The sequence below is a fragment of the Dromiciops gliroides genome, chromosome 6 (assembly GCF_019393635.1).
Source record: "Dromiciops gliroides isolate mDroGli1 chromosome 6, mDroGli1.pri, whole genome shotgun sequence".
Classification (NCBI taxonomy): domain Eukaryota; kingdom Metazoa; phylum Chordata; class Mammalia; order Microbiotheria; family Microbiotheriidae; genus Dromiciops; species Dromiciops gliroides.
This window is the reverse complement of record NC_057866.1, coordinates 39856227-40000405: the sequence shown is the minus strand read 5'-3', so window position 1 is coordinate 40000405 and position 144179 is coordinate 39856227. Positions and strand designations below refer to the sequence as shown.

The following is a 144179-nucleotide window of genomic DNA, read 5'->3' as shown; positions in this document are numbered from 1 at the left end:
GCAGAAGAACCAGCAGCCGCTGCAGAAGAACCAGCAGCCGCTGCAGAAGAACCAGCAGCCGCAGCAGAAGAACCAGCAGCCGCTGCAGAAGAACCAGCAGCCGCTGCAGAAGAACCAGCAGCCGCAGCAGAAGAACCAGCAGCCGCAGCAGAAGAACCAGCAGCCGCTGCAGAAGAACCAGCAGCCGCTGCAGAAGAACCAGCAGCCGCTGCAGAAGAACCAGCAGCCGCTGCAGAAGAACCAGCAGCAGCAGCAACTATATCTTTGTGCAGTTTGAACTAATTCTGTGTTCTAAAGTGAAGAAAATGCTGGGGATAAAAAGATACAGCCCTTGTACTAGCTTGTACTAACTTTCATCTGCTCCACCTGGACCCTTCCAGTCATGCTCCACAACTGATTTGCATGGTAAACAGTGCATCATGGCTGATGCATTAGTTCAATTCCACCAACCTCCTTTTAATTTTGCTAAGTGGAGCTTCTTGAATGATTTGAAAGACAACCCAGACCACTGAACCAGGAAAAAGAAAAATTTGAGAAGAACTTGTGTGTATGTGACCATCCTAGAGGTAGTGAGATGCTGGGGAAGTGCTTTGAGTAGGGAGATGATGTGATCAGACTTGTGCCTATGCTCTGCACAGTTCTCCTATATACTATATGGTTTGGTTTTTTTCCCTAAATGTAAGCTCCTTGAGGGTAGGGATTGCTTTTGTCTTTCTTTGTATCTCCAGTTCTTAGTTCATTGTAAGTGCACAGAGTAAGCACCTAAAAAAGGCAGTTTCATCTTTTTATTATACTAGATTAAATAAATTAGATTAAATCCATAGATTAAAATAAAATTTAAAAAAATAATCACATGTTGACCTGTTCATTGACATATTCATAGTGCTATGAAGCAATTCCCTCTAAGGGACTGATTGTCCAGCTACTCCCCCTTCCCAGGCCAATGAATTGCCTGGGGCTAACCAATCTTTGTCAATTCCAGACTCTTCATTGATTTATAGATCTCCCCCAAACAAGCTATCCCCTTCCAAAGATTATACACCTTACTCCCTGGACTTTAGATAATTATGTAAATGGGTCCACCTACATGAAGTAGTTTCCATTTAGAGTTAAGTAGCTTGTATACTTAATTCAAAGGCAGTCTTATAGTTCCCTTTAAAGGTTCATTTACATTAAACTATTTCTATGTTTGACTCAAACAATCCTATAGTTTCCTTTGTTTCTGTTACCTCACATAAACCCATTCCTCAATAGCAGCAGCAGTAGGAAATGCATCAGAAGCAATTTTAGCTGAAGCTGCTGTAGCAGTAGATGCAGCAGCTGCAGCAGTAATGACTTCAGCAAAAGCAGCTGTAGTAGCAGCTTTGCAATACCATGAGCTATAGTTCTTCTGCCCCACTTAAAGATCTTATTTTCTCCTTTATCGTTACCTTAATTTATAGGTTAACATATTTGGGTCATCAGGGATTTGAAGCCTGGGTGTCCAGCCAGCCACCAAATGCTTGGCGCCAGCAGGAATCTTTTGTGTTCCAGTCTGGACTCAAATTTGGTGGCCTGGCCTGGAGAAGGGTCTCAAATTCAGAATTCATGTCCTTTTTTCTTGCATTCCTAGAAGCTCTTTGGATAGGGGATCTGGGTATATCTATAGATGACTTTGTAATGGGTCTGTTCTGACAGGTCTCTCCAAAAAGGGGATATCTGCAGTTTGGTGGGGTTTTTTTGGACCCATTTGTGGCCACTCTGACAGGTCTGGCTGCTCGGTTTTGTTTTCAAATCATGTACTTTGTGATTGCAAGTTACTTGGAAAATAACAATTCAAGCCTCACCCATGACACTGATGGACACAGTGAGGTTTCCTTTTTTTGTTTTTGTTTTTTTAGTCCTGATTCTGGCAGCCCAAAAGTTAAAGGCTCTGAGTGGTAATTTTGGGGTTTTTTTCCCCCTTTTTTGACGTCAATTTGACATCAACTGTGTTCCAACTTCTCTTCATCCCTCCCTTCCCACCCCTCACCCACAAGAACTCAAGTAATTCCAAAGTTATACATGAGTAGTCATGGAAAACATTCCCACATTAGCTAGGTTGTTAGAGAAAACAGTCAAAAACCAAAACTTCAGATTAAGGAATTGTTTAAAAACAAAAAAATTTTAATAGTTTCCATCTGTTTTCAGATACTATTTCTCTGTAGATGGATTGCAATTTTCATAAGTCTTTCAAAGTTATATTGGATCATTGCCTTGCTGAAAATAACCATATGCTTCCCAGTAGATCATCTTACACTATTGCTGTTATTTTGTATACAGTACATTTCACTCTGCTTCAGTTCATGTAGATCTTTCCAGGTTTTTCTGATAGTATCCTGTTCATCATAACCTGTATATAGTACCTTAAACTTGACAAAGAATTTTCTTCATATTAGCCCAAGAAAGTAGGTACCATATGTTTTGCCATTATAATCAATAACTATTTCCCTCCATCCTATTCCCTTCCAATGATATTAACTATTTTCTATCTCTTAACCTTAACCTATTCCTTCTCAAAAGTGTTTTACTTCTAAGCATCCTCTCCCCTGCTTTGCATTCCCTTTTTTCACCCTTCCCTCTTTATCCTCTTCCCCTCCTGCTTTCCTGTAGGGATAAATAGATTACTCCCAATTGAGTGTAAATGCTATTCCCCCCTTGAGCCCATTCTGATGAGATTAAGGTCTTTGAACTAATTCTGTGTTCTAAATTTTTCTTCCTCCCTCCCTATTCAACCCTCCCTATGTCTCAATTCAATATGTCATACTTGTGCGGTAATACAGAACATCTTCACCTTACTCGAAAGTGTTTTGCTTTTTACTGCTCTCTCCCCCAATCTGCCCTTCAATCCTTCCCCTCTTCCCCTCCCCCCCCTTATCTCCCTGCCCTCCCTCAGGATAAAAATATACTACTATACCTACTTGAGTATGAATATTATTCCCTCTTTGAGCCAATTCTGATGATATTAAGGTTTACTCACTCCCCCACTCCTTCCCCTTCTTCCCTTCCCTCTATAAACTTTTTTCTTGTTTCCTTCATGTGAACTACCTCTCCCCTTTCCCTCAGTCTATTCCTCCTACACCTTAATCTAGGTGGCACAGTGGACAATGCACAAGCCCTGGACCCAGGAGGCCCCAAGCCCAAATCTGGTCCCAGACACAAGACATCCCACCCTGTTTGCCTCCCAAAGAACAAAACATATGCTTTACAGATATCATCCTTCATATTCAGTTCAGACCTGTATCTTCTGTGAATTCCTTCCTGAGAAAGTTCTTATGAGTTCGAAGTATTATCTTCTCATGTAGGAATATAAACAGTTTGATCTAATATACCTCATAAAGTCTTTTTCCTGTTTACCTTTTTATGCTTCTCCAGGGTCTTGTATTTGAAAGTCAAATTTTCTATTCAGTTCAGGTCTTTTCATCACAAATGCCTGAAAATCTGCTTTTTCATTGAATTCCCACTTTTTTCCTCTGAAAGAGTAAACTCAGTTTTGCTGGGTACATGATTCATGGCCTGTAGTCCCAGTTCCTTTGCCTTATGGAATAACATATTCCATGTCCTCTGGTCCTTTAGTGTAGATGCTGCTAGATCCTGTTTTAGCCTTACTGGAGCTCCACAGTATTTGAATTCCTTTTTTCTAGCTGCTTGCAATATTTTCTCCTTGACCTGGGAGCTCTGAAATTTGGCTATGATACTCCTGGAAGTACAATCCACAAGTGTTCTTTTTTTATCAGTTCTTTCTATAAGGGTGAATAGTATGCTTCCTCATTAGTTCCTTGGGATTATCTTGGATTATTGCACTGCTGAGAGTAGTTAAGTCATTCACAATTGCTCATTGAATAATACTGCTGTCACTATGCACAATGTCCTCTCAGCTCTGCTCACTTCACTATACATCTATGTTCATTGGTCTTTTCAGGTTTTTCGGGGATCATCCTGTTTGTCATTTCCTGTAGCACAAGACCATTCCACTACAATCATATAGCACATCTTTTTCCATCATTCCTCAATTGATGGACATTCCCTTGATTCTCAATTCTTAGCCTCCACCAAGAGCTGCTATAAATATTTTTTGTACAATGTTTTCCCCTTTTCTCTTTTTCATGATTACTATTGTTAACTATTTCCCTTCCATCCTATTCCCTTCCCCATTATATATTTTTAGTGAGGCAATTGGGGTTAAGTGACTTGCCCAGGGTCACACAGCTAGTAAAGTGTTAAGTGTCTGAAATCAGATTTGAACTCAGGTACTCCTGACTCCAGGGCTGGTGCTCTATCCACTGTGCCACCTAGCTGCCCTCCCCATGATATTTATTTTATTATCCATCTTCTTTCATCCTATCACTCTTCAAAAGGGATTTGCTTCTGTCTGTCCCTCCCCCACTCTGCCCTTCCTTCTTTTGCCCCTCTCTCTTTATCCCCTTCCCCTCCTATTTTCCTACAGGGTTAGAGAGATTACCCAATTGAGTGTGTACATTATTCCCTCTTTGAGACAATTCTGATGAGTGTTAGGCTCATTTACTGCCCAGATTAAATAGATTACTCCACCCAGTTGGGTGTGTCTATTAGTCCCTCTGAGGAGTTTAAGGTCTTTGAGCCTTTTCTGATGAGTGTAAAATTCATTTACTGCCCTGCTCCTCTCCCATCTCTTGCCCCACTCCATAAGCCTTTTCCTGTTTCTTTCATGTAGGATTTAACCTCTGCCCTTTCCCCTCCCCCAGTGAATTCCCTTCACCCCTCAATTTAACCCTAAAGATATCATCACCTAGCTAAGTGACACAGTGGACAAAGCATCACCCCTGGATCTAGGGGAATCCCAGCCAAAACCCTTTTGAGAACTTCCATGGCCTGAGACCAATTCATATTTTTCCTGGAAGCTTTGAATGTTGGAGTTTTGACCATGTTATTATCTTCTTCTTTTGAGGGTGTATTGTGGTCTACCTTTCCCCCATAGAAGTCTTCTGCTTTCTCTGCTTACTCATCTTGGACAGCTATTTCTTGTCTTTTAACTCCTTAAAGTGTAGTGTTGCTTCCAGGACACACTGTTCGAGCTACAGTGTGGCCCAGGGGGTGATTGGGCTTCTTCTCAGCCTGCCTGGCCTGTGAGTAACCATAGCCACCTTCTCTTTGACCTGGAAACAGAAGTCTGATTGAACTCTGATACTCTATGGTCAGAAGCTTGGCGTGCCTGTGCCCCACCCCCACTGGGCCACCACCACTCAATTCAGCCCACTGGTTCAGAACCAGGGCGCTTCACCCCAATTCCAGTAGAGTCTGCCTCCACTTCACCCTGGCCTATCGCCAAACCCCCTCACCAGTCTGTGATCAGAGCCTCAGAAGCTGCTGACTCTGAAGACTCTGAGGGGCGCTGGAAGCTCTGTCTTTTCCTGGCTGGGTCCGGATGGTTCGCTGAGCTGTTCACCCTGATCAGTAGGTCATTGCAATTCCCCTCTTTTGCTGAAAAATAGTCTCACTCTGTTCTTATGTGCATTAGGCTGCTCTGGGTTTTTTGTGGGTTTTGGTGTTTTTTTTTTTTTAACCACATTATTTGGGAGTTAGTGAACAGGTTTATCTGGAGCTTATAGGAGTCACAGCCTCTCCTCCACCATCTTGGCTCAGCCCCCCCACCCTTTTTTCCAATAGCATTTTGAATCAACTATGCGAGAATCTGAACCCTCTTCCCTTGGAAGAAAAGAAAAGGGGGGGGGGAGGATTTTTGATAGGACTTGTCCCTCAGAAAAAGGTCTCATTTTTTAAGGAAAAAGCAACCAATTGATCTTGCTCAAATTAATGGGTCTTTGAGGATAGAGGACTTCATTTGTGCCTGCTAAGTTATCGTAAGAATCTTTACCATAATTGTTTAATGTTTTTGTGTCTGTCCTTGTAGAATGCTATTTGTGTTAAAATGTTCTATATGTGTATGTGTGTATGTGTCCCTTACTTACCAAGCTAAGTCCTTTAGCAATCCTCTCTGCCACTCAAAGCAGAATTGTCAGAAAAGTAATTTATTTACACAGAGAGGCAGTTAGAGAGTGATTATAGCTTGATTTTATTTATTTTTACTTGTTTTTTTTTAAAGAAATTTGCTAAAACTGAGAACTGCAAAATATTTACTGAGAACTGATTCCCCACCCAGTTCCCTCTTTCCCAGGCAAATGAATTGCCTGGGGCTGACAGTCTTTGTCATTTCCAGACTCTTGATGGACTTATGGACCTTCTCCCAAGCAACTTAACCCCTCCCAATGTTCCCCACCTTACTCTCTGGACTTTATGTTATTATGTAAAAAGGGTCCACCTACATTAAGTATTTTCTATTCAGAGTCACTAATGCCTATACTTAGGAACAGTTCTATTATTTCTTTTGTCAAAGGTTCATTTACATTAATTAGCTATATGTCACTCTGGAGCAATCCTTTGGTTCCCCTTTTGTTCTGTTACCCCATTAAAAACCCTGTCCTCTGTTCCCATCTTTGGGTATTCCTAGCTTCCGAGCTTTGCAATACCACAAGCTATAGTTCCTCTGCCCCGATTAAAGACCTTATTTTCTCCTATATCAATTGTTTCCTTAATTTCCAGGTTAACAAAACTTTAATTGAGAATTGATCTCCAATATTAGATATTTTAACCCCAGGTTTTATGAACTCCAAAATCAAGATTAAGGTTCTTTTTAAATTTGGGGAACTATCTGGCTTCTCAGTCACCAGTGTTTATCACTATGTAAAATGAATTTATTTATAAGAATGGTCTGATATTGAAATACTAATAGATTGGCTTCAGATCAATTGAGAATCTTACCATATGGGAATAGTTCCAGTTGTAATTGAATTTATTTGTCTTATTTTAAGTGAAATATGTCTTCTAATAAGATGTGTGGGTTTTTAAAGTCAGGTTGTGTGGGTTTTTTTGAGATTTACATTAAGACAGTATCTAAAACTTTGGATCTAGAAATTTATTAATTGCATGATCATAAAACAAGTTACTTTAGTTTACTAATCTGTCATTTGAATATTTTATAATTATAGAGTATTCTTTTGGGCTATAAATTGTTATAGATGCAACTGTTAAAATAATGTCAAATACTTGAAACTGTTTAGAAATGTGGCATTACTGTGAATTCACAAAGAAATTATCTCAAAGTCAGGAACATATGGGTTCAGGTTTCCCCTCTGGGATACTCCCTAATGTGAGAAAATAATGGTTAGGGGATGCCCAAAGTCATCAAAAACTGTGTAATTTAAAATTTGTTGCTATTTCTTTAATTCTGTCTGTACTCAGGGCATTCCTACCTGGACACTGCCTTTCAAAGTATTTCCGTATTTCTGGCAAGGATTGGTGAACAAAGTGATTAGAAATGAAATGTACATCTCTAGAATTTAATGGATCTAGTCTAGCATACTGTCTGGCATTTTTACACAATCTGTCATAGAATCTGTTAGGTCTTTCATTAGGTTCCTGAACAGTATGTACAAATTTTTGCCAGTTATCAATTTTTAAACTTTTAGTGCTTTCTTTCTTCAAGCTTCATAGGTATTTCAAGTTTTCAAACCTCTAGCAATTCAAATATTTTGATGGCTTTGTATGTTTAATCATTTTTAATTGATAGATGCTTGAGTAAGTACTATTTCAAAATAGGATATTCAACTGGAATTTGTTTTACTCTCTGGTGTTTTTGTTTTTTGGGGTGGAGGCAATTGGAGTTAAGTGACTTGCCCAGGGTCACACAGCTAGTAAGTATTAAGTGTCTGAGGCCAGATTTGAACTCAGGTCCTCCTGAATCCAGGGCCGGTGCTCTATCCACTGCACCACCAAGCTACCCCTCTCTGGTGTTTTTTAAAAAAACATTTATGCTGTTTTAACCTTTTTCCTTCCCTTAAAATTCTATTTCATTGCCAGGATTACAAACTTGCATAGCATTCATCTACTTCTTAAATGTTGTCCTAACTATTAATGGTATTTTTAGGCAAACTGAATTTTCATACCAAATGTGACTTATCAGAGCCAACCATAATAAGTTATTGTCTATTTTTTTTCCTGAAAGATATGATTACTGTTACAATTAATTTCTAATGAAAATATAAAAAGATGCACTTCCCCACCTTCTAGGCCGTGACTTTCACCTAATATACATAACTATGATTTAGTGCTATCCATAATGCTATCCAGCTCTCCCTCATTCTGAAAAACACCCTACTTTCCCTCATGCCCCGACAATCTTTGTCTTTATCTGATCTTCTCTACTCCTGGAAGAAGTCCAATCCCATTAACTCTTCTGATATTAAAAAGGTTCTTAGTGCCTCAGTTGGATCCCTCTAAACCTACCTCTTCCTGGAATCTTACAATATCTCCTCTCCAGAGGCAATTGAGGGCATTAGGCTTCTCATTAAGGACTACCTATCCTCTGGTCTTTTAGTTCCCTTTTAGTTCTTTTTTTTTTTTTAAGGCAATTGGGGTTAAGTGACTTGCCCAGGGTCACACAGCTAGTAAGTGTTAAGTGTCTGAGGCAAGATTTGAACTCAGGTACTCCTGACTCCAGGACTGGTGTTCTATCCACTGCGCCACCTAGCTGCCCCTCCCTGCACTAGTTCTAATTCTGATCCTTCCTGTTTGTGAGCTCATGTGACTGCTTGTCCAAGACCTGAGCAGTAAATCTTCCTATGATTCCTAAAACACCTGTGGTCCCTCATCCATATATTCTCCTGAATCTCATTCCCCCTGATTCCACTGTTTTCACTGTTTTGTGTAGTGCCTTTTTCAATGGGGCCTTTGGTGTGAATTGCTAATTTTTTTTTTTTACTTTACTTTTACCTGGAAGGGCTTGCAGTACACTTGGACTGTTCTCCCTCACCTCAGAGAACCCCTCCTAAATTTTCACAATTTTTGAAAGCAGACCTTGCTGACCTTAAGTTTCCTGTAGGCCCCACCCTCTCCAGTATGTAGATAACTTACTCCTTTGCTCCCTGGATCTCCAGTTTTCAAAAGCTGATTCCATTTTTCTCACCTAAATGCCATCAAGTATCTTGTTTTGGGGTGTTTTAGGACATCTGATATCAGCCAAGAGTATCTGTCTGAAAGGACTAGAGATCTCTCTACTATCTAAACCTAATGTAGCTCTCAACCCAACACCACTTTTCCTTCCTGACAAAAGAGGATGGGACCCTCACCACTTACAGGATCATGATTGTATTAAAATTAGTGACTTTATCTTAACCGCACCCCTGACCCCCCCCCCCCCCCCGAGATCTTCAAGAAACTGAGATAGAAAACCCGGATTATTCCTGGTACATTGATGGTTCCTGTCTTAAATGATGCTGGGTACGCTATCATCACCACAGAAGAGGTCATTGACCCCTTCCTTTGGCTTCCTCAGCATAAGAGGCTGAATTTGAAGCCCTGACTAGAGCTTGTGAATGAGCAAAAGGAAAACTAGTGAACATTGACACAGATAGCAGGTATGTGTTTGGAGTAGCACATGATTTCAGGATGTTATGGAAATATAAAGGGTTCCTGATATAGTCTGGCAGTCCCACATCTCTAGAGATTGCTCAACTCCCTTTTCTTGCTAGCAACAGTGACATGACATTCCCATGAAGATTCTCCCCATACCCAGGGCAAGGTGGGCAATGCCCTTGCTGACCTGCATGCCAAGTAGGCTGCTTCGAAAGCCCCAATCCCTATTAGTCTGTCTTTAACATCTGCTGGGCCTGGCCCCAAGTTAACATTGACCCCAGCAGTAAAGTTGGAGCAGAAGGGGATAAGGAGGGAGGGGTAAAAGAAGGGAGGGCAGATTGGGGGAGGGGAAGTCAGAAGCAAATTCCTTTTGAAAGATATAATGGGAAAGGGAATAGGATGGAAGGAAACCTTTAACAATAATAACTGAAAAAGAAAAAAGGAAAAAAATTGTACAAAAAATACTTATAGCAACTCTTTGTGGTGGCTAAGAATTGGAGGAATGTCCATCAATAGGGGAAAGACTGAACAAGCTGTGGTATATGAATCAGGAAGAACTTGATTTTACAATCTTTTTTTTTTTTTTTTTGCAGGGCAATGAGGGTTAAATAACTTGTCCTGGGTCACACAGCTAGTTAAGTGTCAAGTGTCTGAGGTCCTTTTGAAGCCAGGGCCAATGCTTTACCTACTGCTCTACCTAGCTGCTCCAGAAAGCCCAGTTCTTCAATGTTCTTTTTTTTTTTTTGGCAGGGCAATGAGGGTTAAGTGACTTGCCCAAGGTCACAAAGCTAGTAAGAGTCAAGTGTCTGAGGCCAGATTTGAACACAGGTCCTCCTGAAGCCAGGGCCAGTACTTTACCTACTGCTCCACCTAGCTGCTCCAGAAAGCCCAATTCATCAAGTTCTAATCTGTTTCAGGGACTAATCCTGTTCAGGGAAAGACTCTTTGTGTCTAGTTGAGTGAATTCAGGGAATTAAGACACCCCTATCTGAATGCCTTTTGCCCTTAAGGGAGTCTCCCCCATTAGGCCCTGATGTCATCAGTGCCAACCAATGGAATTGAATGCTACTAGCCAATTAGCTTTGATCAGTGTGTAGTGACCACCTCTATCAAAAGAGGATAAAAGCCAAGAACACCCTAGGCTCTTGGGTGTTGCCATCTTGGTAAGTAACTTGGGCCTGGACCTGCTGTCAGTTGGTGAGCCCTCCCCTCTTCAGACAAGGTAGGTCATTAGGCCATGTGTTCTCTTTTTTGTTTGTTTGTTTTTGTTTTTATTTATTTTTTTTTTTTGGTGAGGCAATTGGGGTTAAGTGACTTGCCCAGGGTCACACAGCTAGTAAGTGTGTAAAGTGTCTGAGGTCAGATTTGAACTCAGGTCCTCCTGAATCCAGGGCTGGTGCTCTATCCACTGCGCCACCTAGCTGCCCCCCCATGTGTTCTCTTAGAGATGATATGGCACTGGGGGGGGGGGTTCTGCTTGTGTTAAATACCATGTGGTCAATAATTCTAGTAATATTTAATACTTGGTGCAGTAGCCCTCAATATATCAGTAACAAATATTTTAGAAAATTCAGCCTAGTTTCCCAATAATTTAGAATAACACAATTTAGCTACCATGGAATTTAATGAAATATAGAAAGAATCTTAGAGACCCAACTGTGTGACCCCTTTAGTTTACAAATAGGGAAACTGTGGCTCAGTGAGGTCAAGGCTTGCCTGAGATTGCAAAGCCAGTATACAGTTGGAATCAGGGATAACATCAAATCTTGGCTCCACATCAACCAGCCCAGAGTGTACCTAAGTGCTACATTGAAGGAAACCAGTCTATGTCTCCATGCCTACATGGAAAGAATACTAGGTTTCTAGTCAAAGGGTCTGAGCTTCCATCCTGGCTTTGCCCTTTACTACCTCTAACTTTATAACCTCTGAGCCTTAGTTTTTCTCCATCTGTAAATTGAAGAGTTTGAACTTGTCTCTATCTGGGGTCTCTCCCAACTTTAAATAGATGATCTTGGGGGCAGCTAGGTGGTGCAGTGGATGAAGCACTGGCCCTGGATTCAGGATGACCTGAGTTCAAATCCAGCTTCAGACACTTGACACTTACTAGCTGTGTGAGTTTGGGCAAGTCACTTAACCCTCATTGCCCTGCAAATAAACAAAAAAAAAAAAAGAAAAGAATGATCTTTTGATCTATGATAAACTAGCAGTGAATGCAGGCAGATGAGCTGTATTGAGTGTGGGTCTATGCCAACAGTATACATATATTTTAACTCCTGAATATGGGCAACTCAACTTCATTTTATCTCTGCAAAAACATTGCAAGGTTTGCAATGAAGGAATAGCAAAGGAATTGTGTGTGTGTGTGTGTGTGTGTGTGTGTGTGTGTGTGTGTGTGTGTGTGCGTGCACATGAGTCCATTCACATATATGCTGCATGTTTTAGCAGATAGGGCTCTGTCTTCAATATTACTACACCCCATCTGGGCTCCCAGCAGTGGATGTTTTGAAACTATATCCCCAGGACTTGAGATGACAATATTGGAGAGAGCAGGTGACATGAATGCCATCCATGTTAAGAGCTTTAATTTATAAAGTCTTAATCAGGGACACCTGGCAACTTACTTTGTCTTTGCTTATGGCAACTCTGAGAGCACAGAGAAAAGTAGTTTAGCTTTATTTTGAGTTTCTATAGCATTCTTTCTGGGGCAAAGTTGTAGGGGAATTTCTTAGTGTCCCATAGACTGGAATTGTCTACAAAAGCAGGACTGGGAACAAGTTTACTATTATTACTAGCAGTAGTAGTTGCAGCAGTAGCAGCAGTAGTAGGAATAGCAGCATAGATTATTAGTAGCAATTCACAATTTATTAGTACATGAGAGTGTATATCACAACTCCGAATTATGAAGCACAAGTATTCTCATCCCCATTTTACAGATGATAAAAGTGAGGTAGGTCACAGCTATTAGATATTTGGAGCCTGTAATTCAGTTCTGGTCTTCTGACTCCATCCCTGGAGGTGTATGAGGCAGCATGGTATAGTGGAAAGGGTATTGAACTTTTGGAGTCAGACAGGACAATTGTTCAGATCAACAGGTCAGTAAGCATTTATGAATAATAGTTGACAACTAGCATTTATATGGTGCTTTACAAATATCTCACTTCACCCTTTGAAAAACTGTGGCAGGTAGGTATTATTTTTATCACTATATTATAGATGAAGAAACTAAATCTGAGAGCAGTCAAATGACTTGTTCAAGGTGACTCAGCCTGTGGCAGGATCTTGATGATTTTGAGTCTAACACTATATGTGCTATACCCTGGCTTCTTAAACTGTGGGTCTGGTAAGTGAATGGGTTGTCGTGAAAAATTTGGCAACAGTAAAAGGTTATATATACCTATTTTATAAACTTATATTCCCCAGGGCCACATAAAAATTTCTGGGGCAGCTAGGTGGCGCAGTGGATAGAGCACCGGCCCTGGATTCAGGAGTACCTGAGTTCAAATCCGACCTCAGACACTTAACACTTACTAGCTGTGTGACCCTGGGCAAGTCACTTAACCCCAATTGCCTCACTTAAAAAAAAAATTTCTGGAGTGAAAAGGGATTGCAAGTGGCAAAAGTTTAAGAAGATCTGCACTATACTACCTAGCTATAATGCATTACCAGTACCAATTTCCATATTATCCTTATAAGATCACTTATCCCTTGCATGATCCTCCAAGTTATTAGCATGATTACTTTGATGTGCTTTGTAATTAATGACTTGTGCACATATTGTGTTCTTCCCCTGAGTGTCCACCTCTACTAGGTAAATGGAAAATCCTGGAAGGCAAGAGCTATTTCCTGTTTTGTCTTCCTCCCCCCAGTGCCCAGCATGGAGCCTAGCAGGTACTAGTAGTACCTAGTAGGTAGGTACTACCTACTAGTAGGTAGTACTAGTAGGTAGGGCCATGTTACTGGGAAAGATGCTATGGTGATCCCATGGTAGAAAATTTCCTTGGTGCTCATCAAACTTATTTATTAAGTGACTACTACATGCTAGGCACCGTGCTTGAGCACTGGGGTTACAGAGGAAGGAAAACACAGGCCTTGCCCTCAAGGAGCTTACAATCTAATAAAAGACCTTATATGCAGACTTTGGCCATGCGTATGGCCAGCCCATGTGGAACCTGATCTCACTTGGAATATCCAATTTAGAAAAGAGAAGTCATTGAGCCTAAATAGTGAAGGGAAAAAACTCCAACCTGGAAGATTTCCAGAATATTCATTCTCTAGAGTTCCAAACCAACCCAAGACCATAAGCCACCACAATGAAAGACTGCCCCCCACCCCCAACACCTCACTCTCCCTTTCATGAAATCCTTTCTGTCCAGCCCAAGCCTGACAAAATGAACACAGCTGAAAAGGTCTTCGTAAATCATAGATGTCAGAGGTCATCTAGTCCACCTCCCTCACTTTGAATCGGATGGAACTGAGGCAGAGAAGATAAACACTTTTACCCAGCAGCAGCACTAAGATTCAATTGTCTGTCCTTCAAAGCCAGAGTTCTTTTTGACCTCCCCCCCCCCCAATTCAGCTCTTCCATAAATATTACAAAGGTCTAGGTTTCAAAGAATTGAAGCAGCAGAAGAAGCAATAGCAGCAGCGGCAGAAGCAGCAGCAGCAGTAGCACCTCCTTGACTTTTCTGGTCAAGAATTCAATTTAACAAAGTGCTTAAAGTGAAGAAAATGCTGGGGATACAGCCATTCTACTAGAAGAAAGCTTTCCATTTCTTTCTTTCCTTTCTTTCCTGTGACTTGCCCAGGGTCACACAGCTAGTAAGTGTCAAGTGTCTGAGGCTGGATTTGAACTTGGGTCCTCCTGAATCCAGGGCCAGCACTTTATCCACTGCGCCACCAAGCTGCCCTTAAGAGGGAAGCTTTCATCTGCTCCACCTGGACCCTTCCAGTCATACTCCACAAGTGATTTGCAACCTCCTTTTAATTTTGCTCAGTGGAGCTTCTTGAACGATTTGAAGAATAATCCAGACAACTGATGAACCAGGAAAAAGAAAAGTTTGAGAGGAACTTGTGTGTATGTGGTCATCCTAGAAGTAATGAGATGCTGTGGAAGTGCTTTGAGTAGGGAGATGATGTGATTAGACTTATGCCTTCGGAAGTTGATTTTGGCAGCTGTGGGGAGCACAGATTTTTAACTCCACTCTTCCCCTGGGCTTGTGGGTGCCTTCCCTTTTAAAGGATGACTTTCTACTACTCTGTACAGTTCTTCTATGCACAATATGGTGGGTTTTTTCCTGAACTGTAAGCTCCTTGAGGGCAGGGATTGCTTTTGCCTTTCTTTGTATCTCCAGTTCTTAGTTCATTGTAAGTGCACAGAGTAAGCACTTAAAAAAGGCAGTTTCATCTTTTTATTATACTGTGTGATGTCCATAGATTAAAATGAAATTTTAAAAAATAAACACATGTTTACCTGTTCATTGTTTTTTTTCTGATCTGATGATCATGATTTGAAAAGCCACAATAGCCAGACATATTCATAGTGCTATGAAGCAACTCCCTCTAAGAGACACTGTAAGGGATTGTTCTTTTTTTATGGATGAGAAATGAGATTCAGAGTTCTATGAATTCCCTCATTGTTTTTTTTTTTTTTTATGGGGCAACGGGGTCAAGTGACTTGCCCAGGGTCACACAGCTAGTAAGTGTCAAGTGTCTGAGGCCTGATTTGAACTCAGGAGCTCCTGAATCCAGGGCCGGTGCTTTATCCACTGCGCCACCTAGCTGCCCCGTTCCCTCATTGTTTAAGTGAATAGGTTGAACTAGATGACCTCTAAGGTTGTTCCTCGTTCTAAATTCTACAGTCCCAACCTAGGACTCACACAAGGTCAGCTGAAGCTGAGACTCAAACCCAGATCTTCCAAGTCCTGTTGACTGCAACATACCTCCTTGGCACTGATAACTCATGTATGCCCTTGGACAAGTCACCTCCATGACCTCCCATACCAAATTTCCTTCCAATTCCAAATTACAAATGCAGGCTGGGTAGGATCAAAGCTTTTCATGCCTACCCTTTCCCAGAACAATTGTGCCTCACTCTCACCTCCACAGATATCATATCAGGTCCACTCTTCATCATCAATTGGATCTTCTCATTATGTTGAGTGGAGTTGAGATAGAAATGGTTAAAGGACTAGGTCACTCAGCTCCAATTGTTCTTTGATATTTCATGTTTGAACTATCGCGCATTTGGAGAAAATAATTGGGTTTTAATTGAATGAAAATGTTGGGATGTAAGTTGGTCTTTGGTAGGCTCACTGAAAAGCCTCAATGAGACAATTCCAGTGGCAGACAGGACAATAGGCACGATGTATACCGGGTTAGATTTCTTCCATCAGGTTTCTATATTTTGAGAACCCTTTGTTCCAAACTGTAGGGATGTTATTCATGTTTGGTCTGAGGACATCTATTAAACATTGTTCTTAAGTTTTTGTAGGTCAATTTTATGTCTGGGCATTTGGGGGCAACAGTTTTGTCCATAACAGTGCCTCAGGTTCCAGGCCAGCATGTTTGTTGAATTTTCAAGCGGAGTTGAGAGTTTGCATTTGGACTACGAGCATTTGTTTTCGGTTAATTTGTAAATAATAGCAAACATGTGGTGTATATTTGTGGCCACTGGATCTTTTTCTAGACATTCAGCAAGTGCAAAGTTTTTGCAAATGGTGGTGATTGCTTGAACCCCTATATTTTTTTCCAAAATAATCTTGTCCTTGAAGATGAACTTTCTATAATTTCAGGTAAGAATGACGGAGTCTTACTCTTTTATCATGAACTCCCCCACTTGTGGAAACAAATTCACTTGACTCAGCAGCATGTTTCATCCTAATTTGTATACTTTGTTCTGGAAAAATTCAGCAGAGAAACTCAAAGGACACTCTGGAACAAGGAAAGGTGGTTTTATTAATTCGAGGGCCCAGAGGAGAGCGTCTCTCAAAGGGTCTGGGCCACGAATCAAGGATGTGTTAGAAATTTATACCCCTTGATGGGCTTTTATAGCATATCTTGCATTAGTGGGTTTGCACTTGGCTAAGCAGTTTCTGGTGTTTGGGACAGGGTCTGCGGCAAGCCTACTAGACTTGCCCAAGCAGTTTCAGGAACCTTGCTTAAGCAGTCAGGGGACGAGGTGTCAGGATCTTGGGGTAAGCCTCGACTAAGCAGTTTTGGAAAGCAGTTGCAAGAGTCGATTTTTCCACGTCAACCCGAGTTTGTGTGTGTGTCACCTATTAGATGACATTTAGTTCCATCTTTAGATCTTTCATAGGTTCCATCAGGGAGTAGAGAAATGTCAGTTATATATGTTAAGTTCAGTGGTGAATACCAACTAGTATTAGCCTTTATTGTCCCTCAGTAGAATGAGGTCTGTTTGCTCAGGAACTATTTCTGTATACTTTTAACCTGTTTATCATGGATTCTAGCAATCCTCTTTGGTCCTTTTGGAAGGGGTTATGGTTAGGGGTTAGGGGTGTGTGTGTGTGTGTGTGTGTGTGTGTGTGTGTGTGTGTTTGTGCTGTTAATTTCTTTCTACTCCTGCCTTGGGGAACTATGGGGATACTTTGTTTTTTATCTTATGTTTCCATTATAGTAATACTGGATACTTATTAATTAATTGATTAGCCTTGTTATCTCATTCTTCTTCTTCTTTTTTTTTTTGGTGAGGCAATTGGGGTTAAGTGACTTGCCCAGGGTCACACAGCTAGTAAGTGTTAAGTGTCTGAGGTTGGATTTGAACTCAGGTCCTCCTGACTCCAGGGCTGGTGCTCTTATCCACTGTGCCACCTAGCTGTCCCTTATTATCTCATTCTTAATCTTTTCTTATGGAATTCAGATAGAAATAGTCCTGGCATATGTTGTTATCCTGTTATTATTCTTTTACACTTAATATTCTGTGGACTCCTATCCAGTTGGATAATGTGACTGCTTTGTGTAAATGAATAAAAATATTCATATGTTGTAGTGGTGGTGGTGGTGGTGTGTATTAAGCCCACATTTCATCATTTTACCAGTTTAACTTTTATTTTTAGTAGAAGCTGGAACCAAACTAGGTTAAGGAGTCATAGCAAAGAATCCAGAATCAAGACCAGGGTCAATTGAATGTTCAGATTGTTGGGTCCAAATCTGGGTTACTTCAGGCAGAACATTTCTTTCCCACCAAGCAGAGGGAAGGGATGGGCAAGCCACCAGCCCCAGGTAGAGGCTCTCAGGCTAGTGGTTTCCTAGAGCTCTGGGCCCAGAGTTTTCTCCTGGAGCCAACAATTCAAAGCTACCCTCCATGCCCTTTCCAAGTTAATCTGCTTCAAATCTCCTCAAGGCAGGGGAATTATTTCAGGATAGAAATGAAGTGGAAACAGGTGGGACTACTCCTCCATTCCCTTTTACAAAGTTCTCTGATTCTTCTCCCAATTAAGAGAGCTGGTAAATGGGAGTGAGGCCCCCTCTAGTTAGGGGTTTCAACATTTTCTGAGACAGAGGCACCAGGACACCATCTCAGGTTTCTGGGAGCTCACCACCCAGGCCTAGCCTGTCAAGAGCCCCATGAAAGGACAGCTGTGTGACTCCGTCCTAGAACGGCAGAGCAAAGTATCTGGGGGGGGGGGCGCAGCTAGGTGTCACAGTGGATAAAGCACAGGCTCTGGATTCAGGAGGATCTGAGTTCAAATCCAGCCTCAAATACTTGACAATTACTAGCTGTGTGACCTTGGGAAGTCACTTAACCCTCATTGCCCGGCCCCCCCAAGGTATCTGGGAATCCATAGTGGAGGTAAACAACTTTGTACCCCAACAATCTCCATCCTTCTCTTGAACACAGAACTGTCTTGGATGAGCACTCCTTCTGATGCCTTTTTACCCAATCATTCCATCCCAAAGGTCAACACCTGCCACTCATACCTGATTTGTCAATATCCCCTCTCTGAAAACATGAGGTTTAAAATGAAAAAAGAAAAGTCTCAAACAACATGGGAAGAGAGGAAAATGGCTGTGTAAGATAAAGGTCAAATCGACATGAATCAGCTTTTCAGTGTCTGTGGCACTTTTAAGGGAGTACAGCCAGAGCCACCTCATCAAGTACAGTGGGAGGAGTGTACCTAGTATCTGAGGACTGGGGGTGGGGGTGGGTTCAAAGCCCAACTCTCCCATTTATTGAGAGTGAGGACTTCTATGATCCTTGGTTTCCTCATCTTTTCTGTGAAGGAGTTGGATTAGATGGAACTCTCAGGCCCCTTCCAGCTCTGAATGTATGACAGGTTGGGTATGCAGCTGAGGCAGAAGAAACCACTTGGCAATTCAATAAGCATTCAATTGAATGAACGAACAATAAAATATTTACAAAGCATTTTCTACATCCAAAGCGTTCTGTTAAGTCCTTGCCCTCAAGCAATGGAAAGATTTGGAAGGCTTTATATAGCAGGTTTCACCTTAGTTTAAATGAAGGTCATAGGAGGGGGAAGAGACCTCAGGAACCCTCTGTAGTTTTAACCTCTTCATTTTCTAAATGAGGAAAATGAGGTTCAGATTGGTTCACAGGCTCACAAGAGCACAGGTATGGGGCTAGAAGGGAACTTGGAAGTCATTTAGTCCAAGCTCTGTCTTACAGATGAGGCCCAGAGAGGTTTGATAAGTCATGCTGATAGCGTGTGTTGGAGTTGGGATTTGAACCCAAGTCCTTTGACTCTAGAGGTAAAGTGGAAGGTAGAGCAATCTTTGAACAGGGGTTCATGACATGACCAAATCTGTCTCCTGGGGGGAGACTATGTTTGTGGCTATGCAGAGGAAGGAAGAGAGCTATTCAGTGGTCCAGGTATGAAGTGATAAGAGGCTGGAATAAGGGAGTATGAGCCTATGAGTTAAAAGAAGGGGATGGATGCAAGAGATGTTGTGAAATGAAGACAGCTACCCATTCACCTTTCTAAACTTATGTGATACTGGGCTCCTGGTCTACTCCACTGATCCCCTTTGTAAGATGGGGCCCAGATCTCTAGTCTTGATCTATCAGTTGAGCTTAAAACTCACATCTCCAACGACTTAAAGGTCGTAATTACCTGGATGTCACACCAGACCCTCAAACTTGGTGTCTTATCATCTCCCTCAGTAAATTTTCTCCTTTTTCCGTGTATGTCACTGACATCTACTGTTTCCCGTGCTTTTAACCTTGGCTCTTCCTCTCCCTCATTACTTGTATCCAATCAGCTACAAATCTCTGCTGATTCCTCCATGATCTCTCCCAGTATATCTTCCCCTACCCATCCTCTCCTCTCTATTCCCACTAATACTGACCTGTTAGTCACTCATTAGCACTACATGGACTATTGCAAGAATTTCCTAATAGGTTTTCCTATTATCCTATAGTCCCCTCTTTCAATTCTTTATGTGCCTATCAGAATAATTTTTTTTTAAAATCTAGTCATGAGGGCAGCTAGGTGGTGCAGTGGATAAAGCCCTGGATTCAGGAGGACATGAATTCAAATCCAGCCTCAGACACTTGACACTTACTAGCTGTGTGACACGGGGCAAGTCACTTAACCCCCATTGCCCCGTGCAAAAAAAAAAAAAAATCTAGTCATGATATTTCTCTGCTCAAAAAAAAAGGAAAAGAACCTATATGTTCTAAAATATTTAGAGTAGCTCTCTTCGTGGTGGCAAAGAACTCGAAATTGCAGGGATGCCCATCAACCTGGGGTATATGATTGTGATGGAATACTATTGTGCTATAAGAAAGGATAAACTTGATGAACTTAGCTGAACATGGACAGACTTGCATGAAATAATGAAGAGTGAAAATGAGCAGAACCAAAAGAACATTGGATACTGTAACAGCAATATTGTTGTAAGAACAACTTTGAGCGACTAAGTAATTTTGACTATTATAAATACCTCACTATAATGGTATTCATCTCTAGGATTGGGGGTGGAAGGAAGAAAAAAAAGGAAAACAAATTATACGATAATTTATTATATTTAAAAGGAATAGCAAGTTGTATAGAATAAATTTGCAGTTTCATATACAATTATCTTTTTTCTATTCTACTATGTTATGGAAATGCTTGTTTTATCTCTTAAGTTCAGAATAAAATAAAGAAAATTTTAAAAATAAAGAAAAAATCTTCAGTTGCTCTCTGTGGGGTGTGAGGACAGAGGATAGGAAGTGGAGGTCGGGTATGAGGAACTTTAGGGTGAAGAAACTCCCTCCACCAATGTAGGCCAGCATTATCTCTGCAATTTATAGTTTTAGAGGATAATCTAGAGACTTTCTAACTACTGGGTGTCAGAGGTGGGATCTCAAACCAGGTCCTCCAAGCTTACTTAAGTAAGTGCAAGTCTCTCCCTACCCACCACCCCGGCTTCCTCGACATAAAACTCTTGCTTGACATTTAAGGCCTATACAATCTGATGCCTTCCCTGCCTTCTCTCACTAAACTGTACTAGTGTCTGAACTCTGAATGTACCACTTACTTTCTTTTTTTTGGGGGGGTGGTGGAGGGGTTTGCAGGGCAATGAGAGTTAAGTGACTTGACCAGGGTCACACAGCTAGTAAGTGTTAAGTGTCTGAGGCCGGATTTGAACTCAGGTCCTCCTGAATCCAGGGCCGGTGCTCTATCCACTGAGCCACCTAGCTGCCCCGTACCACTTATTTTCTAACCTTTGTGCTGTTCACACTCTATATTAGATCTAGAATGTCTTCATAGCAAAACAGAATCTCAGAAAGTACTTCAGAGAGCACTGAGTTCAATCTGTCACTAAAAGGGAATTATTCCCTTGGCCACATCCTTGGCAAGCTGTCCAATAATCCTTGTTTGAAGACCTTCAGTGAAGGGCAAGCCCTTATCTGCTGTGTTTACCTTTTCCATTTAAGGACACTTTTAATTATTAGGAATTTCTGCCTCACATTAAGTCTAAACTTTATTCAGCTTCCACCTATTCTTGCTCTGCCTTCTCGAGGGAAAAAAAAAAATCTAAGTCAAATGTACCTTTTACATGACAGCTTTTAAAATATTTAAAATATAGCTATTGTTATTATCTCTACATCTTCTATTTGTCAGTCAGATTAATCATACTTGCTTCAACTCATTCTAATAGACTATTATCTCAAGTTTCATCATTATGATTGTTCTATACCCAACTGTACCAGTTATCAATATCTTCCCTAAACTGGGGAGCCCAGAAGTGAAAACAATACTTTAGAGATGATGAGACCAAGGCTTAGTACAGAACTGTATCTCCTTAGTCCTAGACTCCATACTATTCTTAGTGCAGCTTAAGATTTAATTAACTTCTTTGGCTGCCCTATCACACTATTGACTCCTATTGGGCTTGGGGTCTACTAAACCGCACAGATCTTATTCAAACAAACTACTATCTACCTATGTGCCCCATATTTGACATGTAAAGTTGACTTTTTGAACCTGTGTGGGACTTTACATTTGTCTCTTTTCAATTTCATCTGATTAAATTCAACCCAACATTCTAGATGGTTGAGATATTTCTGGGTCCTATCACCCAACATACTGGCTATTCCTACTAGCTTTGTTTAGTCTGCAAACTTATAAATAGTCTATCTATGCCTTTATCTTCATCACTGATGAAAATGTTAAAAATATAGGGTCAAGCACCAAATACCCAGCAGACACCATTGGAGACCTCCATCAAAGCTTATTTTAAACCATTAATGCCTCTGTTTTTTTTGTTTTTGTTTTTGTTTTGTTTTGGTGGGGCAATGAGGGTTAAGTGACTTGCCCAGGGTCACACAGCTAGTAAATGTCAAGTGTCTGAGGCCAGATTTGAACTCAGGTCCTCCTGAATCCAGGGCTAGTGCTTTATCCACTGCACCACCTAGCTGCCCCCAATGCCTCTGTTTTTAATACAGCCCTTCAGCCAGTATGGTACCATCTTCTAATCTGCATCTCCCCATCAGGTCCAAAAGAATAGCTTGAGCAAATTGGTCAAATATTTGCTAAAATCTAAGTAAACTTTATCTATAGCCTGTTACTAATCTACCAGTCCACTAACTCTATCAAAAAAGAAAATGAGGTTAATTTGGCATAACCTGTTCTTGATGAAGTCATGCTAAGTCTTTGGAATAACCACTTCCTTTTCTTGATGTTCCCATGCCACTTTTTAATAATGTGGAATTGAAATCAAACTCACTGCCCTCTAATTAAGACTCCGTTCTTTTCCTTTTTTTGAAAATCAGAATCCTATCTCTTCTTTGGTCTTTCAGTAGTCTCCAATTCTCCCCACAGCCTCTCAAAGAAAGCTAAGAGAAGCTTGGCAACCACACGTGCCGGTTTTTCCAGTAACCAAGGATGTAGTTCACATGGTTGTCCTGAACTTCTCAAAGTAGTGAGCTGCTCACTTACTATTTATCTTGGATATCACCTTCCTGTTAGGCATCTTCTGCTCTTTCCAGCACCAAAATAATTCTTGGAAAAATAAACAGAAACCACACTAGTAGTTCAAGTAGTTCAGGCTTAGTCTCCATCATCTGGTATCATTGTCTCATTTGTCCTTAACAATGGTCATATCCTTTCACTGATCCTCTTCCTTAAAAGAGCGGGGGAAAAAAAACCCACCACAAAACATTCTGTGGGCCTTGGTTTTTGCAACCTCAGCTAATTGAGTTTAAGCACTTGTATTATTTAAACAAAACAAAACAAAACAAAAAGGCCAGATTTTTATTGATGCCCTTTTTCTCTTAACATCAGTCACTTCCTGAGATATACCATTCCTCATTCCTTAGTTACATTGCCATGTAACTAAGAAAAAACCAAATGACACAGTGACTACCTCTGGCAGCTTACATCATATTCCATACTTGTTGTATACCTTTCCACAAAGAGGAGAAAAATATGTTTCATCATCATCCTCCAGGAACAAGACTGATCCTGACACTTTTTTTTTTTGGTGAGGCAAGTGGGGTTAAGTGACTTGTCAAGGATCACATGGCTAGTCTGAAGTCAGATTTGAACTCAGGTACTCCTGACTCCAGGGCCAGTGCTCTATCCACTGCACCACCTAGCTGCCCCTATCCTGACACTTCTTATAAGACTATGCTCATGATGTAGTATTCATCTCCTATTACCTTACTTTACTCCCATCTTTTTAATATTGTTAGGAATTCCACACCTGGGTCTTTGGAATCAAGAGCTTCCCATTTCTCTTGGGTTTAATTCCCCTCTAGAGTTTTAGGTCATGGTTACTTGCCTATCTTTTTCTGAACCCTCTCAAAATTTATTCTCCTAAAACCTGTGGTACATGTTGGAGTGTGCTCAATTTTCCTCTCTCAGTCATAAATTCTAAAATTGAATGTCTCTTCTTCTCTACCTTCCCCCTCATACCCAAGATTTCATTAATTTTCATCCAAGAAGTGAGTTCTATTCTGTTGATGAAAATTGGAACCCTCATTGTTTCCTCCATTTTTCAAAGGATGAAATTATCATCAAAGCCAATCATGGAATCATTAATTGCTTTGCTTGTGAGTAGATGTCTAGATGACTGGAATGCCACCTGGTGACACTGTTCCTATTCATCCTTTAAAGCCTATGTCAAATGCTCTATCTTCTATGAAACCTTCCCATAATCCTTGTTGGTCATGGTCTTCCTCTTTGAACCTTGCTTGGCACTTTGGCTATCACTAATGCATTCTCTTATCATGTGATGAGAGGTAGTACTAGTTTTCACTTGTATAATCTATTTTCTTGACTAGATTGTAAGTCCCTTGAGGGCAGCGATCAGGCCTAACATTCAATCACCAGGTTCCATGTCTTTCATCATGCTGTCCTATATAACTGAAAAACCTTCTCTTCTGAGTTTAGTACCAGAATTCTCCAAGGCTCAGCTTGGGAGCCACCTGATTCTACCAGTTGTTAAAACAACTCCCTGCTCACTACCACCACCACCAAATTACTTTGCATTTAATTATCCATGAACGTTGTTTTTCTCACAATAGAGAGGGACTGACAGTTGTTTTTTTTCAATTTTGTATTTCAAAAGCTTAGTACAACTCTTGGCACATAGTAGGCACTTAATAAATGCTTATTGAATTAAATGCTACTTATCAAAGCTTTGTATCTTGCTAATGCCTAATTGTTCTGTCTACAATAAGCACTTAATAAGTCGCAAATGAAATGAAGTAGAGAATATGTTCCACAACTCAAATAAGCAAATCCTGTGTTCTTCAATCTTCCCTTTTTTGCTCAGTTTCCTGTTTCTAGAATTATAGTCTACTGATATTCTACTTATCCCTTTCCCCTATCTCCTCCAGCTTGATATGATATGATCTGAGCCCTCAGATGATTTCAAAGCACTTTTTATTGCTTTTAGGCACACACTCACATGAAATTAAATTTTTTTCTGTATGTACTTTTTTAATTACTCATAATAAATTGTAAATTCCTCATGGACCATCAATTGCCTCAAGAAGATGCTAAATAAATACTTGTTTAATTAATTAATCAGTTAATATCCTCTCCCATGTGGGAGGCCAGAATATCAGAGGCAGTCTATTAACCCCTGGCCTAGACAGGAATGGCAGTGTTCTGAATGGGGTGGGGATTGGGTTCAGTAGCTGTGCTGGGATTTACCTGTCAGTTTCAAAGGCAACAACAATGGCTGAACTCCAGAGGAGGAGAAGGGATAGGCATTCTTTTAGAAAGCTTTGATGATCTCTAATCATGGACAAAAAAAAAGAGAGTGAGAGAGAGAGATAGAGAAGAAGAAACTGTCACACTGTTTTGAACTCCGTTAATTTGTAAAACATGTGTTTCTTATACTTTTTTTGAGAAAAAGAATCCGTGGGATAGCAGGCCACACTTTCCTTCCCATTGATTTCCTAAGCAGGGGTATTACACTCACTTTTAAGAAACGATTTAACTTATAACAATGGGAAAATCCTTGAATGAAAAAGCCATCCATCAAAGGAGAAAAAAAAAAAAAAGACAGGGCTTGTCACAAGGGAAGAAGAGACAGGCATGATCACAATAGAATTCACTTAACCCTTCCTGATCAGGAAACCCTCAGCTTAGAGACTATAGCCTCAAACCTTTTTGCAAAGGAGGGCATCATATTCCGGGAGGAAAAGCCCTGATGTGGGAGTTAGGGCACTTGGCTTCCAGCCTTGCTTTCTAGGAATTTACTTTTAGACCTGGTCAAAGCACTTCTTGTTTCTGGGTTTGACTTTGTTCTTCTGTAAAGTCAATCCATCCACAGGTATTTATTAAGGAACTGTCTTGGGCCAGGTACTGTGCTAGGTGCTGTGGCTGCCAAGTTGAAAGAATGAAACTGAATGGGAGGGATGGGAACTGGTAGTGTCTAAGATGCCTCCCAGCATAGCTGTCTGTATGTCTATACAAATCATGGACCACCCTAGCAGGGAAGGCTTCTCATTTTGCTAACTTTGCCACCATAGTTGTAAGAGAACTTAGCTGGGCATGCCCAGATTGCCTAACATGAAGGGTCTCTATGTCCCCTCCCTCACAGTGGATGGGGGTAGCCTCCTTTGATTGGCTGTATTAATCAGAAAAGCTGCAGTCTTTAGAACTGGCCAGGCTAGGAGAGTCTTTTCTGTATGTCCCTTCCTGATGCACCCAGAAAGTGAAGATCTCAGTTCACCTGCAGCATGGGCACCATCAACTGAACTGCTGAGTGGGGAAGGGCTTTACCTGCTTCTCTTTTGCCCTGTTTCTGAGAAATAGGCTTGGAGAATGGGGCCCAGGGGTGTTTGTTTCTATGCTGTGTCACTTGTCCTTCTCTGTTTCAGATGCTAGTGGTGATCCTCACTGGACTTTGGGGAGTCGAAGCCTTGGTGACCTTGGAGCCAAAATAGACCTGGGCTGGGTGGGGAGGTCCTGAGAAAAGAAAGGACCCTGAGACTTGAGCTCAAGATGGGCTTTGAACTTGGAGCTGAGACTGCTATATAGGAACCAATCTTAGCTATGGACCTAATCCCTTTTCCCTCTCCAGTGGTAAAAGAGGCAGGAGTGATTATGCCTCCCACATGTTGGGAGAATATATCTGTAGATTTGGGATTCTACCTTTTTTTTTTTTTTTTTAGTGAGGCAATTGGGGTTAAGTGACTTGCCCATGGTCACACAGCTAGTAAGTGTTAAGTGTCAGGCCGGATTTGAACTCAGGTACTCCTGACTCCAGGGCCAGTGCTCTATCCACTGTGCCACCTAGCTGCCCCTGGGATTCTACCTTTTGAAGTAAATATTCCTTTAGAAAAACTAATTCAGCATTAGCTAGTGGCTAAATGGAACTTGGGGGAACACTGTCATTGGGGCTGGGGCCATTTGCAGAGAGCCTAGACCCTCCCCCAACACCCTTTAAGGATACCTTGGGGGAGGGGTGGCCTTCCAGAGACAGGGGTATCAGTGTTATGTAGAGATCCCTTCTCTCTCCCCATTTTCTGCTACCACTCTTCACACAGCTGCCCAGAAATGGGTATGGAAATGTGAGGCAAGAAATGATTTACCTGTGAGCTTTTCCAACATGACTGCCTGGAGCCCCAATCAACCATCAGTATTCTCCAGCTCCCTCTCTCCCTTCTCAATCAATCAATGAAACCAAAGAGCCTTTAAGGATCAGGACAGGTACAGACAGGGCTAGGTGCTGGGAATACAATACAAAGAAGCAAAGCATCTCTACTCTCAAGAAGGCCATATTATAATGACGGAGACAATCTATTAGCATGTCCAGAATAAACACAAAGAGAATCAGTACAGATGTAAAATGCAGCATTGTTTGGGAAGAGGGCAGTAGCTGAAGGGGGCCTCAGAATGGCTTCATGGAGAAAATGGTGTCTCAGAGAAAAAAAGAAATTTCCTATGAGGTAGAGGTGAGGAAGGGATACATTTTAGGCTTGGGAGGCAGCCAGTGCAAAGACTGTGAAGCCAAGAGATGGGATGTTATGTAGGAGAAATGGAGAAAGCCAGTTCAGCTCTAGCACAGAGGGAGGAATAGGGGGAGGAATAATATACGAGGAGGCTAAAGATAGGTTGGAGCAGAATAGAGAAGGGTTCTTTTTGGAAACCTGTCTTCTCAGCATTATTGTACATCCACTTCTGATGTTCTATGATCCAACAGGGAACCACTGGATTTTTTTTTTTAAGAGTGACATGATCATCTATCTGGGTGCTTAAAGAAAATTTCTTTTGCGGCCATTTGGGGGAATGGACTAGAGTGGGGAGAAACTTGCGGGAGGAAGACCCATGAGGACTCTGAGATGATGAGAGAGATGATGAGACCCTGGTGTGGCTATGTGAGTGGAGAGAAGAAACTGGATGTGAGAGATGATGGAGAGGTCAAAACAGCAAGATGTGGAGAGTGGTAGAATATGTGGGGTGATGGGGAGTGATGAGTCAAGGATGACACCAAGGTCATGAACCTGGGAGACCTGAAGGACATTTCTGCCTTTGACAGAAATCAGGAAGTCTGAGAGAGGACTGGGTTTTGGGGGGAAAGATCATAAACTATGCATTAGGAAGCTCTCTCTGGAGCTCAGAGATCAGGGCACTTATCACACGTGGTACAGCTGTTCTTTCTGTCCTGGATATTATACACGCAGAGACACTACAAATGCCTATTGAGCTGGAAAGATGTTCACCCCACAGCATCCTCCCAATGGAGGGATTTCTCGACGTTGCCACTGTCTGCTTCGATAATAAGAGCATGTGCCCTTGGAAGAGATAAGCTTCTCTCGGAGCTTAATTTTGCTGAACTGACTGATGGGCTGCAACAGGGCTTGGAGGGAGGAGCAGCCTCAGACGGAGAAGGTGGCACATGCCAAAGCTGGCACCCAGTGATGCTTTTAATGCACAAGAAACAAAAACAACAGGCTGAGCCACCGCCAATGAGTGCCCAGTGCTCCCAGATTTTCTCCTGATTTCAAGGTTGTAGGAGCTTTAATTAAAGAGGCCACACTCAGAAAGATTCAAAATCTGGAAACTTTTTTTTTCCCCAAAGCAGAAGAGAAGTGGGTTTATTGGAGAGCTGTAATGAAAATTTCCCTACCCCACCCCAATCCCACCCTGGGGATAAGTCACAAAATTTGCCTATGGTGAGCACCACACAATACATTCTCAATTTAGTTCAAGGGAGAGCCTGAGACCAACTACCATGGTGGTTGAGGGGAATGGGAAGAGGTTGGTTACACTAATCTTTCTTTCTTTCTTTCTTTCTTTCTTTCTTTCTTTCTTTCTTTCTTTCTTTCTTTCTTTCTTTCTTTCTTTCTTTCTTTCTTTCTTTCTTTCTTTCTTTCTTTCTTTCTTTCTTCCTTCCTTCCTTCCTTCCTTCCTTCCTTCCTTCCTTCCTTCCTTCCTTCCTTCCTTCCTTCCTTCCTTCCTTCCTTTCTTTCTTTCTTTCTTTCTTTCTTTTTTTTGCAGGGCAACAAGGTTTAAGTGACTTGCCCAGGGTCATACAGGTAGTAAGTGTTAAGTGTTTAAGGCTGGATTTGAACTCAGGTCCTCCTGAATCCAGGGCCAGTGCTTTATCAGCTGTGCCACCTAGCTGCCCCCTTAACTAATTATTCTTGCTAACTAGATGCTAAAAGTGATTGTTTCCACTCTCTTAAAGAACAGGCCTGCTGTACCAAAGCTCCAGTCACTCCACCATATTTATCACTCTTGCTGGGTACATTTATAGGGTAGGGGGCCCAGTCTGAAGAAACCCTAAACCCTACTAATGCATATAACCAAGAATCATCCCACCATGCTCCAGGGGTGAAGGGATGATTTCATTTAAGAAGGATTCCTGGCCAAATGGTCTTGATGGGAAATAAAATGTTCAGGATCTTAGGAACTTCTCTGATAGAAGCTTTTGTTTGTCTCTTACTATATGTCTTAGGGGGAAGTGAGATATTGAACTTGGAGTTTACATATTGGCTCTGTTACTTATTGGTTCATGTGACATTGGTAAGTCACTCTCTAGCCCCAGTTTCTTTATCTATTTACTTTGCACCCCTGTGGTTAGGTGAGTATTTTGTAAATCTTAAAGCACTACAAATTTGAGCTAGTATTTTCTTGCCTTGTCCAAAATTTTTTTAAAATATATTTTTACCAATGTCTTTGTTTTATATCACCTATGTTTTACCCATATATCCATCTCCCTCATCCACCCAGAAAGCCATCTCATATAACAATTTTTTTTAAATGAAAAAGGGAGGGGCAGAACCAAGATGGTGGAGGAAAGGCTGTGACGCCCCCAAGCTCCTGACAACCTGTACATATACTTAAAAAAATAATGCTATAAGACAACTCCAAGAGCAGCCCAAATCACAAAAGAACAGAGCAAGACTATTTTCCAGCCAAAGACAGCTTAATTGGATGATGGGAACCACCTGCTCTTTGGTCTGAGAGAAGAGCTCACCACATGGTGTGGATACAGCTTGGAACAGACAACATCTCCAGGGCCTCAGAGTCTTCAGTGCTAGGGGCTTCTTCTGAGGCTCGGCTCTGGGACCAGTGAGGGGGTTCAGTGGTTAGCCGGAGTGAAGTGGCTGTGGTCTATGCTGAAATTGGGGTGAAGCACCCAGGTTCTGATCCATTGGGCTGACTCGAATGGCAGAGGCCCAGTGGGGGAAGGGCACAGGCACACCAAGCTTCCAACAATAGAGAATCAGATTTCAATCAGACATCTGCTTCTGGGTCAAGATGAGTAAGCAGAGAAAGCAGTGGATGATAGAAACTGCTGCTTCTTTTTTTTTTTAGACCAGAATATACCCTCAGAAGAAGATAATAACAAAGTCAAAGCTCCAACATCCAAAGCTCCCAAGAAAAATATGAATTGGTCTCAGGCTATGGAAGCACTCAAAAGGGACTTTGAAGAGAAAGTAGAAGAGATAGAAGGAAGATTTCGAGAGATGGAGTAAAGAATGGAAAGAGAAATGAGAATGATGCAGCAGAGTCATGAGAAAAAAGTCAGCTTGGAAAGCCAAATGGGAAAGGAGATACAAAAGCTCTGAAGAAAATAAATGCCTAAGAATTAGGATTGAACAAATGGAAGCTAGTGACTTTATGAGAAACCAGGACACAATAAAGCAAATCCAAATGAATGAAAAAATAGAGGGCAATGTGAAATATGTCCTTGGAAAAGCAGCTGACTTGGAAAATAGATCCAGGAGAGATAATTTAAAAATCACTGGACTACCTCAAAACCATGTCCAAAATAAGAGTTTAGACATCATCTTCCAAGAAATTGTCAGGGAAAATTGCCCTGATATTCTAGAAGCAGAAGGTAAAATAGAAATTGGAAGAATCTACCGATCACCCCCTGAAAGATCCCAAAAGGAAAACTTCCAGGAATGTCATAGCCAAATTCCAGAGCTCCCAGGTCAAGGAGAAAATACTGCAAGCAGCTAGAAAAAAGGAAATCAAATGTGGTGGATCTACAGTAGGATAACACAAGATCTAGCAGCATCTACATTAAAGGACTGGAGGGCATGGAATATGATGTTGCAGAGGGCAGAGGAACTGGGACTACAACTAAGAATCACATACCCAGCAAAACTGTGTATAATCTTTCAGGGGGAAAATGGGACTTTAATGAAAAAGAGGACTTTCAGGCATTCATGATGAAAAGACCTGAACTAAATAGAAAATCTGACTTTCAAATATAAGACTCTAGAGAAGCATAAAAAGTAAACAGGAAAAAGAAATAAGGAAGGATATTAAAAGGTTAAATTGTACATTCCTACATGGGAAGATAAAACTTCTAACTCATAAGAACTTTCTCAATAATAGGGCACCTGAAAGGAATATACTTAGACAGAGGGCACAGGTGTGAATTGAATATGAAGGGATGATATCTGTAAAGCATTTATTTTTTGTTTATCCCTCTTATTTGTGGGGCAGGCAGGGTGGGGTGACTTATGTCTGGGGCCGGATTTGGGCTCGGGGCCTCCTGGGTTCAGGGCTGGTGCTTTGTTCACTATGACATCTAGCTGTCCCATGATGACATCTTTAAAATAAAGTTATGGGGTAAGAGGAGTGCACTGGAAGAAAGGGAAAGGGAGAAGTAGATTGGGGGAAAGTAGCTCACATAAAAGAAACAAGAAAAAGTTTATGGAGTAGAGGGGAAGATAGGGAAGGAGCAGGGGAGTGAGCAAACCTTACTCTCATCAGAATTGGCTCAAAGAGGGAATAACATACACTCAAGTGGGTATAGTAATATATTTTGTCCTGAGGGAAAAGTGGGAGGGGAAGCGGATAAGGGAGCATAGAAGCAAAGGAAGGGAGGGCAGACTCGGTGAGGGGGCAGTAAAAAGCAAAACAATTTCAAGGAGCGATAGGATAGAAAATAGAGTAAATATCAAGGGGATGGAACAGGATGGAGGGTAATGCAGTTAGCAATAGTAATTGTGAAAGTAATGATGAGCAGAATGATATCAGAAGGACTATGAAAAAATGCAAATCATCAACAGAGGAAGAACTGATGGTATCTGAATACAGATTAAAGTATAATTTTGTTAGTTCCTCTTTCTAAAGTTATCTTGTCTATTTTCTTTCACAACCTGACAATGTGAAGATATTTTGCATAACTGCACATGTATGACTTATATTGAATTGCTTGATTTCATAGGGAGGGTTGAGGAGGGAGGGAGGAAGAAAATTTAGAACACAAAGTTTTAAAAAATCAATGTGAAAAAATGTTTTTGTTGTTTATATGTAACTTGGGGGAAATTCTAAATAATTTTTTTTTAATTAAAAAGAGAAACAAATTTAACAAAACCAATTATTACATGGAAAAAAAATCTGACATTAACAGCAATGTTCCACACCTGGAGAACCCAACCCAGCTCCTTCAGAGGAATAGGAACAGGTGTCTTCCTCTATTTCTCTTTTGGAGCCAAGTTTGGTTTTTGTAATTTATATTGTTGAAGTCCCTGTGTATACTGTTTACTTGGTTCCACTTCATTTTGCATTAAGTCCCATCTTTCAATGCCTCTATTGTTTTCCCAGGATTTACTTGTTGCTAGCATGTGCTGAACATTGTGCTTGGCTCATCATGGGACATTAGCAAAGTATAAGGCATGATTTCCACTCTCCATTGGAAGTAATCTCTCATTCCTCTAAACCACCACCCAGTGCCCTGATCTCCAATGAGGGACTTGCCCAATAATAATAATAATCATAATCATAACAAGAGCTGGTGTTTATATAGCACTTTAAGGTTTTCAAAGTTCTTAATGAACATCATCTCTTTTGATCTTCATAATAACCCTGTGAGGTGGGTAGTATAGGCATAGTATCTGAGAAACTAAGTGCTTTACTCATGATCTCATAGCTATTGAGTGTTACAAGTGGATTTGAACCCTTGTCTTTCTGTGTTTTGTTTTGTTTTGTTTTGTTTTGTTTTTTGATGAGGCAGTTGGGGTTAAGTGACTTGCCCAGGGTCACACAGCTAGTAAAGGTCAAGTGTCTGAGGCCAGATTTGAACTCAGGTCCTCCTGAATCCAGGGCTGGTGCTCTATCCACTGCGCCACCTAGCTGCCCCTGAACCCATGTCTTTTTTTTTTTTTTTAAAGGCAATTGGGGTTAAGTGACTTGCCCAGGGTCACACAGCTAGTAAGTGTTAAGGGTCTGAGGCCAGATTTGAACTCAGGTCCTCCTGACTCAACCCATGTCTTTCTAAAGCAGAGTCTAGCCCCCCTATTTATTTTGCCATGAAGTACTTCCTTGTTTCATAGACATCTGTTCTTGTCTTATCTTCTTGGAGAAATGTTGAGTTCCTCAAGGCTTCGGACCAGTATTTTCTTGTGTAGCACCTGCTTGTTCACAGTGATGATCTTGGCGCTTTGGAGACTTTGAGCCAGCTGGCCACAGAATGGATTCTTGGAAGCCCCTAGGGGCAGATCCGAGGTTTGGGGGATGGACAATAACTATGGATTATTTTAGGATGGGCTATGGTGGCCATAAGTCATTGTTGTTAAGTAGACTAGATTGGCTCCATCTTCAGTGTCATGTGTGAGAACTGGAAAGGGTTTCTAACACAAAAGAATGTGTGGTTGTGGTGGTCCTTGATTCTTGTCATTTTGTGTAAGATCTCTGTGACTCACTATAACACTTTTTTTTTTTCCTACAGAATATGTCTCTTGAGAGTGTCCTGCATCTGTTTTCATGGTCTGGAGCAACATAAGGAGAGGCAAAGAGATTCAGGCAGAGTAGATGTGAAGGGGCTAGGTGGTACAGTGGGTAGAGCACTGGTCCTAAAGTCAGGGAGTCCTGAGTTCAAATCCAGCCTCACACATTTCCAAGCTATGTGACCCTGGACAAGTCAGATAACCCTGTTTGCCTCTATTTCCTCATCGATAAAATGAGATGGAGAAGGAAATGGCAAACCACTCCAATATCTCTGCTAAGAAAACCCCAAATGGGGTCACAGAGGTGGACAACAGTGAAATGACTGAACAAGAAGAATGACTTTTTGTAGCATGTTTGAAGCTTCCTGATGAAAACTTCTCTCTCCTCTTAGAATTGTGCTCATTTCATCACTCTTGATCTCTTAACACAACTACAATGCCTTGTCCAATGGACAAGGCTTCTTCCTGACTGTCCTTTCTGACTGCTACTGCTTTGGGTGCTCCTTCCTCTTACCTGGACTGAGGCTCAGAATTAATGATGATAAAAATGCCTAACTGGTCATTCAGTCTCTGTTGTCCCTTCCCTCCAAGCGAGTCTATCTACCACCAACAGATTAATAGTTAGAATTTATGTAGGGTTTTAAGGTTTGCAAAGGAGTTTACATATGTTATCTCATTTGAGCCAAACAATGATCCTGTGAGAAGGGTGGTATTATTACCCCCATTTTACAGATGAGGAAACTGAGGTTGAGAGTGGTTAAATGACTTTCCCAAGATTATGAAATAGAACCACCCCAAAGTGGGCGTAAAGTGGGTAAAGTGGCCAGGGGGGTGTGCTTCCCACCAGCTTGTGCTAACTCCAGAGAGCTAATTGTTGGATTGGCAGCATGATCATTTTCAGAATTGGAAAACACTACATATGAAGGTTTGGCTCATTGTTTTGTTGACTGTCTGGAGAAAGTGGTACTAAAGTGGGGTAAACTTAAAAGTAGTTGTGTGTACATTTGGAGAGGCAGGTTAGACATGGCTCGTGAATGACTGAGTCAGGTCTTAGAGGCTCCAAGTGTTAATGCTCTATCCCCTGCACCACTTAATGGACTGGATCAATCTTTCTAATGTATTCCTACACTCAAACAATTTCAATGCCTGCTGAAGATAGTCCATACTCTTTTCAGTCTTGTTCTCTACAGTCGAGCTCCTAACCATATTTCTTCCCAGTATTCCATTCTGTGTACTCTACATCTCCACTGAACCTGCTCATTGATATTTTTTGACTATGCCAGCAGCTTTCTCATCTCTCTGCCTTTACCCCTATAGACCTTTCAAGAAGCACCTCAAATATTCCCTTCTTCATGAAATTCTCTCCAATATCCAACATCAGAAATAAACTTTTCCATCTTAAACTGTTCAGACCTTTCTGATAGGACTTAACAATTCAGCCCTGAATTAATGGTGTTTTGTGTGGTTGTGCTGTTGTTTCGATCGCGTCTGACTCTGTGACCTTGTTTTGGGGTGTTCTTGGCAAAGATGTTGGAGTGGTTTGCTATTTCCTTCTCTAGTTCATTTTACAGATAAGGAATCTAAGGTAGCAAATAGGGTTGTGACTTGCCCAGCTAGTAAGTGTCTGAGGCTGGATTTGAACTCAGGAACATGAGTCTTCCTGACTCCAGGTCTGGTGCTCTATCTACTGCTTCACCTAGCTGCCCTATGGTGTTTTGTACCTTTGTCTTATTCTTCCAATGGAATTATAAGGTCCTAAAGGGTAAAAGTAAAGGGATGGTACATTCTTACCATCCAGCCTAGTGACTGGAATGACTCTGTAAACATATGGCACATTATGAATATAATAACTATTCAATGCTTTACTAAAACAAAGAATTTTAATCATTAAGTTCTGGCCAAAGTGGACTAGCAGTTGTTCCCCTAAATGATATTGACAATCTAGAATATTTGGCCATATTTGCTAAAATGAAATTGAAAAGGGTTATGTGTAAATTTATCAACCATTTGGCAGCTAAGAGTACTGGTCTTATAGTTAAGAAGACCTGAGCATCTGAAGCCAGATTTGAACTCAGGAAATGAGTCTTCCTGATTCCAGGTCTGACACTCTCTCCATTACACCACCTCACTACCCTATTTTACAGTTGAGGAAAACAGGCCAATAGAGGTTAAGTGACTTGGCTAGGGTCACAGAGCTAGGAAGTGTCTGGAGCAGAAAATGAATTTATTTTCCTGACTCTACATCCTCAGCTTTATCCATTATACCACCTAGCTGACAAACAGCTTTTACTGTTATTATCCATTTGGGTTAAAAAATCAATTACCTAAGTAAAACATGGCAGAAGCAAGGCTAAATGGCTGTTCATTTACAAAATATATGTGGGTTTTAGTGGATTGCGTGCTCAGTATGAGTCAATAGCATGAGGTGGCCACTGGAAGAATTAGCTCAATCTCAGGCTGGGTAAAGAGGAGCAGGGTGTCCAGGACTATGGAGGTGATGGTCCTCTTTTATTCCACCTCTGTCAGGCCACACAGGGATGACTGCAATCAGTTCTGACTTCAGGGAGAGCATTGGTCATTTGATCAACATAGATATAAGGGCAACTATGATGCTGTATGGATGCTGGATGAAGCAACTGGCAATATTTAGCTTGGGAAAGTCCCGAAGCCCAGGTTGGGGCATAATGGATGCTCTTCGAGTATTTTGAAGAATTGTTGGGTAGGTATTAGATTTATTCTGCTTGTTGAATTAAAATAGCAAAGAGGAAAACCTGGGTTTTATTTATAGAGAAAATGAACACACAGCTTTCTAACCATTAGGGCGATCCCAAACAGCACCAACTGCTCTGGGAAACAAGAGTTGCACTCTCAGGAGATGTCTTCAGGCAAAGACCACTCATTTGGGACATTGGAGAGAAGATTCTTGTTCAAATACTAGGGGGATTAAAGGGCCTCAGGTGCCTTCTAACCCTGAGAGCCTATTATTTGATGTTCTTTTTATATTGCCCTTATGTAGAATGTAAACTCCTTGAGGACAAGAACTGTTTTATGTTTTTGTACCCTTAATGTCTATCAAAGTGCCTAATACATAGATCCTGCTTAAAAAAAAATTCTTGTTAAATTGCATTGAATATCCCCCAGAGTGATTAGCATAGTGATGGGCACATAGATAATAAGTTCATTTGTAAACTGACTAGTACAAGGAGCTAAATCAAGTTTTGCAAACTCTACATGCTATGGGAGTTCAGAGAAGAGGGAAATAACTGAGGGCTGGGGATGATCACAGTTATCATTAAGCTAAGATCTACTCAGGAGCCTCAGGACTTTCTTCGATGCTTGATGGGCAGAAATCCCAGATGATCTATAAAAGAATTCCTACTACAGACTCAAATCAAACCCAGAGTTCTGGCCCAAGCCAATGGACCCAAGTCAATAAATACATAAAGGCCATTTATGAACCCTTCACTCAGCCTTCTGAAAGGGAAGCTTGAGATTCCTTGGAAGGTTGTCAAAGCCGACTTCAGGCACTTGTGTGCCAAAAGATCCCAGAGAGCCTGGGACAGACGAACAGCATGAGGGCAAAAAAGCCAAAAATAATAAAAATTAAGAAAGGATTGAGGAACGTCAAAGGAGATTGGAGGAAATTCTGCATGCAATCAAGGGGGCTCCAAGATCTGGGAAAGGTGGTGAGGTAGCTGGGGGCAATTGGAGCAGCAGGAAAAACCAAGACAAATCAAAAATAAGAAATGTCAGAAGAGAGCCCCTCACCCCCTCCCTTCCTCTCCCTCCCTCTCTCTCTCTCTCTAACTCTTTAAAGAATCCTTTCTTGTCTCTGTGCCTTGTAGAAAACAGGAACATCGACTCTGCTGGAGACCATTAGTGTAGTTTATGCCCTTCCTATATTGCTCAGGGCACGTGTGTGACATTTGTCCTGATTCCGGCTGGAATCCATCCTTTATGATGCAGTTTATCCCTTGATGTGATTGTCTGCTCAGGGATAGCCTGAATACTGAAAGTTTGCAAGCAATACTTTTCAATTACTGTACATACATTTTGACACACTATGTGGCCTTCACCAATTTGCCGTACAATCTGTCTTGATAGTCCCTACAAAGTCAGTTTCCTTGATAGCATGGACAAAGTCATTACTTCTCTTTTGTTGCCTGGGAATCTTTTTTGTTCCTGTTTTATTTTCCTTTAAGATTCCATTGTGGGAACCAGTTATGTAAATCTGTACAAGGAAGGGCTTAGAGTAGCTCTTCTTAGGCTGATGTTTCTGACCCCTTACCCAGTTCATAGAAGAGGGAATGCTGAGAAAGGGAACAAGGCCAATGCTATGGGTCATTTTCATGAGTTTCACCATAAAAACTTGTGGGCGAAGTTGGAAAAATCTCTGAATTTTATGGGCTGAAAGGGATCTCAGAGAGCAACCTGTCAAAAGCTCTGGCCTTACAAAGAAACTGACTTTTCCAAAGTCAAGCAGTCAGTGAAGTAGTGGCGAGCCTGGAACACAAATCTTGTGCATCCAATGTGCTTATTAGTACATTGAACTGAATCACATAAAATGGAACTGAATTCCCAATATGGTACTTTCTTACTCTTCTCCATGGATGTTGTTCAACATAGAAGGGCTATTTTTTTTTTTAGGTCAGGCAATTGGGGTTAAGTGACTTGCCCAGGGTCACACAGCTAGTAAGTGTCAAGTGTCTGAGGTCGAATTTGAACTCAGGTCCTCCTGACTCCAGGGCTGGTGCTCTATCTACTGCTCCACCTAGCTGCCCCATCCTGTTATCATTATTCTTTAAGACTCAACATTCTATGATAGATTTCAAGAGTGGATAAGAAAGCTGCTTATTGTAATTGAATGAAAGTATTAGGATGTAAGGTCATCTTCTGTAGGGCTTGCTGAAAGCCATCCCTGGTACAACTCAAGCATCAGACAGAATAGGAGGGATGTTTGACAGGACTGGCTGGAACAATTCATACAATTCTAGAATTAAAACCAGGAGGAACTGTGAGGCCATGGCTAGCTGTGTGACACTGGGCAAGTCACTTAACCCTTTTTACATCAGTTTCCTCCTCTGTAAAATGTTGATAATTGAAAACATAGACCTCTCAGGGTTGTTGTGAAGATCAAATGTTTGCCATGTTCAGTCGTGTGTGACTCTTCATGACCCCTTTTTGGGGTTTTCTGGACAGAGATACTGGAGTGATTTGCCCAGGTTCACACAGCTAGTAAGTGTCTGGTTAGATTTGAACTCAGGAAGATGTCTTCCTGATTCCAAGCCCAGCACTCTATCCACTGGGCCACTTAGCTGCTGCTGAAGATCAATGAGATAGGTGATGTGATTTGCAAACCTAAAATCACTATGTAAATCTTAGCTATTATCATCCTATTCCCATCTTTTTTTTTTTTTTTTGCCGTTTTCTGATTTATTAAGACATTCCCATGAGGTTTCTTCAATTAGAAATTCTTTGAAACAATACCATCATTTTTTGCCAGCCGGAGAATAGGGTCATCAGATTCTCCCATTCTACGAATTGCTCCACAAATTGCATAAGTTTTAAACTGGCCATTGAATCTGCCTGTGACCTTGTCAACCTCAGCCATGTTCATCTGGATGGATGCATGGTCCTGGGCCCCGATGATCCTGTTGCTCGGGGAACATTTCCGCAGCATGTACAGGTCCATGAACTCGCCAGTGTCGTTCGGCATGTCGGCAGCTGAGGGAACCGAGTGCAGACTCGAAAGTGGCAGAAGAGAAAAAGGAGGCGGCCATACCCATGTTATCTTGATCTCTTCTGCTAGAACTCTCATCTACAAATCTTTTTGTTCAACGTAACTCAAGAGTTTAAGAATATTGGGGATGGCAACATCTATTAAAAGCCTTGCTCTTAAACTTTTGTGAATATTTTTGTCTGGGCGAGTGCAGGCACCAGTTCAGTCTGTGATAATGGTTCAGTTCCAGTTCAGCTGATTGCCTGTGTTCTCTAGGATATTTTGAGATTTTTATTTGTAGTATGAACATTTGTCATCTGTTAGTCTATTAAAGGGGCAGTTAAGTGGTGCAGTAGATAAGAGTGCTGGGCCTGGAGTCAGGAAGATGCATCTTCCTGAGTTCAAATCAGGCCTCAGACACTTACTAGCTGTGTGACTCTGGACATGTCACTTAACCCTGTTTGCCTCAGTTCCTGGAGAAGGAAATGGAATATCACTCCAATATCATTGCCAAGAAAACTGCATATGGGGTCACAAAGAGTGGGAGGTAATTGAAAATTCCTAAACTAGGAAAGAGTATAAAAGACGGCAAGCTTCTAATGTCTTGCTAGATTGGGTCTTGCTAGGTAGTCATTCAGTGAATGCTAAATGTTACTCTTAGAACTTACATTTATCCATGAGTTCACACTCCTCAAGGGTGACACTTTTGTCATTTCTAGTGGCAGTGACCTAATCTTGAATTGCCATGGATCCAAAGGACTCGGCCATTTATCTGACATTACTTTTGTTGAATGACCTATCGCTGCCTGGGTTTGTGTGGAGGCCACTCACTGAGGACCTTTTGGTTCCACTCTGGGATCTTAATCCTTGAATAAGATCCATTCAGAGGCCAGCCCATTTCAGTTGTTTGTTGCTCTCACTCACAAACCAGCAGATATTGAAGCATTTGCTACATACTTGTATTTACTCTCTGTAAATTAACTAAGGTGTGAAGAGACTGTGGCCTGAATTGTTCAACTAAGTGCCCATACAGATGGAATCAGGCATTTTGAAAAGGACAGTGTGAGAGGGGACTTGAGTCCATTTCATGGGCCTCCAGAGCGAAGAAATATGCCAATAAATAAAAGCTATAGGGCCACTGGTATTATTTTAACATAAGGAAGAACTTCCTCGAAAGTCGAGCTGTCCAAGGATGCAATGGACTGCCTCCTGAGACAAAGATTCTTCATCACTGGAGGGATTTAAGCAGAGACAGGGTGATCTCTTGTTGGAGCTGTTTACACAGCATTTATGGCTTCAGAAAAAGGCTAGACTAGGGGATCTCTGTAGTAATTAATGCTGATGACAATGACAGTGATGATGATGTCATTTCTATAGCACTGAAAGCTGGAGTCAGGAAGACCTGAACCCAAATCCTGTCTCAGACACTTAGTAGGTGTGGGAGACCCTCGACAAGTCACTTAATCTCTCTCAGCCTCATTTCCCTTGTAACGATCGGAATGACGCCACCTGCTGGAGACTTACTGTAGAAGAGTTCTGCCCATGAAGCGAAGGTCTTTGAGGGCAAGACCAGGAGTCTTTTCTTTGGCATCAGGAAGTGACGCGGGCTAGTGGGAGGAGGAAGGAAGAGACTGGCGCTCAGTCTCAGGCTCTTTCCTGAGGACGCTGGTGGAGAGTGGAGCTACAAATGCGCTCTCCCTTTAATAGATAGGAATCTAGGCCTTTTCTTCTCTCTTTACCAAACTCTTATTCTCCTTAATAAATGCTTAAAAGTCTAACTCTTGCTAAAGCTTATAATTTATTGGCGATCACTCATTAGATATTTTAGACAATTTAGCTAGAATTTTAGCCCTTAACATCTCTTTAGAATGGAAGCTTCTGAATTGCACTTGTGTCTAGCACAGTACCTGGACTACTGTTCAACTGTTTTTCAGTCTTGTCAGACTCCTCATGACTCCATTTGGGGTTTTCTTGGCAAAGACACTGAAGTTGTTTACTATTTCCTTCCCCAGCTTATTTTAAAGATGAAAAAAAGTGAGGCACACAGGGTTAAGTGACTTGCCCGGGGTCACACAGTAAGACCAGTAAGACAGTAAGTCTAAGACCAGATTTGAACTCATGAAGCTAAGTCTTCCTAACTCCAAGCCTGGCATTCTATCCACTATGGTGCCACCTAGCTGTACTAACTGTTATCTTCCAAATAATTACCCTCCTCCCTCAGTGAATAGGTACATATCAGTAATTTTTGATTTGCATAAACTTTTATTACATGAAATACTTCTCCATCTAAATGATTTTAATTAGTGATTAGACTCTCTTGAAGTAAGGTTGCAGAGCAGAAACAGCACTGGACTTAGAGACTTAGCTTTGAATTTCTCCTCTAACATTTAATAGATGTGTCCCTTATGGCAAATTGCTCAATCTCCAGGAGCCTCAGTTTTCTCATATGTAAAAATAGGAATAATGGTAGCATATACCTTACAGGATAAACAAAATCATGATTATAAAGCTCTTTGCAAAGCATAAGCACCATATAAATATTTTTCCTTCTCCTCACATGGAGAAACCCATTGATCCAGATTTCAGCTGGCCAGATTATAAGGTCCAGAGGTCTATCATTTTACCACGATTATGGTAAGGTAGAAAGAGGTCCTGCTCTGGAATTAGGAGAGACTTGATTTTATAATCTTGATTCTGATACTGACTAGCTGGGTGACTCTGAGAAAATCACTTCACTACTCTGAGGATAACAAGATTATTGTGAGGATCAAGTTGGATAATGTCTAAACCTTAAAGTACTATAAAACTGAAGTTATAATTACTACCAACCCCACCACCATCATCATTCACATGTCAGGAGTTTTGTCACAGTGTGATCACTGGATTTGAATTTGGCATACCTAGCTTTGAGTCCCAACTCTGTCATTTACCATCTGTGTAAGCCCAGAATTTTTTTAAAAGGCCATCTTTGTGTCACTTTCTAGTGAGTTCTGTGGAATTAGGTGTGTAGGAGATATCTAAGGAAAGATAGAGAGATAGATACATAGATATATGATAGAAAAATTTGTAGATGATGAGGTAGATACATAGATCAATAATAGGTATATAGATGATAAGGTAGATGTATAGGTAGGGATACAGATAGATGTATGCATAGATGGATGGGTGGGTGGGTGGGTAGATGTATGTATGTATGTATGTATGGATGGATGGATGGATGGATGGATGGTTGGATGAATGGATGGATAGATGGGGTGGGTGTGTGGATGGATGATTGGATGGATAAAGCATTTATCCAGGACCTACTATGTGCCAGGCAATGTGCCAAATGTTGGGGATAGAATATAAACAAGTAAGACAGTCCTTGCCTTCAGGGCGCTTATATTCTAATAGGAAAGGCAGAATATAAGGGCACACTAGAAAGGTGGGTGGTATACAAGTGGTGGCATGGTGTGGGGATGTCTGGCAAGTGAAGTAGAGGCTTGGTACTGAACAGCATAAGGCCAAGGCTCACCACTTAGAAGCCCAGGGTTGTTCCAGGGGCAGAGGACAGAGGTCTTGTGGGAAGGAGATATTTCTATTTGATAATGATCCAAGGGGAGCCTATATAGTGCAGAGATAACTGGAAAGAGAGAAGAGAAAAGGCCTCTCCTAATGACAGGTTTTGGTTATTCCAGTCGACCCTTCTGCGGCCCTTCCACCATGCCCATTTATTCGGCAGAGTGGTGTGCTCTGTATCTGATGAAGGATCAATAAATATGAGCTGAGTTGAATGCCTTTCATTCGATCTGAACAGTGAAGGGTTGTTTCTGGGAGGCACCCTCTGGAGACTGTTGGCTCTGGGTAGAATTTTAAAGCAAAGGGCCGATGAGATGAACAACTAGCTTCTATGTGAGGCCCTGGGAGACCAGGATATGTGAGGAAAGGGGCAAAATGACTTTGGCTGAGTTGACAAGATTTGTAGATGATGAGGCTGAAGTCCCGATTGCTCAGGTTTTCAGTCTCTCTTCTAAATGCTCTCCTCATGTCTGCCTTTTCCCTGGTCTAGACGGGGGCTGTCAAATTCAAATGCACCAAAGAGCCCTGTGTCAGCTTATGAAAATACTGTCGGGCAGGACTAATGTTATTTCACAAAACACACAGCCATTGAATGAGAGCTGTTTGTAATAGAGATGAGGGCGGCTTACAGAAGAAAGCATGCTTGGAGGGTGGAATGATTATAACATGTAGGCAGGATATGCCCCAGGGCTAGGAGTTTGATGTTCTCAGGACAGACCAGAGGCTCCCTACCACCAACATAGAAGGCATAATCGACCCAGACCAGGCCCCTCCATCTAAATGGCTTCCATTTCTTAGATGAGAAAGAATAATTGTTGACTCGCTTTCATATACTGAAGAACAGAATTTACTCAAAAGAACCTATAAAAATGGTGCACGGGGGGGGGGGGGGGGGGGGGGGGGGGGGGGGGGGGGCAGCTAGATGGTGCAGTGGTTAAAGCACCAGCCCTGGATTCAGGAGTACCTGAGTTCAAATCCAGCCTCAGACACTTAACACTTACTAGCTGTGTGACCCTGGGCAAGTCACTTAACCCCCATTGCCTGCAAAAAAAAAAAAAAAGAATTTTAAAAAAAAATGGTGCACGGGGAAGAGATTCTTATCCATACACACTTATTTACTGATAGACTTGTGACTGTTGGTTTAGGGAACTTTAGGTGAGAAAACTCCCTCCACAAATACTACTCTGCGTCTTAGAGTTTATTGTATGGGGACCCCAAGGGGTTAAGTGATTTGGCCAGCATCTCATAGCCAGTATATGGGAAGCAGGGCTTAAGAGCTGCATCTTCCTAAATTTGAGATTAGCTCTATTCACTAAAGCTTGCTATGTCTCCTACCCATTTTACAGATGAGAAAGCTGAAGCTCAAGGGCTACCGGGCTAATGGGAGCTTTAAATTAGGATTTTCAGTGTTGTGATCTCTGCCATTTACTGGGTTGACTCTAGGATGAGGGGTCACCTAGCACTCTTTTTTTGTTTTGTTTTGTTTTTGTTTTTTGTGGGGCAATGAGGGTTAAGTAATTTGCCCAAGGTCACACAGCTAGTAACTGTCAAGTGTTTGAGGTCCCATTTGAACTCAGATCCTCCTGAATCCAGGGTCAGTGCCTTATCCACTGTACTACCTAGCTGCCCCATCACCTTGCATTCTAGACCAGAAGTCCCAAGGTGCTTTCCTGAGTAGTTTCACTCAGTTAACACTCGTTAGTAGTTTCTGCTTGTTTAAACTTGCCAACATCCTCTTTACAACCATCCCCTTCTGCATAGGGATGCAGTGTTAGATCATGGCTCTGTGCTTTCTCATAAAATGAGTCCCAACCTGTGTATACAACTTAGTAGATGCAACTCAAAGAAAATGAAGTAGTTTGTCCAAGATCACCCAGGTCAGAGATGGATTTAAACCCAGGGCTTCCTGAATCCAAACTCAACATACTCCCTCCCATACCAGGGGTTCTCAACTCCCTCCCAGGGGCTAAATCCCGCCCATAACCTGTTTTGTGTTGTTTGGGCGTTTTTTGTAGGTCCCTTGAGCTAACAATGTTTTTTACATTTTTAAACACAATACACCACAGGTGTGGGAAAAAGAGGTGGAATCCTGTGGATCAACAGTAATTCTTTGGGAAATTGATGAAACACATTGAGGGCATAGATCTATCACCAGAGAGGGCTGCATCACCCAATGGGAAGCCTTTATCTGGACTGTGCACAACTCGATGTGCTTTTCAGAATATTTCTAAAACACAGAGGTTGATTCATTGCTAATGCAGTTAGTGCAGATCCCAATTTCTATGGGTTAAGACGCCACCTAGTGATTCAGGCTAAACACCGAAAGTAAATAAACCTTCAAGTCTTTGAAGGAAAAGACATGTTCTTATGCACGTGGAAACTGAGCAGATTCAGCCTCCTTAGCTCCATAAGTCACTGGATTAAACAAAAAGGTAAAGACAAGGTTTGTACATTCAGCACCAAAGATGGCTTGAAAGGGAAACTGAGGTAGGTGCTCATATAGGTCCTTGAACACTCAATCAGAGGAGGACTGCAAGGATGACATTTGCAAATGTTGACATTAAAGGCATTTGTCTTGAGTTGCTAAGAATGCAGGAAAAACTGATTTAAAATGTTGGCTTTTTATTGAAAAATGGGTAATTATACTCCCATGCAATTAGAATGGCAAGATTTCAAAGTTAAAAGGAGGAAACTTCTCAAAGCAATCTTATTACCTCAGGATTGTCCAAGCGTTGTACACTTAATATGATTCTATGTATGATTCATAAGAACATAGTTTAGAACAGGAAGGGACTGGGACCTCAAGAGCAATTTAACCTCACTCATTCATTTTACAGATAAGGAAACTGAAATTCAGAGATGTTAGGTTACTTGCCCAGGGTCACACAGGCAGAAGTGGCTGAGCCAGAATTGAAACCCAGGTCCTTAAATTCCAGATCTAGGACTCTTTCCATTGCACTCAATTTACTTTGGGTTTCTACTGTCCTTGGCCAGATCACTATCTGGGCTTTGTTTTCCTACCCTATAAAACGAGGTGGGTTAGCCTAAATGATCTCTAAGGGTCTTCCCAGTTCCAACACCCTATGCCCTAAGTTTCCATTCCAGCTCTAACTGTTCTAGCATTTTCTGTTTTTTGTTTCATGTGGTTTTCCCATTTATGTGATGTTGCTATTTGGATGTAAGAAATGGGAGTATTAGACAATATTTGTCCAATCTCATTTAACAGGTGAAGAAACTAAAGTCTATAGAAGCTACCTGCAGCCAAATAACTGTGACCTTGAATCACCTAACACTGAATCCCGAATGCTTTCCACCCCACTGTGTTACTTCTTAATTTTAGAAGAAGATCAATGTTCTCCCACTAAAATCCAAAGACAGAGACTAACTTGAGGCCTACACAGATAGCTATGCTTCTACGTATGACTTTGGGTGAGTCACTTTACATCAGTGAGTCCCAGCATTGGATTAGACATACTTCAGGGTCCCTTCCAATCCCAAGCCTATGAACCCATAGTCTCTAAAGTCAAATCAAGTTGGCAAGCATTTATTAAGTGCTCTCTACATGCCAGGAACTGTGTATTAGATATCCTTTAGATAGACTGATTATTGATGGATCAATCACTACATTACTGGTCTAAAGTCCAATCCGTCTCTAAATCCTATGACCCAATGATACCAGAATGAACATATTTAATACAACCTTGGAATTACACATTGTAGTAGGTCTGATCTTTATGTGAAACTGGGATTCAAAGCTTCTACAGTGGTTTCCCCTATGGGATTTCAGGACTCTTTTTACTTAAAATTTCACCGGAGTCAGAGTTGGCTGACTTCCAGAGAGCAGAATATATCAGTTCCCAAGGGTCACTTGGCAATATCCTCCCTGGAAAACTATAGCGCATAGACCCCTGGGAAATTCTCAGTTGTTCCCCAAGGCAGATCAGTCCTCATCCGACTCAACAGGTTAAATCTCATTTTACTGAATCCCATGAGAAAGAGGGGTCAGGCTCACAGAGCTACGTCCATGTCCCAGCTCAATGACAGAGCTCTCTTGATTTGGCTCCAGCAAATTATCTAGAGGAAACAAGCATCACAGAGATGCCTTCTTGAGATCCCTAAGTTATGGTCTTCATAACAAAAGGTGGCATGGTAGAAGGCCTTTGATACTTAATAAGTGACCCTTTGGGCCATTCATCTCTGATGCTTGGTTTCCTCATTTCTGAAATGAGGATAATAACTAACTCTGGGGAGATTTGTGAGAATCAAATGAGATAATGTATTCAGAGCACTCAGAAAACCTTAAAATGCTATAGAAATGTCAGTTATTATTATTTCCTGGGTGGTGGGCAGGGGAGTGAGAAATCCCAGGAACTGAGCCAAGCTTTTCACAGTTCTCCTGTTTTCCCAAGAAGCAGTAATTTTCCCTGTGACTCCCTTTACCTTGACCTTTAACAACCCAATCACTGCCTCCTGAAAAAAAAAATCATCAAATTTTCAATCTATCTGCTCAAAACAAACAACAAACAACCTTCCAAAAGGCAACCTAAGATCATGGGAACCTATAATTTGAGATGGAAGAATGCTCAGAGGTCATCTGATTTGAGCTACTCAATTTACAGATGATGACTTTTGAGGAGGAGAGGCTGATGAAGGCACATGTTGTAGGCCACTGCTCAAGACCCAGGTAAAATTCCACCTTCTCAAAGAAGTCTTTCCTGGTTCCCCTTCATGCTAGTGAGTGCCCTCCCTCTGTGGATTACCTTCATGGTATCCTGTATGTATAGCATTGGTACGCAGACATTTGGAGACTACTTTAGAATCTACGTTTGTTCCTTGAGAGCAGGAATCATATTTTTTGCCTTTTCTATGCATTTTCACTGCATAGTACATGTAGTATGAACTTAAGAAATACTTGTTTACTTGATTCAGCTGTTTGTACTAGAATCTCTGAATGAGAAGTTACCTCCCGTTCATCCCCAATCTCACAGGCTATCAAGATGGTCTATTCAAAGTATGTAAGACAAAGGAAATTGACTATAATCAGAAAGCTTAACTCTGTAAATCATCAGCTAGAAGTGTGATGGTCGTCATTGTAGAACAGGGACTGTCTGTCTCTCCTTTCCCTGTACTGGAAAGAGTAGGTGCCGCCCTCACCCCTATCTTCCCAAAGTTTCAGGAATCAGCCCAGATAATTTTAATAATCAGGCCCAGTTGCCTCAGGGAGAGATAGTGGGGGGAGAGTAAAGGGTATGCCCCCAAACCTAGTGGGATATGCTGATATAAGTAGTAGATGAGGACTTCCAGTTAAGTTAGAAACATGAATGGACTAGACCAACGCAGTTCTCTAAAGAATACCTATTAACAATGAAGAAAAGGGGCAGCTAGATGGCATAGTGGTTAGAGCACTGGCCCTGGAGTCAGGAGGACCTGAGTTCAAATCCGGCCTCAGACACTTGACACTTACTAGCTGTGTGACCCTGGGCAAGTCACTTAAACCCCTTTGCCACACAAAATAAATAAATAGATGAATAAATGAATGAATGAATGAATGAATGAATAAATGCTTACACTGACAATTTAACAGTTGCCTCAGAGCCAGTTTCGAGCTGACTCAAGCATACTCCTGGAAAGGTCTGAAGCCATGAACTTTCAGTAGTTAACATTACAATAAAAGGGTAAACAGGTGAAGACAAGAAGAGGAAAGAGAGGTTTAAGAGAAAGTGTGGAATTGAGGAGGGATAGTCCCAAGCAAAACATACTTCATCTATGGAGGATGGATTAGAAAAGAAGATTTAAAATGAGAAAAAGAAAAACATAAGGCCTAGCAAGTTTGGTCTGGGCTAAGTGATGACAGGAAGCAAAAGGAAACAACAAGCATCAGAGACCATTACAACTGTGGATAACTAGCATTAATCCCATTGACTTTTGTAAAAGGGTGGGGTTGGATAAGGGAGGGGAAGAAGAGAAAAAACATGATGGAGTGAAAAGCACAACTAACAATGCTGAACCCATCCTTAAAATAGAAGAACAATCAGAAAAACAAGCTAACAATATATTGTCAACAAAAATAAGTTTACAACATAAAGATTCCTACAGAGTTAAGATAAAGAGATTGAATACAATCTATTATGCTTCAGATGAACTCCCCAAATCAGGAATGGCGATCAAAGTGAATATAAACACGATTCAAACAGATGAGCAGGTAAACTATATTATCCTTAAAGTCACCAAGGATAATAAAATATCTCTCTCACATACACTGTGATGAAATAATGAGATTTAGCAGATACTCAAAGACCCACCTAGAGATTAATCTAGACTGATTGAATCAAGTGAGAGTGATTAACTGCTGATTAGCCTACTTCAAGTTAACACACCTTGAGAACACCTTCAGAACCAATGGATTTGGAGGATGCCGACCAGTCAGCTTGAAGCAGTGTGTAAGGACCGCCTCTGTTCCAGACCTGTAAAAAGCTTCCACAATCAGCTTGCTAGAGAGAGTTCCTGATTAAAGCAAGCTCATGGAGGAGGACTTGAGGAAGAATCCAACCAGGCTGGAACTCTAGGCTAGATAGGCTTTTTCTTAACTTTCTGAACTCAACTCCTTGTTAATACCTGTATGCTTTAATAAATGTTTAATGCCCAAAGACTGGTGCTGAAGCTTCTAATTTAAGATGATCACACAATATAGATTTTAAACATCACAAAACACACACACACACACACACATACACATGAGGCAGCTAGGTGGCACAGTAGTTAGAGTGCTGAGCCTGAAATCAAGAAGACTCATCTTTGAGTTTAAATCCAACCTTAGAGACTTAATAACTTTGTGATCTTGGGCAAATCAATTAACGGTGTATGCCTTAGCTCCTGGTGTGTAAAATGAGCTGGATAAAGAAATGACCAACTATTCCAATCATGAAGAGTCAGACATGACTGAAACAACGCAATGACAACAAAAATGTACATATATATGCAACGAATTGCATAGCATTTAAATATTTTAAGGAAAAGCTAGTTGGATAACAGGGAGAAATAGCAAAACAATAATTACTAAAGACCTTAATGTGTCCCTTTTAGACTTAGATAAATCTAGCAAAAAGATAAACAAGAAAGCTTAAAGATTTGAAGAGAATTTAGAAAAGTTAGATATGAACGATCCCTGGTGACTACTGAATGGGAATCATAAGGAGGGTACAGACAGCTAAGTTTTACATAGCACATTTAGGAAAATTGACAGTATTAGAACAGAGGTGTCAATCTTGAGGTCTGTGGGCCTAAAGCAGCCCCATAAAAATCAGAGAGTGTAACTTGAACCAGATTAAAATGTAACTGAAAAATGTTAACAATAAATAAAAATATGGTCATAAGTAAATAACAATATAGTAATAAATAAAAAATATAGAATAACATAGATTATGTTAATTTGAAGTTTTCTCAGTCAATAGCCCATAGGGATCCATTTCTCTTTGAGTTTGACTTTATTGTATGAAGGCCTTAAAAAACTTACAAACAAATGTGGAAAGGCAGAGATACTAAATACATCCTTTACTCACTACAGTCTAATAAATTATAATCAATAAGGATAATATGAAGAAAGAACCTCAAGGAAAATAACAAAAAAGGAAGAATGAAGGTAAGTTTAGCAGTACCACATCTCAAAATATACCACCAAGCAATAATTATCCAAACAATTTGACACTGGTTAAAAAATCAGGTTATGAAACACAGAAACAAGCAAACATACTACCATATATATTTTTCAATAAACCCAAAGATACCAGTTATTGGAGTAATTACTCCCTATGTGAAAAAAACAGTTGGGAAAATTGAAAAGCAGTCAGGAAAAAAACAGGTTTTGACCAATACCTTTCCCTAGGAAACCCCAAATGGACATTTATATGAACTAAATTTAAAAGGTTGTATATTATTAAAAAACAGAGGACAAAGGACATTGTTAAAAGTTCAAAGTAAACATTTGCATCTCAGAAATCCACAAACTCTCAAATCAGGGTTTCATTTACTGTTTCTTTGATGATCTAGACTTAAGAAAAAATAATGGATAAACTGCTAATAGTGCAGATAATAATAATTAAAGTGAAAAGTGTGTTTTCAGAAAGCCAGTAGTTAAATGTTTACCAGCACACCATTGGATGTAAGAGACATGAATCCTAGCTGAGATCTTCCTGAAAGAGTGGGTTGGTAAAGAGTGTCACCAATCAAGAGCGAGGCTTCAGGGGAGAAGTTTCTCCAAGGTGGGAAAGAGAAAGGGAGAAAAGTCAATTGTAAAAAAATGTGTTCAAACAATCAAAGGAAAACTTCTTTAAAAAATAAATAGATATATGTTTGCAAGTATTACTTACAGGATAGTTTCATTTTTTTTCTAGTGCATGATTTCTACATAAAGATACCTTCATGAATATACAACAACCCCTTTGGAGTTCAGTGTTCTGATAGCATCTTTGCCTTTTCCATTTGCAGTCTGGAGAAGACTGTGAAGGGGGAGTAGTAAATTTTCTTCCTCTTGCAGGGATCTGAAAATTGTTGCCTAAAAGCAATCTAGAAATCCATGATGTTTACCCAGAGAATGCAAAGTCTCATGTCTGACTTGATTTCAAATGAATTGGCCATAAGAGCTACCAGCAAGAATAGCAACAAAGGACTGAAAATGTTGCTTTTGGAAAGTATGGAGAGCATGGGGGTTTTAATGTATGATGTCTGTTTCTCTGCCATAGATGAGCAATTGCTATCTATGCTTAAAGTGGAGATTGGTCCAGAAGAGAAGATAATATGCACTTGAAGAGTATCTCTCCACTCTTCACATAATCAAAAGAATCAAGTGCTCCTTAAGAATAAAAGCAAGGAGGGGTGGGGGCAGCTAGGTGGCACAGTGGATAAAGCACCGGCCCTGGATTCAGGAGGACCTGAGTTCAAATTCGGCCTCAAACACTTGACACTTACTTTGTGACTCTGGGCAAGTCACTTAACCCTCGTTGCCCTGGAAAAAAAAGAATAGAAGCAAGGCTTTGATGTAAAAAAGAAAGAAAAAAAGGGGGAGGGGTGCGGTTCTGAAAGGTCAGAGGAAATTCTTAATCTGTGTTGGTTGAAGGATAGAATAATGGAACACAGAAGAGAAGGGGAAATAGGGAGACCATGGATGACTTGAAGCTAGAGCTAGCTGTGTGACAGATATGTAAACCCTCTCTTGATCTGTGCATCCCCACCATCATCCCATATCCACCCTCCCTTTTGTGGTCAAACTCCACGAGAAAGCTTTTGACAATTGTTACTTCTGTGTCCTTTCCTCTCTCTTTCTTAATTTTGTGCAGTCTGGCTTCTGACCACATCATTCAAGTGAAACTGCCCTCTCCAAAATTACTCATGATTTCCTAATTGCCAAATTTAATGGCCTTTTCCCAAGCCTCAGACTTCATGACCTCTCTGCAACCTTACTCTTGTGGGTATCACCATCCTTCCCAGTCACCGCAGCTCACAACCTAAGTGTCATCCTTGACTTCTTCATTCTCATCCCTTACCCCCATTGCCAAGGACTGTTGGTTTTACCTACATAACATTTGGAAGCTATTTCTGTCAAGGTAGCTAGGTGACACAGTGGATAAACTGCTGGGTCTGGAGTCAGGTAGACCTGAGTTAAAATCCAACCTTACTAACTTGTCACTTACACTGTTTGTTTCAGTTTCCTCATCTGTAAAATGGGAATAATGATTGCACCAGCTATCTCCTATAGCTGTGGTGAGGCTCATATAAGATCATGTTTGTAAAGCATTTAACCCAGTGCCTGGCATTTCAATGCTAGCTGTTACTATTCTTTCCTTTTTTTCTTTTGTGGGGCAATGAGGGTTAAGTGACTTGCCCAGGGTCACACAGCTAGTAAGTGTCAAGTGTCTGAGACCAGATTTGAACTCAGGTCCTCCTGAATCCAGGGCTGGTGCCTTATCCACTGCACCACCCAGCTGCCCCAACTATTATTTTTTATTATGTATGCCCACTTTTCTCCTCTGACACTGCTACCACTTCGGTGCAGGTTTTGATCACGTTATGCCTGGACTATTACTATAACCTCTTGATGGGTCTGCCTGGCTCAAGCATCTCCCAACTTTGGTCCAACTTCAACTCAACTGTCATATTGAAGACAGATCTGCCCACATCACCCACCACCGCCACCATCACCACCATTATCCTATACGGTAATTTCTAGTGGCTCCCTTTTACATCCAAGTTCAGATGTAAGGTCTTCTATTTGACTATCAAGGCCCTTCATAACATGGTCCTGTCTTTTCAGTCTTCTTACAACTTGTTCCCCTTCGTGTATTCTACAATCTGGGCATACTAGACTGCTTTCAGCTCTTCCCACACTGCACTTCATCTCCTGACTCCAGAGCTTTTCACTGAGTCCCGCCATGCCTAGAACCTTTTCCCTCCACATTTCTTCCTTTAGTTTCCCTAGATGCCTTCAAGTATCAGCCAAAGTCCTGCCTTCTTATGGAAGGTTTTCCTTGTCCTCCTAAATCTGAGTGCCTTCTTCTCTCTGAGACCACCCCAGTACAGCCTGTATATATCTTCTTGGTACATAGTGTTTTTATTATTTTTATTATTATTATTATTATTTTTTGCAGGGCAATGGGAGTTAAGTGATTTGCCAGGGTCACACAGCTAGTAAGTGTCAAGTGTCTGAAGCCGGATTTGAACTCGGGTACTCCTGAATTCAGGGCCAGTGCTTTATCCACTGCGCCACCTAACTGTCCCCATAGTGTTTTTATATATCATCTTCTCCATTAGTCTATGAACTCCTTAAAAACAGGGACTGCTTGCCTTTTTGTTGTCTTTCTCTGTATCCCCAGTAGTGCCTGGTGCATAGCAGGAACCTAATAAATGCTTGTTGATTGACAATAAGACTGGAGATAGAAGACCTTCTGAAGAGAAGGCTTATTCTCAAGGCATGCTGATGCTTGGATGACACAATGTCAGAAATCATCATTTAATGATCATAGAAAGAAGACAGGAGACAGAGAAGAATAACGGATCAGATGAGTAACAGCCTTATCAGGGGTTCTAAAGCAGCTAGTTTTTTGACCTGATAAAAAACAATAGAATATATGTGGGGTGTGACAAAGACAGATCCAACCTGAGGACTACCACCCACTTCCAGTATATCACTAGGTTACAAGTGATGCTTCCAGGAAAAATCTAGAAAGCGTTGCTAAAGGTTATGAATACCTTTTGGAGCATAGTAAATGCTTTCATCACAGAAGAAAAAGAAAGATCTGGGAAGCAAAGAGCTGATTTAGAAGATGGTGTCTGAGAATGGGACTTGAATTTCTGGACCACAGCCTAGGGTGGTGACAAGCTCCTAGTCAGGTATGGGTCACATCTCACAAGGGCTAGTGAGAATATATCACACAAATCCTATCAAAATGGCTTTAAAACAGGGAGGGGAGAGAGAGATGGAAAAAATATAATACACATAACTACCAGACAAGAAACCACAGGTAAAGTCTGAGGACCCTAGATTTTGGGATAACAGATTCTCAAGGGTTTAGCAAAAAATATGTAGGATCTGAGGGATAAAAACCCTACAGCAAATATCAACCCAGGAGGTATAAGAAATTCCTAAGAAGGAAATTCTGAAGGCACAAAGATAAACAATTCCAATAAGAAGGAAAATAACATTTAAAAACATTGAGGATAAATAAGGAAATCATCAACCAGCCCAGATTTTAAAACACGCCCAGAAGATGAAAGCATGGGCAGTTAATCGTTGATGAAAATGTATACTTAGTTGGAGTATTAAATTCAATTCTGAGTACCATATTTTAAGATAAATGGACAGAACGCCGGGCCTGGAGTCAAGAAGACATCATCCTGAGTTCAAATTCTTGTTGGTTGTCATTATACAGGGTCCTTTCAAGATATTTGCTGGGTTTAGTGTGGGAGAGTTGGGCTCCCTTATAACTTTCATGCTGCCATCTTAACTAGAGGTCTCTTGACTTGGGTTTTGAAAGATGGATAGAATACCAATAAGTAGAGATGGATAGGTAGTGGGGAGAGGGCCTTTCTAGATAGAAGAAAGCTTGACTTGGGTACAGAGCTGGTGAATATATATGTGTATGTGTGTGTCTGTGTGTTCACATAATTGATTCAGACAGGTATAGATGCATGTCAGCAGTGTATGAGCTTATAAGCCAGTGATGATATAACAGAGAGTGCTGGCCTTGGAGTCAGAAGACCTGGATTCAAATCTTATGTCACAAATGTCACATGTGTCACATGTCACATCTTACAACACTTGCTAAATACATGATATGTGCAAGTTCTCTCACTTCCTCAGAGCCTTAGTTTTGTCATTTATAAAATGGGCATCATACCTTTATTGCCACTTCTTAGGTTTGCCATAAGGATGAAATGAGATAATATTTGTAAAGTGCTTTGCTAATGTTTAAGTGATATCTTAGTGCCACCTATTATCATCCTATTTACCAACAAAATTTTTGTAATTTTTTTATGAGAACAAGTCTTTTGGGAAATAAGGGTAATTTTGCATTTGCATTTATAGGAAAATCAATTAAATGGAAGTAGCATTGGACTGGGAATCTGAGGTGCAAATCCCAGCCTTTCCTTTTGTTTGAGAGTCTGGGCAATTCATTTCACCTCTTAGAGTTCAGTGCTTTCATCTATAAAATGGAGACTATAATGCTCGCCCTAACTGTTCTTTCCCCAAGGTTGCTATGGGAAAAAAATGTATTTTTAAACTATGAAAAAATTTAAATACATACAAAATATATAAAAATTATATTTATATATAAACAAATGGGGCTATTACTTGTATCTTTTATTTCATTTTTTATTTTTTGTGGGGCAATTAGGGTTAAGTGACTTGCCCAGGGTCACACAGCTAGTAAGTGTCAAGTGTCTGAGGCCGGATTTGAACTCAGGTCCTCCCGAATCCAGGACCAGTGCTTTATCCACTGCTCTACCTAGCTGCCCCACTTGCATCTTTTAGGGGGTTAGTTTGTCATTGGGTGGGGAATTGATATCATTTTACATATTCAAGCAAAGAAACATTAATTAAGCCCATCAAGTCTATAGAAGACATTTTTCATAAAAAGACTAATTTGATTCTTTTCAAAGAAGTGATTTATTATTAAACACTTAACAATATTTGATTCTTCTTCTAATCCTTTGTAAAACATTTCACATAAATACATTCCAAAATCAGAGGGGAAAAAAGCCTTTGTCAAACAGAGTTATGGTTTTTTTTTGGTTCAAACAAATTAGTCATTGTACCTAAAGGTGATTCACATTAAGTGACAAGAAATCTGCTGACTGACCTAGCATAAAATAGGGAAAACAGTCTTATGTGCAAAGAAATGGGCCTGTGACACAGTTGGTCAAAAGGAGAAATGGGGTAAGTAGTCTCCCTTGCTGATATTATAGGAGGATCTGATTCTGAACCTGGATAATAGGATAATAGGAACTTGGGATCCAAAGCACACCCAACCATTTCAAGATTCATTATCTATAACATTGAAACTTATCCCTGACATGGACACTTGACAGTGACCAGCCAGGTTTCTTTTCTTTTTCTTTTTTTTTTTTTTTTGCAGGGGAATGAGGGTTAAGTGACTTGCCCAGGGTCACAAGGCTAATAAGTGTCAAGTGTCTGAAGTCCAATTTGAATTCAGGTCCTCCTCAATCCAGGGCCAATGCTGCTAGGTTTCTAAACATCACTTTAAAAGAAACTGGAAGAAACTTCACAAATGATCTTTGAATGATGGCCCAATAAATATCAGCTAAATGAACAGAAATCATGTTTACATGACTTGGCATGAAGTATATCCTTGGGTTGTCTGAGGGGAAGAATTGAAAACAAACTAAATATAGTAGAATTTACATTTAAGAAAGGTAGGATTCCCTACCAATGGAGCTCCAATTTAGGAGGCCTGGGATAGCCAACCACTGAGTAAGATATAGGTCCTCTCTGTTTAGGGTTTGATGGATGAATGCCAAACCTATTCCCCCACCCATTCTCCTGCCACATTATCCCTTAACAGATTTTAAAAAAAAAAAAGAACCAGAGCTGTTTTCTGCTCTGCCTGAAATAACGTGTCAAGCTAAATGACTTTGTGATTATAAGAAATGCCAAGCTAATTTGCTTTCCTCCCATGGTTGTAACAGTTTTCTCCAAGGAATGTCTAATACTAAAACACTATTTTGAGAAGTTTATATATTTTCTTCATTTCTACTTAGGAAAGATGCCCTTGAATATAATCTAACCCTCAAATGCCAATGAATCCACATCGTTTAGTAAATGCTAAACTACTGCAATTGTAAAATTGGAATGAGCCTGTGGATAAATCCCATTTGAAGCCTTTCACTCAGGAGATAGTTGGGTCGGCAATCATTTATTAAGCACTTACTGTGTGTAGGGTGGTGTTGAGCCCTGGAAGATTGAAAGGAGAATAAGACATTATTGCTACTCTTGAGGAATCTGCAGTAAAGAGGGTCTTTGTGTCTCCAAAGTCCTCAAGATGCTAGAAAACAAATATTTTCCTTTATCCTTAATCTAGGTGGATTTTGGGTATTCATAGGTTAAAAAAAAAAAAAGGTAACATGAAATAAATGTTCTCTTTTTTTTTTTTTTTTTTTAGTGAGGCAATTGGGGTTAAGTGATTTGCCCAGGGTCACACAACTAGTAAGTGTTAAGTGTCTGAGGCCAGATTTGAACTCAGGTACTCCTGACTCCAGGGCCGGTGCTCTATCCACTGCGTCACCCAGCTGCCCCTAAATGTTCTCTTAAAACCTTGATTATAAAAGAACAAAATATATGAATAGTAAAAAAGAAATAATTTGAACGATAACAAAATTCTTAATTAGCTCATCAAAGTATCTTAAATGTCATCCCAATTAGGCCTGTCATTTTTCTGATGAGAAAACAGATTCCCAGGATCTTACCCAACATACATTATGTCAGACATGTAAGTAATATCAGACACAGGATTAGAATACAGATCTCTAGATTCCCATGGCAGTATTTGTTCCACTGTACAATCTTGCTTCTCATAAAATGAGACTATATCCATTTGTCATTGTTCAGTCGTTTCTCGCTCTGAATCCATTTGGGGTTTTCTTGTCACAGATACTGGAATGGTTTACCATTTCCTTCTCCAGTTCATTTTACAGATGAGGGAACTGAGGCAAAAAGGGTGAAGTGACTTGCTCAGGGTCACAGCTAGTAAGTATCTATGATCGAATTTGAACTCAATTCCTCCTGGCTCCAGGCCTGGTACTCTATCAACTGCTGAATTCCCACTTTTGAAGTGTATTATTAACCTTTCTCCGCTAAAGTCCTATTGTTCACTTATCTCCTACAGGCATAGGCCCACAAAGCATAAAATCTATTAGGTTCTCTCATGCTAAAGAAGCTTTGAGTTGGATCCCTGGATAGATTGCTTGACTACCATATGAAGATCAAATCCACTAAGTTCAGAGAGACTTACCACCAGAGAGTTAACTGCCAGGTGATGAATTATTTGGCCACAACAACTCATGAAGACCATTAAATGATGTGTAGGTAGAGTTGCATTAGTGAAAAGAAAAACTACAATGTTGAAATTACGGATCCCCAAAGTGTTGAGATTAATTCCCTCTCATAAAAATGTTCAAATGAAGACACACATCCAAGAACAACTTTATTTAATCTTTACTCTATAGAGTTGCAGAGAAGCTAACTAAAATTGATTTCTGTAAAACATCATATCCTTCCATTGACTCCTCTTAAAATTTCTATTTGGGGCAGACCTCCTGTACTGAAATCCCCTACATTGTCTATCATTGGCATGAGTCACAGAAAGAAGGAGATTGCAGACTCAACTGCTCATTCTTGCCACCTAATTATTTTTTTAGAAATGTGTGCAGACAAATATTCTAAGGACTATGAGTGGAAGAGAAAGAGAAGGGAAGGGGAAAGAAGGGAAAGGAAGAGAAAGAAAGGGAAGGGAAGGAAAGAGTAGGAGAGCTGGATTCCTCTGTTACCTTCATGCTGCTGTCTTAATTACAGGTCTCTTGACCCTAGGTTTTTTAGGATGGATGGGATATTAATAAGTGGAGGGGGAGAGGCTTTTTAGACATAAGGAGTTGGTGACTAGGTGTGTGTATATGAAGGGAAGGGGAGGGAACGGAATTAGGGAAGAATTAGAAGAGGAAGGGAAAGGGAAGAAAAGAGAAGAAAAGACGGGAAGTATACCTAGCTGGGGGATAGGAGTCAAAAATAGACACAGAAGTGACCTGAAAATAACCAAAAGTCCATATATTTTTTAATTTAACAATGCCTTGAAAAGAAAGTGCTACTCCTTGGATTCTTGAGGAAAAAGGGATTGTACATAGATTACTAATATATTCAATTGACCACATTCTCCTTTAATTATTTCCCAGAATGTCAAGAAACAAACTGGAATGGACTGAAGTCCACCAATTTCGCCCCACCATAAGTTACTTTGGTGGAAAGCAAGGACTGCTGGTGGGAGTAAGTGGGAGGAGGGAGGGAGTTAATCTAAAGAACAAAACAAAACAAACCATAGAGGCCCTATGACTACTGAAACAAGATGACTGATTTTCAGGAACAAAGCTGAAGATACCTAAGAGGAGACCAGGTAGACCTACCAATAAGTCCAATGTGGTCATTTAAAATCTGTGTGGTCCTAGGATGGGCTCCCAGGCTCTAGAGTCAACATTTCCATCATGTTCTGTAAGCTTAGGAAAGCTGTTATCTCTACCGCCACATTACCTTGATTGCTAGAAGGCACCTTTTCATGACTCAACCACACCTGTAGGCTAATCGAGTCAGACAATCAGATGTACAATGATAAAAAGACAAAAGAGCCAACCCTCCCACCCCGAGTTTTTAAGGGGGCCAGTGGGCATGACAACTTCCAAAGCGTTAACTGAAGGAACAGTGAGCCACTCTCCTGGTTAGCCCCCCCAGTCCCTCTAGGGTATTTGTCCTTCATAGCAGCTCCTGCAGACTGGAAAACCAGAGCCAGTATACATCTACATCTTTCTCCCCAATGAGCACTACCTTAGCTAGACCTATCTACTCTTGTCTATGGGATATACCTCATCACCAACTGACAGATGGGCCGCAGACAATTTCCTAAACAAAGGAGGCAATTTTCCCAAACTTGGGGAGAAAACACATTGTACTATTGAGCCTAATTTAGAACTTTCATTAAATGTCCAGATTTGGTTGGGAGAATTGTAGTCTTCTGAATTCAGCTTGTCTTGATTCATTTGTTTTTAAAATGGTTTCTTTACTGTACTCATTTGTTTAGAAGGAGATGAACGAGGCCTTTCCCTAGAAAGGGGAAGAAATACCAAATTCAGTAACAGTTGCTATTAAATTAAAAAACAAATTCATCAGAACTGATGCATTAAGCTTGATAAGATTTGTAAAATTTATCGAGACAGTTCCTTCAAGGTCTGGTGTGAGTTATGAAATCTAATTTTGTTTTCATAGCTCTGTGATAAAATTTTATCAATGTTATAAAAGGGGTCTTTACCAAGACTGACCGGAAATCTGAACTATCTGGCCAGGCAATAAAAACACATTCCTCAACTGCAAAGTGTCAGACAAGCAAGGTTTAACGGAAAATTGATCGATAAGTCTTCCTTTTACACTTGAGTGCATTCACTTTTCCCTCATAGGATAATAGGTTTTTTTTTTTAATGGGTTTTCCATTAATATCAGACTTTAGTGTTAGCAGGAAAAAGAAAGACATAAAAAGAGAAAGAGAGAGGGAAAGTTATCTCCTAATGGTAAGGTAGCTATAGTTAGGGTTTTCTTTAGAGTGTATATTTTCTGGTGGGTTTCTGATTTTTGTAAGAAAATCATGCTGTCATATTTTCCTTCTTGAGGTAAAGGGAAGAGAGGCTAAAGACATACAGAAGCTGTTTTCATATGCTTGGTCACTTTTTTTTTTTGTCTCAATTTCCTCATCTGTGAATTGACAGGATTGGACTTAATGGTCTCTAAGGGATCAGGGATATAATTCTGCGAGTCTATGAAAATAAGGAGGACTGACTTACATTTAAAGGGTCAAAGCTGAGGTCAGGTGTGGTAACAAAACAACTGACATTTATATAGTGTTTTAACACTTACAAAATGGTTTGCTTACATTATTTTTCTTGAGTCTCATAACCACCATATGAGGTAGGTAGTGCAGGTAGTATTATCCCCATTTTATGGATAAGTAAACTTAAGTCTAAAGGAGGCAGCTAGGTGGCTCAGTGGATACACTACTGGACCTGAGTTCAAATCTGGCCTCAGACACTCACTAGCTGTGTGACCCTGGGCAAGTCACTTAACCTCTGTTTGCCTTAATTCACCGGAGAAGAAAATGGAAAACCACTCCAGTATCTTTGCCAAGAAAACCCCATATGGCGTCACAAGTAGTTGGACAGGACTGACTGACTGAACGAGAACAATAATCTTGGTCTTAAAGTGGTTAAGGGACTTGATCAAGTTCACATAGCCAATAAGTATCAGAAGTGGACTTTGAACCCAAGAATTCCTGACTTTAAGTCCAGCTCTCTATTTATTATATCATGAGCAATAGTCATAAAGTCTAGAGATTTTAGGTTCAAATTCTTTCTCTGACACTTTGCTAACTCGCATCGCTTCTCTGACCCTTGGTTTCCTCATCTCTAAAGTGAGGATAAGAATATGTGTGCCACACACTCACTTCACAGGGTTGTGGGAGGAAATGTCCTCTCCAATAATTAAAGAATTATACAAAGTAGTAACTTATTTAAGTGACTGTTACATAAACTGCCAATTTGAATTGCTTTAAAAGAAAGAATGGGGGCAGCCAGGAGGTGCAGTGGATAAAGCACTGGCCCTGGATTCAGAACCTGAATTCAAATTCAGCCTCAGACACTTGACATTTACTAGCTGTGTGACCCTGGGCAAGTCACTTAACCCTAATTGCCCCGCAAAAAAAAAAAAAAAAAAAGAATGAGATAAATTTTATCTTTGAAAAGGGGGAGTTGCAGTTAGAATGAGGACAAGTGATTTCACTTCTGTCTCAGTTTATTCACTGTAAAAGAGGGATGATATTAACAGTATGTACTTGGGGGCAGCTGGGTGGCACAGCAGATAGAGCACCCTGGAGTCAGGAGGACCTGAATTCAAATCTGGCCTCAGACACTTAACACTTACTAGCTGTGTGACCCTGGGCAAGTCACTTAACCCCAATCGCCTCACCAAAAAACTCCCCCAAAACAAACAAACAAACAAACAAAAAACCCCAAACACACACACACAAAATGAAAAAAACAAAAGACAGTATGTACTTTGCAGGGTTTTTGTGAGGATCAAATGGAATGATAGTTGTAAAAAGTAGTTAGTTTCTGGCACATAGTAGGCCCTTAATAAATGTTTGTTCCCTCTTCTTCCTCTCTCCCCTTATCCCTGGAGCTAGGAGCAACATTTCTACTAATGAGCTTCTACCTACCCCGCAAAGATGGGGACATTAGCTATCACACTGAATGCAGGTTCCCCAAAGAACTCGACAACCTAAAACGATCAATAAATGGAATCAAAGGAACAGTGAAACAGTGAACAAGACTAAATGCAAAGTCCTATTTATGCTTCAATGCATTGTAACACAGTATAAAACCAAGGATTTGGAGCCAAAGGAGCTGGTTCAAATCCCAACAATTTTGATTCTTATTTATGTGATTTGGGGAACCTTGATAACTAATTTAGACCTCAGTTTCCTTATCTGTAAAATCAAAGGATTGGGCAAGATGGCCTCTAAGATCTCTCTGAACTCTGAAACTATGATTACAGGATGACATTTCGACCTATCTTTGTCATGATATTCTTGACAAAAGTGACAATTGCAACCCACTATTGGCATGTCATTTCTGCAACTCTTGTCCACAACATCCCATAAATCACACTCAAGAGGCCAACTCAATATGATAGGGGCATTCTTCTAAAACTCTCAACTTGGATACAAAAAAATCAACCTGACAAGTACAAGATATAAGAGGCACCAACAGTTGTAGGGGAAAAGATATGGGATTTTTGGTAGACAGAAAGCACAATATGAGTTAAGAGTTTGATATGGGCAGCCCCAAAAGCTAGTAGAATCTAAGGTTATACTGGGAAGTAGAGTGTCCTGAACAAAAGAGGCTATAATTCTGCTTTGGTATACCCTGCTCCAACTTCTTATGGATAATCATGTTTAATATTGGACACCCCGTGTTTGAAAGAACATTAATGAGTTTTAGTACCTTCAGATATAAGAATGGTCAAGAAACTGGGGGTCATGGCATATAAGGTTATATCACTTTAAGAATCTGGTGATGAAAAAAATATGGTGGTGGGGAGGTAGGGAATGGTTTTGTTGTTGTTCAGTCATTTTTCAGTCATGGGCAACTCTTCATGACCCCATGTGAGGTTTTCTTGGCAGAGATATTGGAGTGGTTTTCCACTTCCTTCTCTAGCTCATTTTATAGATGAGGAAATGGAGGCTTAAGTGACTTGCCCAGGGTGAGGTCAGATTTAAACTCAGGTCTTCCTGACTCCAGATCCAGTACTCTATCCACTGCACCATCTACCCTGCCTATTTTAACTACATGGAAGCCATGTGCTTATAGTCAAATTCCCCATTCATAAAACAGGGCTAAGAACACAAACTCTCATGGGGGTGTTGTAAGGTGTGTGTATATATGTGTATGTGTATATATGGAAAATTAGGTAACATATACAAAATGCTTTGTAAGTGGGGGTTATAAAAGTGCCAGGTCTTAGGAATGGCTTCCCTTTGACAGGAAGCCCAGTGAGTTCCCAGGTAGGTTATAGAGTTCATTCCTTTTCAAACTGTGTCAGACGACTGCTGCAGTCCCTCAGTGTGTGTCACCACAAGGCTCTGATATAGATGCCCAGAGTCTCCCTTGTCAAGGGGATGTGACTTCCAGCCCTCTTCCTTGGACATGCTCTGCAACGTCTGCCCAACACTGTGTGGCTTAGAACTCTTTTCCCCATGAGCTAGGATAAAATTTCTGACTGACTGGGTTTAACAAAAGGAGGCACAGAGGTAAATTGGTGGGGGGGAACAGTGGGTTTAGATGAACCCAGATGATTTGGGTTCAAGCCCTGACTCTGTTATTTGCTGCCTGTGAGACCTTGCTTAACAGTACTGTGCCATAGCTTTGTTATCTGTGTGGGGTTCCTTCGACCTCTGAAATCTATCAACCTAGGCTCACACTGAGTAGACAATAGTTGAGTCCAAAGGTAATGGCATATCTAGGGCTGGCAGGTATAAGTGGGATGTTAGATGGAGTGGGGGAGGAGTAGTTCAAAAGGGAAGGGGCTGGATTGTCTTGTCCTAGCTCTTGCTTGGCTGTTTCAATTCTGTGATAATAGGGAAGGGAACTTAGGCTACATAAAAAGGGAAGAATAGAGCTTATTAAACTATATCATAGGAAGGAAGAAAATAAGCATATTATTAAGTGCTGACCATGTCCCAAGGACTGTGCTAAGTGCTTTACCAATATCACCTCATTTGAGGTAGGTGCTGTTATTACCTCCATTTTATAGTTGAGGAAACTGGGGCAAAGAGAGGTTATTTGCCTGAGGTCACACAGATGGTAAGTGTCTAATGTTGGATTTGAATTCAGGTATTCCTAACTCTCCAAGCTTAGAGCTCTATCCATTGTACTATCTAGCGGCCTCAATATCTATCTATCATCTATCATCTATCATCTATCTATCTCTGTATGTCTATCTGTATATATTATATGTATATTCACATACATATGTATATATTCACACACTGTGTATGTATACATATACAAATATATATATATACACTATATATACGTGTCTATCTATTGTATACAATTTAATTATATAACATTCTACCCTCACCTGCCAAACATGCAAAGATCTCCTTTATTCTCAAAAAGCCTCCTTTCTTTGACCCTGACTTTCTCAGTAAGAAATTTCCTCTATGAATTAAAATCTATACCTATTAGAGATTTGCCTGGGCACTAGGAAGTTAAGTGACTTGTTCAAGGGAACACAGTATGTGTCAAAGACAAAGCTTGAACCCACATACATTACAGGGTGATTGTGAGGACCAAATCAGATGATGGATGGAAAATGCTGTCTAAACCATAATGAGTTACATTATTATTATCATGATTATTATTCCTGGCTCTTAATAATAACAACAATAATAATAATTGACATGGGACGCATGGTCTCCAGCATGGAATTCCCTGCCACTGTAGGGATTCAGGAAGAAGCTGTATGACCACTTGTTGGGGATGCCACAGAGGGGATTTCCATTCCATATCACAGACTGTACTAGGTGACCTTTGAGGTCTTTCTTTCCATGCTTCAGAGACTCCAGAATTCTATAAAACTGAATATTTTGTTGTTTTCTGTGGCATAGCTAGTGTAGGTTTAGAAAGAGTAATGCCTGGCATTAGGAAGATTCATCATACAGAGTTCAAATCTGATCTCAGGTCCTTCCTAGCTGTGTGACTCTGGGTAAGTCACACAACCCTCTTTGCCTCAATTTCCTCATCTGTAAAATGAGCTAGAGAAGGAAGTGACAAACCACTCCAGGATCTTTCCCAAGAAAACCCCAAATGGGGTCACAAATTGTCAAACACAACTGAAACAACTGAGAAACAACATGAAAAAAGCCATGGGTCTTTTCCTGTTCTTTCTTTTCTTTTGGAAGGACCCCAGCAATTCGGCTGATCCTAAAATTGCCCATGGGAGTTCCCCTGTGTGGGTGTAGGAATCATCCAGAAACTCCTCCCATGGAGGATGCAATGGTTTGTCGCCTTAAAAGGAATTAAAACTGTCCTTAACACTAATTATCTCCTGGAACTAAGATTCAGACTTTTGGGGTGGCTTCCTGATAAACAGAGTACAAAAATTCATGTGATTCTTGGCCTTTTTTTTTTTAACTCCCATATGAATTTCATTATTCTTTTCTAGTTCTATAAAATAATCCTTTGGGAGTTTGATTTGGTATGGCATGGAATCAGTAAATTAATTTAGTCAGTATTGTCATTTTTGTTATATTGACTCATCCTACCCATGAACAATTAATATTTTCCCAACTATTTAGGTTTATCTTTATGTAAACAAAGGTTTGTAGTTGTATTTATATAATTCTTGTGTGTCTCTTAGTAGGTAGAATCACAGGTGTCTCATACATTCTATAATATCTTAAATAGAATTTCTCTTTTATTCTCTTCCTGCTGGATTTTATTAGTATTGGATTTTATTTTTATAGAGAAAAGACAAATGTTGGAGGGCTATAAGAAAGCAAGAACATTGATCCACTGTTGTAAGACTTATAAATATGAATACAAGCATTCTGAAAAGCAATTTGTAATTATACAGAGTTACTCAACAGAGCATACCCTTTGACCCAGCTATCTTACTGATAGGCCTACACCCAAAGGGATCAAGAGAAGAAAAAAGGGTATTCTATTACAAAAAACAATTAAGTGGTTCTTTTTGTGGAGGTAAAAACAACAACAAACTGGAAACTAAGGTGATGCCTATCAACTGAGGAATGGCTGAACAAGTTGTGGCATACAAATGTGACAGAATATTATTATACCATAAGAAGTAAGAAAATAGATGATTTCAAAGATTTGAAAGATTTGTATGAACTGATTCAGTGTGGAGTGAGCAGAACCAGGAGAACAATCTATGCTATAATATCCAAATGACAAAAACAGATGATTTTGAAGTCACAAGATGATCAAGGATGAAATGAGCTAATTTATAAAATAACAAAACACACTTAGAACAAACAACTTTGAAAGCGGTAAGAACTGTGACCATTCATAATTCCAGAGAGTTTATGATGATACTATCCACTTCCTGAGAGGTGACAGATTCAGAATGAAGAATGAGATTTTTTTTATATATATATAACTTGGACAATGTTTTAAGTAACTATGTAGATTTGTCACAAGGAATAATTTTCTTTTTTTCTAGTGGGGTAGAAGGTCCAACGAAGATAAAATAGACTTTTGTTGATTAAAAGAATAAAACTTCTTTTTCTTTTTCTTTTTTTTTCTTTCTTTCTCTTTTTCTTTTTTTTTTTTTTTTGCAGGGCAATGGGGGTTAAGTGACTTGCCCAGGGTCACACAGCTAGTACGTGTCAAGTGCCTGAGGCCGGATTTGAACTCAGGTACTCCTGAATCCAGGGCTGGTGCTTTATTCACTGCCCAAAAGAATAAAACAAATAACATTTTAAAAAGTTCACAAGGAGGGGCAGCTAGGTGGCACTGGCCCTGGAGTCAGGAGGACCTTTGTTCAAATTCGGCCTCAGACACTTGACACTAGCTGTGTGACCCTGGGCAAGTCACTTAACCCTCATTGCCCCACCAAAAAAAAAAAAAAAGTTCACAAGGAGCTCCAGCTGGACCTTGAGGCTTGTCTGGCAGACCTCTGTGCATAACACAAAGGTAGGAAGGCTATACTCAATAGAATTAATGTTGTGTCCTCAGCTGAACATCCTTTGCTTGCTCTGAATGAACTTCCTCTGCTATTGTGAAGTAAACCTGCTTTGTTAGATGCATTACTGAGTGTCTCGTTTCATGCCAGGCTCTAACTGAAGGTACCCGGCAGGCCTGTTGATCCCTGGTCTAACATTGCACACTGCCTTGGTCCATCTTACAAGATGCACGATCACGTGCCCAGGTCCTGCATCTTCCTGCGATGGAGTACACACAGCGACTCCTATTTGGAAATCAGCTACACTGGCTGAACTCCAGTCACACATGGTCTTTGGCAGCAGATTCTACTCCGAAGAACCCTGATGCCAACAATCAATGACTGTTTTGGAAAAATGTTTGAATGTTTTCAGATTATGTATGACACTGCATGCCAGAGCCACGCAGAATACAGCCTGTGAGGGAGTGGATTTTATTTTGTGATTTATGGAATAAAGAATCTGGAGATGCGGTGGGATTAATTTAATATGAAAAAGTCAGATGGTCCCACAAGATGCCATTTATCTTTTCCTAGTTTGCCTGCACCAGGGGGCATGCAGTTCACAGAGGGGGTCTCTCTCTTCTCAGCCACACAACCTCTCCCTTCTGAAGAGGGTGACCATTGTCTTCCTTCCCAGGCAGACTTTATGCATGTGGGCCTAATGGAGGCTGACCAGGCAGAGGCACAGTTTTATACTGTCTTTAGCTTAGAAAGCATTAACTTGATTCTGAAATAAGAATTGGTTAAGACACTCTACAGTTATAGTTCTTCTGTTTAGTAAGTTTTTTGTTTTGTTTCGTTTTGGTTTGGTTTGGTTTTGCAGGGCGATGAGGGTTAAGTGACTTGCCCAGGGTCACATAGCTAGTCAGTGTCAAGTGTCTGAGGCCACATTTGAACTCAGGTCCTCCTGAATCCAGGGCCAGTGCTTTATCCACTGTGCCACCTAAGTGCCCCCTGTTTGTTTGTTTTTTTTTTAAGTGAGGCAATTGGGGTTAAGTGACTTGCCCAGGGTCACACAGCTAGTGTTAAGTGTCTGAGGCCAGATTTGAACTCAGGTACTCCTGACTCCAGGGCCGGTGTTCTATCCACTGTGCCACCTAGCTGCCCCCCCTCCCTGTTTTTTTGTTTCTTTGTTTGTTTGTTTTTTTGAGGAGGGGAGAAGGTCTGAGATTTCATAGGTATCATGAACTTCTAAATGGAAACTCCCTCCATTGATACAGATCCAAAGCTCATCTGTAAACTCCTTAAGAGCATGTATTGTTATTATTATTATTATTATTAATATTAGCCTTTATATCACCAGTGCTGACATATAGTAGGTCCCCTAATAAATGGCTGTTGATTAATAGAATTAACTTAAAACTTAAGAGACTGTCCCTTGCCAATAGTTATGTACTCAAAATGTGAGAGAGAGGCCTTGACCTCAGTTCTTTCTGATTGTAAGGCAAGGCAAACTCTCCATTATACCATGCTGTCTTTTGTTATTATATGTCAAGAACTATTGTTAAACTAAAAAGAGCCTAGTTCACAAGACAAGGGATTTTTTTTTTTACCCTTTTTTATATCATGGAATCTTCTGGAGTTCTGGTGAAGTCAATGGATTCCTTCTCAGAATAATGTTTGTAAATGTATAAAATAAAATGTACAGCATTATAAAGGAAATTAATGATATTGAAATAGTTATTCAAATTAAAAAAAAAAACAAAACTAGTTTACAGACCAAAGATTAAGAACCCCTTCATTAAACTGACATCAATAAGTGAAAGAAACATTAGAAGGAATAATGCTATTGCATCAACATAAAAATACCAACAAGAATCTAATCACAGAATTATCTAAGATGGAAGAGAGACTTGAATACACAGAACAAAGAACATTAATGCTACAAGGAACCTTAAAGATCATTTAGTTCAACCCTGTCCTTTTAAAGTTGAGTAAACTGAGGTCCAGAGAGGGAAATTAACATGTTCAAGGTGACAGGCACTTATTTCAATCTCCAGCTGAGCTTATTACAAATAAGAAAGAACAGTGTCTACTTCTAGGAACATCACAGATTTCCCAAACTAGACTGACTCATTTTACAAGGCAAGGTGGAGGTGGGAAGGCAAGTATCCTGAAAATTCGAGCCACTGTGATTTAAGGACTTCACAGCTTTCAGTCATTTGTGATGGCAAGAGCCAGTATTCATGTGAAAAGTAATCTGTACTGGTAGAAGATCAGTGATAAGGCATGCCTCGTCAGCACACTGGGCTTACATATTAACTAGCCTGGGAGCACCTATGCTGAAGACAAGTAGAGCCATTTTATAAGCTAAAAAGAAACTCCCCAAATGGAGGGAGAGTGACTATGGTCGAGGACATGGGAAGTCTGCCCTCACTATGAGCCTCTCTACCTTTGGGTAAGAGAAAACACACAAATCAGGCTGGTTGTTTTCCTCACCCTCAAAATTATCCTCCTTAGTAGAAATTAATTCTGCAGGTAGCATTGTACTGGCATTATATAGTTTTTATGACCTTTAAAAGAGAAAGGTTTTATGACCATCGGAAGGATGTTTAATTATTATAGGAAGCCTTACCACTTCAGACACAGGAGCCTAATCTCTAATGCTTAGGACCATGTGGCAAACTTTAGCTTGTTAGCCCTAGATCAAAATAATATTTAAAGTACTTCTTTTGGTAACTGTGCTATTTTCCTAGCTCTTGATGGCACTCCGGCTCTCCGGCCAACACAGAACCCCTTGATGAGAGAGTGGCCTCACAAAAGTCACAGCATCATTGATCTAAGGCTCAGAAAGATTTTAGAGGTCATAGAGTTCAACCCCTTCATTTTACAGATGAGGAAACTGAGGCTCAGAGAGCTGAAGCGATTTGTCCGGATAGCTAATGAATGTCTGAGAGAGGGTTTGGACTCAAGTCTTCCTGACTTTAACTCTGTCCACTATAACACACTGCCTCTCAAGTACTATCAAGGGCACAACTTTTTTTTTTTTTTTTTAGTGAGGCAATTAGGGTTAAGTGACTTGCCCAGGATCACACAGCTAGTAAGTGTAAAGTGTCTGAGGCTGGATTTGAACTCCTGAATCCAGGGCTGGTGCTCTATCCACTGCACCACCTAGCTGCCCCAAGGGCACAACTTTCATTGACCTGGGAAGACAAACCACCTAGTGGTCTGGTGTATTCCACCTCAAGGCAGCTTGACCCAATGTGTTCTAGCACATGAAGGGAAAGACACAGGACGTGCCTTCCTGGTCACCATTCCAGAACAAGAAATGCACCACCAGGGTTCATCAGCATACGACATAGGAAAACACAAAGAAAAACACATGCTTTGGCTACCCAGCAACATTGCCTCACACTTATTTACTACTTTCTTCTTTCCTATGTGATTATCTTGTGTTGGCAGAAGTGGGAGAGTTCAGTTTCAATACACCAGGGATGGTAGCTTTGCTTCCTTCTGCTTAAATATGTTGGCCACACTCAGTCTACTGTGATCAGAATCATCAGTGAATTTCTCTGGGGAAAAAATGTGGCTACACCCAACTGTAGATTCTTTCCTGCTTCCTGATCCCCAGTCACTTGCTTTGGCAGTACTGCCTTCCTGGCTGTGCTAACATATTGGATGATGGTCACTCTTTAATGAGTCCCTTAAAGGGTACATAAACTCTCTTTCAAAGAACATTTCTCTTGCTTTGAATATTTTTTATTTTTTTAAATGATAAACACTTGAATGAATGAATTATTATTTATTATTTATTCATATTTTATATGAATGAATTTATTATTTATCTATTTTTAGTGAGGCAATTGGGGTTTAGTGACTTGCCCAGGGTCACACAGCTAGTAAGTCTTAAGTATCTGAGCCTGGATTTGAACTCAGGTACCCCTGAATCTAGGGCCGGTGCTCTATCCACTGCACCACCTAGCTGCCCCAACACTTTTATTTAAAGTTTTGAATTCTAAATGTTATCTCTCCTTCATTCCTTCCCTCCTTTCTCCCCTCCCTAAGGTGGCAAGCAATCACATATGGGTTATATGTGTGTTATTATGTAAAACATTACCATATTAGTCATTTTGTATAAAAAAACTTGAATAAAAGAAAAAAATGAAAGCAACTGAAAAATAGCATGCACCAGTCTGTATTCAATCAATACCAGTTCTTTCTCTAGAGGTGGATAGTATGCTTCATCATTAGTCCTTTGGGGTTGTCTTGGATCATTGTATTGCTGAGAATAGTTAAATCATTCACAGTTCTTCGTTGAACAATATTTCTGTTACTGTGTACAACTTCTCCTCGTTCTGCTCACTATACATCAGTTCATATAAGTCTTTCCAGGCCTTTTTGAAATCATCTTGTTTGTAATCTCTTATAGCATAATAGCATTCCATCACCAACATATACTACAGTTTGTTTAGCCATTCCTCAACTGATGGGCATTCCTTTGATTTCCAATTCTTAGTCACCACAAAAAGAACTGCTAATATATTTTTGTACAAATAAGTCTTTTTGTCTTTTCTTGGGATGTCTTTGGTATATGAACCTAGCAGTGGTGTTGTTGGATCAAGTTCCCCACATTCTGGAAACTAAGACTTAGTAAGGCTGACTGGCTCTTTGGTTCATGGGCCAAATCCATCATGGAGCACATTTTCTTGACTAGGTAATACGTAAGAGGAAATGCAAGGGTGAATCTAAAATTACTTAAGTGGCTTATTTGTTTATAGAGAGCATTGAAAGGTATTTAGAGTGGAGGGGCAAGGGAGAAAACACAAATAAATAAATCAGCAAAAGCATAAAAAGCTAACAGATGGTATAATCGTGAAGAAGTAAAGGAAAAGTGAGGGGAATAAGAGATATGAACATGGGGGGAGCGTGGGAAGCAGATCTTAAGCACTGGCAAACATGTTGGAGCTCTCTGAGCTTCAGGAGAATTTTTCTTCTTCCTTGTCTTCTCTCCACCCCAGAAGCATAGTTTGGAAGCCAAAATGGCATTCTATCTCAAGCTGTGATTCTGAAACATCATTTCATTGTATACAATGTGGGTACCAGCTTAAAATTGAAACAATAATTTTGGTATATTTCAAGAGAAACCTGGAAGTTGTTAACTAAATATTTTGTTTCCTTCCATATGAAAAGAATATTCTAGAAGCCTGGTTGTGGTGTGTAGATGACCCTGGGTTCTGGAAGGCTAGACCTGGTGGCCAAAAGATATTGAAGGTTCTACCAGACTGAGAAGCCTTTGAGTTAAGACCCAGTCATTAACTAGATGCTTGTTTTCTGACAATTAGTCTAGCTAAATTCATAGAAAGTCATCATCAGAAGCTTTTGTCATAGCCTTGGAAGGTAGGTGCTATTATTATCCTTATTTTACAGATGAGGAAACTGAGGCAGACAGATGTTAAGTGATTTGCCTAGGATCACATAGCTAGTAAGTGTCAAAGGACAGATTTGAACTCATATATTCCTGACTCTATGCACTTCACCCTCAGCTGCCTTTAAGGTATAGAATTTGGTTGCCATGTGTGAGAATTACCTGAACCTAATGTCTTTTTGTATGTGTGTGTGTGTGGCAATGAGGATTAAGTGACTTGCCCAAGGTCACACACCTAGTAAGTGTCAAGTGTTTAAGGCTGGATTTGAACTCAGGTCCTCCTGAATCCAGGGCTGGTGCTTTATCCACTGTGCCACCTAGCTGCCCCGAACCTAATGTCTAAGAATTACCTGAACCATTAGACACGTTGGAACTTTTTTAGTGTCTCCGTACCAACCGACCTTCTTCTAGCATTCCCCTCACTGAAAAGCCCCCCTACTCCGTACTCTTTCTCCTGAGTCCTTCTCTTGTCCACCCCCTTCAGTGTCTCTCCTTTCTCTATCCTCCGGAGCCCCCATCTGTCTCTACCTCCTCCCTTTTTATTAACTTCCTTTCTCAGGTGAAACTCGGGGCTGGCCGCCCCTAGGGCCGGCCAAACCCCATGTTCCATGTGCCTGCAGCTGGGGCTGGACGAAGCCAGTGTCCCTCAGGGTTTTCGTGGGCCTTTCCGCTGTGCAAATAGGGCCGCATGGTGCCACACCCGTGGTTCAGGGTTTTTCATCCGCGCAGCTTAGCCCAGCTCAGAAGCCCCCTACAGCTGAAATGGAGGGGGAGGGGCACCAGCCCCTCTTACACAGAAAAAAATCCTGAGGGCCTAAGGCTTTTTAATCTCAGCCCAAAGGCAGGGTCCCCAAATCAAAATAAATTTCCACACATTAAAATCATGGATCCTTAAGTATGGAAATATGGGTGCTAGCAAATACAACACAGCATCACAATGATGCCCCTGATATCTTGGCTGGGTTTATAAATAGCTTGTTTTCTTCCTTCCTGTTCAGCAAGATACATCACGGGTATGTATGGGCACCAATTTTCTCTCTGTGGCTTTGTGTCCCCATGAATGATGTAGGGAGATAGCTCATTGATAGTGGTTTCATATTAGAAGCTCCTAAGATTTGAAAATGTCATATAGCTAGCAGGAAATGCTCACCTGTCAACAATTGCTTCACCCACAAGAGCCCCCTGCTAAGTGGTCTTGGTTGATGTTGCCTTGTGGTTGCTTAAGGTAAAGCATCCTGCTGTAAATGATTCCCTTTCATGTCAAATTCTAGTTCATAGAAAATAGAGCTCTTTCTACTTACCAGCCTTCGAAAAAAGGAGATGTGTACAGAGACAAGATTGAGTCTGACTTATTTGTCTGAAATTTTCAAAAAGAAAAATTGACAGTCACCATTACAACTTGCCAAAACTCCCCAGTAATAGGTAACTTTGCATCTGATTTCTTTCATAATCTAGAACAATATGAACTCATTATTCTTATTGATCCCTCCCCTCCAAATTATACTAAAGAAATTTGCTGTCTCAGGGAAATCCAATTTCTCTCAATGAGTAGTTGCAAGCAGACCATTATTATTGGTTAGCTCAGAAAGGCTAGGCTGGCTGCCGGCATTGATTTCGAAGTGAATTTTGTTTTCTCTGCAGAAGAGACCTGAATCTGTTATTTAAAAAAGCCACAGAAAGTATTTATGGGCCTTTGGAACACACACACAAAAAATGGTGTGTCAAATTTTTATCTCAATACCAACCTTGACAGTAGCCCTTGAAGCCACAAATTTTCCTTTACACTTTTGGATAATGTTCTCCATTCATCAACTTTCAAAACCGAAACAGGTATAGAGATGAAATATCTCTCATTTACATACCTTGTCAGACACTCTAAAAGTGCTGGCTCCAGTTAGGCTGTTGGGATGTGACTGTAGGCATGTCAAAAGTTTCCCCTTTGGGAACGACCACATTCTTGTGGCAACTGTGTGTTCCCCACATGGGATCAGGCAACAGAGGCTAAAGGTAGGCAATAAAATATTGTTCTCCTGGGGACAAAACCTACAGATGCTGCTTGGCTGATTTGCATCTGGAACACCTTACGAGTATTTGTAAATGACAGGCTATCAATTTCTCTGAAAAGACCCTGGGATAGAGGCAGTCTATTTTAATAAATAAAATGGTTTCCAGTTGATATGAAAATATTGAAATCTGACATGGGCATATATCCAGAACTGATTCAAATGTGATAAATATATCCCCAAAGGAAATTACTAGATTTATTAAAAAAAATCTAGGATGGCTGAACAGGGCTAAAATCATCTTCCACTCTGATACTGGCTAAAAATCTAGTTACTGCTACTGGGTGACCCAGAAAGTCAGCCAAAGCAGAACATCAATAAATAAAAAAAGAGCAGGAACTGATTTTTTTTTTTCTAGCTAACTTACAAGCAGCTCTGAACTACAGTGCTACCCTGGGCAAGCTTTGAGTCTGTGAAGTGAGTAACTCTACCTCACCAGCAAAATGTGATGTGTTGATGACTGTTATATTGCATCTGAAATCCCATTTACTAGTAATAGAAAAGTTCAGTTAAGATTTTTGCCTTATGTCTCTGGGTGCCTTGTATTGCTGTGTGTGATATTACCAATTTTCGCTTCAGGAGGATTCACATGTAAGAGCTCAGATTTTCACAGAAATTTGCACATTTGATCCAGGGTGAAATTAGACCATTTTCATAGCCAATCAGTCTTTCCTTGGTGGCAGCAAGATAAGGCATTTTCCCTCCACATATAGTAATTTTTAAAAATGTTTTCATGGAAATGTGGAAACCCCAATGAAGTGACCCCATAATCATGAGGCGCTAACATAGTGACCCTATAGGACAAGCTGGCTGGAAGAAGAAGCTACTTAGCCCCGCTGACTTCAACCTCATCCCTAAAAATGGGGATAATGCTAAAAATCAACCTCACATTGGAGTTGCAAACCTTCTTTAATAAACACCCAGGAAGCTTGGAAATCTCAACCCAGAAGGGCACAGCACCGCTAATGGGGATGTTTTGTGTATTTTCACCTAAATGTGATTTTCTTTCTGGAGCAGGTCTTGGCAGTTGGAATTTATTCCTATAGCCCTACTGATTTGCAGAACCAGGAGTAAATACCACGCCATTGGCAGCGATTACCATGAGCCCCCTTCAGGAGAAATGATCTACTGCTTCCCGCAGCACATTAAGGTGGCGGATTGAGGTATGGGACTGCCTGAGCTCGTCTGTGCACACTTAGCAAGGTTGCAATTTATTCTCAGGCAAGGCCATGAGGTGCTTCCAAAAGAGAAGAGGAAATAAAGAGCATTTGCTAGGAAATTCTCCTCTATGAACAGAAGCCAAAAATGAATTCGCCCGGTGTTTGACCGTAGCGTGCTATTGCCTTTTTAAAAGGGGGGGGGGGTGAGGGTGGAGGCTACCCTTACATTGGAAAAAAAGAATAATGAAGTTCTTAGGCTTCAGGTTTGTAATTGGGATGGAAAAAGCTGGCAATGTCCCTCACCCCTCCCACTTTTAAAAAATGCCCTTTGAAAGTGTTTCCTAGAAATACTTCATTTTGCTTTATTTTCCATATTTGAGGTCAGGTGTGCCTCTCAGTCTGAACTCTCTGACTCATCTGTTAGCAATGGTCCTTTTTCACTTCACTTGGGAAAGGCATTGAAATGTCTTCTGCTACAAGCAGCAGCCTATAGGTAAATGTTTAACAATGGACTCTCCAAGGGTGAGGAAGGGGACTATGCAGGACACAGTTTATTTAATCCACATTAACATTTTCTCCCTCCGACTGTCAGTTATAAATATTAAGTACCTGAGATGTGACAGACATTGTGCTAAACACTAGGGATTGGCTCTTACCAGCCTGGTGATCTGGTTCCAGCCACATACCTGAGCAGGCTATGAGGAGTTGGGTGGAAGAAGCAGAGGTGAAAGGAAAGATGGATATCTGTGGCATTCACTGAGCAGAAACACCTTCATTTCTACACAGCTAAATCTGGATACTCAAGAAAACCAGGTGTTTAAGCCCGGGAGAAGCAGATGGGTATTTATGGTCTAAATAGGTTGGAAAGGATTTTAGAATGCACTTAGTTCCAGAGAAGAGTGTTAAAGTGTAGAAAGCTACCCAGGTAAAGAGGCATCTGTGGGATTCAAACTCAGGTGCTCTGATTCTGAAGCCGAAGTGGGTGTGGGGTAGGAAAACAGACTTTGGCAATAGAACCAACTGCTGATGTGCTATATATACTCCACACTGACTACAAGTCATGCGTTCTATGAACTCACTAAGCTTTCCAAAAATACAACATTTTTCCATTGAATAGGATGAATTAACTTTTGGTATTAACTAGTAGCTGCCATTTTTTTTTGGTTCCTGGAAAAAAATAGCCTTAATATTGTAATTTTACTGGCATTACTTAGTCTAGTTTTATTGAATTTCCAGGAAAAGATTTGAGGCATCAAATGTCACTCTATGTAAAATGTGTAAGGTAATAACTTCTAAGACAGGCTGCATGAAATTATGGTCGATTTGTAATCGTTATCTCATAGCAGGTATGTCAATGTATACACATCAAGGATTATAATGAAGCCAAGCCCAGAGTGTGGCAATTCAGATAGGAATTAATGAAACAGAACCCTACCTCGGATTTTGGCCTCTCTACGGCAGATGCAACAATATCTGTGGCATGAGGCCCCTTCAGTTTTCTGACACGGGCATAATTGGCTCGCACGGCTACCCGTCGCTTTATATCTGCAAAGAACATTTTAGAAAAATGCATCGTCACGTTTATGCAGAGTCACTTCTTGGACCCTGACATGATGAAAAACTCAGAGCTTGGTCTGTTTGGTCCCTGGTTGTCTCACCACATGTGCTTTCATTTCTTTTTTTAACTTCTCAGGTATGTGTTACCATTAAATCCAGAAATACTGTGGTTAGGGAGAAGAACCTAGGGCAGACTGCCAGGTGATCCTAGGCTGGGCAGAAATGAAACTCAACAAAATTAGCAAAGGTCTAGGAAAGGTCCCAGATAGAAAAAAGAGACCAATCCTAACAGCTGGTTGGGAGAGTTCTCATTGAGATCTCAGAGACAAATGGCATTCATTCTTCCACTGTTGTTTACGACTCCCTTTGAGTTTGACATGTCTAAGTTTTTTGGGGGTGAAAGTTATCCGTACACTCAATGGGTTGTTTTGCAAAGTCAGATCCATTTTTGGCCGGTCTGAGCGACTTTTCCATTATTCGTTTCTACATCCCTCAATTTCCCCACATCATACTATGGTGCCTAAAAAAAGAAAGGTTATGGCCAAGCGCAGAAAATTCCCCTGCTGCAGTCTAGCCAGTATGTCATAAGAAAGTCATGTGTGGAATGAAAGCCTTCCCTGGCAGTTTAATTCTGCCCCCCCACCCCCACCCCGCCAATGCCCATAAATGTACTGCACACTGGAGCCAAAACCAGGCACAGCATACTCTAAGTATCTCAGTCTGTCTCTTTCGGAGTCCTATGAAATGTACCTTTTGAAACACACCAATAATTTTTTAAAGAAATAAAATAAATAGAAAAAAAATCCCCTACTTATCCATCATACCCTTCTGAAGTAAAATCAAATGAGTGTCTTTGACATCAGATAGATTCCACCAGTGCATCTGTCACTCTCTGGGAAGAAATCTATTCATTCCTCCAGGCCACAAAGTCACCATGTCAAGACCCACACTGTACCACATCCCACCAGGAATTTACTCCGCATCCTCATGTGAATCTAGAAAATTAACGTGTTGAGAGTAGGCACTCTCAGGAAGCAACTTCCAAAGGGAAGGAAGTCTCATTTTCAGTAATGGTGATTCACAGTGATATCACTGTGGATCCAAAATGTAGTTGCCTTCCAACATCACTTTTCCCTGTGCCCGTGTGTCTACCAAGTGGATAAATGCTTAGGAAAACAATATTGGCACTCCTTATTTTGTGTCATTCTCTGCATGTCCACTGCTGAGAAGGCAGTCGGTATCTCTCTCTGACCCGGACAACCCTCTTATTTTGGTTGACTTCTGACATCAGCCAGATAATAAGGGCAGGAATGTTATGCAAGCATGGCTTACAACCTCGGGCTTCAGAAGCCCGACAGCGAGGTTACTCTGGAAGATCCCATGCCTCTGTTCTCTAATCACCTCCTGGGCTTTCGGGGTCTCTGTCCTCAATGGTGGTATGTCATGAATACTTAAAAATTAAGATGTGAGTAGCAATGAGGAGCTGGGAGAAAGGAGCTGGTTAATGATCCTAGAGAGCAGAGGATGAGGGGGGTATTTTGTGCTCAGAGTCCCACAAGGGCTAGGAGGGAGAAGCCTCTCTGACCTCACTTTCCCCACTCTGTATGTATCACAAATTCTTCAGCTCTGTTCTCCAACTCAAGCTTTCAGTGCCCTCTGGACTCCTGTGGCTTACCACCATCATCACCTGAAGGTGGTGATCCACCTTCTTCACCACCACCACCATCATTATCATCATCATATTACCAATTACTACAGTTTTGAAAACTCCCACTATATCTGCTGAATACATATTCATGATTAAAGGGTTTAAAAGCAAGATGTCTTGAGTTGTTACCATTGTAGAGGTGCTAACATTATATCCAGAAATTAAATTTCCCTTCTAATGCTACACATTCAATCCAAATACCTAGTACAGTGGAAAGGAACACTGGTTCTGGAGTCAGAGGACCTGGGGTCCAATCCTACCTCTGACCATCACTACCTGCTTGACCTAGGGACAAGTCACTTCACCTTCCCAGGATACAGCTTTCTCATTTGCAGAATAAGGGGGTATGGATAGATAGCCCCTGAAGGCCCTTCCTTATCTAGATCTCTGACTTGGTTTATATTTTTTACAATTGCATGTGTTTTTCTTTTTTAAAATGATGCCAGTTTGCCTGAGAATTCCCTGAAGACCATGGTGTTTAGTTGGGTTTTCTTTTGGTTTTTTGTCTACTATATCATAAATTACAAGAAGCAGTTTTAAATTAATTGGGAGAGTGAATAACTAGCATATCTAAAATTGTTTAATGCCATACAAAACATTTTCTTTACAACTCCATGAGGTCTATAGGATAAAGATCATTATTCCCACTTTATAGAGGAGGAAACTGAAGCTCAGAGAAATTAACTTGCCCCACCAGTCAAAGAGCTAAGTCAGCATCAGAGTCTAGGATTCAAACAGAGGCTTCCTGGCTTGAAATCTAATGTTCTTTTCATAGTAACACACCACTTTACATGAAAAGTCTACAAGATGGGTCAATAAGAGAGGGAAAATATTTTCAGGTTATCTTACTTATGAAAGAAATGAGATGAGATGAAAAATCAGAGCTAAAAGTGGTGACAGCAGGATTATGGGGCAAATATTGGCTCTGTAGTCTTGGGGACTGAGTTCTAATCCTAGCTCAGCTATTTGCTACCTCTGTGATCTTGGGCTATCTGTTTAAACTCTCTGGGCCTGTTTTTTGGAGGGGACTAGGCTATATAATTGCTAAGGTCCCTTCCTACTCTGTATATTTTGTTTTTTGTTTTTCTTTTTGGTGAGGCAATTGGGGTTAAGTGACTTGCCCAGGGTCACATAGCTAGTAAGTGTTAAGTGTCTGAGGCCAGATTTGAACTCAGGTCCTCCTGACTCCAGGGCCGGTGCTCTATCAACTGAGCCACCTAGCTGCCCCCTTCCTACTCTAAATCAATGATCCTAGGCTAGAAACTGACTTAACACTCAAAACAAGGAAGCCTAACAGTTGTTCTACTCCTGGTTAATAAAATATTCAATATTAAATAATCAGAGGTCTATTATACAGTGGGACCTCACTAAAATACTGTCTTTGGGAACTAGGCTATGGGCTTACTATATCCAGTAGACCTCTGGATATTCCTTTTTCTTTTCTTTTCTTTTTTTTTTTTTTTGTGAGGCAGTGAGGGTTAAGTGACTTGCCCAGGGTCACACAGCTAGCAAGTCTCAAGTGTCTGAAGCTGGATTTGAACTCAGGTCCTCCTGAATCCAAGGCCGGTGCTTTATCCACTGTGCCACCTAGCTGCCCCCTGGATATTTCTTTAATGAAATCTTCCTTGGATGAGGTCCACAAGTAGTCCACCTTACCCAGAATCCTTCACTATAGCACGATATATGGAAGTAAGATTCCAGTTTATGGTGGATTTTAATTTACTAGAATGTGTCATTGTAAGGGGTGGGGGAGCTAAATATTTGAAATGTACTGAGGGGTTTTAAAAGTCAGGAGGCTCTTCATATTTCTGTAGAGTAAGAAAAAAAATGAGCGTTTACCAAGAGGTAATGGAAACAAGACAAATTTAAGACCACAGAGTACCTTTGTGGCTTACAAAATGGTTCCCAGCAGAAACGCAGACGACCATGTCCCTCTTGATATCATTCCAAGATGTCAAAGGTTTTCCGTCCAGGGTGTACATGGTCTTGGCTGGGCTTGTCATCCTGAGACGCAGGGAGCACGCATCCAGGAGCTGAAATGGAAAAGGAGTCGGGCTTAGGAAAAATCCTAATTGAGAGAAGACAAGCAACCGAGATGGCAACGAAGCATAAACGTTGGCAGGGCACTCGGCCGAGATGACCTCATGTCAGCCAAGGGCCAGGTATGGAGGCCTGGGGACTATTTGCCTGTCATGTTCCATATTAGAATGTGAACTCCCTGAGGGCAGGGAGCATGTTCTTGGCTTTCTTTGTACGTGTCTACTAAGCCCTTGTTAAATGAATGACTGACTGAGATATAAGCCAAGCTTCAGGAAAACTTGGACCACCCCATCAGCACATAGTCTCTCAAAAGACTTCAGGGTAAGTATTGCAGTATACATTGTCCTGGCACATAGTAGGCACTTAATGTTTATTAATTATTGAATGAGTTAGCATGGTTTGGGGCAATGGTTCTCAAACTTTTTAGTTTCAGGATTCCTTTACAATCTTTTTTTTTTTTTTTTTGGCGGGGCAATAAGGATTAAGTGATTTGGGGCAGCTAGGTGGCACAGTGGATAAAGCACTGGCCCTGGATTCAGGAGTACCTGAGTTCAAATCCGGCCTCAGACACTTGACACTTACTAGCTATGTGACCCTGGACAAATCACTTAACCCCCATTGCCCCGACCAAAAAAAAAAAAAAAAAGGATTAACTGACTTGCTCAGGGTGACACAGCTACTGTCAGTGTTTGAGGCCAGATTTGAACTCAGGTCCTCCTGAATCCAGGGCTAGTGCTTTATCCACTGTGCCCCCTAGCTGTTCTTCCTTTACATTCTTAAAAATTATTGAGGACCCCCCTATGCCCCCAAGAGCTTTTGTTATCTGGATTCTATTAAAATATCATACTGTTATGAGGAAAACAGCTTTAACCTTATGTATGTCCTGAAATGGTCTCAGGGACCTCTTGGGAGCCCCAGACCACAGTGGTTGGAGAACCCCTGGTGTAGGGTGTGAAGAGGTGGCCTTGAAGTCAGGAATATCTGGACTCAAACCCAGCCTCTGACTCATACAGGATGTGTGACCCTGGGCAAGTCAATGGATCTCCCTGAACCACAGGCAAGTGTCTGTAAGACTCCAGGGTTCAACATGGGTGTCAATGTGCTCTTGGCAAAGGAGTTTCCTTACCTGGTGGTGACAAAGGGAGTTATTTTAAGCTATTTAAAGTGAGATTTAAGTTTGTTCTTTAAAATAAAAATATGTTTATTAAGGCCTTTTTTGTTTTTGACACCGTAGGCATTTTTAGACGATCAATCCCAAGGATCACTGCCACAAAGGAGCCCCTTGCCCTTGTAACCAAGAAAAACAGTATGGTGAGGATCAGGCTTTTTTTTTTCTTCAAACAAAGAAAAGAAATGGCAGCAGAACACTGAGCTGCAAGTTAGAAGGCCTGGGTGCTAGTTCTTGCTCTGCCACTAACGAGCTACGTGACCTTGGGCAGGTCACCTTTCCTTGATTCCATTATCTACAAAATGACGGGAGCTGGACTAAGTGATATTTAAGATACTGTCCAGCCCTCATATTCTATAACTAGGAATGCTTTAATAAATCTATTTTTAAAGCATATAATTATAAACTGAACATATCATCATTCCATTGTATTAGTGTTTTTAATTCTAAGTGGCTATTTTGCTGAATGCATTCCATTTCCCATTGAATTATTAGCTGAAGTCCAACCAGTTAGAAGAATATTTCAGAGATGATCATTTGAAAGCCATTTTCAGTAATAATCTTTATTCCAAAAGATGCAAGTCATATACAGTTGATGTGTTAAATATATCATTAGCTCTCCCTTTTTACAGATGTGCCCCCACTTTAGGCAAGAAGTGAGTAGTAATTGGAGGCTTCAACTGTCTGCAGAATGGCGAGCTTTCTGTTCAAAGGAGAGCAGCTGATAAATTCTTGATTTGACTCAATTATTCTTCAAAAGTGGAGGAAGCTAAGAGGTGAACTGCTATTTTTGACCCGATTATAACCACAGAATCAAAGAATCTCAGCACTAGAAGCCATCTAGCCTAACATACATCTGCACCAGAAATAAGGAGACCCTGGGTACCAGAGGAAAAATGGCAAGTGCTGTAAGAGGCTATCATTTGGGACAGATAATTAAGGGGGAACTAGCCACATAACCTTGGCATGTGACCATGGTAATGATAAAGAACATGGGAGAGAGGATAGGAAGGAAACAAACATTTACAAAGCACCTACTATGTGCTGGAGCACTGTGCTAAGTGCTCAGTAAACAGAAAGAAAATCTCTGCCCTCAGTGAAGACAAGACACAAGGGAGCTTTTGTGAAAGGAGGGAGTGGAGTGAGTACCCAGTGTGGAGGCATGGTTTTGAAACCCAGGGAAGTCAGACAGGCTTAGAAGGAGGGTGAAGGCCGACTGGCCTGGCTCCTTCCACAAAATGCAGGATCCAGCAGAAACTCACCAATGGGAGAAGGGGGTGCAGACCTCACAGTGAAATGGGGGAAGAGGCCACAGGGGTGGTAGGCTACTCCAGGTGCCCAGGCTAGTTTCAGGATGAACCAGCAGTTAAAAATACCTGGTTTTGAAGAAAGTCCAGGCACAGGGTCAGGAGGTTAACAAAGATAAGAGAATGGACGTATGCTATCCTTGTTGTAGGAAGCTTCCTAGAAAGGAAAATGCCCTCTGACAACACAAGTTTTTACCTTTACTGAAACTTAGTCTAAGAGATATATGCAAGCAAGACTCGAGGGCTCTGGGAATAGACATTGGCAGCTGGGAGGAGATGGCCAAGGACCATGCCCGATGGAGGTCAGTACTCAGGAGCAGCTTGCGTGCAGCTGAGATGGGCCTTCAAGCTCAGGAGGAAGAAAAATGAATGAGACGCAGGAACCAACGGGCAACAGAAAGCGCAGTTTTCCGATGTCCTCATTGTGGCAGGAGCTGCGGCTCCCATATCAGACTGCACAGCCACAACTGTGGCCTGTGGCTCTTCAAGGCGCTGATCCATGGTCTTCCGAGACTGGTGGAAGCCTGTTATTAGTCTAAGAGAGCTCTCGGGGCAGCTAGGTAGTGCAGTGGATAGAGCACCAGCTCTGGAGTCAGGAGTACCTGAGTTCAAATCCGGCCTTAGATACTTAACACTTACTAGCTGTGTGACCCTGGCCAAGTCACTTAACCCCAATTGTCTCACTAAAAAAAAAAAAAAGAGAGAGCTCTCTAGGGCACTAAGAAGTTAGATTACTTACCAAGGGTCCCACAATTGATGTGCGTCAGAGGTGAGATCTGGAGCCAGGCCCTCCTGACTTCAAAATCAGTTTTCTATCTACTCCTCTTTGTTACCCTAACTAATAATAATAATTAATAATAATAAATCCTGATCTTTTGATTCACTTCTAAAAAGCACTTATTTGATCCATCCATGAAACAGTCTGTAGAACATTGAACATTAAGGAATAACAGCATGATAGAAACTTGCCCTGGGACTGTTTTATCTGAACTCCACCAAAGTGAGATAAAATAATAACATAGTGAACATATGCATGATGCTTTGCGGTTTGCAAAGTATTTGGCACATATTATCTCATTTGCTCCTCACAATAACTCTATGAAGTAAGGGGTGTTATTATTATTATTCCCATTTTTACAGATGAAGAAACTGAGGCTGAAAGTGGAAACATTTACCTAAGGCAGGGTTTGGACTCAGTCTTTCAATGCTCTATTAGCTTCACCCTGGGGGGAACACATTTCAAAGTGTTCAGAGACAGGATAGGTAGGCTCTCATTAATTCTAAATTCCACCAGGGAAGATCCCTCAAGAGATGTGAAAAATTAGAGAACAAATTCTGATTCAGAAGGAAAGGAAGGGGCAGCTATATAAAGAGACCGATGTGAATACAAAGGAACTAAGTGACCAATTTAGATTTTTAAAAGAAAATGAAGGCCAAGGTGGGCAAATTGAGCATGATTATATTGTGATGGCAGCGTCAGAAAGTGCTAAAGCCTGGAATGAGCTGAGGCTAGCAATGAATGGGGAAAAAAAAAGACTTTAAAAAATGTAAGGCTATATTGGACACAAGAGGATGGGGAAGGGGGGTGAAGGGAGATGAGCTGCTGACAAGGTGGACTGTTCGAACAGCAAGACAACTGATGGGAGGTCGGTGCCCTCCACTGTTAACCACGCAGTGACATGACATGAGGAGATCTGGGAATGCTTTGCCCTCTTCCCTCCTTCCACTCCTTCCCATGGAAGACTGCTGGAGGTCATTGACAGGAGGTTGAGAAGGTACAGAGAGGTTGTTATCTGCACCCTTGAAGGGAGTACCCACATCGACAAGATCACAGATCCATTGAAGTCTCATCAAAGTAGGGAGAGAGAGATGCTACAGATGTAGGAGGAGATCAGTCCTTTAGGACCAGACAAAGCTTGGCCAGACAGCAGAGTACACTGGTTTTGGAAGCTGTGACTTAACTCTACTTGTGACCTTAGGCACGTTGCCTAACTCCTCTGTACTTCAGATGCAACATCTATAAAATGAGGTAGACAGAGGGCGGAGAGGTAGACGGTATGACCTCTGTGATCTACTCCAACTCTAAAGTCTATGATGCTAAGTCACAGAAAAGCTTTGGGCTTGAAGATTTAGCTACTAAGCCCGGAGAAGAGAGCTGTTCTGGTGTACCCAGAAGAGATGGAACCAACTGGAGGAACGAGTTATTTTGGCAAAGGTAAAGACAGGGTGGGTGGGTAGAAAGCTGCTGGATCGGCTGGACTTGTCACATTCAGGAGAAAAATTAAGAACAAGCTGATGTGTCACAAAAATTTGGGATAGCCCTGAATGAAATGCAAAGAGAAAAACTTTGAAATATGGGTATTTCTCATTCATCTGGTGAACGGACCACTTGTTCATTCAACATATATTAAGAGGTCCTACGGACAACAAGCTATTCTAAGAAGATACAAAAGGGAATAGCTAAGAATCTGTCCCTGCCCTTGAAGTTTTCACTGCCTAATAGGCAGAGATAAGATGTACCTATGGATAAATATAAGATCCACTGGAATATGTGTTTTGTTTTGTTTTTTAAATCTGGACCTGTTATTTCAATTTGTACAGGACCCCCAGGATTGTAGAAACGTAACATTTGAATGATGAAAGGCAACTCAGCAGTCATTTAGCCCAATAGCTCCATAATAGGAAACTGAATTGTAATAATAATAAGTGGTAATCCAACTTCTGCCTGAAGACCTTCAAGGACAGGGAACTCATCACCTCTCAAAGTAGTCCAATATATCTTGGGGCAGCCCTAATTGTTAGGATGTTTTCCTCAAGTCACATCTCTATTAGGCTTTGTAGGACTTCCACAAATTCTTCTTCATTCTACCCCCTGGGACCAAATAGAATAAATCTAAATCTCTCCTCCATATGACGTTCCTTCAAATATTTGAAGACGGCTTTAACGTACTTCCTGGGTCTTCTATCAGGCAAACATGCCCATTTCCTTTAACTGATTTTTATATGATATAAACTCAAGGTCCTTTAGCACTCTGTTTGCATTCCTTGAGATGCTCTACAGCTTATCAATGTCTTTTTTTTTTTTTTGGTGAGGCAATTGGGGTTAAGTGACTTGCCCAGGGTCACACAGCTAGTAAGTGTCAAGTGTCTGAGGCTGGATTTGAACTCAGGTCCTCTTGAATCCAGGGCCAGTGCTTTATCCACTGCACCACCTAACTGCCCCTTTTTGTTTTGTTTTGTTCTGTTTTTTGTGGGGCAGTGAGGGTTAAGTGACTTGCCCAGGGTCACACAGCTAATAAGTGTCAAGTGTCTGAGGCTGGATTTGAACTCAGGTTCTCCTGAATCCAGGGCTGGTGCTTTATCCACTGCTCCACCTAGCTGCCCCTATCAATGTCTTTCTTAAACTATGATGCCTAGGATTGACCCCCATGTTCCTGATGAGGTTTAAGGGGGGATGGACAGAGTGCAGCAGGATTTTTACCTGATTCCTGGAAGCTAGGCCTCTCTTAATATAGCCTAAGATCATATTTTTTAAAAATTCTGCTAATTTTAAACTTTCAGTCTACTACAAATCCCAATATTTTCCCCAGAGGAATAAAATCTGCTGACTATTCATGCCTCCCCCATCTTGGATTTGTGAAATTGATTTATTATCATTATTTTTTTATATCCAAGTATAAGACTCTATTCCTATTAAGTTTCACAATGTTAATTATTTCACTGGGTACTTTCCAGTGAGGAAGCTCCATCCACCAATGCTTGTGGGCAGCTTCAATCTATAGGCTCAGAGGATTTCCTGGGGCACTGAGAAGGTAGGTGATTTTCCCAGAGTCGCACAGCTTGTATATGTCAAAGACAGGATGCAAACCTGTACCGTCTTGACTCTGAGGCTGGCTCTCTGTGTGCTACATGATTCTGTTTCTCATGAGTTTTTAAGAAGATTATAAAATGCTGTGGTTTCAGACGAGGCAGATATTACTTCCTTCTGCAGATGTGTGGGACCAAGAAAAATGACACTGAGGAGATTTTGGGGGGGCAGGGCAATGAGGGTTAAGTGACTTGCCCAGGGTCACACAGCTAGTTCAGTCTCAAGTGTCTGAGGCTGGATTTGAACTCAGGTCCTCCTGAATCCAAGGCCAGTGCTTTATCCTCTGCACCACCTAGCTGCCCCAGAGCTAAGATTTTAGAGAAAGGGTAGGAATTTCAAGAGTCAGATGTGGGCATTATAGGCAAAGGACATGCTGTGGACAAGGAACAGAAATGGGAAAGCCACAACAGAATGAACATGTTCAGGAGATGAGGAGTCATTGAGTTTCATTAAAACAAAGGAGAAGGGCAGCTAGGTGATGCAGTGGATAGAGCACCGGCCCTGGAATCAGGAGTGCCTGAATTCAAATCCAGCCTCAGACACTTAACACTTACTAGCTGTGTGACCCTGGGCAAGTCACTTAACCCCAATTGCCTCACTAAAAAAAAAAAACAAAAACAAAAAAAAACAAAAAACAAAGGAGAAGTAATGTGAGCCAAAGCTGGAAAGATTGGTTGAAGCCAGGATGCAGAGGACATGGAATGTCCGTCTAAAGGAATTTTATCTGGACTGAACAGGAAAAAGGAAAACCAGTGAAGGGTTTTTGATGTTGATGTTGATGGTTTGTTTTGAGCAGGGGCTGATATGTACTACTGAACATCTAGATTCCTTTAGTAAAATCAGAGACCTTCATTTTTCCAACTGCCCATTTATTCTAGACAGAGTCCTTTTTCTATATATATTTGCTAACTTTATAGAAAAAAAATAAATCTGAGTTACTCATCAAGCCAAGCCTAGCCGAAACAGAGGTGCCCCACACAGTGACAGAAGGTGGCATGGAGAAGGCAAACAAACACCTCCCCTAAAGCATTATGGTAATGGTCACTAAGGACTCCTTGAACTCCATGGATAGCAGCTTCCCCTATGCTGCTGGCCCTCTGTCCAATCTGATTCCAATTCCATCAATTAGAGGGGCAACCTCAGTGGAGATGCAGTCCTCACAGTTGTATCTGCTGGGCCCACAGTCTACTCCTCTTTAGCAGCTGTGGCTATTGGATATTCTATATACGACATACAATATAATATAGCATTATATATAATAATATGATATGCAATATATTATCTATAATTATAAAATACTATTCTATACACATGTACATACACACACACATACACACATATTATATACATAGTCAACCTGGAAAAGGAAGTTCTTGCCACCAGAGTTCCCACCACCCAATGGATTTCGTTTATCCATTGTAATGACAGTAAAGATGTATTTGTACATCGGCCTTATCTTCCCTCTACACTCCAGCTATCCAGACCACCAGGCCTTACCATCTGTCCTACCATTAAACACTCTCCTATGTGTTAACCTTCACTCCACCTCATCTACACACAAGGCTGATCATACAGTTGATCTCACCTTACCCATAACTGCTCTATCTCCAATATATTGAATTATGATTGTTTTCCTTCCAGACACAGCCTCCTATTTTTCCATCTCTCCCTCTGCTTCACTCTTACCAAGCCTATTTTTATCCTCTCCATGACTACCAAACACTCCACAGTTTCCTACTCTCCTAGTCCATCATCCCTGCTATAACCTCATTTTGCTTCTCTTCCTGATTTTGATCCCATAGTTAAGCAGGATCAACCTTATACTCCTCTCCATTCTCCAGTGCCATCTTAGCTTATCAATATCCTTTGACAAACTCCCAACCCAGTGGCTTAGCCCACTATACAACTTCTTCATTCCATCCAAAAAGCCATTGAACATCACTGGCTGATATGATTGAGTCAATTGGGTCCACTACAAATGTGTATGATCTAATTTCGTCTGGCCCGCATTGGTACATGACAATCCTATTTTCCTATAATTAATTCTATTGTACCCCCCTCAGCAGCTTTTCCAAACTTTTTCTTCCCTCCTCAAGCCTCTCATACTCTACCCTTCACTCTATCTTAAGAGAGAAACTAGGGGGCAGCTAGGTGGCGCAGTGGATAGAGCACCGGCCCTGGAGTCAGGAGGACCTGAGTTCAAATCCAGCCTCAGGCACTTGACACTTACCAGCTATGTGACCCTGGGCAAGTCACTTAACCCTCATTGCCCTGAAAAAAAAAGTCAACAGAGTAAATTAGGGGTTAAGGGTATTTTCCCTACAACCTAAGAATCCTTGATCTGAAAAGATTATATAGCTTGGTGACCTTTGGATGAAAGCAGATTATGCCACACAGGAAGCATCTTGCAATTGCCTGACCTACCTCTCTACCTATGTATAAACAGAGTAGACAGTCTAGCTGTGAGCTGGGCCAACAGTAAATAAGCTCACTCATAAAGAACTCCAAATTCAGAAACTGAGGATTCAGGATCCAAAATTGGAGCCAGGACCCTGAGAGGGAGTTACTAGAGGGAAGAGGAGGAATTGTTTTTTTAATTTCACTTCCTCTCCACGATGACTATGGCATATGAAATGTGGGAGCAGTAGAAGACAGTAAATGCATCAAGCTAAAATCAACTTGTCTCCTTCCTCAGGGGCCTGTTTTTTAGCATCTATTTGTCCTTAGGTATCATTTTTTTCCCTCCCAGAAGCACACAACAACTCAGCTGATAACAGAGTAACACACCAAGGACAGATGGATGGTGAAAGACAGTAACCCAAGAAAGGAGGGTCACACAGCTAGTAAGCGTTAAGTGTCTGAGGCCGGATTTGAACTCAGGTACTCCTGACTCCAGGGCCGGTGCTCTATCCACTGCACCATCTAGCTGCCCCAAAGTAGGCAGTTAATAAATACTTAATGTAACGAATGGATGATCACAAAGAATTTCATCCAGTTCCCTAAAAGGTCCCTAAAATAGAAATCTCAGAGACAAAACTGAAGAGATTAGAGATGATTTAAAAAAAATTTCCAAGGAGCAAATGAAACCTAAATAACTTTACTTTAGTCAGTAATCATCCATATTACACTCTCTGGTTGTATTTATCTTTTTAAATAACACTTTTATTAGGTCTTTTCACTGTTCAAATGCCATCAGAGATTTGAATTCAGGTTTTATTCTAGGCCTATCACTCTATCCACTGAGCCACATGGATGCCCTGTAAATCATTATAACTGAGGTTAATTTCTTGCTTTTCACAGATAGCTGGTTAGTGTCTGAGGCAAGATTTGAACTCAGGTCTTCCTGACTCCATGCCCAATACTCTCATCTACTACACCACCTAGCTGCCTATCTTTTTATGTGTATTTCTTTTATTTTCTTTAATAAACATTTTTTATTTATAGTTTGGGGTTCCAATTTTTATCCCTCTTTCCTTCCCTACCTTCCCCCCTTCCTGAGGCAGCAGTCGGATATGGGTTATACAAGTATGATTATGTAAAATATTACCATATTTGTCATTTTGTACAAGAAAACTTGATTAAAAGAATAAAATGAAAGATAGTGAAAAATAGTATGCATCAGTCTGTTCCATCAATATCAGTTCTTTCTTTGGAGGTGGAGAGTATGTTTCATCAATAGTCCTTTGGGATTGTTTTGGATCACTGTATTGTTGAGAACAGTCAAGTCATTCACAGTTCTTCATCAAACAATACTGCTGCCTCTGTGCCCAATGTTCTCTTGGTTCTGCTCTCTTCACTATACATCATTTCATACATGTCTTTCCAGGCCTTTCTGAAGTCATCCTGCTTGTAGTTTCTTACAGCACAGTAATCTTCCATTACCATCACACACCACAGTTTGTTTAGCCATTCCCCAATCGATGGACATTCCTTTGATTTCCAGTTTTTAGCCACCACAAAAAAGAGCTGCTATCAATATTTTTGCACAAATAGGTCTTTTTGTCTTTTGGGGGATGTCTATGTGTATTTCTCCAACTATCTTCCTAACTCTATAATATCTTCTCTTTTTTCATAATTTGTTTTCTATAATATGTTCTTTAAGGCTAAGGACTATGCTCTTTGTATGGCCCCCTGGAGGTCCTTGGCCAAAGTAATGACAATAATAATTACAGCTGATGGTTATAACAGGATTTCAAAGTTGAAAGGTACTTCAAAAGTCATCTAGTCCAACTAGATATTATTCTATATTGTGTGTATAATATATTCATAAATGTAGTAAATTACATATTATTTGTTTTTTTGGAGGGGATTGGAGCAATGAGGGTTAAGTGACTTGCCCAGGGTCACACAGCTATTAAGTGTCAAGTGTCTGAGGCCAGATTTGAACTCAGGTCCTCCTGAATCCAGGGCCAGTGCTTTATCCACTGCACCACCTAGCTGCCCCCTAAATTATATATTATTGCATATACTACATAGCATATTACTATATATAGCATATTTATTATTCTATATACTATATCGTATGTTACTATATATGATACAATATCTTACTACATATGGCATGTTTATTATTCTATATACTACAGGGTATGTTACTATATATGATACAATCTATCACTACATACGGCATGTTTATTCTATATACTATAGGGTATGTTACTATATATGATACAATCTATTACTACATATGGCATGTTTGTTATTCTATATACTATATCGTATGTTACTATATATATGATACGATCTATTACTATATCTAGAATATATACAGTATAGTGTATGTATATAGTCCAGTTATAGTTCTATAATATCTAAAAAATTAATACCAGGTCATTAGGAGAGGAGGCACACCAAAAATCAAAGGAAAGCTGGGAAGGCTTCATGTAGAAAGTAATGCTTGAGCTTAATCTTGAAGGATACTGGGCAAGTTGCCAGGGCAGGGCTTCTTGACTTTTTTTATTTTTTGCCTCATGGACCCCTTTGGATGTCTGGGGGAATCTGTGGACTCCTTGGAATAATGTTGCTTAGTATATAAAAGAAAATACAGTAGATTTTTAAAAAATGAATTATTTAAAAATGGTTATCAAGATATAAAAAGGACCAAGCCCATGGACCCCAGATTAAGAGACCCTGATCCAAGATGACAGAAAGCACCACAATGATGACCAGTCCCAATCTCCATCATGTCAAAGAAACGCTGCCACCTCCTAAGTCCCTGCTTACTTCACTCAGTCATGACTGGCCCATTACAAAAGGCATTAGACAAAACTTTCAGCTCCCCCAGTCTTCCCTATTAGAAAACAAGGATGCTTCTGGCCCCTGCTATCCCTTGGCCCCTGACTGGAATTTTTTTTTTTTAATTTTTTTTTTTAGTGAGGCAATTAGGGTTAAGTGACTTGCCCAGGGTCACACAGCTAGTAAGTGTTAAGTGTCTGAGGCCAGATTTGAACTCAGGTCCTCCTGAATCCAGGGCCAGTGCTCTATCCACTGTGCCACCTAGCTGCCCCCCTAGACTGGAATTCTTGACAGGGCTTATAACTACCACAGGTCTCAAAGGTGGGGAGAAAAAGAAACAAACATCTGGGAACATGAGTGACTAGTGGCGTAGATGGACACATGCATTCTCTCTCTCTTTTTTTTTTTTGTGGGGCAATTGGGGTTAAGTGACTTGACCAGGGTCACACAGCTAGTAAGTGTTAAGTGTATGAGGCTGGATTTGAACTCAGGTCCTCCTGAATCCAGGGCCAGTGCTCTATCCATTGCAAGACACATGCATTCTCATTCTTTTTTAGTACCTAGCATCATTCCTCATTTGTGTATTATCAGTAAAAACCCTAAAGAAGGTGTTTCCTGAGCACCAGATATCCTCTAAGTTGATTACTCCCAGAATTTTACCTCAGCAATTGTTCTGCCCCAGGCATAAACACCATCTTCACGTTCGTGACCACTGAGGTAAGCAAAGACTCTTTTTGTGTTGGGCTGAACATATAGGCTGGTTTGTTTGGCTGACACTGAAGAATTGTGTTTTGTCTGCTGCCTTTGGACCTCAGAAAGGTGCGCCTAGTGAGAGAAGAGTATCAGGGAGCATGACATTAATGAATTTAGCTTGGGGAGGATAGAAGATTCTGTGAAGAATCAAGGAAGGAGATAGGGGTGTTAGGAAACAAAGAGAATCATTGACATGCATTTATTTTATCATCTATAATACAGGAACCAAATCTATTCAGATGAAATAACCCAGGTCAAAAATTAATTTCCCAAGTAATAGTACTAATAACCATAGCTTTCATAGCATATTAAGTTCTTCAAAGGCCTTGATATTCTCTTTTTTGGTCCCCACAGATAGTACTATTATTACTCCCATTTTACAGATAAGAAATGAGACAGGCAGAGGTTAAGTGACTTGTCTAGGATCACACAGCTAATAAGTGTCTGAGGCAGGATTTGAATAGAGGTCTTCCCCACTCTAGGCTCAGCACATTATTCAGTATGTGTAACTGCATGAATGTGTGTATGTGCATGTGTATGTATATATGCATATATATACATACATACATACACATAGATATGGGAGGAAGAAAGAGATGGAGACAGAGAGAAAAGAGACAGATGAAAGTGACACAGAAAGAGAGGGGAGAGGAAAGGAGAAGGAGAGGAGAAGGAGAAGGAGGAGGGGGAGGAGAGGAGTGGAGGAGAAGAGAAATGGAAAGATGGAGAGACAGAGAGACAGACTACTCCCAGTTCTGGGCCATTAATTCTGGGCCAGTTCCTGCCATTAATCATGTAGAAGTGCCCATTCAATGTATTAAGAGGAATCACAGAAGGCAATGAAGAGATGACTTTCTAAATATGTACTCAACCCTTGGAATAGATGGTTTCTATGTTTTCTGCACATGTTTATGTGTATTTTTATGTGGCCGTGTGTGTGTTTGAGTTCCTGTTTTAAACAGAATCACAGATTTATTTGTGTTATCTGAAAAGCCTCTTAAGGAATTTTGCAACTTTGGGTCTAGGTCTTTACTCACTTACTTGCAGATACCACACACACACACACACCCCTTTCTGGACTGCTCAGAGGCATAGTTCCATCTCATCTTTAAGCTTACAATAATTCAATAATGTGCCTTCATTTTCTGTCTAGTACTTCAGCCTGTTTGGTCTTGTGAGAAATCCTATTTCTGAGATGTCACATTTCACTGAGAACCTTGACTGGTGCTTCTCTGGACATTTCTTCACTTTGAGAAATCTTCCCACGCTGGGACAGCACATTCGGGTGGAAACTTCTCCAAAGCACGGGGGTTGGGGGGGGGGCGGGCAGGCATTTTTCCCAGGCCCACATCACCAATCATCTCGCTAGAGCTGACCTTTCTCTTCCCTCCTCTTTTATGAACAGTGATCCTGACTGATTAACCATATGGATTGAAACCAATTTCTGAATTTCACACTTCTGAATGTCTCCATTGCAATTAGTTTTTCACTCTTTGCTCTTTTCACATATTGAGACAGACCCTTAGGAGTGATGAGCAATGAAGCCATAAGACTCATCTTTCAGGTACTCAGTGTAATTGCCTATGTACATATCCACTGGGCCTTTTTCTCGTCTTTGCTAAGGTCATAATTCATGGTTCCCATTCAAACAAAACACACTTCAATTGGACTTGTCCGCCCATTGAGGTATCCTTCAAATGCCAACTCTGTAACCATTCCTAACTGGCCAGAAATGAAGGCTAGCTCAAGGATGCATTTTTCTGAATCCAACTTTGTTTTAGATATTGGTAGAGAAATGGGAGCCATGGCTGAGTTTGGCCATACCTTCACACTCACTATGTACTTCAGTAACTTCCTCTCCTCTTGAGAGGGCTCCATCCAGTTACCTTTGACTACCGAGCGCTTTCCAGGGCTGTGGGTGTAAGTTACTTTTCCAGGTTTACCCTCAAAGACACGTCGCCCTGTAAGGAGAATTTGGAAATTCTAAGTTTTCAAGTAAGTACAGGCGTTTCTACTTTATATGGATCAGACTTTTTTATTTGTGTTTTGTATTTATACTAACCCCATTCCCCTAAATAACAATCACTAACATTTCTTAGAGGGCTGTAAGGTTTGGAAAGTGCTTTATGCAAATGGTTTCGTTTGGTCCTCATGACAACCGTGGGAGGGAGATGCTATTATTATCCTTGTTTTACAGGTGAGGAAACTGAGGCTGAGGGATGAAGAAGTAACTTGCCCAGGGTGACATAGGTCACAGGGGTCAAACTCAGGTCTTCCTGACTCCAAGGCCGGTGCTATATCCAGTATGGTGCCTGGTCATAGTGAAGATGCTAATACATCCAGGATCTGGGATTTGCGTCAGAATGGGAATTACAAGAGAGAATGGGACCCATGTAGAACGTGTGAGCAGTCCAAGCATTGCCAAAGGCTCAAATAAATGATTTGTCCACAGTCACTCTATGAGTAAGAGCTGGAGGAAGAATTTGAACCTAAAAAGTATCTTCTGACTCCAAATCCCACACTCTCACCACTACACAAAGCTGCCCTTTCCAAGATCATACAAGGAATGGATCATTTGGGGGTGGCACAAGGGACCACTGGCTCCTCCAGTTTGCTCATAGGTTCGTGCATTATGGGCATACAAAAGATGAATCAAGGACAGCTCTGTCCTCCTTGGTGGCACTGGCTTTTGAACTGGATAGAGTTGAACTGGGTAGAACTGTCTTCCCCATTTGGATGTGAGTTTCTCAAGGGTAGGGATGGCATTAGATCATATAAGGCATTTATTAATCACCTGTTATGTCCTAGACACTGTGCTTCTTTTCTAGTTATATTTCTAGTACACACTCTAGTGCTTTACATATAGTAAGTGTTTTTTCATTCATTCATTCATTCATTCATTCATTCATTCATTCATTCATTCATTCATTTGTTCAACAAAAGATGAGGTTGGGATAGGAAAAAGAAATCTCTGGCTTACCTGGCTCCTTCCCAGTTAATAAATTGGGTATTGTTCCTTTCTTTTCTTTTTTTTTATTGTTCCTTTCTTATAAAACATACCATGCCAGAATTTATAGTGGAAGGGATCCTAGAAAGCCAAAGGTGTGGAGGCAGGAAGAGTTCAGCATTTGTTCATGCCATGGCAGCTGGTTCAGTTAAGGAGGAGTATAGATCATGAGAAAAGGGAGATGAAGCTAGAAAGTTTGTGGAGAGTCTTCAAGGTGAGATTGCAGTTCAGGCCTTTCACATAGCCAGAAACAGACCTTGCCTGCCAACTACCCAAAGCAATAACACTGCTCTTCTCGAGCCTAATACCCATGGCCTAGTTCCACTGTGATTTACTCAGAAAGAATTCACTGGTGACCTATATTGTCACCATCACCTCCATTAGGCTGGGAACATATGTTTTGTTCTTCTCTAATAATAAGCCTTTTCCCACAATTAGCTTCGTGGCCTGGGGATTAAGCATTTCTAAAATAATATTAACTCAGGAGATAGCAGTCTTTTCCTTCCATCTAATCACACCCCGGGAGCATGATTAGCTCCTGACACCTTCGCTGTGCCCTTTGTTCTCAAAGAAGCTGGGAAGATAGAACGCCCTGTGATGCTGGATGCTAAGACAGAGTTTATCTAGGATTTAAGGCATGTAAATTTCTGCATTAAAAAAAAAATGGGCCACATACATACAACAAAGGAGCTATAAGAAGAGATAAATAAAATATTACATATGCATATTAAAATGTCTTCTTTCTCCATTTTACAAACATCCACAGGAGTTTGCTTTGTTCCTTTAAAAAGGCATTCAATCAAAGAAATGAGGTTTCGGAGAGTTTTGTGTAAATCCTAAGGTGAAGTTTATTGTCAGCTGTCTAGGGTTACTGTTGTTAATGAAATAGACCTGATGTGCAAAGTTTCTTAGAGATAGATAAAACTACTACTACTCTACCACCACCACCACACCACCAACCACGACTACTACCGATGACAATAATAATAATAACTCTCATTTACATAGTGTTTGCAAGGTATTTTACATATATTATTCCAACTGAGGCAGCTAGGTAGTACAGGGATAGAGCTCTGGACTTTGGGTTAGGAAGCCTTGAGTTTAAATATAGCCCCAGACACTTAATAGCTGTGTGGCCCTGGACAGGTCACTTAAATCCTCTGTGCCTCAGTTTCTTCATCTGTAAAATAAGGATAATAGTACCTATGTTCCAGGATTGTTGGGGAGATAAATTGAGGTAATATTTGTAAGCACCCTGCAAACCTTAAAGTATTATATCTAGGCTAGTTATTGTTATATTATCATTATTACTATTATTATTATTATTATTATGCCTGACAACAACCCCTTGAGGTAGGTAATACAGGGATTATTGATCTCGCTCTCTCTTTTTTTGTGTGTGTGTGAGGCAATTGGGGTTAAGTGACTTGCCCAGGGTCACACAGCTAGCAAGTGTTAGGTGTCTGAGGCCACATTTGAACTCGGGTCCTCCTGACTCCAGGGCTGGTGCTCTATCCACTATGCCACCTAGCTGTCCCAATCTCTTTTTATAGAAGAAAAAATTGAGACTAGAAGAGGTTAAGTGATATATACATGATCACAAAGCATGTGTCAGAGGTTGGATTTGAACCCATCTCCCTGACACCAAGCCAAGATCTTTATCCACTATTGCAGGGGTTTGTAACCTTCTGTTGGCATGTGACCCTTTGGCAGTCTAGTGAAGCCCACAGTTCCTTTCTCAGAATAATGTTTGTTGCCGACTTTCATAATTAAAGGAAATGCAAAACTTCAGTTAGAGGTTAGTGAAAATAAAGATGCAATTTTCCTCTTGTTCAAGTTCACGGATCCCCTGAAATCTATCCATGAAACCCATGTTAAGAATCTTTGAGGGCAGCTAGGTAGTGCAGTGGATAAAGCACCAGCCCTGGATTCAGGAGGACCTGAGTTCAAATCTGGCCTCAGACACTTGACACTAGCTGTGTGGCCCTGGGCAAGTCACTTAACCCTCATTGCCCTTAAAAAAAAAAAGGAATCTTTGAACTAGGCTATAATTTGTTTGTTTGTTTAGGTCTAACCCAGTGATTTCTCTAGTGTAGATACTTGTAGTACAATTCTTCTTCTTTTTTTTTTTTTTTTTTTGGTGAGGCAATGGGCGTTAAGTGACTTGCCCAGGTCACACAGCTAGTAAGTGTCAAGTGTCTGAGGCCAGATTTAAACTCAGGTCCTCCTGACTCCAGGACGGGTGCTTTATCCACTGTGCCACCTAGCTGTCCATATGATAACTTTTTAGGAAAATGAGATCTCCATGTATACAGCAAGCACACATATGTAATTGATAGATCTAGAAAGAAAAATATAATGGATTCAATCAACCAGTGAGCTAGAAAAACCATGATATTGGTAAAGAGCTTTGGGGGAGAAGGCAGTGATAATTATAAACATTATGTATTTGTATATATCCATTTCATGCTAAAACCAACAAATCATAAATAAGCACTTATTAATTTATAGCAGGCAAATTGTTACTAGCATCTTTTCAACATAATGCTATTTTATTTTATTATGCACTTTAGCCACTTATATAGCACATTGCTCTAAAGATATATTGCTAATAACAAGGAGAGTGGGTTATTTAAGTGGTTGAAGGCCACATCCAGAATATATACACCCAGGAATCTGTAAGCATTATCTGCTTTTGCCAACATTTCCTTCGGAAACTGTCACACCTGAGCTCACATTCAGCTATCAGAATCCCACAGGTGGGAGATAGAAGTGGGGCTCACACCCAACACAGACTGCACAACAAGTTCCATTTTGGGGAACAGTTTCCCCGGGGATCTATAATTTATGACCATCAGATTACCAAAAGGGAAGGCTATGAACACTGCTCAAATTGTTACAAAATACATTAATTCTATTTTTCTTATGGACCCATCTCTCATACTCATATGTGTGGGTTTCATTGCCTCAGTTCAATTCAGTTTAAGAGCCTCCTCTACTGAAGATACTGTGTTTTGTGCTGGGGACACAGACCAGAAGAAAAACATCTGCTGCTCTCAATCAGTCAATTAATGAATATTTATTAAACCCCTGCTATGTGTCAACCATTGTATAAAGCTCTCAAGGAGCTTACATTTTACACGAATACAACAGTTACATGGGTAAGTCAAGAAGAAAAAGTATGAATAATCTGGAAATTGATAAAGATTGTTATCTGTAGCAATTTATATTCATTTATTTAATATGTTGTTATATAGAAATATAGTTATACACATATATTTTATCATAAGTAGAAATTGTCATAAAATGAACAAAAATTCAAAAAATAAATTAGTGTGGGCAAAAGAATTCATCAGTCAATGGTCAACCAGTTGATGAGCCTCTCCAAGTATAATTAGTTTGATTCTCAGCTTCTATATAGCCCAACCTTGGTATGACCTGCTATATCTTCCTACTTTCTTTTTTCCCCCTTTTTTTGGCAGGGCAATGAGGGTTAAGTGACTTGCCCAGGGTCACACAGCTAGTAAATGTCAGCTACATGGTACCGTGGATAGAGCACTGGCTTTGAAGTCAGGAGAACCTGAGTTCAAATCTCACCTCAAATACTTACTAGCTGTGTGACCCTGGGAAAGTCACCAATTGTCTTAAACATCTGGGGCCATTTCTAGTTGTCCTGATAAAATATCTTGCCAACGGACCCAGATGGCTCCAGAGGAAAGAGTGAGGTTGGTGACCTTACACAGCCCTTCTTCACTTAAATCCAATTCACTGCAAGTCATGACATCACCCCAATATCATGGTCCTCTTCAAAAAAGTGAAGGACAAACAACAACAACACTTGTATGTAAAATGGCATAGAGACAAGTTATAGTATATTAAATGGCATAGAGAATAAGAAGGGACAAGATCATTTAGGGAATGGTAAACCACTTCAGTATCTTCCAAGGAAATGCCCAAAAGGGTTACAAAGAGTCAGACACGACTGAAACAAAAAGACTGAACAACAACTGTATACACAGGAATGTGCAAGTGAATCAGAGAGTGATGGGTTTTATTGGGATATGGGAAAGTATAAATTGTGAATATGGTTTCAATTTTTTGCAGTAGAGTGGTTTATAAATTTATCAAAACAGCACCAAGTGGGTTCACTTCAGAGCATAATAGGGTAGAATTTGAGAACTTTGAAATTTTAGGGTAGAGTCTGGTGGAAAGTTCACCAGATCCATGTTCTCTACTTTTTTTTTTTTTTTTGGTGAGGCAATTGGGGTTAAGTGACTTGCCCAGGGTCACACAGCTAGTAAGTGTCAAGGGTCTGAAACTGGATTTGAACTCAGGTCCTCCTGAATCCAGGGCTGGTGCTCTATCCACTGTGCCACCTAGCTGCCCCCACCAGATTCATAATAAGGAGGATTAAAAACAGAAACTCTAGTTTCAAATCCCAGATCTGTTACCTATAACCTCGGCAATCTTGGGCAAATCACTTCCTTAACCTGTCTGGGTCAAATTGTGGCAATGAGAAAGCTCTTTCTATGGTTCCTCTGACAAGACCACCTGGAGGTATCCTTCACGTCCTTCACTCTCAGGAATCTCCCTGGGGATAGCCAAGTATAACCACCAACTCTAGCACCAATCTCTAAGAAAATCATGAAAATGTGTCATTATGTCTTGTCCTCAACAAACAGAAGGATGAATCATGCATAGAAACAGTTTTAAGTCAGACTATCCTAAGTCCATAGGAACGTCCAAACCGTTAAGTGAGTCTCAAAGAGGGAATCCCTTTTTGGAGATTCAATGCAGTCAGTGGAGAGAACTCTGGCTATGGAGCCGGAGTGTGTAGAAAATGGTCAGTAAGGATATTCATGTTTTGAAAGCCCAGTGACCAGGGAAGAGATGAATATGAATCTCAAATGAGAGGGCACCTTTGAGGTCATTTGACCCATCTACTTCATTTTACAGCTTAGGAAACAGGAGCCCATGGAGTTTAAGTGATCTGCCCAAGGTCTGACGAGAAGTAACATCATAGGTAGGATTTGAGTCCAGATCCTTTAACTCTAGAACCGACACTCTCTTCACTGTAACTTGCTAGCTCTTTGATGTAGTCGCTGACAAATTTAGGAAAAGGGGCAGATTTCAAGGGGCAGGAGGGTGAGGAACGGGAAGAAAAGTGGGAAGGAGAAGAGGAAGATGCTCAGCGTAGTTTGGGACAGGTTAGATTTGTGATATAGGCAGGGTGTCTGATATGTGACTTAAAATAAAATCAATATTTAAGAAATATAGCATTAACTGTGAGATTTGTTCTGCCTTTTACAGCCATGTTTTGTCTGCAGTTCATTAGATAAATACATAGCTAGAGTAAAACATCAATCAGTAAATTGAGGTCATATTCTGAATTCAACAGAACATACTCTATTGGTTGTTTTTTTTTTTTTCCCATACCAACCTTTTAACTGTCTCATTTTGTGTTTCATGAATTCCAGATCAGCCAAAAGTCTGTCCTTCTTTAGCCAATTCTTTCTCTCAAGTTTTTCTGATCTTTGCAAAGCTGTAATCATAGAAACCCAGGGTCTTTATCTTGAATTCTCTTATCAACAGCAATTTATCACACAAGCCGATAATTTGTAATGCCCCTGGAAGTCCATGAGATAGATCCAATTAGAGACAAGTAATTAAAAGGTGAGGGTCATCAAAAGAAACCCCTTTGAAAGATGACAGAGCTTAAGGCATGTCCATGTGGAATCCAAGAGGGGGGGAAATAGAGCTACTGCTTTATTATAAGGATTTAACATATTCAAGTACCATCTTTCATCTCCTGTTCCCCAAATCTATTTGGTGGTGATGGAAGCCTGGTTTGGAATTATTTGTTTTTTAAACACCCACCTACTGCCTAAAGGGGGCAATTCTTAAAAATGAAGATGTGCAGACAGGTCTTCCTCATGGTGAATTAAACTCATTTGTTATTTTGTAATGTATACCATTATTCGCAGCCTTGTACATCGAGAATCTCTTTATCACCTAAATTAGACAATTTCCCAGACAAAACATTCTATCCCCGTAAGAAAAAAAAAAGGCACATCTAGGATATGAAGCCATCCATCCTCTTGCACATTTGAATTGATAGACCCAACTACTCATCCTTTGCATAAATGTGGCACTAGGTTGACATGGACACACATTTAATCCATTTTCCATAAAGTAAAGTGGGAATTGATTCCCTGTTTTTTCCTCTCTCTTACCATCCAGGGGTATGAATGGTTCCCCACATGAAACCCAGACTTCTATAGGATTTTTGAGAATGAGGGTGAGCAAAGAAGTGTTGAAAGAATTCAAACGGGCTGACATCACGGTTTGTGGAGGTGACTTGATTTCCCCTTGGTTTGCTTTTTTATCTGAGAAAGATAATAAAAATTCATGTTTTTCAACAAAAAATTAGAGAAATGTTTTTTTTTTAATTTTGTATTGTCTTTTAAAATTAAGAGATACCATGACTGGATTTGAGCTTCTTTATAGGAAATGTGTACCTCCCCCAAAACCAGAAATTTCAAATTTCATAAAATGGTAGGTAAACTAGTATTATTGTAAATATTTATTTGCATAAATACTCTGAAAATCTGCCAGGGAGCAAACAAATAGCGCCTAGCCCCCAGTAATAACTTGCTGCCCTTATTTAGAGATGATATGCCAACAGGGCAAAATGTTTTAAGCTGGTCATCTATGACCATTCTGTAGCCTTAGTGGCCAATGTAATTTCAGATATAATTGGTTTTATTCAATAACTGAATAGAAAAGTCTATATTTATTGCTTTATTCATGATCCATTTTTATCAATAATGCCCACATTCTAGGATATTTATATTTTGGTCCAACAGATAAATCTATCTATCTATCTATCTATCTATCTATCTATCTATCTATCTATCTATCTATCTATCTATCTATAATCTATCTATCTATCATCTATCATTCATCTATCTGCTTGTTTGATTATTTATCTGCCTATTTGTTTATTCATTCATTCATTTATTCATCCATCCATCCATCCATCCATCCATCCATCCATCCATCCATCCATCCATCCATCCAGGAGGCAATAGGCAGCCACAGAAGATTTTCAAGCCAAGGAATGACATGATCAGGTCTAGGCATAACCAATATTATTAGCCTGGTAGCAATATGAAGGATGAACTGCAAAGGGTAGATAAGGACTCAGGGCCTGCAGAGACTATTAAAATAATCCATAGGAGTGGTAATGAGACTCTCTATTTGGGTGGTGGCAGTGAGAATAAAGTGAAGGATGGTGGAGAGATTTGAGAAATGCTTCAGAGTAATTGAACGAAATGACCTGTTTGATCTGTGTGTGACTGAACCTAAATGGAAGCAGAAAGCTAGTGGAGCAGCATTTATTAAGTACCTACTATATGCCAGGCAGCTTAGACAGATGGCAGGAGATAATAGAGGACAGAAGGGACTGGCATGCTATAGTCCACAGGGTCATGAAGAGTCATATATGACTGAACGAATGAATGACAACAATAGGCCAGGCATTGTGCGAAGCGCAGGGCATACAAAGAAATGCAAAAGATAACCCCTGTTCTTGAGGACCTCATAGTCCAGTGGTGGAAACAACGTGTAAATTGCGTGCAAATATATAGCCAGGATAAATTGGAGGTCATCAAGAGGGGGGAGGCTTTGGCATTACTAGAAAAATCCTGTTGAAATTAACTCATTGGCTGTGTGACTTGCAGCAAGTCATCTCTGAAAGTCTCAGCTCCCTTCATCTTTCACTAAGGGGTTGGAAAAGATGGTTTCTTAGATCTCTTCTAGCTCTTAAATCCAACGACAATCGCTATGAAACCTTAAACATTAAAGAGGAAAGAGCCTTCGGGCTCACCAAATCCAACTCCATCATTTTTGAGTCAAGGAATTCTGAGGCCTAGAGGGGCTAAGGAAGGCAATGTATTCAAATTCACACAGCTGGTAAGTGACAGAGAGTAGGGCTGGAATGCAAGTCTTCTGACTCTTGTCCCACCGCTAACTCAGTTCCATCATGTTGGACTTACCTTCCACATTCTGAATCACCACTTCTTTAGTCTCCTCTGGGGATGCATATTTCTTTTCTTCAGTGTCTTTTTGTTTCAAGGATTCATTCACAGCCCACAAAATTAAGTCATGTAGGTTAAGAATGGCGGTGCCATCATATGTGTAGAGTCTAGAAGCTGCTCTGGTCAGACCAAGTTGTGCTGTACATCCTGAAAGAAGCTGGAAACGAGACACCTTAAGGACCTAGGCAGTGGGGGGTGGGGGGTGGGAATGGTGACTATACTATGAAGAAGGTCACTCGTCTGTTTGATACAAGAAGTCATTGAATGCTCAGGGACTCTATTTCAAAATGTAACCCATTACCTAGTAGCATGTGTGCTTATGTATACGTGTAGATATAGGTATGTGTATGTTATTGTGCATATGTATATCTATATCTATATATGGCTGTATTTGTGTGGATCTATATGTTTATATAAACATATAATTAAAACACATAAAACTATATGCACATGGATATGTATGCTATGCAACACACATATGCATACACATACATACAGGTACAAATACATGTTATATATGTATAGGCTATATAAAGCTGTATAGATTATTTTGTCTCTATATACACCTTATATATGTGTGTGCATATACACACACACATATATACATATACATATACATATGTGTACTGTATACATATATATTGTCTGTAGGGTCTAGTGACATTTGTCTAAGTCTCCTGCAACATTTCCTCCATCCATTTCAGTAATAAGTCCCTACATACACATAGGACATTTGAGCACATTTTCTAATTAAGGTGTTTCCTTGAAGTGAATCCTAGAAAATATAGTTCCGTGTTCTTCTTCTAATGTGACTTAGCATTTCTGTAGTACTTCCTATATGGGAACTGCTTTGAAATGAATGATTGGTTAACCTTCATGACCAAGCTGTTGGGAAAATGGATGATAAATGTCATTACCTCCATTTTACAATGGAGAAAGGGGCAGGAGGGTTAAATTGTTTGCCTGAGGCCACAAAACCAGGCAGTGATGGAGCCTAGATGAAGCCCTGTGAGCCTCTGGCTCCCTGGCTTTTGTTAGTTCACTGAGCACCAACCTTCCCAATAAACATTATTTATGTTCAACTACAAAGAGAATTCCTTTACTCTTTCCTTTCTATTTTTTTAAGCAAGGAAGAACCTAAAGTCAATTCTTGCCTTGTTCTTGAGTGGTTCCCTCTGGTACTATCCTCTATATCTAAATATGAGGCTATGCATCATGCACCCCATACTTCATTGAGAAAGCCCAGTGAGATCATACAATTGAAGGACACTATCAGCCCAAAGAGTTCCCCAACCCTAAAGCCTCCCAATTCACCTTCCCCAGGATGCATATTTGGAGTTGCTTCTCTGTCAGTATTCTGGGCAACTCTTTTGGTCACAAAACTCCTGTGAATTCTGAAGTGGCTAACATCAATGTGTGGAGAACATGTTTTCTCTGGAAAGCTAACTGGCCAAATTAGAGCACACATGGGAAAGTGTAAAGTACCCCAGGGGATTAATTATTATTCAACCCAGAGGTGGGAAGTCTTAGTTTAAGACCCATGGGAGAGAACACAGGATCTGCCATTATATTCCAACCAAAATGTCCATAAAGCAATCCAATAATATGCTAATTATAGTTGAACTCCTTTTTAAAATTACTAATGTTATTGAAAACATAGGTTCCAGTTTTACTGATGCATCTTTACAGATATATGGGTGGACAATTAAATATTAGATCCCAATATTTTGACTAGATTAATTGGCTCAAAAGAGTTAGCTCTCCTTCCTAGAAAAGGCCGCTCATGGGTACAGAAGTACAGAAATGCCTTGTAGTAAGGTGAAGCCACAGGGAGAAATGAATACCAAAACCTTACCTGAGCATCGTGCTTTATAATTTATATAATGCTTTCAAATAGAATACTTTTTACTAGAAAAGTACCGTGAATATTGGTCTGTTTTTATCTGAAACAATCTCCATGTGAAAATACATAGTGTGAGTAATAAATGTCACCAAAGAGCTGTATAACAGGAAAAGGAATGGATTCATGTAGTGAGAATGAGGGACAGAAACATTTATTTATTTATTTATTTATATCTAAATAGTAGGTGCCCATTAGTACCTACATAATGCCAAAAGAACCAGAGCTCGCATGTACTGGATATACAGGGAGCCTTAGATGAGAGTCACTCAGGATGATGGGTAGACGTGGTTGGGTGGTAACTGGCATTGATGGAGGAAATAACTACATCAATGAGATCTCAGATTGATCCAAGTACCTTAACATAGTTGCTGCTCCTTAGGAATGGAAATTAACTGGAATTCCCTTTAAGTGCAAAATACCAATTAGAAAACTAGTGACCAGGTTCTTCTATAGAGCATGCCTAGAATGCCCAACCTCATATCACTCACAGATTAAGGCTCCACCTAGTCTTTAAAGCTTAATTCAGATATCATTTCTTCTATGAGATATCCTTGATATCCCTATTTCAATAACAAATACGCACTCCCTCCTCCAAACCTTCACAGGAACTTTTAAAAATCTCTCTAATCTACTCTTTTATACTATAGAATATGTTGTAGTATATTATTATTTTATGTTGTAGAAATCTGTAACCATAGTTTATGCCCCTGGACTATAAGCTCTTTGAAGGCCAGGGACCACATCTTATCCAAATTTCATGTTTTTCCTTAGTGCCAAGAAGAGTAGGCACTTAATAATGTTGAATTAATTAATTAGTAAAATTTTTTACAGGTTCACATCTATTATCTGTTAGGTCTAGCATGGGGATATATGTAAGTCAAGTGGCTCATAGATTGAGAGATTTAGTACTTGAGGGAGCCATTAAGATAATATTATCTGTGGGGCAGCTAGGTGGCACAGTTGATCTGGATTCAGGAGGACCTGAGTTCAAATCCTGCATCAGACATTGACACTTACTAACTGTGTGACCCTGGGCAAATCACTTAAACCTCATTGCCCTGGGCCCCCCCTAAGATAATATGGAAAATATTATAGGAAATTAGGTAAGTCACTTGCTCAAGGTCACAAAGGTAGTAATTGGCATAACTGGGTTTGAATCCACATTCTCTGACTACAAATTCAGCATCCTTTCAACGTATAAACCTTTACTAAATCATTTTTCATTTAGTCTTGTAAATACATAGATACATTTATATATATATATATTTATACTATATTTCTAAGTATACATATGTCTATATATAATATCTATCTAATCTATCTATCTCTCCAATATCTCTGTTGAGTTTTATAACAACCACATGGAAGTTAATGCTTCAAGATATCTCTATTTTACAGATAAGAAAACTGAGGCTTAAGGAATTTAAGTAATTTGCCCAAGGTCACAGAGTTGATAAATAAGAGAGGCAGGATCTGAACCCATGTCTTCTAAGCTCCAAGTCCCACAATTTATCACCCTTAAGAATAGTGTTAAAAAAAAAGAATAAAAAGAATAGTGTTAAACTCAATTAGACATGGAGGTCACTAATTAGTACAAAAAGATCCCTGTGGGCTATATGTTGACTTAGTTTTAAATGTAATGTGATTTCTATTTTATTGTATTTTTGTTTATGGTTAAATATTTCCCAATTTTTGATACCTCTGCCCTATAGCACATTGCCCCCACCCTCTATACTTTAAGCCCCACAAAAAAAAACAACAAACCCACAAAAACCTACCCCTGTTTTCTCATTTTCTAATAACTCTTTACTTAAGGAAACATCTTACATATAGGTAGGAAAGAAAATAGCATTTGCATCATTTGCAAGCTCTAGAGTTAGTTGTTCAGAGCTTTTACCAACCAGGGTCACTGCATCACAAGGAAAAAAAAAAACTGACATCAGAAAGTCTGAGGAAGAATTTAGCATCTGAACAGTAAAGTCACTTACCATAGGGAAAGACTGAGCAACAATTAATTTGCCATTGGTGGATCCTGTTCCGTTTTTATGTGCAATTATTTTTACCGGTGTCTGGCGCATGGTTGCCAAAAGATTATGGGATAAAGTTTGCATGGAGCCCTCTCTTTGAAAGGATAATAGGAGTTCTTCATAATGCCTTAGACTATTTTCGTCTTCAAAAGAGGATAAATCACCCTGTAAAACACCATACAGCATACTGATGACATTTTTATTGTCATAAATTTCCTGAGACGAAATATTTGTTTTGGCATGGTGACCAAATTCCGTCTCCACATGGTAAGTATATATATTTTTGACATCTCTGTTTTGTGTTGGTTAACTTATATTCTTGAGAGATTTCTGCATGAAAATTAAGCGATTAAACTTCTGACTAACCTAAAAGGCTGTGCGGCTACTCCTGGAATTCTAATATCGTCACGAACTAACAGTCAGCACTTAGGGCACTTTGGATAGAGCCGCGTCGTCATCGTGTACCAAGTTCCAAAGGTGGAACTCTCCAACTACAAAATGCCGTTGCTGAAATGACAATGCCACATTCCGTTTCAGCTGGAAGAGTCCTCGGAGATGGATCAACCAGACCCCTCATTTTACAGAGGAAGAAACTCAGTTTCAGGAAGATGGAAGGTCCCAGAGCTTAGGGTCAGCAGGACAAGGATTCTTAATTTCCAGTCTAGTAACTTTCCTCCACTTGATTCCTGACTTCACTTACTCTTAAATGTTAAGGAGTAAGCCCGGGCTGAAGAGTTACCCACATTTCTCTCATTTAAAGAGGTTTTCCCATATTGAGCCTCTAATAAACATAAATGTCTGAGATCGAAATTCTTGAGCCTCTCAATCTTCCAAATTCCAAATTGTGATGCTGCTGAATTTCAAGGGACCATTGGGAGTAATCTACTACAAGTAAAAGTTCTGTGAGGATTGGGGTAATATTTTATCTCCCCCAGGTCTTTGCACAGGCTCTGTATACAATAGGTGCTTACTAAATGTTTATTGAATTGAATGACTTTAAAAAGGTAACACACCTGAAAATTGCCAGAACTTTCTCTTCCTTTTAAAACTTAATTAAGCGTCTCTCCTGGTGGGGCTGCTAGGTGGCACAGTGGATAAAGCACCGGCCCTGGATTCAGGAGGACCTGAGTTCAAATTTGACCTCAGACACTTGACCTTTCTAGCTGTGTGACTTTGGGCAAGTCACTTAACCCTTACTGCCCCACCTGCCCCTAAAAAAAAAAAAGAATCTATCATCTAGTGAAAAACCGACAATCTAATAATGCATAGGAAAATGCCTTGGTTCTTTGCTTAGCTTTCAGGGACCCATGTTTGAGAGGAGCACAGGTTACATTCATGTAATTCTTTTAACTATTGTATTAGGATCATAGAAACATAGTCTTTTATAGTAGGCTGTTTCATGGAGGGTATTTTTTCCTCTTTTGTAAAATGGGAAAACTGCTTCAGAAAAGGAAGGTAAATGACTTACCTAAAGTAATAATTGAATGAACAACCAGAAGAGTTTACACCTCCTGATTCTCAACCCAATGAAAGCCGTGGCACATGAGTAATAATTCATTTCCTCTCTGACTTGCAGTGATCTGGCCACTTAGTGTAATAGCTGGTGCACTTGTAATCCCCTGCCTCTCTCTCTCTTGCTCCAGTAGGTCCTTGTCCTTTCTACCTCTCTTGCCTTCCACTGCTACTAAAGGTGAAGAGAAGGTAGCAGAGACAATGGCAAGGGAAGAGTAAAGATAAAGAGGAGAGTGATGATGTGAAGGGACTGAGAACACAAAAGGTTTTCTTAACCTTTAAACATCAGTTGGTGAGTGCTTGGGAGGCTCTTCCTTCTTATCTACACCTGGTTTCTGTGGTTTCCTTTAAGATTTGGCTCAAGTCCCACCTTCTTCTTCTTTTTTTTTTTTTTATGGCAGGGCAATGAGGGTTAAGTGACTTGCCCAGGGTCACACAGCTAGTAAGTGTCAAGTGTCTGAGGCCGGATTTTAACTCAGGTCCTCCTGAATCCAGGGCCGGTGCTCTATCCACTGCACCATCTAGCTGCCCCCAAGTCCCATCTTCTTCAAGAGGTCCTTCTCAGTCTTCCCCTTCCCATACTCCCTTGCCCCATAAGTACCAGCATCTCCCCCTTTTATCCTACATATACCTTGTACGTACATAATTGTTGAATCCCTCATTAGAGTGAGAGCTTTCAAAAGGCGAGGACCTTTATTTCCTCTTATTTTTATCCTCAGTCTTAGCACAGTGCAAGGCACATGGTAAGAACCTGATAAATATCTTTTTGACTTATTGGCAAATAAATTATGATATGTTTTATACCCAGAGCAACATCTTGTTGTTGTTGTTGTTTTGAGAGATGTTCACTGCATTTTGTTCTGGAGATCTACCCCTTATCAATGGTGGCAAAATAATGATCAGTTTCACTGTAAACTTATCCTTTATAAAATTAATATATAATATTTTATTTTTCCCAATTACATGTTAAAACATTTTTTCACTTGTTTTTTTTTTAAATTTTGAGCTCCAAATTCTATTCCTCTCCTTTCCCCTCCCTGAGACAGTAAGCAATCAGAAATAGGTTATACATGTGCAGTCATGTAAAACAATCCTTTGCAAAATTAAAAGTTAATTGGGATGCTGAAATCACCCTGGTTTAAACTGAGATCTCTTGTTGGTCTGTCTGGTGGTGATATGCACTCTAGTCATTATACATAGATATGTGGGTAATTGAACTAAGGTGTATTAGCTATTTAGCAAAGCAAATCTCCCTGAGTGTAGTTGCATCAATGAAGAGTTATTAGGGTTTCTTAGTGCCCAATTTATGTACATTAAGCTACAGAGGGGCTGGCTAGTTACTATTTTAACTTTGCAAACTATTAGTCCACTTTACAGACTCTAGGTTTCAGACAAACTGGACAACAGGTGAGATCCTCAGGCTCATTCCATCTCCCACTGCTCACTAGCCTTGGAATGTACTTGCTCCTCATTCTTGCCTCTCAGAAATTTTATGAACAGTCATGTACTTCTCTTTCAAAATGTTCCCTGGTCCCTCCCAGTTGTTAGTCCCCTCATTCCTCAAAATACCTTTTTTTTTTTTTAAACGTTCATACATCAAACAGAAGCAATGCAACTAAAATTAGAAGGGAAGCAGAAAGCTGGGAAACAATTTTTATAGCCAATGTTTCTGATAAGGGTCTCATTTCTAAAATATGTAAGAAACTAAATCAAATTTATAAGAATGCAAGTCATTCCCCAATTGAGAAATGGTCAAAGGATATGAACAGACAGTTTTGAGATGAAGAAATCAAAGCTATCTATTGTCATATGAAAAAATGTTCTAAATCACTACTGATTAGAGAAATGCAAATTAAAACAACTCTGAGATACTACCCATACCTATCAGATTGGATAATATGACAAAAAAGGAAAATAATAAATGTTGGAAAAGCTGTTGAAAAATTGGAACACTAATACATTGTTGGTGGAGTTGTGAACTGATCCAACCCTTCTGGAGAGCAATTTGGAACTATGCCCAAAGAGCTATGGGACTGTGCATATCCTTTGACCCAGTAATACCACTACTAGGTCTATATCCCAAAGAGACCATAAAAAAGGGAAAAGGACCCATATGTACAAAAATATTTATAGCAGCTCTCTTTGTGGTGGCAAAGAATTGGAAATCGAGGGAATGCCCATCTATTGGGGAATGGCTGAACAAGTGGTGGTATACATATTTAATGGAATACTATTGTTCTATAAGAAATGATGAGCAGGCAGATTTCAGAAAAAACCTGCAAAGACTTAAGTAGGCTGATGCTGAGTGAAGTGAACAGAAGCAGGAGAACATTGTACACAATAACAGCAACATTGTCTGATTATCAACTGTGATAAACTTGGATTTTCTCAGCAATACAATGATCCAAGACAATTCCAAAGAACTCATGATGGGAAATGTTCTCCACATCTAGAAAAAAGAACTTTGGATTCTGAATGCAGATTGAACCATATTGTTTCTACTTTGTTTGTTTTTTGAAGTTTTTGCCTTTTGTTCTGATTCTTTTTTCACAACACGACTAATGCAGAAATATGTTTAATGTGATTCTACATATACAACCTATATCAGATTGTTTTCTGTCTTGGGGGAGGGAAGGGAGGGAGAAAAATTTGGAACTAAAAATTTTATGAAAATAAATGTTGAAAACTATCTTTACATGCAACTGGAAAATAATAAAATACCTTTATGATTAAAAACAAACAAACAAATAATAAATAAGTAGATGAATAGAGAGAAAATGAAAAAAGAAAAGGAAAGGAAAGGAAAAGAAATGTGTAAACATATATCTCCTTAGCAGAAGATAGGTTTCATTTCTGTCCTTCTATGCCACAGCACATAGGAAAACTTTGCACATAATAAGTGCTTGATAAAATTCTGTGGAATAAAATTTGTAGTTTCTTGGGCATTTGTCTTTTTTTTATTATACTATGTTATGGAAATGCTTTATTTCATAAATTAAAAATAAAAATTCAAAAATAATTAAATTGAATAGAAAACAGAATGGTAGATAGGAGAAGAGAGAAGAAGTGTGAGAGACATCAAGGTAAAATTTAGATTATTATTAGAAAATGTATTTTAATCTAACTTGGGAAATGATGAATTAATTTAGAGAAAGTAGTTAGAGAAAGGGGCCTCCCCTGGAAGCCAGGGGAGGGCAGGCACTGCTTTGTTTCTGTTCTTGTAAGGGGTGTCCCAAAAGTCTTAGTACAGATTTAAGCTTTAATAGCTATTAAATAGCTTAATACCGCACTAAGACTTTTGGGACATCATGTATCCACCCCACTCAGCGCTTAATAAATGTTCTAGAATAGAATGGGTTTTGTGAGAGAGGATGAAAAAAGAGAGTATGTTCAGAGAAGACCACCAGCTTCACAGCTTCGTGCCCATTACGACACAGCCTCAGCAGACCTCAGTGCATTACATACCTGGTTCGCATGGATGACCTTGGAGGGTCTTAAGGAGAGTTGCTTTTGTTCCTTGGAACCGAAGGCACAGAAGAACTTGCTGCCTGGAAGCAGTTTTTTCAGGTCTTTCTGGCTGACCATGGACCTGGCACAGGCCAAGCAGATCATGATCTTCGCCTTGCTGCCAGGTGGACGGAAGTAGTAGCCCTAGGAAGGAGAGCAGGAAATCGATCTCATTCTCCTAAGGAGGCATCAACCAAGTGCTCCCTGTAAGGACTCAGGGCATAAGCCAGAACCCCAGAAAGGTTTTCAATGCGGTTTGGTCAGTGTGGGCTTTCAATCCACCGCGGATTTCCTTATTTACATATATAGTCTGGATCAAAACTTCTTAAACTGTTGGGGTTCATTGTAGGGGTCACAAAAAATCTGGCAACAGTAAAAGGTTCTGTATACCTGATTTATATAGTTATAATGCTTTCATTTTCTTTTCTTTTTTGGGGGGGGCAATGAGGGTTAAGTGACTTGCCCAGGGTCACACAGCTAGTGTCAAGTGTTGGAGGCTGGATTTTAACTCAGGCCCTCCTGAATCCGAGGCCAGTGCTTTATCCACTGCACCACCTAGCTGCCCTATACCTGATTCATATACCTATATACCCGGGGTCGCCTAAAAATTTCACTGGCAAGAAGGAGTCTCGAGTGGAAAAAGTTTCAGAAGCCCCTCTCTGGGTTGATTTCTCTACCTCACTGATTTCTCCAAGGCTGGTCCAAAACACTCAGTGTTAATCCATGTATAAAGAAAACACATGTGACCTGAGGACAGTTAGTGACACAATGAAGAGGACAGTGATCTGAGAGCCAAGAAGACCTGAGTTCGAATCCTGCCTCAGACATTCCTTAGCTTGTAAGACTGGCAAGTGGCTTCAGTTTTCTCATTGGTAAAATGAGAATAATAATAGCACCTACCTCCCAGTGTCATTGTAAGGATTAAATGGAATATTAACAGCAAAACGCTTTGCAAAACTTATACATGTGAATGCCTTGCTATTTTCATATCATCATCAAAGGGTCAAACTTGGGGTCGGGAATACCAGGGTTCAAGGTAGCACAGTGAACAGAGCCTTGTGCCTGAAGTCAGAAAAGATGGGTTCAAATCTTGCCTCAGACACTTACTAGCTCTGTGACCCTGAGCAAGTCACTCAACCCCATTTACCTCAGTTTCCTCATCTGTAAAACAGAGGCTAATAATAGCAGCCACCCCCCCCAGTTGTGAAGATCAAATATTTGTGAAGTACTTAGTAACTACTCATTTCCTTTCCTTCCCTTCCTTCTTTCTTCCATTCCTTCATTGCCTATATGTTTCCTCCTTCCTCCTTCCTTCCTTCCTTCCTTCCTTCCTTCCTTCCTTCCTTCCTTCCTTCTTCCTTCCTTCCTTCCTTCCTTCCTTCCTTCCTTCCTTCCTTCCTTCCTTCCTTCCTTCCTTCCTTCCTTCCTTCCTCCCTTCCTCCTTTCCTCCCTCCCTCCCTTCCTTCTTCTGATATGCACTAGAATAGAACCAAGAACACCTCTCATAGCCTCTCAGTAACTCCAAGCACCTCTCTAGGACAGGTGTTGATAACCTGAGATCACTGGATTAAAAAAAAAATATATATATATATATACACACACACACACACACACATATGTGTATATATGTATATATCTTAATAATTGTATTTTACTATAATTTGTTCCCTTTGTAATCTTATGTATTTTATGTGTTGAAAAACATTATTCTGAGAAGGGGTTCATAGTATTCACTAGAATTCCAAAGGGGTCCATGAACCACCCCACCCCTGCCCGCCCAAACCAAAAGGTTAAGAACTCCTGATCTGGAACTATATGAGCTACAGAAGAGATGGAGATCTACATGGTGGAGGGAAGTTTCATGCCAGGAGTTCCCTGGAGGGATGAAATCCTAAGTTTAGACAAAAACAAAACAGAACACAGAAAAGCCTTGGGTGTGTTTCTTGACAAACTTCAACCACGTTCTCTAGGAAAAAGCATGACCACCACTGCTTCTACTAATAGCAATGAAAATAATAGCTCCTATTTATATATCTCTGCAAAGTGCTTTTTTCAGCACAGTGCTGTGGGGAATATGGTACAAATATTATCTCCATTTTAGAGATGAGGACACTGAGGATTTGATCAAGACAGTTCTCTGACTAAGGCTACAATATCTTCTGATCGCCTGAAGCCCAAATTCCAAACTCTTTGGCCTAGCTTTCAACACCCACTGTACTCTGTTCCCACTTGACCTCTCTCGTGCCAGGACCCTGAACCCCCTGGCTGGGGGACATTCAGGATTCCCAATCTCCTGGCTTTAACAGACCCCAAAGCAGAGGTTCTTAACCTGGGATCCAGAGACCCACCCCTCCAAGACAACACATTTCCAGGCATCTGTTAACTAGGATGGGAAAAAATGTACATCTTTATTGTCACTCAACTGGTGTCCTTGGTAATCCTGTATTATATTTAGTCATTTATTTTAGTCATTTAAACACATGTGAAGAGGGGTCTGTACAGAGGCTTCACAGGTCTAAAGGAGTTCATGACACAAGAAGGTTTGGGGTGCAGTTTTCATTGATCCGGTGACACAGATTTATCACAGCCAAGATGCTTTTCTGTTTCCAAGGCTCGGTACCTTGGGCAGCACAGCTGGATGTAAACCTAGCACACAAGACCCCACCCCATCCCCACCCCGATGAGTACTCATAGCACAGAGGAAACCCAGGGATGGGGAATGATGTCTGGGGCCCTTCTGACCCCTGCAATAATGTCGCTCTGGTGGGGTGAGATCCCTTATGTCTTTCCCTTCCTCCAGAGACGGTCACATTCTGCACAGAATGCATAGGACTGGTCTCATAGACACCAACAATAGAAATCCTCAGGCTCCCTGCCTTTGAGCATTGGCCCTGGATAGCATGCCTGAGATGTCATGTGCATCTCAGGGGATCCACTGGCTTTTTGATCCTATGGATCAGCTGTGCTTTGCTGTGCTAACACTTTCTTTCTCAATATTTCCTCTCCCTGCCCTTCTTCCCCTCCAAAAACACTTCTGATCCTGTCGGGTGGGAGTTTTCAATGTCTTCAGAACAAGACATGTTCATTCCTGTCTCTCAGTCATTGCCCGTGTTCCTTTCCCCAATGCCAGTGTCTTCCTTTTTCTCTTATCTAACTTCATACATCCTTTTAGCCTTCACCCAAACCTTGCCTCTTTCTGAAAATCTACTTTGTTGGCTCCAGCCATCACTGAGCTATGTCTTTTCTTTTTTTTTTTTTTTATAATTTAAGAAAATTTGCTTTATTTGTTTTGTATTTGTATTTTTTATTTTTTGAGCTGTGTCTTTTCTACACTAGCAAAGCAGAAAGAGTCTGTCCAGTACAATGCAGCATTTAATTATATGCTGTCTTCCCCTGGGATCCAAGTGTTTCGTGTGTGTTTTCTTATGGGTGAGAATGATGCCTTATAACAAATTCATATCCACTCACCCCAAGACCTAGCTCAGTGCCAGTCAAATATGATGACTGCTTCTGCCATCAGAACTACTACTACCACCAGCTGCTGTTATTATTACTACTACCAGCTGATTGGCTGGCTGCTTCCTACAAATTGCCATAGGATATACACCAACTAATCTGTATGTCTATCCATCCATCCATCCATCCATCTATCTGTCTATCCATGGAATCAGGAAGACAAGAATTCTAATCTTGCTTCAGATATTTCACCAGCTGGGTGACCCTGGACATGTCACATAACCTCTGTCTGCTTCAGTTTCCTCATTTGTAAGATGGAAATAAAATTAGCACCTACCACACAGGATTGTTATGAGGATCAAATGAGTTAATGTTTGTAAAATGCTTTAAAAACCTGGATGTGCTCTATAAATGCTGTTATTAGATATATGTGTATATATATTCAAATTTATCTAAAATAGCATTGTATGTTAATGCAAATTATATGTAGATTGATGTCAATGATAGCATTATAGCATATACCTATACTATAGCTATAGTTACATCTATATATAGACATATATGGAACTAGAACTATATGTATAAATAAATATATATTCATAACTATAACCCATATGTACACATACATACATACATTTGTATATATATTATGTAGATAGATATTTATACATATAGCTATATCTATCGAGCACCTAAGGTAGCATAGTGAATAGAGTGCTGGGCATGGAGGCAGGAGGATACATCTTCCTGAGTTCAAATCTGGCCTCAGCTGCTTACTAGCTGTGTGACCCCTCGGCTGTAAAATGAGCTGAAGTGTCTGCCCCCCCCCCAAAAAAAGCCACACCAAATAGTGTCACGAAGAGTCAGCCATGACTAAACAGAACTAAACAACAGCAACAATATGACTATACACATATATAACTATATCAATATATCTGCATAATACACATATAGATATAACTGTATCCATATAGAGAGATATTTATATCTCTATATGGTTATTTATTGTTGTTCAGGCATTTCATTTGTGCCCAACACTTTGTGACTCCATTTGACATTTTCTTGGCAAAGATACTGGAGTGGTTTGCCATTTCCTTCTCCAGCTCATTTTATAGATGAGGAATTGAGGCAACAGGGCAAAGTGACTTGCCCAGGGTCACATAGCTAGCATGTGTCTGAGGCCAGATTTGAACTCAGGAAGATGAGTCTTCCTGATTCCAGGCCCGGCACTCTATCCACCAAGTCACTTAGCTGCCCTTATATAACAATACCTATAGATATAACTACATCAAATTATCTGCACAATATACACATAGATGTAGATACGTATAAATATAATTCTATATCTACATAAATATATATCTTCATAATACATACAATGCTTATATATATGCGTCTGCATATATCATTGGGTTATAGATAGGTGTGTGTATATGTGCGTGTGTGTGTGTGTGTGTATATATATATATATATATATATATATATATATATAAAATCTATCTCTATCTGAATGTATACATATACATACACCAAAGTCCTGGACACTATCAATTACTTCAACCTTAGACATAGTTCCATTTTTTTTTTCAACTGAAATGACCTTAAAGAAAATGGGTCAGCCCCTATTTTGCCACTGCTGCTTTCTGAGGACCAGGAAGCCGTTCCATCGGATTCGTGGCTCGCCTCATTGGACTGGAAACTCTTTAAGGACAGGAGATGCTTGGCCATTACATCTGTATTCCCAGAGCTGAGCCAAGTGCTTTGCATCAGAAAACCTTCACAAATACATTGCCTCTCATTTAAGCGTCTCAGTCTCACCAAATCGCTCCCCAGACAACATCCTGCTCGGGCATTGGGTCACTTTCCAGGAGAAAGGGAAGAATCTTGGCCTGGCGGCCATCTGCCCATCTTAGAGAGATACCCACTTACTACTTGGTCGACTTCTTCTCCCTTGGTCACGGTCGACGTACAGACGCCAGCATGGTTTGCAGACATGATTTCTATGTCCAGTTTTGTGCTATGAAAGGCCTTTAGCACCCCCTTGTTTTTCATATATAACCACTTTTGATTGGCAGCCCCATTACCGTATGGCTTATATCTCTGTCAAAACAAAGAGCAAAACAAAGGGAGTCAAGGAGGAGAAACGATGGTCAGTCGATCTACATTTTACCAAGCCAGGCATGCGGCCAGTGCTAAGTGCTACAGATACAGAGAAAGGTTAAAAAAAAGAAAGTCCCTGCCCTCAAAGAGCTCACAGTCTAATGGGGGAGACGACATGAATACAACCACGTACAAAGGAGCTGTAGATAGGATCAGCTGAAGATAATCAGGAGAGGGAGGGTGTTCAAATTAAGGGAGATTGTTAGTCTCTGGAGTGTTTCTTGTTCCTTCACACAATGAAGGAAGACAGGCAGCATGCTGTAGTAGAAAGACTGCCTACTGGGGCCTGAGAAGATTGAGATTCTAACCCCAACTCTGCCACTAAGTAGCTGAGTGACCTTGGACAAGTTACTCCCCTCTTTGAAGTCCCAGTTTTGTCACTGATAAAAGGATGAGGTTGGAGGAGATGGCCTCTAAGTGGCCTTCACACTATATCTTGTAAACTTTTCTAACCATGATAAGGACTGTAGCTCCTCCCAGATGCCACTAAAATATAAATATCTATATATGTGTAGCATAGACATTTATGTATACATGTGTTTTATACATGTGCATGCATACAAATAGGTATGTATGCATGTGGGTATGGATGAATAGGGGCAGCGAGGTGGTACAGTGGATAGAGTACTAGGCCTAGAGCCACAAAGTTCTGAGTTCAAATCTGGCCTCGGACTCTTACTAGCTGTTTGATCCTGGTCAAGTCACTTTAGCCTGTTTGCCTCAGTTTCCTCTTCTGTAAAATGAACTGGACAAGGAAATGACAAACCACTCTAGTATCTCTTCCAAGAAAACCCCAAATGGGGTCAGAAGAGTTGGACATGACTGATTTGATCAGCCACAATTGGACACAGTGTACCCCGACTCCCACAAAGCCACATTATTTTGGTCTCCTTTAAGAATGAAGAACAACAGGGCAGCTAGGTGGCGCAATGGATAGAGCACTAGCCCTGGATCCTGAAGGACCCGAGTTCAAATCCGGTCATAGACATTTGACACTTACTAGCTGTGTGACCCTGGGCAAGTCACTTAACCCTCACTGCCCCGCAAGAAAAAAAAGAAGAAGAAGAATGAAGGACAACAACCATGCAAGCGCTAAATAAGAACTTTTACTGGTTTTGTAGACAATTTGCTTATAAACAGCCCAAGAAAGAGAAGAGTCTCCACCCAATGGTGCTAATCAATACCGCGGCAAATGAAAGACCATCATAAACGCAGGAAAAAAGTAGATAAATGGCACCTCCTGTGCTAAGGTAAGGATTGGCAAGAAAGAGGAAACAGAGCCTTCTCAATTGCTTTAAAGGGAAAGGCAAGCATGGCATCTCCAGAACCTCCCAAAATGTAACTGACTACATATTGGCAGAAGACAGAAGGGTTTCCTGGTATTAGCCCAACATCCATCACATTAACTGTTTTCTAAGCACTTGAATATACTTTCTTTTTTTATTTTTGGCAGGGCAATGAGGGTTAAGTGACTTGCCCAGGGTCACACAGCTAGTAAGTGTCAAGTGTCTGAGTTCAGATTTGAACTCAGGTCCTCCTGAATCCAGGGCCAGTGCTCTCTCCACTGCACCACCTAGCTGGTCCCTTGAATATACTTTCAGAGGCTCATTACTTCAAGAAGTATGCATGAAAACCAGTAAAATAAAAGAAAGCCCAAAAGATCATTCCAATTACTTTGGGATCAAATTCATTTCTAAAAAAACTAGGACTTTCAGGAAAAAATATTTGGGCAGATATAATTTTATGAAATAGAGTGGGGTATTTAGTGTGTGAACTAGCTTTTCTTTCACTACTCCATGCTGGAAAGGCATCTGATAAAAAGGAATGTAACATTCCATACACAGTGTCACCCAGAATAAATTGGTAGCCCATATTTATCATCTGGACAGAAGAGCTTGTTAACCTTGACTCTCTATCCAGACTACTACACCCTAATTTTGAAGGCAGGCCATTGTAAGTCAAGTTGCATCATTGGTACAAAAACAGCGCAGAATAAATTAGATGTCAGGCAGAGATATAATATGTTTATTGAACATGACTTACGGTAATTTTTGTTCTTGTATACAAAGCAAGAGCGGAGTGACGGTCCTCCTAAATTTTCTCTCTCTGTCTAATACATAGTCCACAAATATACTCATCTAGTGGGGTTTTTGCTGAGGTGGTGGTTGTTGTTAGCAATTGAAGGTGGAGAGATGAATTATGACAATAATAATCAACACATATGAACTTTAAATTTTGCCAGGTCATCTGCATATGTTATTTGAGCTTCATAATCACTGGTAAGGAAGAGGTACGTACCTCGAGACTGATTTTACAGACAAGAAACCTGAAGCTTAGATACCTTAAGTGACTCACCTAAGGTTTAGCAGCTAGGTCACTCTATCCACTACACCAGAGGTATCAAACTCCAATCCCTCCCCTCCAATTTCCCAGGACAGCCTGAACCAGATTAAAACGTAATTGGGAAATGCTTGACAAAATAAATTAAAATCTATCATTTGTTGTTGTTCAGTTGTGCCTGACTTTTTGTGACTCCATTTGGGATTTTCTTGGCAAAGATACTGGAGTGGTTTGCCCTTTCCTTCTCCAGCTCATTTTATACAGGAGGAAATTAAGGCAAATGGGGTTAAGTGATTTGCTCAGGGTCATACAGCTAATAAGTGATTAAGGCTGGATTTGAATTCAGGTTTTCCTGACTGCAGGCCTAGCACTCTATCCACTACACCACTTCACTGCCCACAATGCAACATAGATAATGTTAATTTGTGGTTTTCTTTTCTTTTTTTTTTTTGTGGGGCGATGGGGGTTAAGTGACTTGCCCAGGGTCACACAGCTAGTGAGTGTCAAGTGTCTGAGGCCAGATTTGAACTCAGGTCCTCCTGAATCCAGGGCCAGTGCTTTAACCACTGCGCCACCTAGATGCCCCCAATTTGTGGTTTTCTAAGTCAACATACAGAAAAGCAGGGATCTGTTTCTCTTTGAGTTTAACACCTCAGAACTATACCTCATCACCTCTTGATAAGAATTCCACAAACTGATCCAATGTAGGAAAGGAACACAAACTTCTCTAGAATATAAAAACGTTCTTGTAACTTTTCTGTTTTTATTCTTGTTCTATTGGAAACTTGGTATATGCATGCCATCAATAGGCTTATACAAGCTTCACTCTCATCAGAATTGGCTCAAAGAGGGAATAACATACATACTCAAACAGGTAAAGTAATATATTTTTGCCCTGAGGAAAAGTGGGAGGAGAAGGAGATGGGGGGGGTGGATAAGAGGGGAAGGAGGGAAGGGAAGTTTGGGGGAGGGAGCTTTAAAAAGCAAAACACTTTAGAGGAAGGTGAAGATGTTCGGCATAACACCACGTGTGTGACATATATTGAATTGCTTGATTTCATAGGGAGAGTTGAGTAGGGAGGGAGGAAGAAAAATTTAGAAAACAGAATTAACACAAACCAAGTTCAAAATCAAAGCAGAACACATTTTCAAGAGTTTTAGGCCTTTATTTCAAGCCTATCAGCACTTGAATTTAGGAAGCATTTTCTTCCATCATTTCACAAAAGTGCATTGAGAGGCAGCATGAGATAGAGGGACCACCCTATAGTCAAGAAGACCTGGATTCCAATGCTGCTTTTGATACATCCTGGGTCTGTGACCAGGGGAAGGTCATGGAGACTCTTGGAGTTCCAGGCCATTCTCTAAAATAATAAAATCCAGAGAGCTGCTGCCTAGTAAATTAGGCTATTTTATTCCTTAAAAAGATATGGGGGCAGCTAGATGGCACAGTGGTTAAAGCGCTGGCCCTGGATTCAGGAGTACCTGAGTTCAAGTCCAGCCTCAGACACTTGACAGTTACTAGCTGTGTGACCCTGGGCAAGTCACTTAGCCCCCATTGCCCTACAAAAAAAAAAAAAAGATATGGAGACCATCCCTTTGGCTGGTTCGGGGGATGTAAGACTCAAGCTACAGACATCACTTCTTGGTCACCTGAATACCAAACAGCTAGAAGGACACACTGGACACTCTCTTTGGTGCTTGGCTGCTAGAACACAATGGCCAGCCCAGGCAGAGGAACTTTGACAGCGGAACCAATGTGATGTGTTCTCAGAACCTCTATTTGTTGTATAGCCTTCTCTTGTAAAGGTTAAGGAAATTATTTGTGAACCACTCAGTGATCTGTCAGTGTAGGCTCTGAGTCAGTCCCAGCCCAGAACAGCTGATGACTTGTGTCCATGGAGAGAGTTTCCAGATTGCGAATTCTCTGCACTGATGATATCACAGGTCTAAACTAAAAACTCTAGGGTGTCTCAAGAGCCTTAGTGAAGAAAGAGGCTCTAATAGTTTCAGATTTGATATTGAGAAGGAAAGGCATCTAGGTGGTGCAGTGGCTAGAGCACTGGCCCTGAAATTGGGAGGACCTGAGTTCAAATCCACCTCAGACACTTAGTAGCTGTGTGACCCGGGGCAAGTCTCTTAATCCCAATTGCCTTAAAACATCTGGGGCCATCTCCAGTTGTCCTGATACATATCTCACCACTGGACCTAGACGGCTCTAGAGGAGAGAGTGAGATTGGTGACCTTGCACAGCCCTCCCTCACTTAAAAAAATCCAATTGAGTGCAAGTCATGGCTTCAGGCTGATGTCATGGTCCTCTTTGGGAAAAAAGGACAAATAACTATAATTGAGAAGGAAAGTTCCCTTTTGTTAAATTTCCAGTACACATGAAACTTACCTCAACAATAACAGTGTAACCTGTGGCTGCGGAAAGATCCTCCATTGAGCCTGTGGGCAGGGCTACAGCAAGCACGAGGTTTTGATTACTCATCAGGTGAAATGTCCTTGGGAAGAAGAAGTGCTGTCAGTCGCCAAGTGTCACAGGTAGACTGGACATTGCTCTTCAACCATTACAGTTTTGGGGGGAAGGTTCGAATACCAACCAATACTCCCTCCCTCTTTTCAGTCCCAGATTGCTATAATATATGTAGCACAGACAAAATATGTTTGTGGTTTGAGGCAAATGGTGATGCCCATTGATTTCAAAATGTAATAAATTCTTGTGTGTGTGTGTGTGTGTGTGTGTGTGTGTGTGTGTATGAGGTAATTGGGGTTAAGTGACTTGCCCAGGGTCACACAGCTAGTAAGTGTCAAGTGTCTGAGGCCAGGTTTGAACTCAGGTCCTCCTGAATGCAGGGCCGGTGCTTTATCTACTGTGCTACCTAGCTGCCCCCTGTAATAAATTCTTAAAGTCCTCACTTTTTTCCTTTGAGAAATCCTTTAAAAGGGCGGGGCAGGTAGGTGGTACAGTGGATAAAGCACCACCCCTGGATTCAGGAGGACTTGAGTTCGAATCCAGCCTCAGACACTTGACACTTATTAGCTGTGTGACCCTGGGCAAGTCACTTAACCCCCCTTACCCTGGGGGAAAGAAAAAGACAAAAGAAAACATTCACTGTCACTTGTCTCTATTGGAGTCTAGATGGTGTATTTCCATCAACTCATTTTTTAAAGCTATGAATAGTCAAAGAATGGAGTTTGTTCTACCTTATATATTTGGATACCTATTGGTCAGATTCATAATAGAGCTAGCAAATTTTGCCATGTTTCCCTCAGTTGTGTTAATGTGGACCTTTGTTGTATTATGTTTGTTTGTGTGTACACACACACACACACACACACATATATATTTAGTTTTTTTTCTTTCTGATTTTAGAGTAAAAATGTCATCCCTCAGGAATCTACAAGTAAGCCCTTGTCTGAGGCAGGAGAATGTGGGTACCCCCATTGGGTCTGTCTAAGCTTTTTTTTTTTTTGTCATATTCATTTCAGGATATTATGTGATGAGGCCTTTGGAAGAAACAAGTCCCAAGTTGAAAGAACTGATTCCAAGCAATGGGGCTAAAAAGGAAGAGAATACTGGTACGACTCAAATTCATTTGTCTATGTCCTGGATGACCTGAAAGGGTTAGTGTTAATATTAGTTGGCATCACTATCATTGTGCTATAATTCCTATGAGTGGGAAAGCTGAGCAGCTGGTGGATTCCCTGAGATTGGGATTTCTGAGCTTCAGTAACGGCTAAAGGTGATCCTGTGCCCACACGGTCTGGTATGAACATGATGAGCTTCCCCTGATCAGGGCCTGGCCCATTGGAAATGGGATATGAGGACTGTTATGCTTTCAGCCTGGGCAAGATAGGGGGACCCAGTCTTTCAGTCACTTTTTTTTTTTTTTTGGTGAGGCAGTTGGGGTTAAGCGACTTGCCCAAGGTCACACAGCTAGTTAAGTGTCAAGTGTCTGAGGCCGGATTTGAACTCAGGTCCTCCTGAATTCAGGGCCAGAGCTCTATCCACTGCGGGGACCCAGTCTTGATGATGATTTGTGATGGTCACCATTATAAAGCACTTTACATGTGCTATCTCACTTGATCTTGACTTAAAGTAGGTGAATTTCTCTTGATTATTCTCCCACCTCCCTTTCAATGTCCCATCCCCCTTTCTACATTTCCCTGAGAATCCATCTTTTCTTCACCCTTTCTAAGGTTTCCTGAACAATCTGTATATGAAGAAGGTATCTGAGAACTAGAAAATCTTGTAGAAGCGTCAACTGAAAGAACGTGACCAGGTCAGCCTTGAACAGAGAAGTCCTGGAGAGGATGGAATCGTGGTCTTCAAAAGCATGTTTTAAAGGTCTGCCTGTATCTTGGGGACCTACACGTAAGTGCTATAGAAGAAACCCTGGACTCTTGAAAGCCAGTAGAGGGTAAGTCCTGGGAAGTTCTGTCCAGCAGGAAAGACTGAACAGGGACCAGTAAAAAAAAAACTATCACTTTTGTCTAAGAACTGGTTTATTTGGTGGGTTTGGAGAAGCTAATCACTAGAATTTTCGTTAACCATTTCCAGCCAAAGCAACTCCCGAAGATCCATTAACTAAGGTGTGAAGAGACTGTGGCCTGAATTGTTCAACTAAGTGCCCATACAGATGGAATCAGGCATTTTGAAAAGGACAGTGTGAGAGGGGACTTGAGTCCATTTCATGGGCCTCCAGAGCAACGAAATATGCCAATAAATAAAAGCTATAGGGCCACTGGTATTATTTTAACATAAGGAAGAACTTCCTCGAAAGTTGAGCTGTCCAAGGATGCAATGGACTGCCTCCTGAGACAAAGATTCTTCATCACTGGAGGGATTTAAGCAGAGACAGGGTGATCTCTTGTTGGAGCTGTTTACACAGCATTTATGGCTTCAGAAAAAGGCTAGACTAGGGGATCTCTGTAGTAATTAATGCTGATGACAATGACAGTGATGATGACGTCATTTCTATAGCACTGAAAGCTGGAGTCAGGAAGACCTGAACCCAAATCCTGTCTCAGACACTTAGTAGGTATGGGAGACCCTCGACAAGTCACTTAATCTCTCTCAGCCTCATTTCCCTTGTAACGATCAGAATGACGCCACCTGCTGGAGACTTACTGTAGAAGAGTTCTGCCCATGAAGCGAAGGTCTTTGAGGGCAAGACCAGGAGTCTTTTCTTTGGCATCAGGAAGTGACGCGGGCTAGTGGGAGGAGGAAAGAAGAGACTGGCGCTCGGTCTCACTCTCTTTCCTGAGGACACTGGTGGAGAGATGAGCTACAAATGCACTCTCCCCTTAATAGATAGAAATCTAGGCCTTTCTCTCTCTCTTTACCAAATTCTTGTTTTCCTTAATAAATGCTTAAAAGTCTAATTCTTGCTAGAGCTTATAATTTATTGGCGACCACTCATTAAATATTTTAGACAGTTTAGCTAGAATTTTAGCCCTTAACACCCTCATCCATGAAATGGGGATAATAATAGCCCCTACCTTACAATCCAGTGACTTAACACACATGGAGCACTTTGCAAACCTTCAAGGGCTATCTATATATGTGCTAGCTACTATAATTACATAGGTTATCTCTCTTGATGCTCACAAAACCCTGTGTAGTGTGGTGCTTCTCTTCTCACTATTTTTAGATGAGAAAAGACTTAACCAGGGTCACACAGAGATTTGCGATCAGGTGTCCCTGACCACAGGGCTCAGGGTCTGTATTCCCCACACAACCCGGCCTCTCTGAGAAGCTGGGAGTCTGTGGGGTCTTTATTTCAGTCATCCTCCATGTGAGGCAGGGAGACTTTTCCAGCTGTCAAACAATTCCAAGTAGGCAGCTGCCCAACCTCTCCGTTTATAAGGCTGACCCTGGCTATGTGGGGGCCTCCCTTAACACTCCTCTATTTTGGGAGGAGTTTCAAGAATGAAGAGACTGCGAATCATAGAACTATGATTTGTTAGATTTTTGCTGTATCCTCCATAGGAAAACATACCTCTAGATGGGATAGTGGATATAATGTCAGGTCTAGAGTCTGAGTTCAAATCCAGCCTCAGACATTTACTAGCTGTGTGGTCCTGTGAAAGTCACTTAACTCCTATTTGCCTCATTTTCCTCATCTTTAAGATGAACTGGAGAAGGAAGTGGCAAACCTACTCTCTTCAGCTGTTCAGTCATTTTTCAGTTGTGTCCAACTCTTTGTGACCCTGTTTGAGATTTTCTTGGTGAAGATAGTGGAGCGGTTTGCCACTTCATAAATATTATCTCATTTGGGAAAATCTGGGGTGGATTGAGGAGAAGTTGGCACACACGTACAGGTGAATTGGAAGCTATTTCTTTTTTTTTTTTTTTTGCGGGGCAATGGGGGTTAAGTGACTTGCCCAGGGTCACACAGCTAGTAAGTGTCAAGTATCTGAGGCTGGATCTGAACTCAGGTACTCCTGAATCCAAGGCCAATGCTTTATCCACTGCGCCACCTAGCTGCCCCGGAAGCTATTTCTTATTACGATTTGTGTTCCTTTCCCTGGCTTGTCTTCAGCAAACTTAGCAATGCTCCTTTCTTGGAATTCAAAGAGGACTGAGAGGAGTGGCTCTCTCCCCACTCCTTTCCAAGAGTGAATTCAGAGCCAGAAGGGACCTTAGAAATCACTAAGACTACTCCATTTTACAGCTGAGGAAACGAAGACCTAGGTGAAGTGACTTGTCCTAGATCACAGAGACAATCAGTGAAAGGCCCTGGACCCAAACCCAGGTCCTCAGACCCTAAATTCAATGCCTGGGGCCTGGGGCAGGTGAAGAACACTATCCCCCAAATTAGAAATGGAAACCAAGGTGCCTACACTGTTTATACTTGTTCTTCCCCAGTCAGTACTTGATCTATGGCTTTGCAAATTCTGTGGAATAATCGGAGTAAAACATGGCAAAAGTGAAAAATGACAGGCTTTTTAGAATCTTAGGTTGATCTATAAAAGGCATATTTTAAACTGATAGTCCAATCTCTTCTTGGACTATATGGCCAAATAATACTATAACTAATATACCCAATAGGTCAGAATGCACACATCTTATCTGAATCTGAGTACCGATAGGTCACTAGGTAAGTACTGAACATTTATTTGTGCTCTTCCTCCACCTCCTGAGCACCCCCCCCACACACACACACACACACACTCAGGAAGAAAACCAAACCAAACGCTTAAGATAAAATAAAATCCCAAGCCCTTGGAGCTATGCCAACGGAACCTCTGATTCATCCTTGACTATTTTCACCAAAAAGAAAATGGTTCCTACCTGTTCTCTTCCTTGTGTAGCCACTTCTGACACTTATCATAAGAATTCTTCCTCATCAAAAGAACTGCAGAACCTGAATGCAAGTCAAGACGTTGGACCCCCAAGACAAGGTTCGGAATGGAAGAGTTGAAAATGTGCCCATCTCTGAATTCAAACTGCTGATGGCAGGCCTTCTGCAATATCCTGTGTTTCAGCTGATTGCTGAGATAAAGGAAAGTCCATTAGCAGCAGAAAAATGCCCTGTGAACCTGATGTCCTGGTGATTGTAAGTTCTTTAGGAGAGGGGCCTGCTGTGAGTCAGGGCAACATAGCCCGGTCCAAAACCAGCATAATGAGAGGAACGGCTCTGCTGGTCATCAAACGCCTAGGCCAGCATAAATGAGAATTCTGAGTATCACTTGTAACTGATGTAAATATTTGCTGGGGGACTCTGTTTTTAAGAGGACAGAGACGAGAAAGGAAATAAAAGAAGTCATTTGGTAAATAAGGGAAAGGTGATCTGGGGAAGGGAGCTAAGGAATAGCAAAGAGGAAAGGAGGGGAAAGATTACACAGGAATACGTGTTCTGCAAAAACAATGATGACTTCCTTTCCATACTACATTCACGTTGTCAGGCCCACAAGAATGGGTGCACTCACCCTCGCCCCGCCCAATCCACATCAAATAAAGCTAATTCAATGATAGCTCACATTTACAAGAGGCCTGCACTTGGGGACCTCAGAGTATTAAACAAACTTATTAAACCAAGAAATGTTTTAGTGAGATAAATGCCAGATCTTCTAGTCTCTGTCTTCCAAATGCAAAATTGCAGCAATATCAAATGATTTATTTGGGATAAGAAGATGGCATGCAATAATTTATGTTCTTATAGCCTTGCATCTAATAATAACCAAAAAAATAAGACAAGAGAGAAGGAAATAGAATGGATTCCTTAAAAGAGTTTAGGTGGGGAGCAGCTAGGTGGCTCAGTGGATAGAGCACCAGTCCTGGAGTCAGGAGGACCTGAGTTCAAATCCAGCCTCTGACACTTAACACTTACTAGCTGACTTAACCCCAATTGCCTCACCAAAAAAAAAAAAAAGAGCTTAGGTGGGGCAGCTCATGCTGGGTACATGGCCACTAAAAAGCATGCCTTTCCCCAAAACGTGTCAACATAATCACATAAGCTCACAATTTCAGTTTTTGTGTACAAGGACGTTTTTCTAAAGGGTAGAGAGAACACTGCATTTGGAGTAAAAAACAAACAAACCAGGGTTCAAATTTGACCTCCATTACTTATCATAGATTTTAAAGTTATAAGTGACCTCAAAGAGCCGCCTCGATTTCCAGATAAGGAAACTGAGGCTGAAAGGAGTGAGACCCAAGGTTGGAAGTAGCAGATTCAGGGTTGAAACTCAATCTGCCTCTAAATTTACATCTCTTTCTACCCTACAAATCTAACTTCCAGTACTTAATCATCCATGTAACTTTAGGTAAGTCATTGTGACCTATGATCTTTATCTCTCTGGGCTGGCTGCAATTTCCTCCGATAAAATTAGAGGAGGTTGTTCTGGATGACTTCTCAGGTCCGTGCTACTTCCAACTGTTATCACCTTATATTTATTTATTCTTCAGCACTCAGTACAGAGCTCTGCACATAGTAGATACTTAATAATAAGATTATTGCATTGAATCACTCATCCTTTGAAATATATTTGACCAGAGAACAGTCACAAAGCTGCTTCTCTCTCATGTGTTTCTCAGCCTGACGTATACCTTACTCTTCTGTATGATTCGATATTTCTGAAGAATTTTTCTTCCTCCCGTGCATCCTCAGAGCTGGGGGGAGTCAGCTGCCAGGCGACCCTGCAGTGTTTTCGACATGGAACTAGGTCTCTTGTATTTGAATCTCTAATAAAAGTTAAAATATAAAATATGTCAGAATTAAGACACATGTTCACAGAGATTTCTCGGCAGTGTAATTTCTTTTTTCTTTTCTTTTTCTTTTTTGGTGAGGCCATTGGGGTCAAGTGACTTGCCCAAGGTCACACAGCTAGTAAGAGTCAAGTGTCTGAGGCCAGATTTGAACTCAGGTCTTCCTGAATTCAGGGCTGGTGCTCTATCCACTGTGCCACCTAGCTGCCCCTCTGCAGTGTAATTCCCTTAGTTATTATGCTCCTTTGTGGAACTGAAAAGTTTAGAAATCAAAAGAAGACACAAAAATTAGTCCAAAAATAAAGGCTTGTCTTTTTTCAAACTGAGAATTCATATTTTGCCAGAACAAGAACTGAAGCCCCATCCCATTGGTTTCCATCTTGGAATCCAAGATAATAAACAGAATCACTCAATCACATAATAAGGAGCACTAATCTTTAGAATATTGAATGCTTTCAGAAGGATGAAGCCATGACCTATCTTTCAGAGGATATACGCGATATGACTGTTATTTAGCTTCTGAAAGTCTCAGCCTGCTAGGTCTTCATTCCACCATCATCATCATGTCTCCATAGACCATAAACAGATTGAGCAGCATTACATATAGTATCCTAGGATTTAGAAGTGGAAGAGACTTTAGGGATCATCTACTCCAGGGGTTGTCAAATTGTGTGTGTCTGTGTGTGTGTGTGTGTGTGTGTGTGTGTGTGTGTGTGTGTGTGTGTGTGTGTGTGTGTGTTATGGATCCCTTGGGCAGTCTAGGAAAGCCTATGGACCCGTGCTCAGAACCACGTTTTAAATAATTGAAAGAAATGTTCAATTTCAGTTAGGAATTAATATAATTTCCCCCCTCCCCCTAATCTATCTATGGACCTCAGGTTAAGAACTCCTAAACTAATTTGACCTCTTCACTTTTCCAAGGTAGAAACCAAGGCTCAGAGAAGTTTAATAACTTGCTTAAGGTCACATAGAAAATAAACAGGGTGAAGAGTTGGACCCAAGTTTTCTGACTGCCCTTTCCATTAGGCCATATTCTTTGGTGAGATTTGAAATTAATTAGCTCCCTCTAATCTTCTTTATATTCCTGGAGAATACTCTACTTTATCAATGAGTAAAATGAGGAATCTTTTTTGTTTGTTTGTTTGTTTGATTTTTTTTTCTGGCACTGATGCCCATGCATTAAATTGTCTCAGCATACTATGTATAAAGGCTTGGAGAGGGAGAAGTCTTCTGTTTGAAATGTTGAGGAGAGGAAAACAAGTAGCCTGACTGCTGAAGAAAAGAAATCTAGCCCAAGAGAGGAGGCAAAAGATACCAGATCAATTTGTATCCTGTTTGGGAGCAAAAGCCATCAAGGCTCTACCTTCAGGGGGATTATAATCTAGAATCAGAGATGTGGATGATGACGGCAAGATCATAAGTTGGTCAGTCAGCAAGCCTCAAGCACTTCCTAGCTGTGTGACCCTGGGCAAGTCACTTAACCCTGTTTGCCTCAGTTCCTTGTCTGTAAAATGAGCTGGAGAAATGGCAAACCACTCCAATATCTTTGCCAAGAAAACCCAAAATGGGGTCATGGAGAGTCAGACAAAACTTAAACAATTTAACCACCACAACAAAAAGGGCAAAAACAGTCCTTTCTCTCAGAGACCTCACAACCTAATAAGGGAAACAATGTGCAAATTAAAGTATATATACACTGTATACTGTAACTATGTATATATATGCATATACTATATAACTACATATACTATATACTAACTATATACTATGTATATATACTATAACTATGTATTTATATGCATACACTATATACTATAACTTTGTATGTATATACATATACTATATACTAAATACACACTATGTATATACCCTATATACTATAACTATGTATGTATATGTATATATAACACACTATATACTATAACTTTGTATGTATATACATATACTATATACTAAATACACACCATGTATATACCCTATATACTATAACTATGTATGTATATGCATATATAACATACTAAATATATACTGTGTGCATATCAAATACTATAACTCTGTATGTATATGCATATACTATATGTTATAACTATGTATATGCATGCCTTATATACTAAACATACATTATGTATGTATATGCATACACAATATACTATAACTATGTATGTATATACATACACTATATACTAAATATAGTGTAATGGTGGTGGGGAAGGGGGGACTGGAAAATGACAAATAGACCTGAATACCAAACCTACATATAACAAGTTTTCAGGGAGAAGTTCTGAGCATTTGGAAAACACCGTGGAGCAGTGTAAACGAGAGTGAGATTCAGAGTCAGACAAGTTGGATTTGAATAAATAAAAGGGGCAGCTTTGGCATATGGAGTCAATAAATGTTTATTAATCACCTATCTGTGTTCCAGGCACTGTGTTAAGAAGTGGGGGAATGAATGCAATGAAAGGTAAAAGATAGTTCCTGTTCCCAAGGAACCCCCAATCCAACAAGGGAGACAACCTGCAATGTGAATTCTGCTCCCTCCCCCTGCCCCCCTCTCATTGGAGGTCCTTCAGCTAAGGAGGGATGGTCACTTGTTGGGTATATAGAAGAGGGGTTCCTCTGGGGAGCGGGCATAGACTGACTTAGAGTCTCTGATTCTGAAATGCTCCCCCTCTTTGCAATCCCAGCTCTGAGGCTTATGGCCCAAATGGCCTTGGGCAAATCCCTCAATTCCTTTGGGGTTAGGGATCCTCTTCTGCAGAACGAGGAAGGGGCGATCTCTACGTTTCCTCTTTGCCCTAGATCCTATGAACACCCCAAAGTGTCTTGGATCATCGTTTCAGAATCGAGTGATACCAGATGACTCATTTAGGCCTACACTGGAGGCCTACACTGGTAGAGCCAACTTGGTCTGTTCCATGGGTAACACACAGAACATGGAACAATCAATCACTTCTTTTACTCTATTCATGGCTATTGTAGGCTTCTGCAGGATCCCTTCCCTTCTGCCTTAAAGAAAGCAACAGTGCCACCTAATGGGGCCTAAAGAAAGTGCACCCTGGCTTCCCCAGTTCCAGGCCTGGCACATTTATTTCTACAACCACAAAGGGAGTCCATTGTATTTTCATAACTAGGAAGACAGAAACCAAGCATTTTTATTCTTGATTCAATTGATTATGCAATGGGTCTGACAATCTTCTCCTGGAGAGCCTGGAGGTTTAATTTGTGGCTAATAAGGCAGCGTGCTAGGCTGGAGCCTGATGGGCAATGAAGACAAAAAGAGTTCAGTAGAGTCAGTTCTAGGCTGTTCTTTGAACCCATCTTGACTCTGATCTATGTCCCTAATGAAGTGATAAAGTGAACTCTGCAAGCCACACTTCTGGTGAAAAGGGAATGGAGAGTGTGTACTTAGCAGGGTGCCTAGCTAACTCCAATTCAATGCTCAAGAACTAATATCTATAATACTATAATAACATACAATAAATAGCAGGTGCTTAATAAATATTTACTGATTGCCTGAGATTGCAGGTCCCACAGTGAGTCCTATTGTCCTTGGCTCCATGTTATGCCTCTCTCTATTGAGCCCTAGGTCTCAATGGGAGCTGAGAAATGTCTGCTGACCTCAATTTCTGTCCTCATCAATGATCACATTCCAGTCAGTCCTTTTTTCTGTGGTGTTAAAAAATCTCTAGGCAAGAATCTCTCAAACCCAAGGAATTCTTCCATTAGCTTCCTGTTCAACAAATTCAGGTTTTTTTTCTTTTTTTTTTTTTTTTAGTGAGGCAATTGGAGTTAAGTGACTTGCCCAGGGTCACACAGCTAGTAAGTGTTAAGTGTCTGAGGCCGGATTTGAACCCAGGTACTCCTGACTCCAGGGCCGGTGCCCTATCCACTGCGCCACCTAGCTGCCCCCCAACAAATTCAGTTTTAACTTAAGTGCTTACTATGTGCAGAACATTGGACCAGGTGTTGGTAAAGAAACAAAGAGAGAAAAGTTTTCTCAAGGGAATGAAAATCTAGTAGGGGAAAAATGTTAGACAAATACATAGCTATAACCCAAACTAAAATTGAAACAAAAACAATAGCAGTAGCAGCAGCAAAAGAAAAAATATGAAAAGTACTGGGACTGGTACAAAGTATCAATAGAATCTGATCAGAGACAAAGGAGAAGATGATTGGCTGGAGACAAAAGGAAAGCAGAGAGCATTTCAACAATGAGTAAGAATTCATTCAGGGAGATAAAGAGAGCACTCCAGTCATAGGAACAGTGATGGATGGATGGATGATAGATGATAAATAGATAGATAGATGATAGATAGATAGATAGATAGATAGATAGATAGATAGGTAGATGGATGGATAGGTAGACGGATGGATAGATAGATGATTGATAGGTAGGTAGATGTGTGGGGGTGGAGCCAAGATGGTAGAGGAAAGGCAGCAGATAAATCTGTGTATGTATACATATACTGTGTGTGCATTTGTGTATATAGGATAAATGGGAGGTAATCTCAAAAGGAAGGCACTAATGGAGTATATGGGTGGCAGCTAAGTGGTGCAGTGGATAGAATGTTGGGCCTGGAGTTAGGAGGACTCATCATCATGAGTTCAAATCTGGTTTCAGACACTTACTAGCTGTGTGACCCTGGAAAAGTCATTTAATCCCATTTGCCTCAGTTTCTTCATCTGTAAAATGAGCTGGAAAAAGAAATGGCAAACAACTCCTGTGTCATTGCAAAGAAAAACCCAAATCGGGTCGCAAAGAGTTTGACATAACTGAAAAATCACTGAACAACAACTACGGAGGGAATGAAGGGGATAAAGAGAAAATAAAGTTTTCTCATAAAAGATGAGATTTGAGCTGAATCTTGAAGGAAGCCAGAGAAATTAGAGATGAAGATGAAGAGGGAGAACATTGTAAACATGGGGGATAGCCAGTAAAAAAGGAATGGGTATAGAAGAGGGAGCACCGGGGCAGCTAGGTGGCCCAGCGGATATAGCACCGGCCCTGGAGTCAGGAAGACCTGAGTTCAAATCCGGTCTCAGACACTTAACACTTACTAGCTGTGTGACCCTGGGCAAGTCACTTAAACCCAATTGCCTCACTAAAAAAAAAAATTAAAAAAAGAAGAGGGAGCACCCTGAGTGAGGAATAGAAAAAAGACCAGTATTGCTAGGTTTGAGTGGAATTGGGGGGTAGCAAAATATGAAGAGACTGCAAAAGCAGCAAAGGCCCAGGTTGGGAGGGGTTTTAAAAAACAAAGGATTTTATACTGATCATGAAATTCCTAGGGAACCACTCGAGTTAACTGTGTAGGAATGGTGGGGAAAGATGGTGAGACCTGCACTTTAGGAAGACCACTTTGGCATGCAGAGGTGGAGGCCAGAATGGGGAGAGACCTGAGGCAGGGATAGCAACCATCAGTAATTGCAGTAGTCCAAGAGAGAGGTTACGTGGCCTGCAGCAAGGTAGTGTCTATATTATTCAAGAGAAGGGGACATATGTGTGAGGTGTTGAGATGGCAGGAATGATAAGACTCAGGAAGAGCTTGGCTTTGTAGGAGGAGTGTGAGTGAGGAGTCAAAGATGACTGAGGTGATGAGTTTAGGGAACTGGGAGGATGGTGGTGCTCTTGAAAGTGAAAGAGGGATTGAGAATAGGGGAAGATTTGGGGCTAGTCCAGTTTGGGATGATCATCAAGTCTGGGAAGTAGAAGCACATTAAATAAAGACAAAAAAAGGTTGGGCCAAACTGGGGAAGATCTTGAATTCCAGGCTGAAATGAGATTTATTTGGGAGGACTGTATCTATGCATAAGGATGAGAAATCTGAGCAGGCCAGCTTGGAGGTGAGAGAATAGGGAGAGAGAGTGGAGGCTGAAATGTCATTAGTGGGTTATTGAATTAGTCCAGATGGGTGGCAGCAGTGGAAATAGAGGGAAGACAGTTGCAAGAGATATTTTTAGAGATAGAATCAACAGGATTTAGTAACTAGATATCAAGAGCTGGAAGAGGGAAATAAAAAAGGATTTGTACTTGTGAGTCAAGGTGAATGGGTAGAAACAGTGAAAGAAATTGCAAAATCATAAGGAAGGAAGGAAGGGTTTTGTACGGAAAGAATATATTGGGTTTGGGGCATGTCAAATTTGATGGGTCAGTCACACATCCAGAAAAAGCTATTCTATGGACAGTTATAGATGTGGGTCAAGAACCTGTGGAAAAGGTCAAGGATGGTGAATAATGGTACATTAGTCAGTCAGAAAGCATTTATTATGCAGCTACTATGTGGCAGGCACTATGCTAAGCATAAAAATCTTAAAATCACTTTATTAGAGGTGATTTAGTTAAAAGTAAATGTGATAGCCATGAGAAGAAGGGAGGAAGAGGAGGATTGAAGATGAATCTTTTGGTAACACTCACTTAAAAGCATCAGGAAGAGTATACGAAGCCTGTGAAGAAGATAGAGGAGAAATTCAAGAAGTAGGAGGACCAACTGAGTCCTTAAAATCCAAGAGGCAAACATAAGGTGGTGTTCAACAATACTGAATGCTAGCAAGTGGTCAGAGTGAAAATAAGACAATGTTATATGGTACAGAAATCACCCTAGAGTTGGAGTAAAAAGACCTAGAGTCTAGTCTTGGATCTGCCAATCATCCTGTGAGATCATGAAACTAATCTCTAAAATGAAGGCGTTGGCTCTTAAAAATCTATAGGTTTTAATGTGGGACAAGGTTGAAGTAGCTATGCATTCAATTTGACGAGAGAAGACATGGGGAGATATCACAGCTGTCTTTAACTCTATGAAGGGTCTTTTTTTAAAAGGGGACTACATTTATTGTGTATTACTATAAGGAGGAAGACTAGGGCTGGTGGGTGGAAGTTATCTCCAGGCAGAATTAAAGTTATTGTCCTGGAAGAGACTCTTGAGCATGGTGAGAGCTGTCCAACAATGGAACTGGCTGCCTTGTGGGAATAGTAAACTCCTTATCTCTGGATATGTTTGAACAGAGATTGGATAAACAACTTTTGTGACCTTAGAGGTGGGATTCCACTGAGTGGAAGATAAATAATCTCTTCCAACTGTAAAATAAAATTATTCTAAAGCTATCTATTCCCATATGAAAAAATGCTCTAAATCTCTAATGATTAGAGAGATGCAAATTAAAACAACTCTGAGGTACCACCTGACACCTATCAGATTGGCTAAAAATGACAAAAAAGGAAGATAATAAATGTTGGAGAGGCTGTGGGAAAATTGGAACACTAATGCATTGTTGATGGAGCTGTGAGCTGATCCAACCATTCTGGAGAGCAATGTGGAACTATGCCCAAAGGGCAATAAAGCTGTGCATACCCTTTGACCCAGCAATTCCACTTTTAGGTCTTTTGCCCAAAGAAATCATGGAAGGGGGAAAGGGACCCACATGTACAAAAATATTTATAGCTGCTCTTTACGCGGTAGCAAGGAATTGGAAGTTGAGTGGGTGCCCATCCATTGGGGAATGGCTGGACAAGTTGTGGTATATGAATACAATGGAATACTATTGTGCTGTAAGAAATGATGAGCAGGAGGAGTTCAGAGAAACCTGGAGGGTCTTGCGTGAGCTGATGATGAGTGAGATGAGCAGAACCAGAAGAACATTGTACACAGTATCATCAACATTGAGTGTTGACCTACTGTGATGGACTATATTCTTCTCACCAATGCAATGGTACAGAAGAGTTCCAGGGAACTCATGATAGAAGAGGATCTCCAAATCCAAGAAAAAAAAAAGAAAGAAAGAACTGTGGAGTATAGATGCTGATTGAACCATATTATTTCTTTTGTTTTGGGTGCTGTTGTTTTTTTTTTTCTATTTTGAGGTTTTGCATCACTGCTCTGATTTTTTCTCTTGTAACAGGATTAATGCAGAAATAGGATTAATGTTATTATGTGTATATATATGTGTGTGTATATATCTATATCTATATGTATAGAGATATATAGATATAACCTATATCAGATTACCTGCTGTCTAGGGGAGGGGGGAGGGAGGGGAGGGAGGGAGAAAAATCTGAAATTGTAAAGCTTGTATAAACAAAAGTTAAGAACTATCTTTACACGTAACGGAAAAAATAAAATACCTTATACATTAAAAAATAAATAAATAAAAAATAAAATTATTCTATGACCAAGTTCTTCCCCATCATCTAGTCTTTCTTCTCCATTATTTTTTTTCCTTTTTAAAGTAAAAGATAATTTGGAGATTGAAAGAGAATATATCCTTTAAGTAAAACTGAAACAAAATGGCATATAAAAAAGAAATTAAGGATGTTCATGGTCCACCTTTAACCAGAGGATTAGGCAACCAACATATTCTGTCAAAAAAAACCCACCATGCTTTTTTTGTGTATGTTAATTCTCAGATTGGATAAAACATTGGCCTGATGCAGTGTGGCATTTAAGTTCTCATGGAAGTCTGACTTCCTTTTGGGCTATGATAAACAAAACTGGCCCCTTTGAGTTTGGAACCAACAAACTATAAATGGAATTTCCATGTTATTAAAATGATAAATGAACAGTTATGTTACCTTTGTGATATTTATTTGTCAAAGAACTACATAGATGTGACCACTTTGGAGCCAAATTAAGATCAAAACAAACCACACATGGAACCAAAACAAAAATGGAGGAAAAGTAAAAGAAATGAACTCTGGCATAATGGAAAGCACATGGGATTTCAAAGCCAAAGACCTCAGTCTAGAGCTTCCAGTTAGTTAATAAATGTGCCTTTAAGCAAGTCACTTCACCTCAATGAAACTCAATCTTCTCATCCATTCAAAGAAGGAGCTGGATTCCATAATTTCTCAAGTTTTTCCAGGTCTATGATTCTACAAATTCCTGAAAGGAATACTTTTAATACATGGACAAATCCTACCAGATTTTTTTGGGGGGGGCGGAATTAGGGTTAAGTGACTTGCCCATGGTCACACAGCTAGTAAGCGTCAAGTGTCTGAGGCCACATTTGAGCTCAGTTCCTCCTGAATCCAAGGCTGGTGCTTTATCCACTGTGCCACCTAGCTGCCTCTCAGATTTTTTTTAAAAGCCAATGTCCAGCTTCATTATCCAAATTGGTCTGATTTTTAACAATTCCATAATTTCACTTGACATTAAATTTATAACACACTTAGAATATTTAAAAGACCTCCTCCTAGAAAACTAATTAAATGTGATGAGCAAAATTACTTCCCTCCCTCCATTTGCAAGCCAAACTAGTTGAGTTCCTTTGACTACACTGGATACTTACGAAATTTCCTGAGAAGCATCTTCAGCTTTGGGGGCATTTTCTCCCTCCTCCTTTTCATTTGGCTCCTTAAGTGATTCTCCTTCTCCCAAAGTGTCAGGTTTACTTACAACTACCCTGGCTCCTGGCATAATAGCACCGTAGGATCCTAAAATCAAAGCTGAGCAGAAAGATGAGGGAAGGGATTTGGTGGCTGATGGTGGCCAATGGGTTAGTCATGATCTTGGAAAAAGAATTGGGGAATGTGTGATTAAAAAAGGATCCTCATACCTAGGGATTCCCAGCACAGAAGAAAGGAACTACCTTAGCATATACAGAGAACCATTTATATATTTCTTTGGGGCTAGGTTGTTTCTTTAATATTTTGTTTACAACGACAACAAAGTAATTAGCTTAAAAATATTTCACTTGAGGTGGCCACCTTGCTTTTAAGCAAGCCTAAAAGAAGAGTGTTATAGTGACACCTGTTTTCATCATATGGGATTAACTATTTCCAATTCTGAGGATTCCAATGGGTTTCCTTGTATTAGATATGGAAACTTTTCTATATCCCTGTCTTTTATGTCATACTTACAACAGAAGGACCACAATCCTCCCAACCCAAACACATGGGTGTAAAGAATAAATAAAAAGTCTTTATAAATCGCCAAGCCTATAAAATGTTCTGAACAGCATATGGAGTTGAAATGGGGTTGCTGGTGGGTGCAATGCTCCCACTAAGTACCTGAGCAGAAAATAAAATTACAAACCCATTTACTATAAATAAGGCTTAAAAAGTGGCAGGCTGGATGCCAACTTTCCCTAAGTTGTGAAAGGCTTTTGTGCATTGAATGAATTGACTTTTCTGCTTACTCTCTGTCTTGTACATGGCTCAAAAGGTATGGATTCTGGAAATATCTGAGGATAAATGATTGAGAAGGAGTTGCTTTTTTTCTTTTTTCTTTCTTTTCTTTTCTTTTTTCTGTTTTCTTTTTTTTTTCTCTCAGTGATGGTCACTTTAGGGTTGATATGCTATTCTAGGACACATATACCTGTCAAAAGAAACAACGAGTTGGTCTCCATTGGTGGCAGCACAGAGCACTGGAAATACAAGAGATTATAGCAACAAAGGATTTTAGAGTTGGAAGATTCCTTAGAAATCATCTAATCAAACCTTCCCATTTTAGAGATGAGAAAGCTAAAGAGATCTGATAGGCTAAACCAGAGGTCCTCAAAATGTGGTCCATGGACTCCTGGGAGATGAATGGGATAGTGGAAAGGGTTATCAAGCCAGGATCAGAAGAATGGAATTTCCTGGACAAATCTCTCAAGACTGTACCTCATTGTCTACTTCTGAGGGATTTTTGTTGTTCAGTCATGTCCAACTCGTTGTGACCTCATTTGGGGTTTTCTTGGCAAAGATACTGGAGTGGTCTGCTATTCCTTTCTCCAGCTCATTTTACAGATGAGGAAATCGAAGCAAACAGGGTCATACAACTAATAAATGTCTTTTGGGTTTTTTTTTGTTTTTTTTTTTCCCATTTTTGTGGGGCAATGGGGGTTAAGTGACTTGCCCAGGATCACACAGCTAGTAAGTGTCAAGTGTCTGAGGCCGGATTTGAACTCAGGTACTCCTGAATCCAGGGCCAGTGCTTTATCCACTGCGCTACCTAGCTGCCCGCTAATAAATGTCTGAGGCCAGATTTGAACTCAGGAAGATGAATCATTCTAACTTCAGGCCCAGCACTCTATCCACTGAGTCACCTAGCTACCCCTCTGAGGGATGAGTCTAAGTTAAACGATATCAACCATCCCTTCTTATTCTTTATGGATAAATTCATGATTCAGCTGCTCACTATCCATATGATCTTATTTAACAAATGAAACCTACCATTAGTTAGAGTTACTAAAAGTGAAATCAGTTACTGAATTACCTCTGTAACAAGTCATATCTACACAACAAGGGTAAGCATGGATAAGTGTAGTAATATTTAGGAGAGGAAGTTTGGAGGTCAGGGTGATGATCAGAAAAGGCCTTGAAGTCAATTAGCTTCTTTGGCTACCAGGGTTCAATCTCTCAACACTCTATCTCTGGAATCTTTTTTTTTCAGGGCAATGAGGGTTAAGTGACTTGCCCAGAGTCACAAAACTAGCAAGTGTCAAGTGTCTGAGACAAGATTTGAACTCAAGTCCTTCTGAATCCAGGGCTGGTGCTTTATCCACTACGCTAGCTAGCTGCCCCTGCTATGTCTGGAATCTTTGGGGTTTTTTGTTTTTTGGGTTTTTTTGAGGGGCAATTGGGGTTAAGTGACTTGCCCAGGGTCACACAGCTAGTAAGTGTTAAGTGTCTGAGGCCGGATTTGAACTCAGGTACTCCTGAATCCAGGGCCGGTGCTCTATCCGCTGCGCCATCTAGCTGCCCCTATGTCTGGAAACTTAAAGCTTGACTGATTTATTCAGGCATGATCAATGCCTGTGAAAAACTGACTCAAGGTACTCCAACTCATCTCATAAGGGATTTGTATCAGAAGGACACTTTTCTAGTGGGAAATATTTCTTCCCCAGAGAGAAACTTATTTGGTAAGAGATCATTGTTGTTGTTGTTTGTCCTTCATTCTTTTTTTTTTTTTTTTGGTGGGGCAATGGGGGTTAAGTGACTTGCCCAGGGTCACACAGCCAGTAAGTGTAAAGTAAGTGTAAAGGTCAGATTTGAACTCAGGTACTCCTGAATCCAGGGCCGGTGCTTTATCCATTGCACCACCTAGCTGCCCCCTGTTCTTCATTCTTGAAGAGGACCATGAAGAGGTGATGTCATGACTTCCAGTGAATTGGATTTAAGTGAGGGAGGTCTGTACAAGGTCACCAACCTCATTCCTCCAGAGCCATCTGGGTCCAGTGGCAAGATATATATCAGGACAACTGGAGATAGCCCCATATGTCTGAGGCAATTGGGGTTAAGAGACTTGCCCAGGGTCACACAGCTACTAAGTGTCTGAGGTGGATTTGAACTCAGATCTTCCCATCTTCAGGGCCAGTGCTCTAGCCACTGCACCACCTAGCTGCCCCTAAGGAATCATAGGATTAAAAAGGGGCCTTAGAGACAGTTTAGTCCAAGCTTCTTATTTGATAGATGAGGAAAGGTGAAGATAGATGTGAAGGGTCTTGCTCTAGGTCACCCAGGTATAGTGATGGGTGACTTGTTCTAGGTGTCCTCCTCTTCCCCTTCCTCCTTCTTCTTCTTGCTTCTCTCCCCCTTCTCCTTTTTCCCTAGGCTAAAAACATTTCATCCACTCAACTAATCTTCTTACGGTATGACCTGGAGCCCTTTTGACTTTGATTTTATTTTGTTATCCTCCCTTGGCTACTTTTCTACTCATTAATGTCCTTTCTAAAATATGGAATTACGAACTGTACACAATATTCCTGTTGTCATCTCACCAAGACAAAACAGTGACACAGCCACCTTTCTAACCATGGTCATCTCTTAATTTAGTAAAAAAAAATTCCGTTAGTGTTTTGAGGTCATATCACACTCAATATTGTACACTTGGACCAAGTACAGATTCTCAAGGCAGGAGAAGGGAGAACTCCTTTCCAATTGACATGGAATTATTAATTATTCCACTATGCATCTGGCCATTCAATCTACTAGTTGGCATGCGCACGTTCACTCAGAGAAGAGATAGGGCATCAGGAGCTGTCTGCAAGGATATAAAGGGCTGACATGAAAGGATGTTTAGATTAATTCTCATTCCCCATGGGCAGAGCTAGGAATAATAGGTGAAGGAGGAAAAGAGGCACTCAGTCCAAGTTGCATGATTATCTTGGTCTCCATCTCTCTTGCATTAGAGACTTTATCAAATGCTTTACTAAAATCTAGGGAAACTATATCACAGTGGATCGATCACTGGGCCTGGAGTCAGGAAGTCCTGAGTTTAAATCTAGCTTCAGACGCTTACTAACTGTGCAACTCTGAGCAAGTTACTTAACCCTATTTGCCTTAGTTTCTTCATCTATTAAATGATCTGGAGAAGGAAATGGTGAACC

The 144179-nt window shown here is 40.6% G+C and overlaps 2 protein-coding genes across 2 annotated transcripts; both read right to left on the bottom strand.

The window, feature by feature from the left end:
- Positions 1-39050: 39050 nt before the first annotated feature.
- LOC122732828 (40S ribosomal protein S21-like) lies at positions 39051-39305 on the bottom strand. The gene has a single exon (XM_043973226.1). The coding sequence runs from the start codon at positions 39303-39305 to the stop codon at positions 39054-39056; it is 252 nt and encodes an 83-aa protein (XP_043829161.1). The 3' UTR covers positions 39051-39053.
- A 34785-nt stretch (positions 39306-74090) lies between these two features.
- On the bottom strand, positions 74091-141123 carry LOC122731659 (doublecortin domain-containing protein 1-like). The gene is made up of 16 exons (XM_043971913.1): positions 141006-141123; positions 140157-140313; positions 130716-130850; positions 128961-129161; positions 124059-124164; positions 119093-119263; positions 113639-113851; positions 108650-108853; positions 104717-104915; positions 102893-103045; positions 102100-102201; positions 95477-95613; positions 93560-93724; positions 81164-81314; positions 77452-77561; positions 74091-74150 (listed from the first exon to the last, which is right to left on the bottom strand). Exons 1-16 carry the CDS (start codon positions 141019-141021, stop codon positions 74091-74093), a joined length of 2280 nt encoding a protein of 759 aa, XP_043827848.1. The 5' UTR covers positions 141022-141123.
- Positions 141124-144179: the final 3056 nt, after the last annotated feature.

Excerpts from the sequence above, each read along its gene's own strand:
- LOC122732828 (XM_043973226.1), bottom strand. The coding sequence starts at position 39,305 with ATGCCGAACGACACTGGCGAGTTCATGGACCTGTACATGCTGCGGAAA.
- LOC122731659 (XM_043971913.1), bottom strand. Across the intron at positions 102,202-102,892 it reads ACCATTCATACCCCTGGATG|CTTTGCAAAGATCAGAAAAA; the intron begins GTAAGAGAGAGG and ends CTATGATTACAG. Across the intron at positions 81,315-93,559 it reads GGGGCAGAACAATTGCTGAG|CTCCTGGATGCGTGCTCCCT; the intron begins GTAAAATTCTGG and ends TTTCCATTTCAG.